Here is a 144,179-nt window from a genome sequence, read left to right on the forward strand (position 1 = left end):
AGATTTGATTTGTTTTGAGAACTCCGTATGCCTTATCAGGGGCTGGAGGAATATCGCTTGTCTAATTAGATGGCATGCGTTATGACCTAATCAGATAATGCGCTTCTGTGCCATGGTGTGGCTTAATCAGATAACGGTTTTTGCACCGTTGGATGGCTGCTAGTTAATTAATAACCAAACCAGGGTCAGGAATAGGGGAATCTATACAGTACCTATAGGAATACACCACAGTAGTAAAGCTACTGCTCACCAGTGAAGTCTGCTGCTGGTATTCAAAGTGCATGTTTCAGTCTGCATGTCAGAATTTTTGTAATGAAATAGAAGAGGATTTGAGAAGTCAAAATGTGCCCTAATTTTTCTTTCTTCAGCACTAATCATAATTTCTATGGCAAAATAAACCCCCTCATTTTGTTCCTTTGCAAATTAAATGTTTTAAGTGTTACCACTTTATTCCAATCAAGATGGCTTCAGGTGTGCCTTACTTTTGTCATAAGTAAGACTGTTAGCGCTCTAGTTGTTCTTTAGAACACTCTGGGACATTTTGTCATTGGGCTATACTTGGGCTAGACCTAGGGGATATTTGTGCTACATTTGGGCTCTTTTGTCTCTGGTGGCCATCTTGGGAGACTTATTTGTTATGAAGTTTCCTAATTTCCTCATTTACTACAGTCTCCTAAGTAGGAAATACTTTCAGTTTTCTGCTTCGATTCCATCAAGAAGGCATTCAGATGTGACACACATTTGCCATAAATTCAGAATATTAGGATTATAGTTGCTTATTAGATCACTGTAGTAAAGCTACTGCTCACCAGGGAAGTCTGCTGCTGGTATTGAAAGTGCATGTTTCACTCTGCATGTCAGAATTTTTGAATGAAATAGAAGAGGATTTGAGAAGTCACTCAAAATGTGCCCAAATTTTTCTTTCTGAAGCACTAATCATACTTTCTATGGCAAAATGAACACCCTCATTTTGTTCCTTTTTAAATTAAATGTTTTCAGATTTACCACTTTATTCCAATCAAGATGGCTTCTGGTGTGCCATACTTTTGTCATGAGTAAGACTGTTAGAGCTCTAGTTGTTCTTTAGAACACTCTGGGACATTTTGTCATTGGGCTATACTTGGGCTACATCTAGGTGATATTTGGGCTACATTTGGGATCTTTTGTCTCTGGTGGCCATCTTGGGAGACTGCATGTCAGAATTTTTTAAGGAAATAGAAGAGGATTTGAGAAGTCACTCAAAATGTGCCCTAATTTTTCTTTCTGCAGCACTAATCATACTTTCTATGGCAAAATATACCCCCTTATTTTGTTCCTTTTTAAATTAAATGTTTTAAGAGTTACCACTTTATTCCAATCAAGATGAATTCAGGTGTGCCATACCTTTGTAATAAGTAGGCCTGTTAGCGCTCTAGTTGTTCTTTAGAACACTCTAGGAAGCTGCAGTAGAACACAAAGGAATCAACTGACAGTCTCTGTCCTTGTTGGATGTACATGTTTTATTGAGAATGCCAGACTTCATTCTCACATGACTGAGAAAGATATTTTGAATTTACAGAAAATATGCTTTCAGTTTAGCTTATAGATCCCCGTCCAAACCACTGTGGGAAAAGCATGAGATAATAGTTTTCTTTCAAACATGATTCATGATATCCTTGCAGAAGGCTTTTTCACATGGTAAAATCACCTTAGAACACACCACAGTTCCTAAAATGAGTATGGTACCATCACCAAATGATTTATAATGTAACTAAAGTCCTAAAACCTTCTATTAACTGCAATGCTTTTTAATGAGGTGCTATCAGTGATGTCATTTGAGATGTCATCAGTGATGTCACTGACTATGTCATGAATGATCTAATATGTGACATCATCAGCAGTGGGTTGCGGGTGCGCGAAATATAGTTAGTACAACTAACTATATAGGAGCAATTTCATTGGTTTTGCATGAGTAAAATGTCCAGCTAACTATAACACCACTAAAACCTATAGTTTTTTGAGTGAATTTCAAAGGTTTTTTAAAAACTAATTCCTAACTATATAACTCCTGAAACCTATGGTTTTTTCAGTGAATTTCAAAGGTTTTTTTAAATGCTAATTCCTAACTATATAAGGCCTGAAACCTATGGTTTTTTTCATTGAATATATGTATATATATATATATATATATATATATATATATATATATATATATATATATATATATATATATATATATATATATACATATATTCACTGAAAAAACCATAGGTTATATACCATATATAGTTTATTTATTTTATTTATTTATTTATTTATTTATTTTTAATATTTATAGAGCGCTGCATATACCCGTGGGCGTCTTGGCGCTAAAAACCATTATAAACTCTAGAAAAGTGAGGAAATGAGCCAGTTAATTAAACAGATGTGAGGGAAAGAAAGAAGAGTATTAGTGAGAGAACAGCCAGGTTAGGAATTAGCATTTACAAAACCTTGAAAATTCACTGAAAAAACATAGGTTATAGACCATATATAGTTAGGAATTAGCATTTACAAAACCTTATTTTACTCACACCTCACACACTCATCAGTGATGTCATCAGTGATGTCACTGACCATGTCATGAATGATGTAATATGTGACATCATCAGCAGTGGATTGCGGGTGCGCGATATATAGTTAGTGCAACTAACTATATATGGCATTTCAATGGTTTTGTGTGAGTAAAATAAGGTTTTGTAAATGCTAATTCCTAACTATATATGGCCTATAACCTATGGTTTTTTTCAGTGAATTTTCAAGGTTTTGTAAATGCTAATTCCTAACTATATATGTTCTATAACCTATGGTTTTTTCAGTGAATTTCAATGGTTTTTTAATAGCAAATATCAAAAGCTTTAAAATGTATTCTTCTTTAAATCGAAAAATATATTTTATATGTTTTTAATACAATTTTTTTATGTATTTTTTTTTATGTATTTTTTTGGATTCGCTCCCGGTCCGCGAACCGGGCAGCTTCCCGTTAGCTCAATTTGGTGCCGCGACTCGGTCCGCGAACAGGTAAACGTTCCATCTGCGCAACTGCCGCGTTAGAAAACAACATCGTGACGTGTCGCGTAAGCGCGACGTATCGCGTTGTCGCGTAATGCGTCATATGACGCGCAGCGTTAGCGCACCCGGAAGTGCTCCGGTGCGCGAAGCGAGGCGCGAAGCGCAGCTTACCGGAAGCGATCCGGGACGCGGCGCGGATCGCGTAACGTAAGCGTAACAGGTCATGTGACCTGTAAATAACACTTTTCCTTGGTTCATTTCACTTTCAGTTTCCTAATGATGTAAGGCTAGGTCATGTGACCTAAAAATAACACTTTTCATTGGTTTAGAACTATTTTTTTTTCCCAAATGATGAAAACCCATCCTTGTTTCCTCACTCTGACTTTCATCTTTGTGAGAGGAAGACCTTTTTTCATCACTTAGCGATGGCAAGTGTTGTAGCTTCAGCTGGTGCACCCCCACCACCACCACCACCTTTTAGGAAGAGAGGACCACCTCCTCAGGTTATGGTTGAGCAAGAGGAGGAAGAAGAGGAACAAGAGGAAGAGGAAGAAGAGGGGCATTTTTTGCCAGAAGAGCCTAGGAGGTCCCAAGTGAAAGAGAGTTTTATTTGGCAATTTTTTAAATATCCCCAAGGCCAAAAAAAAGTGAATGCCCGCTACGTAACTTGCCTTATATGTAAAAATGATCTGTCGAGAGGGACAGATAAAAAATATAGTTATGGCAATTATACGATGCATCGCCATATGGAGAGGTGGCACCCTAACAACTACAGTGCTGCGCAAGTACGTGACCTGCTCGATAACCCCCGTCCTGTGGCCAGTACATCACATCAACAGGCACTGTCGGGACCAGAGGCGAGGGAGACGGTCCCAAATATTCAGCTGAAGTTTGGGGAAGTGAAATTTGTATGCATTTATTGCGAACAATTGATTTGCTACAGGGAGAGTAGCGTAAATTTAATAAATGCTGCAATTGACAATCACAACTGTCCAAAACGCCCCAGAAAATAAATTATCTTTTTTTTTTTTGCTCCTGTTGAGCCCTTTACAATGAATCGTTTTTGTTTCCCCCCCAAAAAAAAACAAAAAAAATATAAAACCGTTAAAAAAATACAAAAAAAGTAAAAAAATGTTCAGAAAAATAATAAAAAAATATAAAACAACAAAAATAATAAAAAAAAGTTCTTTTCAGAACTACCTCCCCTTTATAAAAAAAATTGCTAGAATGTTTAGCACTCTGGCAACCTCTATTTCTTTTGGTTCGCTTCCCGGTTCGCTCGCAGGTACGCGAACCGGAAGCGAACCAAAAAAAAAAGAAGAGTATGTATAAGGGAAGGGAACAGAGAGTAATGTTAAAAGAAAGACAGCTATAGGGAGTAAACCAGAGATACTGTTTAATAGATCTATTTACCGAAGAAAAGATGGAAGAGGGTATAATTGTGAAAAAAAATAGATAAGGAAGTGAAAGAAAAAAAGGAGAGTAGAAGAATAATAAACAAGAGTTTCTTAGAGAATGAGAGTGAATGTTCAAAATAAGATTAAAACATGTGGAATAACAGAGAGAAAAAACAGAAAGCAGAATAGAAAAAGTAACAGAAAAGGAATGATTGAAACAGCAAAGAAATGTAAATAACATAGGGGCATATTATCAACATAGGCGATAAACTTATCGCTGCTTTTATCGGCAGAAATCTGCCGCTAAAGCCGCTTTTGCGGCAGAAAACTGCCGCTAAAGCCGCTTTTGCGGCATTTTTCTGCCGATAAAAGCAGCGATAATTTTATTGCCTGTGTTGATAATATGCCCCTTAGTGTGCTTGAACTACAGGTAGAAAGCATAATGAACAAGAAGTGAAAGAGTGATCAGTCAGAGACAGTGAGAGTAATAGAGACGGAGTGAGTGAAGAAGAGTGAGGAACTATGAGAACAGAGGGACTGAGAAAAGGAGTGGAAGGAGTAGAGTAAGTAAGTAATAGAGAAAGGAATGAGGGAAGTAGCAAAGGCAGGAAACTGGTTAAAGAAATGAAGCAGTGGAACTAATAGAAGTTAAATGTGATAGAAATGTAACGAAAAGAGTACAAAACATTTACCTTATAATTGTCGTTAACTTAGTCACTTGTTATTTTTATACTTTCAATCTGTGAAAGAAACAACAAAAATTTGAAAAATATTAAAACATGTATTTAAAAATTAGAAAAGACAAGGGAAAAGATTGACAATCATCCAATTTTACAAAGAAATAAAGTTAGAGATAAACATGCAGAAAAAAAGAGAAAGAAACGGTGATAGACAGTCAGAGACAATAAGAAATTTAAATAGAGTAAATTACTTAGAAAGAAAAAAAGAAGATACTTTCAGTGACAGAAGAGAAGGATAGAAGAGTAAACTAAATTGAAGTTGTGTAAGCTACTAAAAGAAAGTGAGTAAGGTAAACTAGATAAGGAAAGGGTGAATAATGAAAAGAGAGTGAGAGAGAGAGGAGACAGAGGAAGTGAAGGAAAGAGTGTCAGATACAGACTGAGTGAGGCATCTACACAATGTGATTCGTAATGTTAGGAAACACAGGTAATGTATTTGAAAAACGTGCAATTTTTTTTGCTCAATCCACAATCACATCACTTGTGTTTCACTGTATGCAACAACCTTGACACTTACAGAAGCCTCAGCTTCTCCATGCCCCCTACACAGTCCTAAATATATACATTTTAAACTGACGGTATCTTGTTGCAGATGAAGTGAGGCCAATCTTGCAACATGGTGCATCTTTTGCACCGCCGCTGCGTCACAAAAGTGACGCAGCGGCGGTGCAAAAGATGCACACGGCTATCATAAATCTGTCCATAACATTTTAAATGATTCATTCAGGATGACGATAAGGTGTGGACTATCCAGAGGTTTCTTTTAGGTGAGGCCTACTCAGGGTTGCAGATGAAATTTAGGTTTGTTGAAGAGTACAGAGGAGATAATAAATGTGCAGGCCTACCAATGAAGTGAGTCATGTCCACTGCACTCTTGAACAAAGGCCAGACCTCTTCTGTGGCCCTGGACAGGCCTAAACCTCATCTGCACAATGTGATTCATAATGTTAGGAAACACAGGTGATGTAATTGAAAAATGTGGAATTCCTTTCCTCATTTCACAATCACATCACCTGTGTTTCCTTTGCTTAGGTATCTCATTGTGCAGATGGAGTCTAGCATATCAAAGACTACGCAGAAGGTTGAGCACTGTATGGAACAAGTCTGACATTTACAGAAGATTCAGCTTCTCCATGCCCCCTACACAGTCCTAAATGTTTACAGTTTAAACTGATGGTATCTTGTTGGAGATGAAGTGAGGCCTATCTTGCAACATGGTGCATCTTTTGCATCACTGCTGCATCACAAAAGTGACGCAACAGCGGCACAAAAGAGCCGCACGGCCATCATAAATCTGCCCCTAACATTTTAAATGATTGATTCAGGATGACGATAAGGTGTGGACTATCCAGAGGTTTGTTTGAGGTGAGGCCTACTCAGGGTTGCAGATGAAATTTAGGCTTGTTGAAGAGTACAGAGGAGATAATACATGTGCAGGCCTACCAATGAAGTGAGTCATGTCCACTGCACTCTTGAACAAAGGCCAGACCTCTTCTGTGTCCCTGGACAAGCCTAAACCTCATCTGCACAATGTGATTCGTAATGTTAGGAAACACAGGTAATGTAATTGAAAAACGTGCAATTTTTTTTGCTCATTCCACAATCACATCACCTGTATTTCCTCAGCTTAGGTATCTCATTGTGCAGATGTAGTCTAGCATATCCAAGAGTACGGAGAAGGTGAGGACTGTATGCAACAGAGCAATGTACATTACTCACCTCCCTTGACACTTACAGAAGCCTCAGTTTCTCCATGCCTCCTGCACAGTTCTCAATGTATATCATAAATACAAAAAGTACAGAATTAATTATACATGTTAAATGGTTTATTTTTGCTGTTCTCAGAATGTATCAAATTTCACTAAAACAGTGAGTTGAAGGTATTCATCATATAACAGCGGGGAAAAAAAACACAATCAAAATGATTGTGTTTAAAAAACCCATATAACATAACCAATGAGAAATCAGAACTCCTTAAAAGTAACTTACTTTCCATGACGTCAAAGGATGTGCTATGAACAGCTTATACTCTGTTGTGCTCCTATTATTTTCAGCCCGCCACTTTCTGAAAGAAAAGCTTCATCGTTTTGACAAATATGTTACATACAATAAATGACTTCTCGCTCTCTACCGCACATTTCCTCAAGGCCAAATCGTGTAAGAGCCATTTATAACTCTTGGAATTCTTCTAAGCAAATCCCGTCATTTTCTTTTTCCGCAACTTTCAGAAAGAAAACGTTCAAGATCACTTTCACAATCCTGTACTAGTAATATCTCACCCTTCTTGCTCACTCATGTTCCACATTTCCTATGACACTGATACTGCTTAATATGAAGCAGACTTACACTACCTCTATGACTACTACAATTATTTAATTCTCTACATCACTTTTAATCACAAAGCGATTTAAAACAGTACATAAAATTATATCAACCCCTAGAATCATTATAGGCCAGTTACCTACCCTAAATTCTTTCTTCTGAAAACAGAAAGTAAGAATATTTTTAATAAGATGTGTAATAAGTGGATGTTTTCAAAGGACCATCATGTCATATAATAGCTGCAGTTAGAAATTTTTTTCTAAAATCAACGAGTGTGTAGCCACAACATTTGAAATTAAAGTTGAAAACTTATTTTCATCAGGTTTATATAGTTGGAATTTTTAAATGACATTATAACCAAAAGTTTGTTCAAAATATGTTGACAGCATTGCAGACTTACATTACCTCTACTCCATGTTTTGATTGGCTGCTTGAATTAGCTTATTAAAAGAAACAGTTTTTCTGAACTCATTCAAAGTGCAGTTATTTTTCCATGACGTCAAGTGTTATTGTAAGAACACCGTTTGCTTTGGGAAATACTCTGTTGTCCTTTAACTAATCCGTGCCCACCACTTTCTGTAAAAAAACCTTCTTTTTTTTCAGAAACTACTTAAAACTGAAAAATAACTTTTGACTCTGTACTACACTTATCCTCAAGGCCAAATAGTGTAGGAGCTATTAGAACCTCTTGAAATTCCTCAGAGCAATTCCCAAGATTCTTTCCCTAAAATTGTTGTTGTAAAAACAAAAGGTAAGAATTTTTAAGGTCAAAAGGCAATTTTTTTTTGAAAGGTAAAACAGAATCATTGCAGAATGACTAGCCGTTTCTAGACTTCAAATAAGCTGTGTAATGTCCTGATGTTGTTGAAGGACCGTCATGATATATAATTGCTGCAGTTACAAACGTCCTTCCTGATATTGACAACTGCAAAGCCACAAAATTTTTAATTAAAGTTGTCAATTTTGTTCCATCAGGCCTACATCGTTGGAACATTAAAATGACATACTGGCCATATGTTCGTATAAATAATGTGGAGAACATTGCAGACTTACATTGGCTACACTCCATGTTGTGATCAGCTGCTTTTACTAGCTTACTAAAGGACACTGATTTACTGTCTGGCAAAGTTAAATATATAAATCTTTCAGACTCTACACTAGTAGTACTTGATTCCCTACAGTTCTCGCAGTCATGCTGCCATTGATAAGAAAGGCCAAACAGATGATCTACATCTACACCTTCATCTTGCAATACATCAAGAATATACATTAAAAACTCCTGACAATCTTGCTGAATATTTTGAGAGAATTGCATTTGACCTGAACATTTGTCTAACAAATTTCGAATTTCAGACACACTTTCTATTTTTGTTCTATCAGTGCTACATTTCTCTAACACAGAGTTCAGTAAACAGCAAAAACTTTGATCTGAATTGATCAATATCTGTTGTTTTAAAGTTTCTAGAGAAAAGACAACATTAACCACTACATTAGCATAGCAGTTGACCCCAGAACTATTTTCAAATTGAAAACCAACAACATCTTCAACAGAATCCATTTTTTTTCTGCTTATAATTTCAGGTTCATCCACTTTTCGTCTTTTTGCTACAACCTCCCTACTATTGGTCACATTTCTTCGTTTCCGGCCTACCACACGTTTCTCAAACAAAGGATATTGAGGCAAATGTGGAGCATACTCTCTTCTTAATCTATTGTATTCCTTAACACAATCTAGATCCGCACAAATGTTTGTGACATCACACTCAATCAAGTACAATCCCGATAAAGTTCTGACTCGTGACAATGCCACATATGCCATACCCTCCTTGAACACAGAACTGCCAATATTCACCAATGCACTGTCTACACTTAAACCTTGTGATTTATGGATTGTCACCGCATATGCCAAGCAAACAGGAAACTGCTTACGGCGAACATATAAGTCTTTTACAAGCAAAAACCTACCAGAGCAACGACCAATTAGCTGTACTTCCTCAATGCCATCAAATTTAATTTTTAAAAATTCAATTCAATCTCTATTTCTGTATTTCACAAAATCAACAACATTACCCATTGATCCATTTACCAGACCTCTTTCAACATGTAAATTCCTTCTTAAAATTATACGGCAATTTAAGCACACATTCAGAGTCTTTTCCAATCCTGCAGTTTTAGATATAGTCTTCTCTAATGAATCCAATTTTGATTTCAAATTCTCAGACAAAATAATTGTTGATCCCATATGCTCTACTCTGTCAATAGCTTCCAGTTTCACAATCTCTTGGTTTTCTAAATGCAACATTTTGTTGTTGAAGATGGCACATTCTGCAAGAGTTGGCATCAAACATATTCCAGATTTCTTCTCAGTAATTTTCCGAAAAATATTCTCAGGCACAACGTCTTGTTCTGGATACAAATTTGACAGTAATCGTGCATGTAAAGCTTCTTTCCCATGCTCGGTCACTCATCCGATTCTAACATCTTGTAGAATATTCTTGTAATCTTCATCCTTCGCCTGACGCATATTTCACGCAGTTCAGCATAATTGAAGTTTAACCATATATTGACGTTGCCAATGCTCCCTAGGCACTTCCTGGTATCTTCATGCGTGAGCATTTTGAACACAGGTTGTCCTTTCACTGGTGTCAGCTGCAGAAGATCACCGAAAACAATGATGTGTTTGCCACCAAATAACACATCATACTCTGTTTTGAGAACTTCTTGCATTCTCAAATGCACAAAGGCAAGCATGACATTGGAAACCATGCTTACTTCGTCAATGATAAGAAGTTTCATTTTCCTCAAGACTCTTGAAACTTCACAACAAGCATCTCCAGATAACTTGTGGTATTGTAATTTGTTATCATGCTCCACTGGCAGCATCAGTAGACGATGCAAAGTAATACCTTTAATGTTATGTGCTGCCAGTCCAGTTGGAGCGGTGACAACACAAGACAGCGATGACTCAGTCCTTTTCTGCAAATAACATGAAATTGCTTTAATGAGGAAACTTTTTCCAGTTCCCGCTTCTCCACTCACGTACAGTCGGACAGGCTTCAACGACGTAGATGAGCACTCTTTCTTCTCATGACTTAATCCATGATCAATTTGGTTGGTAACTTCGTCATATATTTTCCTCTGCTCAACGTTGAGTTGTCTTTCCAAGTCTTCTAAGTTAACCGCATCCTCCTGAGCATGTGCCATGGCTCTTTCCACTTCAATCATGGCAGTGGCAGCTTCATTTTCGATAACTGGTCCTCCTAGTGGATCCTGACTCAATGAAACAGAACTCTGACTGTCCTGAGAACTGTCTCTAGCAATCTCGGCTGCAATCGTTGCTTCCTGCTCGATTTCCGCATTCAACATTTCTAGATATTTTGGAAAAACAGGACATTCTATGGTCTCCTTGGCGGCATTGAAAGAGTCTTCGTAACAGAGGAAATCTCCAAGCAGTTCCTCTTCTGCACGCCAAGGCTTGAAAAGTTGCAAAAGTGCTAAATAGAAAAACTCTTTTCTTTCAGGAGATTCGCCACTCAATTTTCGATGGTTTACCAAGTGGCATTTTCTTTGCTTGACCAGACATCCCTCACTTCCAATTACAGCATACACTCCTTTATCAATATCTTCTTTGATGTTCCTCTTGAATGTGTAATTTTGTAGAACCTCATACAGACAAACATTCTCGAGGTGACTGCTTCTATTTGGATAATATGTATCCAACATGTTGGTCTTCAAAATATCTGTACTGTTTGGCTCCTTTTCCGCCAAATACTCAATTTCCCGTACAGGTTTCAGAACTCGATTACGCGTTGCAGCAAGACCAAGACTCGCCCAAATGATACTCCTGGATTTGGCATAGAGACTTGCTGAAGACAACCGGTCAGAACATTCGTAAGCTCCGATTTCTCGATGCGCCAACATCTTCAGACTGAAACTGTACAACTTCTTACTGAGGCTCTTTTCATGGGAAATGTCCTCCCACATATCCTTCAATTCTGTCTTTTCTTTTTTGGTGATGTAAGATGTCACATACCGAGCCACAGCCATACAGTTATCAGCCACAAACTGTATATCCATGTTAGCATTCCACATGGACAAAATCACTGGGTTGTAGTCGTTGATGTACTTGGACTCTTTGTTCCTTTTCAAATTGTACGTATTTTTGGGTGATTTCTTCATCACATTATGTCGCAGCGAAGACATCAAACTGTTCACTCTTCCTTTAGAAATCACCGGTCGTGGAAAGGCGAAACGACATTTTGTGTAGAACTTGTCCTTGTTTCTGAATTTACGACGACAGTACTTTCCGCAACGAAGGCTTTGGAAGCGTAAAACTTGTTCTCTTAGGCTTTTGTCTTCCTTTGCCTTTGGAACAGCACATGTAGAATACTGTTCTATGAAACTCATCACTAAGTCATCCGGATCTGTTCCAAAATTGGGTGCATCTTTGATCCACAGCAGCATATGTATATGAGGAGCACCTCTTGCTTGGTGGAGAAGTGTGGCTCAGTGGTTAGAGGTGGCAGACCCGGAAGCTGAGATCAGCCGTGGACCAGGGTTCGATTCCCCGCCTCGGCGGGTCTCGGGCTCAAAAATTCCACGGACTCGACAATTCTCGCTCTGGTGCCTACTCGACTCACGGGGTCACACTCTGCGACTCTGGGCAATAGCTTGCTTAATCTCCACTACGGCCCCTCGCGGCGGGATGCCTGGCTTTCACCTTGTGAATACCCTACCGGGGTATCTCACAGGGGAATACCAGGACGGGTTCCCTAAGCAAGCGCCTTGAGACCCCTGGGTGATTAGTGCGCTATATAAATCGAAATACATTTACATTTACATTTACTCCTTTCTCCAGAAGAAATCCAACACCTCTCCAAGAGGTGGATTTTTCTTGTTCATGATGAAAGACATCATAGCTTCAAATCTATGATTGAAGTACCTGCATACATTCACTGTATCCAAAGAGCACAGTTCTCCGGGTGTCTTGAATTCGATATTTTCAATGTTTCCATTTGCCTCTCGTAGAAATTCAAGTAAGTCTTCCCAGCCATACTCGGCACAGCTGAGAGTGAGGAACCATGTGGGAGTTCCTAAGTTCCTCAGCATACATTTTAAATCACCATGACGACGGTACCAGTACTCATTAGTACCACGCTGACACGCCATGAGATTAATCAGGTGAGAATCCAAAATACTGTCTTGCACATTGACTTTATCCATAAAGTCACTTGCCGAGATGTTTTGCATCTGTACACCACTTTTCAAGATGTGGTTCACTGCATATGACAGTCCAGACAGATCGCTTTTAAACAGTAGATGAAACAAATAGGGAATGCATTGACGAAACCTAGGATCTTCTGCATACAATCGTAAAGTCCGGTATTCAGAAGCAGGAATTTGATCAGGTCGCTCATCATATCTTCCTCCTTGACCTGTTGGAAATAGCTGTGGGAAACACCGAGCTTCCAAACTTTCCTCCCAAACACTAATGGGACTTCCTTTGGCTTGTTTCATTTGAAACAACTCAATAGCATTCCCCATGACTTCCTTGGAATGCAAAAGATGAACACTATAATGTTCATATATTTCTTCATTTTTAGAGGCTTCTACTTTCTCAATTTGACCAGCACACAAATCGCTATCCTCTTCTTCACTTACTTCCTCTTCTGCAACATATACATTCTTGTAGTACTTATTGTTTTTCTTCAAATACAATGTTGCCTTTTTCACTTTCCTAACATCCACTAAATCTTGCCATATTTTCTTACTCTTTGTCGGAACCCCATTAACTAAGATAACCAGAGGTTCCTCTTCCACTTTCTCTACTCCAATTGTATTAATGTTTTTCTTCAAAACTAGAGGCAAATAAACAACTCTTCCCTTTAATCCTCTCTGTAAATCTGATGGAGGCAATTTCCCTGTCTTTGGCTCCATTCTTACAATCGCCTGAAAGGGATGGATACTTTGAATCAAAATAGATTCATAAGTATTTAAATCCTTCAATTCAGAAGGAATCTCAACCAATTCCAGATTATTATGAACCGCTCTAGCAGGCATCCGGTTTTGATTTAATTTGTTACAACAATAAGTACACACACGTTGATCCGATCCCAAATCAAAACAATTTTCTACCATCAAGTATGTAGCGAAATCCTTCCATTCACTATTATTTTCCCTTTCACTTTTCGCATATAAATCCACTAACTTAGTCTGATTCTTATAATAAGTGCGTCGACAACACACACAAGTGAAATTAGGCCTCTCACTTGATTTCACCTGAAACGTGGCAATTTCCTTCTGAAAATTATCTGTACTGGAAACCTGTACACTATCTTCCACATTACCTTCTTCTTCTGGGTCAATTTCAACATTCTCCTCTTTACTTGCAAAGTAACAAAACTCAATTTCTTCACAAATATTCTTCACATGTACTTCAGAACCATGCAAAAGAGCAGTGCATAGTTGTTTAAGCATAATTGCTGGACTCTTAGCATAATACAACATTCTAACTAATTTCTTCACTTTATTATGATGCACTGCTAGCATCCTGAAATGATGAAAAACACTCTGGCATACTCTCCTGGAAAGACACGCCATTGAATGACCATGCAAACCTGTCAGTTCTCTCAATCTGCAAGGATCTAATTCTTGCAACAACTTAATTTTTTGTTTCAGACTTTTCTTACTATATGTACGTAAGAAATTACAAAACAAATCAATTGATTCCTGTCGCACACTGCAAATACTACTACACTTCCAGGTGTACACTGGACCCTTAGGACGTCTCCCTAAAACTTCATCACCTAACACCTCTTCTGCCTCTGTTCTCACAAGTTTTTCTTTTTCAACCACACATCCATCTTTCACCTCATATGCTCGACCACTGGTGTCAACTGCATGCACCAAATCATTATCCTGGAAATAGCTCTCCTCATTAAAAAATGCCTCCCAACTTGAACTATGCAAACATTCTCCTGTAAAAACTTCACAAAAATTACTACGATTAACTGTTCTCTTCCATCTACTATTTGATTTGAAATCATAAATTGCCTTGTTTAGTTTCCTAATTCTATTGATTATCAAAATAAATAACTTTCGCTTAATTTCGAATGCCTGATCAATAATTTTCTCAACTTTTTTTTTTCTCTTATAAAAAACCACTTTCTGTTGACCTTTCTTAATATTTTTTAACAAATTGCCAATTATCCTGTTGCGGAACATTCATCTACGAATGTCCCTACACTGATTTTTCCTTCTACTACCTTGCACAGAGTTATCTCCTGCTCTAGCAGTAACATTTTTGATTGGCCTTTCCTTTCCGTTTAAATTGGCTCTCTTTTTCTGGACTAAAACATGTTCTGTAGTTAAAAAAAATTTTCTACAAATGTTTCTAAGGAATGATTTCGTTCTCTTACCCGGAGCTTTCTTGGTGACTTGACGAGATTTTATTGTAGAGGACTGCTGCAAGCATTTAGTAATCTGCTGTCTTTGACGTTTTGTAGCCTTTCGGCTTCTTTCCTTAGACGGCATTCTCTAATTTTGAAATGATCTGCAGTTGAATCTGTGGTAAAATATAATAAAAAATTTTATTAACCACTATTACCAAACAGTAAATCAATAACAGTCGTCAACAATTTAACACACTACTTGTCAATTTTACATACAATAATTTTTAGTGCATTGGCAAATTTAGTAGTCACAAATAGTAGCAAAGAAATAGAATGTTTCTACATTTGACCTGTGCTCTTTTATATGTGAATCTGAATTAATTTTATGAGCATATTTGACTATTTTATTAAATACACTACACACAAGCTGTTTTTGAAGTTGTGTTTAATTTTAAATGAAACGGTTTACATGTTTACTTTTCATTTCCAGTAACTTTTAAAAATAAATGTTTATAGCTCCATAGGCTCAAGCAGGTCAGCTTCCCACCCTATGTCATACAATTCTGACAAATCGGCATCCTCATCATGTTCTTCATCATCCTCAGGATTTAAATCATCCAAGGGATCTACTTCCACTGATGTTTCAATCACAATTTCAATGATAATATCGAGATCAACAGATTGCTCATTATCACTCATGCTTGATGTTGTCGTTATCTTTAAATAAAGAGAACAACAATGAGATGTTGCAGAGTAAGAGACAAATCTCAGAGACTATAATAGTAAAATTGTTTAACAGGAGTAACATTTTGCAGATATTATTTAACCATGTCCAGCGATGCTGTTTCAAACAGGCGTAAGGATTTGATTCAGCAATGCCATAAATGTGACTCAGTGAAATCTTCTTAATTTTACTGTGTTAGTTATACAGGGCTTTCATGCAAATGACTGGCCACCCTACAACAAAACGCTCACATGAAATCTGATGCAGGTTTCATGTGGCACAGGACTTTACAGCATGACACATCTGCCTAGATGCATCAAGTTGTAAATATGTCGCAACTTAGCAAATCTTTTGCACCGCCGCTGCGTCACAAAAGTGACGCAATGGCGGCGCAAAAGAGGCGCACGGCCATCATAAATCTGCCCCTAACATTTTAAATGATTGTTTCAGGATGCCGATAAGGTGTGGCCTATCCAGAGATTTGTTTGAGGTGAGGCCTACTCAGGGTTGCAGATGAAATTTAGGCTTGTTGAAGAGTACAGAGGAGATAATACATGTGCAGGCCTACCAATGAAGTGAGTCATGTCCACTTCACTCTTGAACAAAGGCCAGACCTCTTCTGTGTCCGTGGACAGGCCTAAACCTCATCTGCACAATGTGATTCGTAAAGTTAGGAAACACAGGTGATGTAATTGAAAAATGTGGAATTTCTTTTCCTCATTTCACTATCACATCACCTGTGTTTCCTTTGCTTAGGTATCTCATTGTGCAGATGGAGTCTAGCATATCAAAGAGTACACAGAAGTTGAGCACTGTATACAACAATTTTGACATTTACAGAAGATTCAGCTTCTCCATGCCCCCTACACAGTCCTAAATGTTTACAGTTTAAACTGACGGTATCTTGTTGGAGATGAAGTGAGGCCTGTCTTGCAACATGGTGCATCTTTTGCATCACTGCTGCATCGGTTTCATGTGGCACAGGACTTTACAGCATGACACATCTGCCTAGATGCATCAAGTTGTAAATATGTCGCAACATAGCAAATCTTTTTCACCGCCGCAGCGTCACAAAAGTGACGCACAGTGGCGCAAAAGAGGCACACGGCCATCATAAATCTGCCCCTAACATTTTAAATGATTGGGAACACAGGTGATGTAATTGAAAAATCTGGATTTTCTTTTCCTCATTTCAGAATCACATAACCTGTGTTTCCTCAGCTTAGTTATCTCATTGAGCAGATTTAGTCTAGCATATCCAAGAGTACGCAGAGGATGAGGACTGTATCCAACAGAGCAATGTACATTACTCACCTCCTTTGACACTTACAGAAGCCTCAGTTTAATATTTCTCAGTTCAATATTTATTTAAAGAAGCACACAAAATATGACCTTCTCATAAATGTGAAAAAAAAAGATTTTCTGGTCATAATTTGAAAACACAACACCGGTCCTATGTAGAAGCACATCCTATCAGTACTTAAATTAGCCAAGCACGCATGGGGGCGTATTTACAAGGACTTTGCACCACGGGGAAATGACTTAAATTAAAATGGGGAAAATAACATCAAAGGGACTCAAAGGCCTTGTAAATATGCCTCAAGCAGCCTGTGAAACTCTAGCAGTACATATCAAGAAACCTAATTGATTTCAAAAAACGTTTTTAAACACATCAAGTAAATCACTTATTTACCCACATTCATAGGGAAGTGACTTAAAATGTCCTAACACACATGAAAGCGTATTTTTAAGGCCCTTCCACCACTTTTGCGTCACTTTTAACATGGCTATGACACTCAAAAAAACTAAATCTATTTGTAAAACACTTGACACAAAGCAACATTTTAAATACACAACTTTCTTCATAAATTTATCCCTAAAGCATACTATTCTCTATCTAAATTAATGAATTTTTTCTCACCTTAGCAAATACTTTTTGAGTTTCAAAACAGTCTCAGACACACACCAATTTGTCTTCAGCAGAGCAAAAGGTATGCACTCCAGAGGCTGCAACCAACAATGGCACAGAAATGCTGTAATTCATCACACATATCTCTCATGTCACCCAATCAAAACTCTTCCCTCACTTTTTTCAAATCAACACCCTTCCCCCCTCTGCCCTTTCTACCTTTTTTGCATAGCAACCACCTCCTGAAAGACCTCTCATGTTTGCAAGTTCAAACAACAATGTTTCAATTGAACTCTGAACTCTCAGTACACCTGCGTATCCAGTGCAATCTTTCATAAAAAGATTTTTTCTTGACCATTAAAATTACATCTTTCAAAGAACTCATCCATGCACCCTAATTTTCTGTTTTCAGCAATCAAAATCCACCAATCACTGCTACTGATTAATTACCACAGAAACTCCACAGTTTTTTTCATTACATACTCCTACTGTTTCAACTGCCATTTCATTACCACACTTCATCTGACTGCAGCAGAACCTCCTCTCACCATGTTTTCTGTCTGGATTGTTGGACATAGTTATATCCACTGGGCTCAAAGGTATGCTGATAACAGAAATTTACACAACCTCAATTTACAAAATGTGGAAATCAACTGGATTGGCCACAGAGGATTAAGATGTCACCAATTGATACCATTGGTGAAAACCTTTTTGCATTTGCCAAAACCTGACCTGTTAATTGTGCACTGTGGAGGAAATGACTTGGGCACTTTGACTGGGGTAGGTCTGGAAATGCTTTTAAAGGACACCTTTGAGCAATTGATGGCACTATTTCCTCAAACTGCCTTGGTATATTCAAATATATGCCAAAGACAGAAATGGAAGTGGTCCAACCAATTTTGTCCACAAATTGAGAAATCGAGGAAGCATGTAAATAAGTCTGTTTCAGCTTACATGAGAGACCATGGAATGGGCTCCATCTACAACAATAACTTGCGTTACTACATGCAAGATATCTACAGAGCAGATGGAGTTCACTTCTCAGATGAGGGGAACAGAATTTTCATCCTCAATTTAAGACTGTGCATTGGTACCTACTTTTAGGTACCTACATCAGCCACAGGACCCAAAAGCTCTTTTCAGAGCTACCCTACATCTGATCACTCACAATTATTATTTTACTCTAACTTTTTTCACTAATTTTCACCAAAGTACGCTCCCCGGAGCGCTACCCGGTACGCGCACCGACGCTAACCACGCGAAATTTTGAAAAAAAATGGGTTTTTTTCACACATATGGGCCTCCTCATCCAACCTCAGAAAACCTAGGGGGTCAGGATACCTCTACCGTGCCCCCTTCTACCCATTCTGAACATTATTTGCCCTCCATCTTGTATCTCAATTCTACCGAAACACAAAATGGAGGACTCCCGTAACGCTGCCGGTTCGCGTACCGGGGCGCGCACCGGGAAGCGCTCACTCAAAAAAGGTGGGAAAGTAATATACTGAAAAACCACTGGAGACACTTTCACCAAATATAGATTAGCTCATACTACATACCTATCCCTACCATTTTCACAAATTTGATTGGAATTCCATTTAGCCATTTAGCCTGTAGACCTCTCTAAATACCCTGAGGTAAATTACTTCACAAAACACATCTGAAGTGTTGGAATTGACAACCAATTAAAATGTTAGTTCATTTTCTACTTTTTTTACCTGACATTTGATTGGTTATGTACCTGAATATATATAAAGAAAGAGAGAGAAACACAGCCATTTTGACTACTACTTCCTGAACTACATTGCAAGATCATTTTCACTGACAACTTAAACTTGTTTTTAAAAGGTAAGATGTTATTTTATAAATTTGAAAACATTTTCAGATAGTTATATACTATCCCTCTGTAAGAGTTAGACATTGAGAAAGGCTTGTTTATTATAATTATGGATTGATTTAGGTTTCTGTGGTATAATTATGAATTTAGTTAGGCTTTTTCACAGACACTTTTTAATAGTACTACTTCACGCCTGAAAAGTACCTGTCTGAACTTAAACCCAACAGTGCCCTATCTCTACTGATATATTTATTTTTTATGCAAATTTCAGCACAAAAATGGAAGGAGAACAGAACGTTTCCTTTAAAATTGTCCTAGAGATGAACAATGAGGAAATCATTGAACCCATTGACTTGGAATTCATGGATGAATCACGAGACCATGAACTTCTACAATGTGTAGAATCTGTGGATTTCTTACTTCAATATGAGGACGATCAAATGTGGGAAGTTATGTTCAGTCAAAAAGAAGACATATCGGACAGTCAAATGTTAGACGTTCTATTAAATTTTGAAAAAGAATCAGAAAAATAAAATTATATTTAATAATAAAAAATTGTTTGAGTCTTTAATCATTTTTATATGTAATTCATAAACTAAATTTATATTTAATAATCATAAATACTGCTACTTAAATAAAAAAAAACAACAAAAAGAACAATCAATAAACATACAATATTTCAAAATATCATACTCTATCATTCTTTTTTCCTCATAGTACGCTCCCCGGACCGCTTCCCGGTGCGCGTACCGGGCGCTCCCCACGTGGGGCCCTTTTAAAGCCTCCACATCAAACCTAGGGGGTCAGGGAGGATCTACTATGCCCCCTTATGGTCATTTCCCCCTTTGTTTTGGCCTCCTCTTGTCTCTCGATCCTACCGAGAGACAAGATGGCGGCCGCTCCGCACTGTTTAGAATGTTGACAGACACCGGAGAGACAATCAGCTTCGCTTCGCGAAGTTCCGTTACGCGTCAGGTACGCGAACTGGGGCGCTACCCGGAGCGCTGTTACAGATATATATATTTGTTTGAACGTTAATTTATCAAAATCCACTGGAGCACATATATTGAGACCTAGCAAAGGCACATCGGGCTAACAGTCCCTACAATTTTGCCAAGTTTCATGCAAATCCATTCAGCCGTTCGGGCTAAAAGTGAGGCCAACCGCCCTATGGAAATTAACATGGGAAAAACGTGTTTTGGGACCCCCCTTTTTTCTCGGCCCCCCCTTGACGAACCCTCCCCACATTTTCAGGGGCTGCTCAGAAACTAAATGTTCCATTTTCCTGAAAATTTCAGCCAATTCCGTCCACAAACGCCAAAGTTATTAGACATAGAATTTTCACAAATCCCATAGAGAAAAAATCCTAACTATATATACCTACTGGCGACCGCCAGTATATATATACATACATATATATATATATATTATATTATAAAACCCATATAAAGTCACTTAAAAAAATAAACTTAAAGGGACGGACGTTATAGTTAGGGTCAGGTTTCACTTGTACAAAACCATTGAAATTCAGCAGTTATAGTTATGTAAGCTTACTCTTACTTATGCCCTAGCAATGCACTGCTTATGACCTCACATATTACATCACTCATGACAGGGGGGTGGAAACACCCGGACCCCCTAGGCATCCTGGAGGAGACTGTTGGAAGGGACCTACAGGTCCAAACATTCATTTACAAAAAACAACAATTTGGCACGAGTTGTGCTGGATTTAAAAAAACTAAGCGCGGGCTCCCACAAGTTTTAATAAGGAGGCCCACGATTGAGACAAATCCCAGGTGCATTTTCAAATTATAATTAATTAAAGGAGGGGGACACATGTGCCCCCTCCTATGGTAATTATATATCCCGGGAACCGCTAACTCCCCTGGGTTTGTTATACTATAGGAGGGCTGTGTGGGTCCTTGGCCCCTGGGACTGCCACCTCCCTGGGGCCAATCTGTAAGAAATACTGGGTTCCTCACAAACCCCCTCCCAGGGCACTGGGGACCACCACCTCCCTGTGACCTCATGAAGCCCCTGCGCCCTGGGTACCACCACTTACCGGCCTGCCTTCTTTCGCCAACACTCTGCAAACTCACTTCCTGATGCGCTGCTGGTTGAGGCATGAAGACCCCTTGGTTCCAGAGGGCTTTGGGGGGTCAACAAGCCCACATGTTACCTCCAGTAAATCCCACAGAGGGGGCTTGCTGAGAGGTTTTTGGAGGCAATGCCCCTTTTTCCATCTGAGTATGTATTTTGTGTGAGAAATGATTTTGTCACAATTAGAAATGATGCTGTATATTTGCATTGCAACATTGATGGTGACATTTGTTACAGTCTTTTGAACCCAGATTCCTCATAGATCCCATTTATCACATTTCTGTGTACATTGTCAGAATGGTCTCACTGTGTGTCTATCAAAAAAAAATACGTATTGTTTGTACACGCTGATATGACATTGATGAGGTACTCATTGAGCATCATACCATTGCAATGGGTTTATTTGGTGTAGGTGCATAGACAAATACAGCATATGCAATTAATTTACATTCGCTCAATCTTTTTCTCCTTCAATCAAGTGCTTTAGGATATTACTCAGACAACATTTCATATGTAGGTGTTCCAGAAACAGACAAACAGAACTCATCATAGTTTTCACTCATGAAAAGAATACTTTTAATCCATAATAACTGATCCTCACAATTATTCGTGTAAGTAGTAAATTCCAAATTTGAGCAACACAAAGTTAGCATGATTTAGAATACAGGTCCATTAAAAAAAACTGGCCAGGGGGCACTCACAAATGTTCATCTATAATTTCCTTGATGAAACTGGTGATGTCCACATCTTCCTCCTCTGATGAGTATTCTGCCTTCACTGCAATTGGTGTTGTTTGAATGGAAGGCAGCTGAGGTATATGCACATCAGAGGAGGAAGATGTGGCTCCTTTGTTCTCATCAGCATTTGTGAGTGCCAGTGAGGCAACATGGTACCCCCTGGCAAGGCTCTGCTGGTTTAACAATAAAAAGCAACAACATCGCTATTAAAGGCACCTATTGATGCAATAAAGGAGCGATTCTTGCACTCCATTGACTGAATGGTATTATGTATGACCCCCACGTGCCTGGCAACTTCAGTGATGTCAGATGTAGAGAGCTTTTGGTGTGCCCTCTGTTTCATGACACCAGCGATGTCAATTAGGGACTCATAAATCATATGGATCTAAGAGTAGATGTCTGTGATGGCCTTTGTCAAACCCTTACTAGGGCTACAAGACCTACGGACTCCTTCAATAAAGTGTGCTATGGTCTCCATCCCTGACTGCACCTCATCAGCCAGTTGCTGCTGTACTCCTACCACTTGCTGTTGAAAGACAGCTCAGGGGTCCTCAGAGTTCTCTGCTGTGATTGAACAGCTGGAGGGAGGTGTCCAGTGGGTGACCATTAATCGGGAGGCCCTGCAAAAGCATCTTCCTTTGGCAAACCCAGAAGAGAATTTTCAAAATAGTCAAAGAGATATTGGAAGATGGGGGTGGATCTCATAGAGTTGCACTATGCTGAATTCTCAGAGTTGTATAGAATCCCATTGTGTTCCCATACTTTTTCAACACTGGGTGACAGTAGACCTCTGTGGTACACAGAGTATTGACAATCAGTCAAGTTTGTTTTGTTATTAAATTCACAGACTGCAAGTTTGATGTGTCACCTGTAAATGCCTCACACCCCATGAATCTCCCTCTTACCTCCAAAATCTGCAGGAGTGGGTAAAATGGCAGTCGGAGTGGTTTGTTGCACTCACTGCCAGACTCGCCCATGGCTAGAGGCTATGTGGAGGGTAGCCGCTGGAAGGGCTCTGGGGGAGGATGGAGGCTGCCGCTAGTGTCCTACTGCCGCTGGTATCCTGTCCTGTCACACAACCTCCTGCTCCCAGTGCTGCAGCTACTCTCGGGTCGGGATCCAAGGATAGGGAAGGTACCAATCATTGCCAGTTTTACCCAAGAGGTGCCATGATGGGAGCCTAACTGGTGAGTGGCAGTCAATGGAATTGTGTGTGCACCACTTGGTTTGAAGGGATCTTCTAATATTCTCTAGGCGGCGGGTTGCAATGATCCAGCCCTGCCGATACATCAATGCCAACTAGAAGATGTACCTTTCAATACTGATGGAAGTCATACAGAGGCTTGGAGCGGATGAGTTCCAGGACATACAGTGTGCAAAGAGGAACAGAAGAGGGGGCAGGGCAAAACGGTCATCACAGCAGCATGGACGCAACCTAGACACTGAGGTGCTTGCAACTCGGGTACATGCTGGAATTCTGGCAAAATATTAACACAGTGGGGAGGAAGGAGTCTGACTAATAATCAGGTGAGCAGATTGGTGGGTGCTGGTGAACTCTGCTAAGTGGAGCATGGACTGGGAAAAACTCCACTGGGGGAGCAGAGTTCACCAGAGTTCACCCCCAACCTTCATCAATGGGTACAGGATGGTATCTCTAACAGGTTGGGTATCGTGAACAGGCTCATCTACAAGAGGTATTGTTGGTCACTCTGATGTGAGATAAGAATATGTTACAAATAAGCCACAATAGAAAATGACATAAATGATGGTTGTGACATCCAGATAGTTTTTATAATCACTTTCTATAACGCAAGGCTATCTAGAGCATAAGCTATGTAAATACGGTTATGTTACAGTATTGCTGCCTTTCACATGGCTATACCTGTACAATGTTCATACAACTTCAATAATGACATGGGGGAATTGTTGTGTCATTCAAAAGGGGAGAGGGGTTGGCCTAACGGCTAAGGCGCTCGACTTCGGACCTGGGGATCTGGGTTCGAGTCTCGGTAACGACGCCAAAAAACCTCCTGTGATTCTGGGCAAATCACTTAATCTCCCCGTGCCTAAAATGAAAGTGTGTCCTCCTGTAACATAACTGGTGCTATGTAAAAGCACTCTGATACCTGATTCCGTTCGGGTCTAGTTCGCGCTATATAAAACTCTGCAAAAAAAAAACACAATGCAGCTGGGCAGCTTGATGACTTACCCTGTCTGAAAGGGTGGGTGCAGAAACAGGTCACAATTTACATAGTGTGATGCATTCCTGCATGCTGCTTACACTGATTAAACATTTGCTTCTTAACACCTTGGGTGCTACTGATATTTCGCCTCCTGCGCTGAACTTTGAATTTTCCCATTGTTTGTGACAAGGTCAACTCGTCACAAGCACAGCGCAGGTAACACCCATGACGAGCTGACCTTGTCACAAGCATCGAAGCGGTTAATACCACTGTTGAGACCTTTGGATCATGTTGCAGGGGCACCAGCATTGGCTTTAACCACCAATTTGCATCCCACCACTTACCAAGATATGTCATACTTTTTTCACTCTCACACTCCATCCCATTCGCCTTGCTGTAATGTCTTGCATTTGTTTTCTGCAATAGTATGCCCTGGGTGTCATAGTTGACACCCATACCCAAAATTCAACATAGCAAGCAACCTTGCTGCACAGCAGGAAAGTGGGTGGGCATGTATATGCTGTGAATTAAATTTGGTTAGAGACTCTGTTAGTTTCTTAGAACTCATACAGTCCTTTCCAGACTCTACAACAGTAGACACAGAGAACCATCCCTGAAGGGGACAGCCACCGTCACATTTAGTATGCAACAGCTAAAGTTAACTCCATTTCCTCAGAACCCTAGTTGCTCATCTGCAGAGTCCTGCAAAGTTCTTCACTCATCCCTACCCCCTTGACTTCTCTTGCACTCATCATTCAGATCCAGGGACTCTATATCATCACTTAAACTGATGACACTCAGCTCATACAATAACTCTTAGGAGATGCAAATCCCACCAACAGTTGTTACATTGTGCCATTTGACCAACATGGTGACTCTATGTGAGAATAAGGGTGCAGCTTCATAAGATGGTGATGCTGTTATTCTGTAACATGAACTTACCCTGGTTGCCCATATGCCTAGGCCAAAACCCCTCAAACTCAAACCTTCCAAGAAACCTGTCCATCATCCTAGACACCTACCTCACCATATGACTTCATCATCCCAGTATCACCTCCACCTCTTTCTAAATTATTAGCACGGTCAGCCATTTGTTCATATGGCTCCCTCCTGACACCTGTGAAAACATCACTCAGGCCAGCATCATTTGTATACTGTAGTACACCAATACACTCCACCACAGTATGTCTGTACAGCTGGTAAACAAGAAGCAAACTAATCAACACACCACTGCTAGACTATTAGTCAGCCTACCTTGCGGTGTACACATCACACCTCATCAACATACAACACCTCCACATTCAGACAATTCACCTACAAGGCACTACACAACCGGAAACCACCAAACAATCATGGCCCTCTGCTCAGCATCATTTTCACTCACCCCACCCCAAATATCCATATGGGCAAGATTAGAGGTAGGGTGGTACCTTACATGGCAGGCAGCATCAGTAAAAACCTCACCCAGATCATCAGGACGGCAGTGTACAGTATGAATTTGTGGTAGGGCCTGTACACCTGGCTCTTCAAGTGATTGTACTTGGAGGACATACACATGTTCAGCACCTGGATACCCTTTCAGGTAACAAGTCGACCCCCTGCTAGCCCACATTATTTTATATTACATTACACGTGTTGCTGCTTTGCCCCAAGACAAGAACTCTTGCATCATGGTGCAAAGGGCCTGTATTGACACAGATATATCATCAATGTTTTTAAGGTTCGAGCGTGATATGCTGCTCCAGGCCTGTTTTTTTTATTCGTTTTATGGTACAATTAATCCTGGTCAATAATGATATTTATTACACTATATGTCCCAGGATTTAAAGGACACCCAGACTGAGGTAATACATCACACATGATCCAAAGAAACATGGCAGGGCTGGACTGGTCTAACTAAATTTTAACTGGGGAATACAATAACGGCTATATGATGGATGAGGTAACTTATAAGACAAACCTGCCCTTTCCCTGGCACCACACACAGCCCAGTGCAGCCAAGGGTCTTGCTGTGCTGTCCTGCATGGCAGCTTGAAACATATTTATCCAGATGTACATAGACTTTTCTAGATCACAAATGTCCCGATTCTTTGAATCGGGGTGTTTGTGACTGGGAAAATGATTTCCTCTATGTGCCAAACCCTAATTTGAGATTCAGTAACCTATTATAGAATCACAAAATGGGCTAGATATTTCCTAGTAGGAAGGGGCATGTTAAGGTTTTCCCTTCCTAATAGCGACCCACAGTGGTATGTGTGAATGTTTTGCCACCAAAACATGGTGGCAAAACATAAAAAATGTTCTGCCCACTTCAAGAGGTGGTAACCCGTTCGCAAATAGGGATAGGTCCCTAAGGGACACCTTCACATTTGAGAATGGTTGCAAAACATTTTTTTAAGAGCAGGCATTGGCCCTACAGACCACTGCCTACTTTAAAAAAAATGAAAAGAAAACATACTTTTTTTTAAAAATACATCCCGTTTTCCTGTAGAGAAAATGGGATGCCTTTAAAAAAAAGAAGAAAGTTGCTTTATTTAAAAGCAAGCACAGACACGGAGGTCAGCTGACCCCAGCAGGCCACTATCCCTGTGTTTTTAATGATACCCAATGGGTTGCAAATTGCAACCTACCTCCAGATTATTAATGATGTAGTTCAATTGCAACCCACTGAGAATCGAAAACAGTGTAAAACACACTATGGTACATAGCTGTTTGCAATTTCATAATAGCAAATTGCAAACATGTGCTATTACAAAATTGCAAATGGATATCCATTTACATCTGGCACATGGCCCCTTGTTTTCACTTACCCTGTAGTTCTTTCTGGTCATTGACCACAGCACTGTCCTGTCCTTTGACTTCTGCCACCAACCTTGTTGGGATGAATGATGCCACCTGCTTCTCCAATGGGCCCTACTCCTCCTGGCCATCAGGTCCTCCTGCCGCCCTCATGGCTGCCCTAAGGTCCTTGCAAAAAGAACAATTGATGGACAGAATGCAAAAAAAAATCTAACATTTACCCCAGTACAGAGATCTGGGCCTAAATCTATTGTTTTTCTTTTGCTCCCAATGCCGTTCCAGTTTGAACCCAGCCATATGCAAATCAGTCTTGACCCTGTGCCCAATTGGAACAGTCCAGTCTGAACTGCCAGGCCAGGTCTTCCCTGGACTGGAAACAAGCATTCGCAGACCGGTTTTGGGGTTTTACCCCTCATCAGCCAGGATAGCTTGACTCCAGTGACACATAGAGCAAGAGATTCACGTCTGAGTATACCCGTCACACTCGGGGGTACAAATGCAAAAGAAACATTGATGGATAGGGTGCAGAACAGTGTCATACATTCACCCTAGTACAGAGATCTGGGTCTAAATCCATTGTTTGTTTGCTCTGAATGCCATTCCAGTTGGAACCCAGCCATATGCAAATCAGTCTTGACCCTGCCCCCAATGGGAACAGTCCAGCCTGAACTGCCTGGCCATGTCCTCCCTGGACTGGAAATAAGCATCCTAGAACCAATGTCTGGGTTTCAGTCCTCATCAGCCATGATAGCTTGACTCCAGTGGCAAAGTTTCAGTGTTCTGTCCATCATCTCCTTGTGTTTGCTTTGTTCGCCCTAAATTGGTAGGGTATGCCAAGACATGGGTCCCTTGCTCACTTTGCTGCTGTATTAAAACTAGCCTGGTTGATGAGGGGTATTACCGGGCTGTACTGCACCCATGAGACACAGGCTCCTGAATGATTTGCATATAGCTGGGTCTGAACGAACTGAGGTGGTGAAGTGAGCTAAAGAATGATGATGGACTCAACACAGATATGTGACTGGGAGTTAGTGTCCGAAATGTTTCAGTGCTTTGTCCATCATCTCCTTGAGTTTGCCCTAAGGTTCTTGTCAAGTTTTCCATTGGTCCTGAGCTTGTAGTTGTGCCACCTCTTCTTGCACTCCAGGACTGTCCTTTTTGGTTTGCCTATTCTGTTTATATTATTCACTATGTTGCCAAATAGCATCCGTCTTCCATAATGGCAATCTCGAGGTGACAAAGAGAAGGAGTTCATTATATATTACCTCATTGATTAGTATTTGGTGCTTCTCCTAACTGAAATTGCACCTCCTCTTCCTTTTCCTCTGGGCTGCTGTCTGGCGGAGGTGGAAGGGGTTGGGGTTGTTGCCCTCCTGGCTAATAGATTGTGCTCCCTCCATTTGTGTAGTTATTGGTGTTCAGAAGCTGTGTGGGTTGTAGTGCATTGTTTTTTAAATCTTCCCACCACACAATGCACTTCTGCATGACACAGTGCTGATTTGTGGCATCCAAAGGTGCTTTATGACATGCATATCATCTTTGCGCAATGTAGGTACCAGTTGTGTTACGATTCTTTATGTCATCGTTCGCATAGATGCATCAGAGTTTTTGATGCATCATCAGTCATTGTGCCGTGGTGTGCTATACAATAAATATGGTGCATCCATGTCTCAAGGAAATGCCAAAACACAGAGTAGGTGTTTCTGAAGCAATGCTGATCAAAGCACCCTTGCATCAGAAGTCATAAATATGCCCTTAACTATCCGTGGAGGCAGTGCAAATAAGGTGGATAGACTGTGTCATAGCTGTCTCCTGTAATTGTCTCTTCACCTTTTCTCAAAAACTATGTCTGCTCATGCTCAGTGGCCTCTGAAGCTTTTTTCCCACTCTCGCACCAGATGTCTTCCAACCAGGAGTGAATTCTTAGAGTTTTCCCATCTATAGTTCAATATCCTCCCTGCCAATTGATATAATGGCAAAGAATGTGACTCATGGTTTTAAAATTGAAAGTATGGGATTCAAAATTCGGGGTCACTCAGTCAGGGTAGCTTGTGCTATGCAAGCATCCAAGAGATTGTCTAATAATAATGACTAGGTTTACCATTGGCAAATGCTCATGCATCAAAGAAGGTCAAACGAATTCTTCCTTGGTAGTGTTACCCATTGTTGATTTTAGAATTTCATACATAAAGATGGATTTGCTGGGACCCCCACACCGCCAAAAACAACCTTCACGAAGGAATAAAGGCCGTTGCTGAATGGATGAGGAACAGCCGACTGAAGCTGAACTCGGACAAGACGGAGGTCCTCATCCTCGGATCCAACCCTTCGGCCTGGGACGACTCCTGGTGGCCGACCGCGCTGGGAACCGCTCCAACACACACAGACCACGTACGCAACCTAGGGGTCATCCTCGATTCCACCCTCTCCATGACTACACAGGTCAACGCCGTCTCCTCCTCCTGCTTCAACACCCTCCGCATGCTCCGTAGGATCTACAAGTGGATCCCCACTGAAACGAGAAGAACAGTCACCCAGGCCCTTGTCAGCAGCAGGTTGGAATATGGCACCTCTACGCAGGAGCCTCGGCCAAACTCCTGAGACGGCTCCAACGCATCCAGAACGCCTCTGCACGCCTGAACTTCGACATCCCTCACCGCAGCCACATCACACCCCACGTGAGAGACCTGCACTGGCTCCCGGTCAACAAGAGGATAACCTTCAAGCTCCTCACCCACGCACACAAGGTACTACACAACACCGGACCAACGTACCTCGCCAGACGACTCAGCTACACACCCACCCGCAAGCTCTGCTCCATGGACCTTGCCCTTGCTACAGTCCTCCGCTTCCGAAGAGCAACCTCAGGTGACAGATCGTTCTCCCACCTCGCCGCCAAGACCTGGAACACCTTCCTCATCCACCTACGGCAGACCCAAGACCTCCTGACCTTGAGAAAACTCCTCAAGACCTGGCTTTTCGAGCAGTAGCAGCATTTCCCACCCCAGCACCTTGAGACCCTCACGTGTGAGTAGTGCGCTTTACAAATGATATGATTGATTGATTGATTGATTGATATGGCAATGTTTCCCGTTACTGCAATGGTGCCTATTAGACCCTGTACCCAATAGGGTAAGTCTCTAGTCTATCTACTATCTGTGATCTCTCCAATCCTAACACACCATACATGTTGTATGGTTAATCATGTCTTATAATAGTAGAAGAAGAAGAAGAAGAAGTAAGTTTATTGTTTGTAGTTAATTAAAACCTTTACAATTTTGTTGCATAAAAAACAAATGATTTAAAGATAAAATGTACAAACTAGCAGGGTGGTTAAAATAAAAATTTCTGTAACAACTATGTGAGTAGTATTATTCTAAATAAAATTACAATGTCTCAGTTCATAGCACTTCACACTTCGGTTTTGTGCCTTTTCTCTCCCTTTTCTCAGTGTTCACGATTAACTGTGATGCCTTTTGACAAAATTTGGCAGCCCTGCAAGCTATCTGCAGCTGGTGGCTGTTCAGTGCTAGCATGACGGCCTGACGGCATGATCTGATTTGAAAGAGACGGAATATTGGAGTAGATAATTACGTCTCAAAGTCCTCAAAGACGGACAAATGCACAATATATGCATCAGTGATTCTTCCGTTTGGCCACATAATCTACAGGCAGAAGTCGGCCATGTTTGTTTCCATGCAGGTGTATGGTCTTTTAAAATGAAGAATCCTAGCCGTAAACTTAGTAATGTTTTTTGTGTGGCTGGAGTTATATGGTTAACTAAATAAGGTTGGGGCTCCATTTTCTCATACGTGGCCAGCACCGTCCAACCATGTTTTTTCTTCGCTAATGCGGCTTTATCTGTTATCCAAGATCTTTGCTTTGCAGCCCCATTGGCTGCTTTTTTGAAGGCCGCAAACGTTTGGTTGGTATTCCATGCCTTTTCCATTTTGAGGTTTGACAGTGCATCCTCCACTACTGTTTTCCAGGCATTTTTCGCCTTTGTCTGGTTTTTCATCTCAGTCCAACAGAGGCCCATGAGCGATTCCTCTTGTGCTGCCCTTAATTTCCAGCCTCTTTTTAGTGCAGCTGCTTGTCTGACTTGGTGCTGATTTTTTAGACCAAATTCCAAGTGTATCTGCGCTTGGGATACGAATCTCGGGATCCGAAAAATGTATTTAAACAACTCTGATTGTTGCGTGTTCAGGAACTTTGCGTCTTTTCCTTTATACAATTCCGACCCGTATGTAAGAGATGGTAAGAACTTCGCCGCGATTACCTTCAACAGGTGTGAATTAGATGGGCATTTCAATTTCGTTTTTAATAAGTTTAGAGCAAACCGTAGTTTGTTTGCCTGCGCCTTTCTATATGATTGATGCTCTTTCAGACTCCACCTGTCGTCGACTACTACTCCCAGATATTTATAGGAGGTGGTCTGCTCTATTGTGTTGCCTGCGATGTGCCAGTTGAGGGATTTCCTCCCTGCCCGTGAGGCGAAACAGACGATCTTCGTTTTTTTGTAGTTAATTTGTAAGCCTTGTGCAACGATATACTCATGGAGCTTCGAGATGGAACGTTGTAGGCCCAACGGGGTCTGACTACAAAGTACGATGTCATCTGCATACTGTATGCTCCTAATTTTGTAGTTGGCCAATTTCGGTGGATCACTTTGTGTCTCTGCGATGCACTTGTCCAAGTCTGCGGTAAAGATGTTGAAAAGAGTTGGTGCCAGTACACAGCCCTGCTTGAGGCCTACATGGGTGGGGATTTTTTCTGTTGTTTTGTCGCCATTGCCTAGTTTAATTCTCACCCAAGTGGAAGTATATAGGTTTATGATGGCCCGCAACAGCTTTGATGGTATTCCCCAGTTGGCCATCTTTTGCCATAGTGCCTCCCTCGGGACTGTGTCGAACGCCGCTTTGAGGTCTACAAAACACGTATACAGCTTGGTTGACTTTTCCCGTGCTTTATCCACCAAGAGGTTTAGCGCCAGCAGGTTGCATGATGTATTTGTTCCCGGCCTAAAGCCCATCTGCGTGATCGGCAGAATCTTGTTTGCGCTAACCCAGTCTTCCAAGGCCCTCAGAAGGTTCGAAGCATAAATTTTGGCCTCAACGTCTCTCCATGACTGGGGAATACTCCCGGTCTGGAATACATTGTTGTATAGTGGGGTAAGATATTCTGCCCAAAAATTTTGATCTTGTTTAAAAAGTCCGTTCGGTAAGCCGTTTGGTCCTGGTGCGCCTTTGGACCTCAGGTTTTTAAGTACCATAGCTACTTGGGATGGCGTTATCCAGTTTTCATTGAATTGTGGGTCATCTTCTTGCTTTTTATTTGGATGAGTGGACTGCTGATGTGACGTCCATGCTGGGGTGTTGTTACCTTGTGAATTCTCTAAATACTGAATCCACTCTTTCTCAAGTATGTTTGAATTGAAGGTCTGGGCTGCTCCGTTTGCAACTTTGTTTATTTCTGCCCCAAAGTTCCTGTTGTTATTTGATTTACTAGAAGCTAGTAATGATTGCCAGATGTCTGTTTGGTGTTTAGATTTTTCCGACCAAACGTCTTTTTTATATTTTTGCCTTAGCTTATAGATTTGTCTGGCCGTGTCTTCTCCATTTATCTTGGCTGTTTCTTGTACCTTTTTGATTTCTTGATTTAGGATACTTTTTTTGCTCGCTATCGAACCCAGAAACGGTTGGGGAGCTTTACATATTTTCTTTTTGTGACTATGGGTTCGATGGCCAAATCTCTCAGTTAATCTTATAGTCAATCTTTCCCAATTTTCCTGGTAGGCGGATGAGTCTTCACCCTTCACTTCTGTGTGGATGCTTTTCAGATACGTCATTATTTCTTCGATGTTATTTCCATTCCATAATAGTCTCTTGAGGTTATAGAGGCTTGGAGATTCTGTCAGGGTTTTGCAAGTTGGGGCGTTTGTGTGTTGGATACTAAATTCGAAAGCTTGCAAACTGTGATCACTCTCCAATTTGTGGATTATTTCATAGGCGGTAATGGTTTGTAAAGTCTCTAGATCCACAACGGTATAGTCGAGCACCGATTTGGCCAGATTGGCTATCCTAGTTGCGGATGCTGGTTGATCTTGTGGAAAACGGCCGTTCAAGGCGATCATTCCAACCTCAGCAAACATTAGAGCACACTGTTGACCGATCTTATCCTTTTTTTGCAGATTTGTTATAATCCTCGGGATAGGTTGGCCATTCCGTTTATTTTGATACATTATATGTGCATGGTCCTTTTGAAGCAAGAACATATTCAGGTCACCCGACACAACTAGCCCCGCCTGCGGGTAGATGGATTTCATTGATTTGATGAGGCCTTTTAAGGTCAGAATTTTCTCCACTTTTTCCTTGGGATCTGGATGTAAGTATATATTACAGATTATCATTGACAAAGGGTCATGCACTCTCTGCGATCCATTGCCGGTGTCTTGCATTAACTCAATTTTGATACACTGGATCCATTGTTGTCCTGTGTCAATGGTAACATGGGTCCAAGGGATACTTGTGTTCAGATAGATCGATAGACCTCCGGCTGCCCTTCCCAAAGGCCCTTTTTTTGGGGCGTGTAGTTCGATTTCCTTACAACCGTCTATCTGCTGGATAGACATTGACCAGGTTTCTTGCAGTAGGATAATGTCGAATTGTTTTAGGAATGACATTAATTCTGCATCGTTAGTTTTACCCCCCAGACCGTGGATATTCCACGAGCAGGCTTTCAGGGTCGGTTTTCATGCTTCCACCATCCTTGCATCCAATGTGTTTTGCTTTGGGGGTAATAATTTCCGGCATTCTTTGAAACCCCCAGACTGGCCTTGATGGATGATACGTAGATTGACCCATCCTCCCTTAACGGTGTCCATGCCGCCAATGGCTCCCCGGAGAATACCGACTTCTAATTTAGGTGTTTTTCCTGCCAACATGGATAGTGGGCCTGGGTATCTTTCTGGCAGCACAGGTCTGATTTCGATGCCCCAAATGGTGAACTCTTCTCTGTGTCGCCAAACTTCTTTGGCTGTTTCGGGGTCCTTCCAGGTTGCCACTGTCATTTCTTTACCGTTTGTGTTGGGAATTATTTTGAATTCAATGCTTTCTATATGGGCTGAGTTCACATGTTTTAACGACTCAAACAGGTTAGAGAGTTTGATGATGGCACTCCGGTTGAGAATGTCATGCTTCCCCCTAGAGTTGTAGTGCAGTATTATTTCCTGCGTTATGGATCCCGCTGGGTAGGGGGCTTCTGGCTTCTCTTCCTGATTTGTGAACCAGATGTGATTATTTGCATTTGATAATCTAGCCGGGCTACCCTGGTTTTGGACATTTGCCTGAATTGCTGGCTCGATTACAAAGACCGCCTGCTGAGATCTAAAATCCGTCAGAGCTTGTGAGGTGGGTCTCTGTTCTTGCTCCATTGCAGGGAAAGTTTCTTTTGGTGCCGTCACCATTTTCGGAAAATAATGCGAGATATTTTTCTGTTGTACATGCAGATTCTGCCCAAGAGGGCCGACCGCCGGTTGCCTGGTCATTTGGACTTGTGTTAAAATTGGGGCATTTTGGCTCTTTATGTTGACTGTTGGTTTTACATCCAAGGGCGGAAACATCGTTGGGGATATAAACCCACAATCCACTTGTTCTACCGTGTCCGCCTTTGTCATCTCTTTGCGATTTGGCCCTTGCGATGTTGTTCCTGTGATTGTATTTGGGTTGATAATTCTTATAGGATCTTTTTTTCCCTGGTGTTTATTGTGTCTAGATTTCCTCTGTCTCTTGCGTTCACGCTTTGTCAGTGGGATGAACTGAGTTTGTGGCCCGTTGGAAATTTTCCCCGGATCTTGCCTCCCCAAGTTTTCCGGCTCGTCCATGCCTCTGGTGGATTGATTCCCGTTAATTTGGGTAACTTCTTTTCCTGTGTTGGCTGGCTCCAGAATACCTTTTCGGGGGTATGTAGTGGCATCTGTAATTTCTATCCGGGTGGGCGAGGGATGCTGTATTGGACTATCGGCCATTTGGTCAACCCTTATGTCCTCAGTATATGATACGGCACTGCCGGTTGAGCTTAACGAGCTTTCGGGATGAGTGCCTATACCTGGGATTTCAGAGGAATTATGGGCAGCATTTGGTTTATTTTGTACCTCTGCCAGAATGTCTGTTAAGATGGCCGGTAACACTTTGAGCTGGTTCATTGTTTCAAAGCACTGGCATTCGTGGTACGTTGTATGCGGGTCTTTCTGTACCCGTTCAATGAAAGAATTTAACTCGAGGATCTTTTTGTCTATGCCCACCACGTGTGAGGCTAAGGTTTGCAGAATATCTATCTGTAACTCCAGCTTTTCAGAGTGTTGGTATAGTGCTGAGGAGATAGTTTCCATGATGTTTAAGAAGGGCGGCCACAGTGGTGCATGAGCTGGTAAACTATCTTCTGCTGGGTGTCTCTGTTCCTGGGGACTGCGCCGATCTTTGTCCCTTAGTTTGTGTCTTGCTGAACCTAGAGCTCGTGGGACTCGTGAGTCTGGCAGATCTCGTCGGTCTCCACCCAAACCCGTATCTGGGATAGGTGTTTGATTTGCCATTGTGTTCCTTTGCTCAATGGACTTTGGTGAAGCTATATTGCTTGATGGGGAAATGTTGAAGTGCAGGGGGAAAAACCCAGACGGGCGATTTGATGTTTTTCTATTGATCATTTGGCTGGATATTATAGGACAGGTGCCTGAGGAGATGAATACCTCCTGCGAGTCTGGACTTACTGTGATTTTTGGCGTGATGGTATGCTTTTTATAAGCCTCTGTGTCGGGCGAGCCACCCTTTAGCTGAGTTAGACTGTTAGTTGGCTTCTTTTCATCTATAGACTTGTCCTTGTTGTCTTTTTCTGTTACGGCCTTGTCCGGAAGATCCTTTTAGTCCGTTTCCAGAGCTAATCGAGTGACGGCCCCGTCATCAAAAACCACCGGGCCAAAGTATGAGCCTAGGCTTAGAGAGCGCCGTATATCTGGTGCAATTGGTGCCTTGGGTGTTTCCATTCTACCCTCGGTACGCTCAACACTTGGCGCAGTGTCAGAGTTGGTCATGCTATCTTCCGCCTTTGTATTTATTTGGGCCTTCACCGTATGTTGGTTCGTCCTGTTGTTTGAATGTTTTGGGAGATTTTCCCAGGGATGGTGTCTAGTCTCTTGAGGATTGTTGCTCTGTATGCTATTCTTGAGCTGTCGGGCTTTGGTCGGTGAAGTCGCCGAAGTCGAAGTCGCCGACTGGGACTGGGACATTTTTTTAGTGCTGAGAACGATCTTTGGATTCTGTTCATGTGTCGCTGACGACGCAGATGGTGTGGCAAAGATTAAAAAGTCTGTGATCTTGGCGTTTCTAGTGCCTACGGTCTTCAGTGGCGTTTTGGTGGTAGAGGCGCTGGCTGTGGAGTCTGGCGCCTCTGAAGAGTCCTCTGGTATGTCCTCGTCGGATGAGTGGGTGAGTTCCTCGCTCATTTTCCTGGGAAGTGGTTTCCTTATGCTTGCTTTAGGTGAGGGGACTGTTCTAATTCTCCCCGATCTCATGGTGAGATATAGGGTGTTTTATGGAAAACTCTCCCCCCTCTCCTTTCGGCCTCGTGAAACCCCAGGAACGTGCGCGCACCGGGGTGGGCAGGAGTGAGCAGGGCTGTTCTCTGTGCTCAGAGTGCTGAATTGTTTTTAGATTTTAGAGGAGTGTTTGCACCGGAGCCAAAGCGCCAAGACTTGGTGGACAATAACCAGTCCCAGCCGGGACACAAGTATCAATAATAGTTAGTCTGCCCTGCTACAATCATCACCTTTGTTTATCATGAGCTCAGCAGAGGCAAAGTAAGATGGGAAAATGGAAAGATGCTGTGAAAAACTGAAGGATCACTATTAAGTCACTATTAAGTCAGTGGCAGCTTCAAGAAGTTCCAAACCAAGTCATTCAATGTTTACAGAGTACTAACAAAGTTGATTCGAGAGGAGAGCGCCTTTACGCGCAGTCCCCGACTCTCGAAAAATGTAAATGAAATACCTGGAGGGGTGCCGGGATGCGGTGCCGCAGGATGACCTCCGCACCACCATAAGGAAGAGCCTTCTGTATACCGGAAAATCCCCTTGAGAGGAGAACGCCTTCTGCTGCCTTCACCAACTCTCGAGAGTGCGTTCGGGGGGTCGTGTGCAGCGTTGAGCAGCGTTGTGCTAGCTGGCCAGTTGTCACAACTCCATAGCTGCCGCGTCTTTCCAGCAGCGGTTGCGCGTTTTCACTGGCGTTCACTGGCGTTCACTGGCGTTCACTGGCGTTTCTCTCCGTACTCACTTTAGCCGAGAATGATGTGTCCACAACGGCTGAAATGACTGAATTGTTCTGTGGGCACTCGGGGGCTAGCTGAACAGATCCCCCCGTAGCTGTTCTGCGTTTGTTCGGCGTCCTGGAGGCACCAATCCCCCACACATGCGCAGAAGACCCCCGAACCGAACCGAACAGGTGGAGGGAGGTGCAAATCCGGGGCCGGGAGCCTGGAACCTCGCACAGCGAGCAGCCTCGCCCAGCCTCACCGCAGCCTAAGGCCGGGGGCCGGCAACCAGCATCTCTCCCACTGCTCCCACGCTGCTCCGCAGCCAGCTCCGCAACCAGCAAGCTGAGCCCGCCAGGGGGGACCACCGGGCCGGGAAACGGGGGCCGAAAGCCACACACAGCCAGCAGCAAGCCCACGGTCCGCCGGGAGGGGCCGCAAATCGGCCGCGAATCGGGAGCCGGGAGCCTCGGGAGCCTCGGCCTGCCAGCAGCAGCAGCCTCACACGCAGCTTCACAGGTAACATTCCTAGGCAACTGGAAACCTGGTGAAAATCAGGCCTATACATAGCGAATGATAAATACAGGTTCAGTGTACTACTATGAATTTTTTTAAAATAATTAATTTTGTTCATACAACGTTTAAAAAGGCTTGACAATACCAATCATAATGACATGACAATGACATAACAACCAATATAACAGTGCATACAATCAAATTCAATTCACATACATATTATCACAACAATATAAAAAACAAATAAACATGCATATTTAGGTGGTATAAATCACAGGTGGCTATGTTTTATAGATAGAGGTATTATTCTCTAAGCGCATTTCGTCGAGTTTTTGCTTGCTGTTTGTATATTGTTTGTCTAATCGCGTAACGCGTAATGTTATAGGGGTATGTCCAATAAATCTGAAATGCTTTTGTGAGGGTGAGTTGCTCTTATATTTACTCGAGATTTGTCCACTCGGATTTGTGGTCTTATGAGTAATGGTTTTAATTTGGGCATATACCAAGATACACGCTTTTCTCATTACTCTCCTCTGCCTGTGGGGACACTCTCTCCACTCGCATGTTACCGTCTTTGATGAGTTTTTTTGACAGAATAACTGTCTGCCTCAAACTTAGCAGGCAGGCTTATGATAATATTCATAAGAACAGGAGCAGGTGTTCCGGACAGATGTGCCCGGAGTATACATTTTCCACATGACATACAGTTTTTTGTGTCTTTTGCGCTAGTTTTTTAATGTATTTTATAAATTTCACTATATGGAATACTAGCTTACCCGTTGCGCGTTGCTGCGATCTCAGAAGAAAGGAAATTAAGGAAACTTGTTATGATAACATTCAATTTACATTGTATTATTTTTTAATATGGAAAACATTTTAAAGTGTTGTTTTAATTCAGTGTTTTATTCGAGTGCTTTTGGATACACGATATTTTTTGTTTTTCTGTCTGGTGCGTAGACGAATAAATCAGAAGGTTTTCCGACGCGTGAGCTGGCCACATATAGTTGTCCATGTGAGAAGCACGGATTCTCTAAATCTAGTCCACACACTTGCAGCGATTGTCCTTGTGCTTTGTTGATGGTCAGTGCAAAAGGAGTCACACCGGAAAGTGTAAACATTCAGTACTGGAAAGATTATGAGGGCCCTGGGTGGCGGGGGGGCGTTGTTTCACAGTTTTTTTTGTTGTTTTTTTTGTGCCAGACACTTTCGTGGGAGTGTACTCAACAACTTTTAACACATTTTTTTTTTTAGCCAGAAACCTTCGCGGGAGTGTACTCAACAACTTCCCAAAGTTTCATGCCGATCGGATGAATGGTGTAGTAATGCATAAAGGACAAACGGACATACTTTGGTTTTTATATATATAGATGAGACTTCTACCAGTGATCGAATGTTTTATTTCCAAATGTTGTTACAGTTTTTATGATTGTGCATATCTGAGTTCATCAAACATGTGTTTTCTTACCGATGAGATGACTAATTTGCCTCACATTTGGATACATATCCTTGGAGAAAAGGTTTGAATATGGCTTAAGCATTGTTGGCCTCTATATGGGCTATTTAGTTTTAATAGCTCTTTTTCTTTGGTTTTAAGTAAAGCACATTGGTATCTGTTTTGGCATTTACAGTTTTGAATGGAGGATAGAAGAACAGAAACCAGTCCGTGATCTATCATGTGATTTGGGAATTTAGGTATGAGAGAGTTTATTCTCTCTTTATGATAATATTGATATGACATGAATATTGGTGGCTTTGGTATTTTGGGTTTGAAAATGTTGGATTTTTTTTCCGTTTTTTCTCATTTTCCTTTTCTCTTTGTTTCCGTTTGTTCATATCCTAGGGTAGCATGGTATTTCTTTCATGCACATATTTTTTCTTCTCTTTATCAGGTATTTTTGCTTCTCTCGTGCACGGTTTCTTTTTCTTCTTTGTTGGTTCTTCACATAATTTCAGACATTTGTCACTTAATTCACAGCCCTGTTTTGCCATCTACATGGAGAATTGTGCAAACTAAGAAAGATTAGTTATTGGACCGTGTCATAGGTATTTGATGAATATCATTTATGATTTAGTATTTTTTTGTTTGTTTACCTATGTTGTTTAATTTGGTGTTCATTTAAAATGTTTTAAAATATTGTCATATTGACAGCTCTGAGGAAGGCGTTTTGAGTGAAACGCGTTGGCTGTGGCGGTGTATATCCCGCAGCCTTTTGAGAAACAATAAACAAGAAGTTTCCATATCGAAGACTGTGAAGATTCATCATTCTTGGCATATTACTTGCTACTTGCTCTGTGCCTCTCTGTGCTTTACTTTATCTATGTAAAGTATTTATGCAGCACACAAACATCAATAAAGTGAAAACACAACACATGAAAAATCCCAAACCAATTTGTAAATGTTAACAAATTATTTGACACCAACATCCAATCAGTAGAACCAGTTTTGTGAATTTCGAAAGAATAAACAGTTAAATAGCACCTAAAATATATAAGTGCCAACTACAGATATCTGGTCTCACTATATCTGAGACAGGTAAAAAGGTAATGCCCACCACGATGGATTGTGGGTCAGATAAAAGAAGTTGATTGGGCCCCGCTGGTGCTTACCTTTGAATTTAGAATTAAAAAAAAAAAAAATGCCTGATAAGGTATTAGATCAGAGGGGCAAGGCTGCAGTAGTATCCAAGGAGGGAGCGTCATCGTCGGATAGCCATGAAGTGAAGCAATGGTGATGATTTTTACCTTCAGACTTATCTGTTGAGATGTAAGTTGAAAATCTCCAGCAGAACGAAGCAGGAGGCTGAAGTCTAAGACAGTTCATCAAGTTCAGATACCCCTTTGGTGAAGGACCGCTGGACTGGATTTGCTGCTGTTGAGAAGAACATACCAGGAGAAGCCGTGATTCGACCAGTGTTGCACCTCATGTAGATAGGTTGGTCCCATTCTCCTCATAATTCTTATAGTACTCTTTGGGCAAATTTTGTCTAAGTTTTCAGCTTTGGCAAGTGGCAGTGTGGACACTTTAAGCACCACAACAAAGAGTCCAGGAGTGAATGGAGGCCTCTTGGAGCCTTTTCTGCCGATGAGGCTCTGATCAGGAGGCCAGTTAACTAGCCATTGGAGTAACTCTGGAAGTCCTGGGTTCCAACAGTGGAAAAGAGCTCAGGGAGCAGGGCAGACATCTGAGCGCTGAAGGCCTGGTTCCAGACAGCAAAACAGTCCTTCCAGATGCAGCAAAGCAGTCTTGTGGAGTACGCAGCAGGCCACAGCAGCAGGCAGTCCTCTGAGAGTCCTTTCACAGATCCAGGAAGTGAACTTGAGAATGGGTTTGAAGGTCCAATTTCTATACTTGGCGCCTTTCTTGACATAGGAGACATATCTTGAAAATTTCCTTTGTAATGCTTAAAGTTTCCTACTTCCTCTGCCCTGAATCAAAGCTGGCTACTTGAACAATTCTTTCTGGGGTGAAAAGTCCTTTGTGTGAAGACAGGGCATGGCCTATTCAGTTGCAGGTGGAGCTGTGCATAGGTACACCCCGGATACTATCAGTGATGGCTCAAACAACTATACCTAATCGCTCTAATATGTTGCTGTCTGGGAACAAAGAGCAAAGTTCCACTGCCAACTACACCCAGTCATATGACCCAGGAATAGGCTGCAGGCACCAAAAAGTGGCATTTTCAAAATTGCCACTTAAAATCTGACTTTACTATTAAAGATGATTGTTAATTACAATTTCTCAGACATCAAGCATGAAATGTTTATCTGTTCCCAAACAAAAGTTAGCACTTAATAATTGTAATAAGGCAAGCCAATGTCATCCTTTGGGAGAGGTTGGCCTCACAGTAGTGATAAATTAATTTTAGAGTTGTCCTCTACCAGGACATCTAAAATGTAGAAGTACAATCCCAACAGCCCTAGGGGTGACGTATAAGGAATAAAAGGGGTATTTAAGACATATGGCAAGGGGGTATACTTCTAAAACGAATTGGCAGTTTAAAACTTCCTTCAGACTGCAATGGCAGAACAGGGATATGTTTTAATGGGATACTTAAGTGGGTGGCACAAGCCCACTAGCAGCATTTATTTTCCAGGCCCTGGGTATATGATATACCACTTTTTAGTGAAAATTGAATATTAAGTATGTGACCTGTACATGTAATAGGTCCACAACTCTCCTTTATGTGAACCAAGCACCCCTGTGTAGCACCTTCCTCTCCCAGGATAGCAGTGCAGAGAATGCAGAGAAGTCCAAGACCTACTCAGGGGAGTTGATTTGGGCTACTGCTTACTGGCACGCAATATTAAAACTTAATAAATGGTTGTCCTGTCAGTACTTTTTCTTCAGAAAAAGGAGAAGTACATTTATTGCATACACACTACTAAATACAATGTAGCCATTTACAAATATATACATTGGCAGATTGAAAATACCATGTATGACATATCAAAAGCATCTTTGACCCCCTAAAGGTGTCATACAAATATGTAAGCTATGTCTATATGCTTCCTGGGGTTTCCCTTTGGTGAAGGACCGCTGGACTGGATTTGCTGCTGTTGAGAAGAACATACCAGGAGAAGCCGTGATTCGACCAGTGTTGCACCTCATGTAGATAGGTTGGTCCCATTCTCCTCATAATTCTTATAGTACTCTTTGGGCAAATTTTGTCTAAGTTTTCAGCTTTGGCAAGTGGCAGTGTGGACACTTTAAGCACCACAACAAAGAGTCCAGGAGTGAATGGAGGCCTCTTGGAGCCTTTTCTGCCGATGAGGCTCTGATCAGGAGGCCAGTTAACTAGCCATTGGAGTAACTCTGGAAGTCCTGGGTTCCAACAGTGGAAAAGAGCTCAGGGAGCAGGGCAGACATCTGAGCGCTGAAGGCCTGGTTCCAGACAGCAAAACAGTCCTTCCAGATGCAGCAAAGCAGTCTTGTGGAGTACGCAGCAGGCCACAGCAGCAGGCAGTCCTCTGAGAGTCCTTTCACAGATCCAGGAAGTGAACTTGAGAATGGGTTTGAAGGTCCAATTTCTATACTTGGCGCCTTTCTTGAAGTAGGAGACATATCTTGAAAATTTCCTTTGTAATGCTTAAAGTTTCCTACTTCCTCTGCCCTGAATCAAAGCTGACTACTTGAACAATTCTTTCTGGGGTGAAAAGTCCTTTGTGTGAAGACAGGGCATGGCCTATTCAGTTGCAGGTGGAGCTGTGCATAGGTACACCCCGGATACTATCAGTGATGGCTCAAACAACTATACCTAATCGCTCTAATATGTTGCTGTCTGGGAACAAAGAGCAAAGTTCAACTGCCAACTACACCCAGTCATATGACCCAGGAATAGGCTGCAGGCACCAAAAAGTGGCATTTTCAAAATTGCCACTTAAAATCTGACTTTACTATTAAAGATGATTGTTAATTACAATTTCTCAGACATCAAGCATGAAATGTTTATCTGTTCCCAAACAAAAGTTAGCACTTATTAATTGTAATAAGGCAAGCCAATGTCATCCTTTGGGAGAGGTTGGCCTCACAGTAGTGATAAATTAATTTTAGAGTTGTCCTCTACCAGGACATCTAAAATGTAGAAGTACAATCCCAACCTTTTAATTGCAATGCACCCAGCCCTAGGGGTGACGTATAAGGAATAAAAGTGGTATTTAAGACATATGGCAAGGGGGTTATACTTCTAAAATGAATTGGCAGTTTAAAACTTCCTTCAGACTGCAATCGCAGAACAGGGATATGTTTTAATGGGATACTTAAGTGGGTGGCACAAGCCCACTAGCAGCATTTATTTTCCAGGCCCTGGGTATATGATATACCACTTTTTAGTGAAAATTGAATATTAAGTATGTGACCTGTACATGTAATAGGTCCACAACTCTCCTTTCTGTGAACCAAGCACCCCTGTGTAGCACCTTCCTCTCCCAGGATAGCAGTGCAGAGAATGCAGAGAAGTCCAAGACCTACTCAGGGGAGTTGATTTGGGCTACTGCTTACTGGCACGCAATATTAACACTTAATAAATGGTTGTCCAGTCAGTACTTTTTCTTCAGAAAAAGGAGAAGTACATTTATTGCATACACACTACTAAATACAATGTAGCCATTTACAAATATATACATTGGTAGATTGAAAATACCATGTATGACATATCAAAAGCATCTTTGACCCCCTAAAGGTGTCATACAAATATGTAAGCTATGTCTATATGCTTTGATCAAAGGTTCAAGAGCAACAAACCACATTTTGTATGTAAATCAAATCATCAATAATACAAATCATGTGTAAATGCACTTATTAATGATAATGAAGCATATGCACTTTGATCAGTATCCACTATTATCTCACTAAAGCATTTGAAAAATGTGCAAACCATGTGTCTTTGTATTTTTTATAAACATTCTAACCATGAAAATGCAAATATAATAGCAGCCCATAGACAGCATCTCATTTTTAATTAAATTAGATGTGGGGTAAATTACCAAACATTTAGAAATCAACATATTTTATCATGGCAGAATTGCAATTCTGAACATGTTTAAATGCTAATAAAAAGGCCATTCGTAATGACTCTAAAAAAAGTGTGAATACACCTTAGTAGAAGAAATAAATAAAACCAAAACGAATCACATTACAACAATTGTAGAATTGAAAGATGCTTTTAGAAATGCTTAATTTATAATTGCATGTTTTTCAAGATTTTGCACCAGGCAACTATACTTTTGCCTGTGCAGTGACTAGGGCCAAAATGTTCCTTTTGGATCTTTGTTCCTAGTAAGGTATTCTGTGAAACAGCCTAGAATTGTGCTGACTTTAATATCATGTTCATTTAGTTCCTCACCTCATGTTAGATCATTCTAATAGAAGATTAGGCTTATTGAAATTGTAAAGAACAAATGGTGACATAGACTTACAAATGTTGCTTCCAAATAACTTAATATATGTCTTCATATTTGCTGACTAGTCTTCATCTCCACATTAAACCTTATAGTGTGTCTTTTAGCTAAGGTAAGAGGGTTCTCATGGGAACCTTTCCTCATGTAATAGCTATACTAGAAGACTGTATCAATCCAGATGACTAGAGTAAAGACTGTGGGAATCGGAACAATATGCATTGTAAGACAGACAGCACCACCTTACAAACAGGTTTGGTTGGACATTGAGTGAAGATGTCTTTGGAAACTGATACCTGTGTGGGAAAACTATAATCCCTTTACCTGTCGGGTGTTCCTGCTGCTGTATTTCTCCTCTTCCTGAGACTCTTCTCTATAGAGAGTTGGGGGCAGATGTATCAAGATTCCATTTTGCGATTCCTAAATAGCGATTTTTAAGGAATCGCTATTTAGAAATAGCAAAATGGAATGTATGAAAAAAATCCCTATTTTTTTGCGATTCCTTACACTTCCTTATTAGCGAAATCGCATTTTGCGAATTCGCAAATAAGGAATAATTTCCCATGTATTCCTATGGGCCAGGAGGCCCATAGGAATGATTTTGAACTAATTCTCAAATTGCGAATTCGCAATTTGCTAATCGCAATTTGAGAATTATTTCAAGGGTGCAGGGGTGCCTGAAAGACACCCTGCTGCACCCCGGAAATGTACATATGTGTGCATATGGCGCACATACATGCCCCATGGGCATGTGTGCGCGTCACATGCCACCTTAAAAAATGCAAAATTGTGCATTTGTTGAGGACTTCGCAAATTACCATCAGCTACAAGTTGGTGGTAATTTGCGATTCCTTAACCAAAATTCGCAAAAGAAAAATGCTTCATACATAGCATTGCGATTCCTTAAATGCTATGGCAAATTAAGGAATTGCAAATCTTTGCGATTTCTTAATTTGTGAATTTTTGATACATTCAAAGTCATGCAAAATGACCATTTACGAGTCGCAAAGGCTGAAATTCTGCAAATTTCGGCCTTTGCGAGTCGCAAAACAGTTGATACATCTGCCCCTTGATTCCTTAAAGATATTCTACAGGTGAATTTTCCTTTATTAATTTGTGATCAATGCTACTGCACAGATGGCTATTCTAAATATAGTTGTTACTGCAAATGAAGGAAACTCGGTTGAGTTTTCCAGAACTTCTCTTCATGAGAATTTCATGCCCTATTTACCATTCTTCTTCAATTTAACTCTTTATTGGTTCTCATTTAGAATACTTCCCTCAGCTAGCTTTCTGACTTTCTTTGTGGAACACATGTCTTTTTGCTGAGTCCGACGTTCTTTTATTTCTGAAAATTACTAAACTGAGCAAAGATATTTGAGACCCTAACTTTAAAGATAAAATGAAAGCCTTTAAAACGATCTTAATCTCTCGTCATTTACTCATTATAAATCTCCATGTTTTTTTTAATGATGTCCTCTAGGGAGCTCGAATTTCCCATGCACTGGAATGGTCCATCAACTGTAAAGATTCCCCATGGTGATATTTGTAAGTAGGTGTATATAAAAGCATGAACACTTGTGGAGAGGCCCTTTGGGTTCCATCACATGCAACTACAGAATTGTCCCCTAGATGGCACTGTAGACATATACTTTCTTTGAGCATCTTCAGGACTCAATACATGCAACCATAGAACAAGCCCTAGTGGGTGATACATTACCAGCTGTACCGCCAAAGCTCCAGCCTTGGCACTGCTTTAAAAAATTATTAAAATCCTATTGAGGGGACCTGGTTTTCCTGACCCCCTTAACTATAATGTTAGTACATAGTTAAAATCTATTTAGAAGGGGACAGCCAGCTCCTGCAGCCTCCCATGTTTTCTAGATCACATTAGTGGCGATAAAAATAAGAGAGGGACCCCTTAGTAATATTAAGGGAAATGAGGTCCTACTACCAAGGCAATAAACAATTCCCTTGACCGAAATTAGTTCAAACATAATGGTCAACAAGCACATTAAAATATTGAATCTTACATTCAATGTATGATCATTACATTTTATTAAAAAATCATTTATATTTTCATTCCATTATAAAAAAGAAGCTAAAGTCACATCAAATTATACACTTATAACATAATAAAAATCAGTTCCTCCTTCCTACAAATACTACTAATACATCAACTTTTTTTTAATGTTAAGACAGTTTCCAATTATGGCCAGCATAAAAAGAGACAAACAAATGTATGGCGTAACCCTTGCCTAATACCAATACACAGCCAAATGGACTCAGAGACACCACAGTTGATATTTTGATCCAATCGACATTCAACTAGATTGTGTCAGTACTTGAATTATGTTCTCAACAGCGTCAACGCATTTCGATGATTTCCAAATTTGAACACCATCTTTATCAAGACACCAATTTTTCTTTCTCTTATTCTTGTATTCTACAATGTTTTATCCTTTACCCTACACAAAACCAACATATATAATCAATAGTCACATTACATTATGGTCACTTTCTATTTGGTGTACTAGCAACAATGCAACTTTCTTCCATATATGCCCATTGTTAAACATATTTCCCCATAATCCATTCAATATAGGACTGGACAGTATTAGTATTGGAGTCATGCATAGTAATTTTTAAACTTTTCAAATTGACTAGTAACAATTAATTTCACCTCCCCAAACATTTATAAACCATCGTCCCTTCCTCACGTATTTTTTAATGATTCCTGTGACACTCAAAGCTTTTTATATCTATGATTTTTCAAATCTTATGTGCCCCTGCTCCCAGCAGGATGGAATCAGGACATCATAGAGTCAGCATATTATGCCTCCTTATCCTCCCTGTTTCATTCTGTAGTTGAAAATTCTTCCAACGCTAGATACTGTGAAATCGATATTGTCTAGCAGGAGGAACCCTAAAACGACATGCCCCTCCTATTTCTAAGCTGGTATAAGGGTGGCACTTTAGTTTTACTACTTTATACAATGTAACAGTTCCAATAGAATTGCATTACTACTGTTGTTTAGCTTAGGAAGCTTATATTTCAAAATTGCCATAAATGAGCATTCTACCCCATCATACAGGCATCCTATTCTCACCTCAATATGAGTTTGTTCCTGGCATAACTTTGGTTTTAAATTGTTTCGTTCAGCACAACATCCTTTGCTGCTTACTTAAAAGATTATCTGGGGAGATATATAATTATAACCTCTGATTAAAACATAATACTCCTTTAATACTACAAATATTTCCAGACATCTGTTACTGCTTTCTAACTTGTCATTTTTGTAAATTTATCTTTATGGTATACTATACTATCACGGGTATTACAGCATGCCTCTGATATTAAAACTGATGTTATTATGTATCCATCACCTCACTATTAGTAGCAGGTCATGTTTTACCTTGGACAGTATCCCATGCACTTGAATTAAAGTGGGCTTCTGGTATACCCTTTGTGTTTCTGCGCAGCTTTTACACTTGTATCCGTCTTACAGCTATACGTCCTGGAGACAAATCAAGGACATTTATAAGAGTGGTCCAGTTCCCTCTATCCTAATATTACTCATCTAAAAAGCTACATCGCATTCCATACCTTAGTTCTTGGCCAAAAGACCTCGCTTTTCCGGTGTCAGGTTTTCGGCAACTATGATCCACCGGCACCCGTCGAAGCTCCTTCCTTTTAAGCTATGTGCTTGCCCTCATAATTGGTTATAGTTGTCACGTGATCTCGACATTAAAGATCTACGTGAGACAACGCTTTTCATTGGTCTCTGAACTCACGTGGTAGAGGTCTACTATTTTCTTTGTTTTATTATAACTTTATCAATCTTTAAGGCTACACCCGATCCTACTAATGTGTACTACAAGCAACAAAACACCGAGCAGTTCTCTCATACGTTCATGATCTAACTTTGAATTATGCCTACTACATTGCAGACTGCCACTTGAAGTCTGTAAAACCAAACATTCCAAATCATATACTTGGAAGCACTCGCCATTGTATTACCTATTTAAAAAATTAGCAAGATGAGATCTCACCCAATTATCATCTCAACCTACTTATTTTCTTATATTGATACATCAGGTAGCTGTTTAATTTTCCTAACTACAGCTTTACGATTTTCATATGTACCCTGTTACCCTATGTTGGAAAGCTGCATCCCGATGGTACATTATCTTTTAGATACAACCTGCCCAGAAACTACATAAAACATATTGATTTCATTACTTCTAGTGTCTGCTGCATAATATTCAGTGTACTATTGAGTATACTGTTCAGTACTCTCTAGTTCTACTCCATTGTGCTTATCATGCACTTTGCATTGTTGGATCTATGTTTGTAAAATCTGTAACCAATCCTCTCTCGAGATAAGTCCTCCTTCTACTTTATTCAAGTAACACATAAACCACTGTTCTCTCTTATTCCTTCTCTGGTCTTCATCTCCCCCTCTTCTATTGATCACAATCTTTTCGCGAATGAATAATTTAAAGTCACTACAATCATGGTTCTTTTCTCAAAAATGATCTGTGAGGGGTGCATTCTCCTTGTTCGTTCGAATTGATGATTTATATTCAAGCAGACAGATCCGGAGCTCTCAAATTAACAAGTAATCCACATTTTTGCTGCGGCAATTGTTTAGGCTTGATGCAGTCCAATTCTTCCCCGCAAAGGTGATGCTCTTGCTTACCAAGCATTGTACACATATGGAACAAGTTCCACATTTGTTGTTTCCCATGGCTGCCTCACCCCTTAGGGTACTTTGCTTTTCTCCTGTCATTTTGTATGATTTCACCAACGCATTACGGATGGTTTTATTGCGCCTAAATGAAAAGAGAGGTTTCTGCAGTTTTACTTCATTGCCATAGTTAAGAATTTTCTAATGCCTGTTTACAATGTTTTTGATCTGGTTACTTATGTGGGAATATTGGGTCACAAAAACCACTCTTCCTACAGCGGCATTACTTTTTTCTTTGTTAGGGTTTAGTAAACTATCCCTATCATAGAATCTCTCTCTCTTCAGTGAGTTTTTAATCAGTTTATTCGGGTAACCTCTTGCTGTCAATCTCTTTTTGAGGCCTTCTGCATGGTGATAAAAATCTGTCACTGTTGTGCTGTTCCTTCTTAATCTAAAAAAACTCCCCAAAGGGGATGTTATCCTTTTGAGAATGGGGGTGGTTACTGGAATATTGTAAGAGGGTGTTCTTGTCAATGGGCTTGATTTAAAGCTCCACTCCTAATTCATTATATATGTTTGTTTTGTGTAGGGTAAAGTATGAAACATTGTGGAATACAAGCATAAGAGACAGATACATTGGTGGAAAAAGATGGTGTTATAATTTGGAAACCATTGAAACGCGTCAACGCTGTTGAGAACATAATTTAAGGACTGACACAATCTAGTTGAATGTCAATTGGATCAAAATATCAACTGTGGTGTCTCTGAGCCCATTTGGATGTGTATTTGTTTTAGACAAGGGTTACGTCATATATTTGTTTGTCTCTTTTTATGCTAGTCTTAATTGGAAACTGTCTTAACATAAAACATTTTTTTTATGTATTAGTAGTATTTGTAGGAAGGAGGAACTTATTTTTATTATCTCATAAGTGTATAATTTGATGTGATTTTAGCTTCTTTTGTATAATGGAATGAAAATACAAATGCTTTTTTAATAAAATGTAATGATCATACATTGAATGTAAGATTTAATATTTTATTGTGTTTGTTGACCATTGTGTTTGAACTAATTTGGGTCAAGGGAATTGTTTATTGCCTCACATTAGTGGTGGCCCTGCCATCCTCGGGCCACCACCAGAGGAGAAAAACATGTAAGTTGAAGAGCCCTGCAAGGCATTGTAGGGCACTCATCGGAGAACAGTGAATATTTCAATAATGGTTTTCCTGCTGTGCCGGGAGAGCCAAATAGGTTTCACCTTCTGGCACGAAGCCTTGAGCACCTCTTTTCTTCCTTTTTATAGGGTGCTTCGTCCCACCTGGGCACCCCACATGCTTCTAACATTCGGTAGTCCAAGGAACCCACCCCTGGCAGTTTCTTGCAGTTGCCCATGCAGCTGCCTCTCTTGTTGCTGCTGCAGGAGTGGGCTGCTCTATTCTCTGAGCTCTGTTCAGGCAGTGCTCTATGTGGTCAGTTAGAGGGTGATACGGAAGCCGCCCACTCTACCCAGACATGGGCACATACCTTTGGGGCAGCACCACAGCTATTGGAGGGTCCAACAGGACTCCACTGGTGCTGTTGCGTTGGCCCAGGGTAGCCCCTATGGGAAAAAGCGAAGATGGGGAGGTGGCTCCACGCATGTCCTACCATGGAGAGATAAAATAAAGAAATCCTGTGCTGATTAAGGTATGACGGTGGAGCCTCACATGATTCATTGATCAAAAGGTTGCCAAACTTTAAAATGTCATCACCTGGGTCCCATTGGGTAGATGTTGACAATCCTGTGCTCCATTTACTCCATTGGCAAGCTCTAGCCACCATTGACAGATGCAGAGAAGCTTCCCAGCTCCAGAGCAGGGTAGTCCTCTGAGAGTTGATTACTGAACAAAAGTGACCTCCGTGGGAATGTTTACGAGACCGACTTATGACTAATACAGTTAGGACATATAAAATAGTAAATATGCCATACCCTCTCAGTGGCAGGGTGCTCTGGTTATCATTTAACACTTCTCCCTAGTTTGCCATACACCAAATGATTTAGACTATGTTTTATGTTCCAATATAGTCTCTTACCCTCTGTGATGGCTGCTTCAGGACAGACCGCCACCCCAGGGAATCAGCAGAAGTTCTGCTCAATTGCTGTGTCTATCCACCTTTCTCATTGTGCAAACGTGAATCCGCCCGGGCAGGGACACATTCTTTAGATGCAGTTGGGTACGAGGTCAAAATCCTCCTAGGGTGGCTCTCCAAAATGTTGCTAGAAGCAGAATTCCTTTACACATTTTGGCTGGGAGAACAGTTACACACTCTAGGTCTGAGGACTGTCTTAATTTACATTTGGTTGGGGTCCTTATTTACAAAACACAATAGGTAATAAACAGTTTCCGGTGACTATATGGTGAGGAATGTCAGGTGGGTCTGGACCTCGCATGTAGGCAGTGTGCCCAGTGGTGAATGTGTCCAGATATCAGGCATGGGGAAGCTTTATCACTACGTGTGCTATGTAATAATTGGCTACGTGTTCCTAACTCATGTGACAGCTGAATTTATGGTCTTTTAGTAATGATGGTAGGAGAAGCTCTGCCAGCAGAATTCAGAGAGATTTGTTGACTCTGTGCACTGCATAGACCGGGGAGTACCGAAAAACTCCACAAAGTGGCGTGAAGCATAGATTTTCCTCTCGCACAGCTTGCCAACGTTAAGTTGGTGAGGGTGAGAGAGCCAAATCATACACAGACCTTCTACAGGTGAGATTTCTCAATACAGGCAGTAGCGGCAGGTCACTATCACTGCGCTGAGAAACCTGCTACTCTCATTTAAGAAGCTGCCGCTTAAGTAGAACGTTTGCTCGAGTGGCAGAAAGAAGTAGCACCCCTTTGTGCTACACATGGTATCATTTGTGTTGATTTTATAGTGTGGGAAAAACTCATGATGCTAAAAATCAGCATGAGTAACGTGAACGACCGCAATCCACCACTTGCGGATCTCCGTAGAGTGCTTCAGAGTTTTTGGGCACTGTGCGGAATTCCACAGAGCAGAACTCTACAAACCCTGCCTAGTTGCATATACTCCCTCGGACAATTTATATTTTTCTGGGGCAATCTCCCCTGACCAATGTAATGTCATGGTGCTTATCTGTGGGATTTATTAGGAGTTTCCTGTCCGAGTGCTTGCCTAACAGGTATACGCCCTACTACCTTTGACCTATCAATCAGCAATTCCAGGGCCAAGATCTCAGGGCTAGCATAACTGCATATTTGCAGGTTGATATAGAGTTCACAACGGGCACATCTGTTATTAAAGTCAATATTTGATTTCTATTGATGTATGTCTAATTTTCCATATTAACATAATAGTGGCAAAGAATGAGAATATGGTTAATGCCATTTAGCCACAGCACCACCTTAGCTAATCAGTTACAGTGTTTTTCTATAGAACTACTCCACCAATGATGCATTTGGGTGTTTTACCCACAACTTTAACTACATATGCTAGATATATGAACACTGGTGGAAATTGGGTTTCTGCTTGGTAGAGGTATGCACCCTGTCCAAGCCGGAATTGTAATCCTAGTCAGGGTAAGCTTGTTACATACTAAGCTCACCCTCCGGTAGCTTGGGGCACAGAGCAGTCAGGCTTATCTAAAGAAGCAATGTGTAAAGTATTTGTGCAATACAAACACAATAAAAATACCTCAAATAGACTCCATACAGATTTAGAAAAATAGACAATTTTATAAATGTATCAAGACAAAAAGGACGAAAATCTAATAAGACTTCAGACCCGAATTTTCAAAGAATAAAAGTGTTTCTAGCGATTAGAAGCAAAATGCACCTACAGAGGTCATCTGGTCGCACAGGACCAAGGCAAAGTGAAAGGTTCAGGCCATACGCGATGCAGCATATGCCAGATACATGATAGGCCTGGGAGGGGTTTGCAGAGTTCTGTGTAGCAGAACTACACGAAGTAACAGAAAAACTCTGCCGCAAAACATAAAAGTTAACATTCCAGGTCAGCAGTCCGGCAAAGTGCAAGTCTCTGATGCAGCACAGCAGTTTTTCTTACAGTCTCCAGTTGGAGGTCCAGAAGTGTGGGGTCAGAGACCCAGTACTTATACCTAAATGTGCCTTTGATGTGAGGTTAACTTCATAGAAGGGTCCTTGAAGTGCACCAGTATCCTTTCTTTCCCCTCCCTGTTTCCAGAGTATCAGTAGGGGGTAAACAGCCCTTTGTGAGGGGACATGACACAACATATTCAGATGTGAATGTCAGCCCCTTCCTCCCTCTCTGATCAGGAATAGCCATCAGAATGCAGATGAATGTAGATGAGTACTCAGACACACATAACCTTCTAGTATTTGTGGCTGTCTAGAAGGAATGCACAAAGTGTAGCTGGCACCCACCCCAAAAGTTCTTGGAGACAGGCTACAGACACACATAGCAGTAAGGGCAGAGAAATGCCCACTTTCTAAAAGTGGCTTTTTTAAAATAGTAATGTTAAAACCAACTTTATTAATAAAGAGGATTTATCATTACCATTTCAATTACATAAACATGACACAGCTACTCATTACTAACCAGGAATTGCAACATAAAAGTGTATTAAGCAATACCCAATTTTGGCCTATGATGGCAGAGGCCTCCCAGTAGTCAAAAACAATTTTAGGTGTTTATCACTACCATGAAATGGAAAACTTTAAAGTACATGTCCTACTTTTTACTTACACAGTGCTTTGCCCCATGGGCTATCTAAGGCCTACCTTAGAGGAGACTTATGAGAATTAAAAGGTACTTTAAGGATTAGCAAAGAGTTTTAAATGCCAAGTCAAGGTGGCAGTAAAATGCACACACATGCCTTGCATGGAAGTCCTGAGACAAGTTTGAAATGCTACTTGTGTGGGTGGCACAATGAGGGCTACAGGCCCACTACTAGCTTTTAAATTACAAGCCCTGAATATATGGTAAACCACTTTGTAAGGGACTTACAGATAATGTAAATATCCCAATTGTGAGTATATATATGTAACTACATTTTATACTGATGCACCTTTGCACTGTTTTGTAGTGGTAAAGTGCTCAGGGTTCTAAAACCAACAAAAATAAGGTCAGAAAAAGAGGACGAGGAAGGCAAAAAGTTTGGTCTGACTCTTCAGAGAGGGCCATTTTCCAACAAACATAATAATATGAAGGTGAACCAAACTGTAGGAGGATGTTGGTGGAGTGGAGGATAACTTGTCGTGAACAGCAAATTGTTACGGTATAGAAAATATTCAAAGAGTATGGTTGAATTAAGTTACAATCGAAATGGGTTTCGAAACTCTCAGGAGAGAGGTCACTTGACTATTGATCATTGTAAGGTATCATAACTGGGCCATGCTGTGGGGATGCATTGCTTGTGACAAACTGAGGGATGCTGAATAGGACATACAAGCAATGTTGCATCTTTTTCTTTGTTATGTGGATGGCAGTGAAAGATCTCTGTGCGCTGCAGTCAAGGCTATATGCACCAAGGAACTGATAATGCTTGAGAGGGCTGCGCTCAGCAATATACATCTGTGGCAATTACCACTCCAAACTTTTGTTTACAAGAAGAGCGAAAACAACTGCATTTCACACCCTGAGCTCTGTTTAATAGGATCTTGATGCAGTTTATCAATGTAGATAAAAAACATCATGACATGAGTTGCTTAATCTTATGGCACGTAAATCCCAGATTAAAAAGTGAATAATACTCAGAAGGTTGTATAATTATAAACTGTTACTAAGCAGTAGCGTTGATCTAAGCAGCCAGAAGAATGAGGCAGCTGTTATTAAGCCAGAACTGAGATCTTGGCTGGAGCCAGTGAAATATGCTGAAATGTTTTCCAATGTAAATTACCGACACTGGGACACAATGAGCAGCGTCTGCAGGTTATCTCAACTTATCTGCTTTCCTTTCCGAGCAGGAATCTGCAGACAGTCAAGGGGGCTTTCTCATCTACAATTCCAGTTAGGCCCATAACAAAAGCCTCTTTTAAAGGGCTATGCAGCCTCCCTTTGTTCAAGAATGATCCTGGCTGGGAGCCACCCGAAGCCTAATACCTAGATGCTTATTTAAGGTAGGGGAAACATAGGCACACAGCTTATCACTTTACAAGTCAAGTACTTGAGAAAAAAAATGGTGGCAGATTTTGACTTTGTTTTCCCCTTGTATATAAGCTATAAGCATGTTTCTCAGGGATTCCGTTCTCCTACAGAACTGTGAAGAGAGACTTGGAACCTCAGTGAGTTAGGGTGTGCCAAAACTCACCTTAGTACCCAAAATCCCCTACCAGACTAGCTACAGTGTCTCATTGGTCATTACAAACTCCCAATGCTTAGACAAACCAGAACATGGACTTAGAATACGTCAGGTAATCGTGGAACACATGAACACTCTTTCGTTATACAATCAGTTCAATCCAGAACAAGGAGTAAAAGAGGACGCGTGCACATTTGAAATGTTTATTTACTAATGCTGTGTTCTCAAATGCGGTATCTTAGCTAAAACAAGCAAACATATTATAAGAAACAAAGTTACTAGTCCATAGAAAACAAAAGGTGAAAGCATATTAAAATGCTAAAATGAATAGGTTTAAACAACACCTAATTCTCACCCTCCCTAGCTAGCATATTATATTATATCTAAGAAGATCTCTTTGGGTTTTAGCAGGGCGGGCCCATACCTCAGATCTTAGTGGTAAGGGATCACATCATCTTCCACCAGCTCTCTGCATGCGAAGCACCATCAAGTGAGTGTGTATGCTCTGTGCAAAGCAATATAAAACGCGCCTAGCGCCTGAATTTGGCCGCAGCTGCATGTATGTTATGTCTAGGAAAGTGCCAAGATCGGACCTCACAACCACTGTGTCGAGATATCCTTGAAGGCTTCAGCACTCACTGTACAGGCACGGCTCACTAAGCAAAGCTGATATCAGAGTAACAACATATTATTCGTGTGTGAATCAAAACACTCTACTAGACTCAAAGCTACAATAACACTTATGTGTCGTGTGCAGAAGCAGCAGAAAGGAAAAATGGCGTTTAAACTCCTAATAAGCTCATGCTAACTTAACACACCATATAGGCAAAGCATAACTATATGACACATGTACTGTAAGAAGGTAGGCATTGTGCAATAAGAATGCATAGCCGAGAGAAACAGAATGTCATGGTTTAAAATGTAACACAGTGCTTAGGTTGGTTGTGGTCCTAAGACTTCATTACAATGCAAAGAAACCATTTTTAGCACCTTTATATGAAAAACTGATTAAGAAAAGTATACGGTTCTAAACCCTTGACTTACAGTTTGTAAGCAGCTTGTCAATGCTGGTTCATAGCTCACTGTGCTATATTAGAATGATTGCAATATATGAACTGCCAATAATAAAAGCATCTTTATCTAAACAGAAACCAAACTACCATTCTACATAAAATAAAAATATGTGAATTAAATGTTACCCAATGTGCTTTGCAGGCTACACACTAAGAATCTATGGAACATTAGGAGTCACATCTGTAATTAGCCAACAATCAGATCCCTCCAGCACCTGCATGAACCCCCGGAGTTATCTTACCATTATTATTATGACTGAGATTATGCTAGAATATGATACATTTGCAGTCAAAGTTTAAGAAAGAGTATTATTTTAAAATCCATATCCATTTCCCCTTAGTTCATTAGATTATTTGAAAAGTATTTATAAAAAATGTGTGTTTTTAAATGTGAAGTGAGAAACAATCAATCACATAGCTGGAGCATATTGTGGCTGAAATGTAGGCCACCTGTCCACTACAATAAAATAAATGCTAAGGACAATACATTAATGCCTACGTTGTGCTTGTCCCCAAGAAGGATCTTTTTCTTCAGTTTATATAGTGCAAACTTTGGCCAAAGGCCCTGGAGCACTTTAAATGAGTACATGTTACCTTACACCAGGACACATTAACTAATCACAGGCACTCAGAGATTACATGCTTTGGCCAAAGTCTCAGGATATTGAAAATGCTCAGCTTCCTAACATTTTCCTCAACTTTTTATGTGGGTTACTGCTGCCTCGCTCCTCTCAGTGTAACTAGGAAATGAGTAAAAGTTGCATGTGCACAGTGCAGTTTGGGTTACATATTTATAAACCCCCACTGGCCCTGAGTTTACATTTCTGGCTGAGCTCAAATTATAGTGCAATCACAGCAGCTATTCTAGCGCCATCAGATTGAATACAGACTCACTGGTCCTGCTATTTTAAGTTGGAACACAGTCACAGACACAAACTTTCTCATTTACAAAATGCAAACTTGTGGCTATTATGAATCCTTTCAGAATTTTTTATGGGGACAGAACACAAAATACAAAATGTACACTGACTGGAATTCAAACCTGGTTCCATGGCTTCATAGTCAGTAGCTCTGACCACAACCTTAAACACTCCCTGCGCAATCCTGGCAGGCCCTCAAAACTACTTCAGCAAGTGGCAGTTGTAGAAGCGGCAAGCTCTCGGATGTTCCATCAGCAATGAGCCCGTAGCAGAAACACTTAGGGCCCGATGTAGGTAATCCCAGATTACCGATTCTTAAATACCGAATCATACCGATTCGGTATTTAAGAACAGGCAAATGGGATGTAGGTAATTTTTCTTAAATAATTACCGAATCGGTAAGTTTCGGTAATTATGGTGGCCCATAGGAATGAATGTCAATTACCGAATCGGGAAATACCGATTCGGTAAATGGGGGAAACATTGAAGGGTGGCAGGGTGTCACTTTGACACCCTGTTGCACCCCTCAAATGTGTATGGGTGCACATGTTGCAGACATACATGCCCTAAGTGCATGTATGTCTGCAACACGGCACTGTTGGAAAAGCAAAAAAAATGCTTTTTCTAAGGTTTTCATTATTTACCACCAACTTCTAGTTGGTGGTAAATAACGAATCCTAAGATGGGAAAAGCTCTCATTTGAGTGCTCCCTACATTTCAGATTCGGTAATTTACACGTTCTGTGTTTTTAAGAATCGGTAATTTACTGAATTCTTAAATACCGATTCGGTAAATCACCGAATCTGAAATGAAGCCACCTACATATTAAAAGCCTAATTCCGGTCAGTAACGGCCGAAATTCGGTAATTTCGGCCGTTACCGACCGGAATTACGCTTCCTACATCTGGCCCTTAGTCTTCAGACCAGCTTTGCTAAAATACCGCCACCGCTTCTCGTACTTTGCCAGCAAAGTGACAGTTTTTAGTGTTGCTTGCCTTGTCTAAGTATGAGGCTGTCAAGTTGTCTCTTGTTGAAATGGGTGGTTTGGGACAGTCTACGCGCGCTGGAGTAAGGACGTGTGTGCACACGCGTGCAAGTGTGCATGTTAGAGGGAATTTTTCTTACAAGTATAGTATAAACTCATCTTTTCAATTAAAGGTTGTACTGCTGTACAGATGCTGGATGGTTGAAACATGTGTGAAAGGAGAAGTGCTTTTGCTGGTTAAGAATGGTAACACAGATTACAGAAATTTCTCTCCAAATTGTATGATTTTGAAGCAATCTCCGCTGAGCCACAGCAAAGGATTTTCAGTCAGCATAATTATTGTAGTGTAGAAGGTAGTTATGATGCAGGTGATTGTTAGTAAGTATTTTTTTAACATTATGTTAACTGAGGCTTAAGAAGATGTATTTTTCTGTTAATTTAACTATGTTTTTTGCAACTTTCATTTGGGTCAAGAGGGTGTCTATACTTTTAATATGCTGAAAAGCCCATATATGGTCATGTAATTACTAAATCACAGTTCAACAGAGACATTGTCAATGCTTTAGGCAATATTGGGTTACAAATGCTTTATCATATCTTTCTTTTCTTTGCTCTACACGGATGAGTATGGCCTCTTCCAGCAGGAATGATCATTTTCTGTTTCCAAGACACTTAGGGGCTCATTAAGATGTCTGGAGAAAATCCTCCATCCGACAGTCAGAATCTTCACGACTACATCCAAGCCCTTCTGACTGACTCAGTCAGTTTACAGCCTGAGCGCCCAATTACGATGTGCGCAGTCAGAACGTTAAATGGATGATTATTCTGAATCAAATATCAGTGACTGGCGGACTATTCCTGTTGGATGGAACCACAGCAGTTTCTAACAGCCTTTCGCGTCAGACTTGCCGACATGCAAAGGCTCTTTAAAATTGACTTAGGGGGCCTCTAGCACGGCCCCTTTTTCCCCAGCCTATGATCGGTGGCAGAGGGGGATACCTAAGGTACCCAACTGTTAATCTGTGCACTGTGTGGCAGGCACCTGTGATAGGGTGCAGGGTTTTACAAACACACCCCATTTCCCAATAGGAGCCTGGGTTACAGCCGGTTCTCAGAAGTAACACAAGCTCACATAGGAAACAATGGGAATCTGACCGAACAGTGTTTGGTAGCATCATATTCCTGTAGTCGGAAACACCAACCGCAAGTCGGTCGGTCCCAAAACTGAGATGGTGTCGGGGGAGTATTTCTACTGACATTGTAATGAGCCCCTTAGGGCAGTATAATGAAAACTGTCATGGGAAGCAAATGGGGTGTGTGTCCATGTTTTGTGCCTATGTGACACTTTAATATCACATAAGAGGGGAATATGCTTGCTCTGCTCTTCTGTAATGTAGATCACACCAGCCCACATCTAGTGCCGGCATTTCCGCAAAGAGGAGTTCACTCATGTGCATGAGGACATTCCTTGCAAAAATGAAAACACTATGGTCCTGATTCATGAAGGCAAATATAGACTTTTGGTTACGTTTACTCTTTTTACAATTCCCAAAAGAATTTTACAAGTAGTATCTTTTCGACTACCTATTATTATATGTGCAGAGTCTTCGGCAAAAATGCAGAGAAACGGCCGTGGTAAAAATACTATTTGTAAAATTCTTTATGAATTGCAAAAAATCGTAAACTAACACAAAAGTGTACATTTACCTTTTTGAATCATACCCTAAGTCTTTGTACCCATGCTGTATTAAAGAAGCAGGTGCAGATGCAATAAGGTTCAGAGATGCACTGACTGTGCGCCACACAGAGATGGTGTATAGTTAGTATGCCCCCAACGGTGCCCCCTTGAAATGGGGAAGGGGTTCCTATTGACCCCTTAGACAATGAGGGTGCAGTAACTCATGGCACCTGCTTGTAGAGGTACATCTGCTAAGGGGTTGCAGAACTTTCTGTGTTTTGTTGTGTGTTTCTTACATAGTTTTCCCCATAATAGCCTAATTGTGCACATTGCAGGCCTCATTTCCCTTTGAAAACATTGCCTTTGTGCCATATTGCACTTTTACATAGAACTTGCAAATGTATTTGCATTCTATTCTTTTCCTGGGATTTAGTCTGAACACCACCGACAAGGTCAAACAGCAATGTCCCTTGATATTCCATCTGGTGAGACACTAGCCTCTAGACATAACACAAGAATGCAGCTTTTTATGTGAATACATGTCTTATCATATAGATGAGCCCATGAGCCGAAAACACATATGAGGAACGAGAGTTCTGAGACAAGAGCACTAGATCTGCTGAGATGTAGAATGTCCATCTTTTAATGCTAAGGTATGGGGTCTTTTTCATGGTTTACAGATTTTTAACAAGGCTAACAGCATTTTTAATATGCATTTGTTTTGTAATTGTGGCACTTATACTGCATTTCAGAGCACAATAGTTATAGGCATTATTTCATTTGGCAGATGCTATTATTGTTCATACCGTAAAAATGCTTGTTTTTGTAGTGTAGAATCATATCTGTAGTCTACATCTGTTGCAGTGTGACAGTTAGCCCATTGTATCCATTATGGATGTAAAGCTATGGCATTAGGAATGCTTGCTTTGGTTATGCCTATAAGGTCAGTACTGGCGTTACGAAAATTATGCGCTTACCCTAAGTTGGTGCTCTCGCCCTCACTATGATAGGCTTTACCGCTAAGAGTATTTTCTCAGTGGGTGCAACATGCATTTCAGCGTTTGTGTATAAATGTGATTTGTATGCAATAGGTACTGTAACACCTTAGTTGAACTTGATGTATGTATACCCGGTTGCTCCAGAAACTAAGCGGATCACCAGGTTGGTAATGTTTACACTTGCGTAAGAGTTTGGAAGCTATTATGTCAGCTCATACAGAACTGTGTCTAATGTGCTATATGAAAAGTGAGGTCTAATTAAATCGTTTAACGGTTTTACTCATTCTGCGTAATCCAAAATGTTTTCCTGCCAAAATTTACAAATCCCAAAAAGGACTGAAATCTATTCAGAGTTGTCAAAGGTTGGAGCAATGCACATTTATCTAAAAAATGTGCCACCAGGCATTTGCCTTCACTTGAAAATTCATTTCCTAAAAATAGACCATTGAGATGGTCAATATCAGATTTTTTTAAATTAAATGTGTAGCCCAGGTGAGCACACCCCAGAATTTTAAGGTCTACTTTATCCAAGTGGTCCATTAATTCATCATCAGTCAGGTATAAATCATCTACATAGGACTATGACTCATCAAAAGTTTGAAGTAACTCTGTATGGAGGCTGTCTCCCAGTAGATGCTGCAGAACTTCCTGAAATTGAACGGGGAGAAAACAGAGGTTTTGATCTTTGGGGGCAATCAGGATATTTGGTCAAGGGACTGGTGACCGCCCTCACTTGGGGAATGCCCCCCCACACCAGTATGCTAAGAACTTAGGGGTGCTAATGGACACTGCCCTCTCCTTTGACCGTCAGGTCAATGGGACTGTTTCCACCGCTGTGGCATCATTAGGGTTCTCAGAAAGATCGCCCATTATCTTTCCCCTGATGCTCGGAAACAGGCTACGGTGGCATTAGTCTCCTCTAGACTAGACTACTGTAATGCCCTCTATCTGGGCGTTAACAAGAACCTTGTCCATTGCCTCCAAATGGTCCAGATTGCTGCGGCGAAGATGGTTCTGAACCTCCCTAGATTTGCTTCAGCCTCAGCAGCCCAGAAAAACTTACACTGGCTCCCTATACACTCCAGGATCACTTTTTAAATTCTTTGTCTATCTCATGGAGCTTTTTATGGGACTGGCCCAGAGGGGATAAAGTCACTTGTTCATCTTTATTCCCCCAGGAGATCCATTTGTTTCTCCCAAAAAAACCTTCTTGAGGTACCTAGGTTTTTAAGAGCGAAATGGGGAGGTAGAGCGTTTTCCTCTGTAGCACCCAGATTGTGGAACTCTCCCCCCCCCTTCGCTCGTTCTGTTTCGTAAGGCGTTAAAAACTTGGCTCTTTTCTGAAGCGTACTTGTAAAGCCGACCTTGTCTGACTATGTGTTGGATGACCTGTTTTGGCGCCTTGATGCCCTTGGGCTAAGTTGCACGATATAAGACTCTGTTCATTTATTCATTCATTCACTCTGGCTAAAAACAGACCAGGGATATTCTTATACCCTTGAGGTAAACAACAAAATTGCCCATGTGAACCTAGCGCTGAAAATGTTGTCAAATGTCTGCTTTCAGGTGCTATATTTTGAGAGAAAAATCTATTTGAGATATCTAGTGTTCTTTTATATTTCTTCAGCACACTGTAATTCATTAGTGTGGCAATGTGTGCATTTTGTACTGCAAATGTGTGAATTAATGTGTTTAAATGTCTGTAATCTAATACTAGACTGTATTAATTGACTGGTTTCATTACTGGAAACAGGGGGTGATTCATTGATGAGGTGCAATTTTTTGTTACACACTGATATGCAAGTTGTTCTAAGATTCCCCTAGCTTGTTTTTTAGCTTCACTTTTTATTGGGTATTGTCTTGGCTTGAGGAGTTGGTTTTGATGGAATCTCATTACGAGATGGCTCTTCGTACCCACCCAAAATGATTTTGGTTTAGTGCAGGATGTATCCTAGGCATACAAATGTTTAAGTGATTATAGAATGAGCTCCGGGCGTGCCCATTTGAAGTTTCATTTTGTATAAACTATGGGGAACACTTACCCCAGTGTCAGGTATTTTCACCATGATATGCTCACTTAGCGCAACTGCCGCCAAATAATCCATCATGTTCCTGCGAGCTATTTTGACTTCTGCTCCTCTGTCCAGCACAGTCACTGCCCATTCCCCATTCAGAGGCAGAGTCCTCAGTAACCTGGGCATGTTTTATTTTGATCCGAGCTACTTTCTTCTTTTTGAATTGAGGTTTTTTGTGCTTGGGTTTTTCTTCTTTGCTATTGATATAGTCAGATGAGCGTTGTGATTCCTTTTTTGTCTACCAATGTTTTTCTGATCTTTTCTCCTACCACGCATCGGATGACTCCTGAAAGGAAAAAGAGGAACCTGTACCAGTATCCTAATACCTGTCAGACTTTCAAATATTGTCACTGTTTCTGGGATGGTATATTTCTTTCTGTGGGTGACTGCTGAGGAGACCCACCTCTGATCTCTGTTTGTCTTTATATGTTTGTTTTCTTATCCCACTTCTTCTTCGTTGAAGAATCTGGTGCTAGCTTAGAGTTATCCTTTTCAAAATGCCTCTTAAGAAGTGGTTTCTGAGGTCTAGCTCACAAATTATCTCTACCTTCTGTGGCATATGTTTGTTCGATAATGTTTGGTAATTCATATTCCTGTTTTGCAGGAGTGAAATCCCTTACGTGTTGGCATATAGCTAACACAGCTGCCTCCCCTTTTATGTTACTTAACATAATGGTGGATACTGAGGCAAAATTGGCTATCAGTTTAATCACTAAGTCCAGGGCAGGAGCTGTCCAGTGCTCATTAATAAGCCTCTTCAATACATTAGGTAAAACCACCAATGGTGAGGTACCATGTGTTCTGGTATAAGCTGTAGTGAAGACTGTACCCAAGTGGAACTGTCCTCCACTTAGAGAGTCATCCCCATTGGCAGGAAAATCGTTATTATTCTTTGTTTTCCTGCAGGCCCAAAAATTGAGAAACTGCTTTAAGCAGACTAATTTGTTGTGCTATCCAGAATGGAATTTGCTCCCTACTGGTGGAAATCTTTCCCATAACAGCATTCAGTGTTTGTGGGCCTATATTCATGGTATCCAATTGTGGCTGTGCAGCTTGAGCAGTGCACAGTGTTAACTGTGAATGTTTGCATTATAAACTGTGTAAGATTTCTGTAACTTTTTACTAAATCTCTCTATAGTGTATGCATTTCTGCTGCGTTTTAGTTAGCAGTGTCTGGATGCAGTGTGTATGTAGCGAAGACTGACCATGTCACTTCTTCTTTGGTGAGAGTATCAAGTCTTCTATAGTGTGGGGGAGCGTGCCTTTAAACCGATGTATATGCTCTTGGAAAGAGGAATTTCTAGTTCTCCTTATAGAGTGTATTCCTCAGGTGTTTCATTCTCGATGTAGGTATCAAACATATGTGTACCGTAATGGGCAGATGGAAATTTAACCCAGGATACAATACCTCTGTCCTGAATGCTTCTCATGCCCAAACCACAGAGGGGTAAGTCTCCACCCATAGACGAGAGACCATAATTTAGCAATTTGAGAGTAACTGCATGTCTGCAGTTTTCTGCTCTGTTTAATTCCTCTTCATCACCTTCAATGTTTTCTCTGCTTATGGACATTGTTTTGAAGAAGAAGGAAATTAGTAGATGATTTTATGAAGATAGGATAAGCACAATGTGTGATGTTTTATCTTACAAACTTGAATAACCTACAGCAAATACATTGGGTAAACCTACTCAGCTGAGGTGGATTGCCCTACCACCACAGATATCCCTGGTTTGGAGGTGAGTAGGAGTCTCTGAGAAGGCATGATTAAACTACTCAGTGTTATCCGTAAAATAAGAATCCAGCCAACATTGGCAGCACCATGTCGTGTAGTTCCCACTAATTCATAGGACCTGCATGTTTGAGGACAATATAAACTTTGTGTGAGGTGCCTAGACTGATTCCAAGAGACAAGCTAGCTCACAATTACATAACAAGCCCCCTAACCCAAAACCAGGAGCGAATGGTTTAAGGCAATATGACAATCATGACCCCTCAGAGATCGCGGTCACAATTTAGAACCTTTCTGCTCAATCACTCATGCACTTTTGTTCTCAGTAAAGTATATAGTCATGAGAGGATTTATCCATACATAAGAGATGATTACAAACCTCAGGAGAACCGTCACAAAATGACAACTGACGATGATTCATCCGATTAGGGATCCAGTGGATCTGACTCAAGTAAAGGGAAATACCAACAATACAGAGGTGGGAGGAGCAACAACAGACGTCCTGAGGAAGAAAGCCAAGGGGATGGCTTCTGAAACATGTCGACCTTGTAGGATGTGACTCATTATAGTACAACATCTACACCTCCCCATTTTTACTATTCTCAGCCAGGGAAGACAATAAAGTATTTTCGTTCCACTAACCAGAGAATTTTTTAGCATCTCACGTTTCATTTTCACGATCCCACGCACTAAACAAACTCACCAATCACTGAATAAAGTGCTCCTGCATCTACGTAAGTCGTAGCACGCCACATCCCGTAGAGTAGCGGGTAGACCATAATGATGAAACATGACACTGAATTAGGTTTTAGAATGTGAGGGGTATTTTACAATTTTTTTAAACATTGCCCTTCCCACAAATTGAGAGAAGGAGCCCTGATCCTTTTGCACAATTTTTCACGTATGATTAAACACTTCAAATAAAAATAAAAATAGCAGCACACACATGGGTTCATATATATTCACCTAATAAATGGTAAAATCCCTATGTTGGATAACAGTATCAAGAGGAGGACGATTCAACCTTTTTCCTCTTCACTCTCTCTTTTGTTTTTTTAACTAGTCTTCTCGAAGACTAGAATATGGCTGCTCCACCCTCTCGGGTTTACCTAAGATCTCCCTGGTACCTTTAAAAGCCTGCCTCAATGTGCCAAACTACTAACAGGCTCAAGTAAGTTCAACCACATCTGAAAGCTCTTAACTGGCTTCCTCTACAGGCCAGAATCCAACTAAAAATGGCATGTATCACGCACAAGGGATTATACTCAAACTCCCCTGCATATCTTGCCCAGAAAACTCGTGATATCCAGAGGAACTAGTAACTCGCGGTCCACCAGAGACCTATTGCTCCAACCTGCACATTTTAGGAAAAGGAAAACTTACAATTTGACTTTCTCTGGGGCCGCACCAAGAATATGGAACTCACTCCCGCCTGCCATCAGAAGAATCCCTTCTCTGACTCGCAAAAAGGATGCCAAAACCATCCTAATAGGCAAATTCCTTGCCTAAATTTTGCCTTTCAATTTCACCCAGAGACCTTGCTCTATTTCCCCTTTAATACATCCCCTGGAGCACAAAAAATTATCCACCTGGCACCTCCGGGCATCCCTCCACAGACCTTGGGACCTTCGCTTCTTGTAAAATGTAAATGTAAATTGTACTTGGTCCCTTTTATCCCTTTGTATCCAGCCCCCCCCCCAAGTCTTTTGTATACTACTGCTGATTCCTAAATGCGCTCTGATACCCTAACGGGTAAAGTTCACACTCTATAAAACTCAAAAGTAAATAAATAATAAATAGGTCACCAGCTTCAAACTGCTGCCAGCGCAGGAGTGAGTGTGCAACTACACTAGGGGAAGCAAATTCATTGTTGAAAAGTAACACGGTCTGCACGCGGCTCTCCAAGTTAAAAGTGTGTTGTGGTACAGACAAGGACAGTGAATCCTATCTGTTATATGGGCCCTTTTGCTCAATCCTTTCACAAGTGAAATTTCACTGTTCAAGGTATGTTCTTTTAACTGATCGTCAGTTTATACAGGCATTATTTCTATAGAATTAATTTCTATTGATGCAACAGTAGCACGTGGATGCCTGGCGACGTACTGAGACATTCCAGGTAAATTCACATTACTCTCGTCCTCTATTTACACAGCTGTGTATTTTGCTTTAGAATAAGAAACAACTTTTGTTTACAATTGCTGGTTCTGCTGCACTCAGTTAATTGTAACATTACATATGACTTGCAATAATTAGTATAATTAGGAACCTTAGAATCGCTGAGCTCGTTTCCTTAGAACAAGGACATGTGTATCTTTATTATTAACATTTTATCTTGCCACTAGTGTAATATGCATAGTTACTGTGGATAAAGCTGTTCAAAGAGATGGAAAATAATTGTCACAATAATGTGACTCAAGTTAGTAGACTTTCCGACATCTGCTCCCATGAAAGATATTTCTGTTCTCTTTGCTTCACCTGCACAATCTGGGATTGACAATAACCACCCACCATGCTGGTCATTATCACCTAATTATAGAACTTTTTCCGCTCTGAATTAAGGAAGATTGGCTTGTAATTAGATTGGATCCATTTCAAATCCCTCCCTCTGGTATTGTCACACACTTTCTTCAAAAACTGCTTACAGTGCTGAGAGCTATTTGCGACTAGAGTGTAATTCTAATATTGCAGTATTGTTCAGAATATGTTTATTCTGCTGCTGATGTTGATGGAGACAAGACTTGTGTTCTGCAAAATCTGACACAGAGGAATGTAGTTGAGATCATAATGCTCATAGATATATTGTAAAGCGCATCCTAGAGGTCCAATGACTTTGTGAATCATACGCATTTAATATTTCACATGGGCATTAGAAGTTGTACATCATTTTTGATTTTTGGCACTCATTGAGTGGGGAGATATATGTGTCTGCATTAATGGGAAAATCAGGCCATTTATTTCTACTCTGAGAATATATCGGTGCTTTACACAGAGGTCACCAGACATCTGGCATGTTGCTTTGGTGTGTTTTTGTTTAATAAGTCGATCCACAACACCAACGTGCATGAGCTGTGATTTTGTTTAAGAATATTACCCCTCCCTCCCCCTTCGAGCCTTACACAGGCTTCGGCCGCGCTTCTGTTTGCTAAAGTGAACACCTGTAATGTAGGTAGGCACATTCTATCCAGTGACATTAGAAGCTTGGGAAAAAGGATCACAATTCAGTACAAAAATCCAGAACAAAAGGCTTAACAACATCTTAGAAAGCAACACAATAATATAAAAGCAGTAAATAGACTCCAGCGCAACCAGTAGTCAAAATAAGTTTTTATTTGATTGTTTCCTAATTTCATAGGAGGGCTGGGCAAACATTCAATTGTAACTGGGGTTACTTCAGGGTTAAATATAGCTAGCAAACATACGCACCAGACAGAATTTGAAAGCTGACATTAGGGATAGTTTCTTGCTCATTACTTAAAGGGTGTTTATCGTTTTAAAGGGGGAAGTGATGCCAACCTTATCATGCACTCTAGCATTTCTGATGAGGTCTTCAGGGAACCGAACCGATTTCATACATGTGTAGTTTGCAAGAATAAGCCCTGAAAGCTTCCTTGGCACCCTTGAGCATTAGTGGATGTAATTGCCTATGAACTAGACTTTACTTTCACGTAAGTTCAGTCAGAAGAAAGGGGTTTTTCAAATGATCTCATAATTCATTTATTAGGCGGATCAAAATCCGATCATGTATAAGACAACATGTTCAGGCAAGGTCAAGTGGTCCTTTCACTCGAGCCCACGTTTTCAGGAAGTGCTACGAGGGCAGTGTAGATTGCAGGAATTCACTTTCATTCTGATCTGTAAATACAATATCTTTTTTTCCCGAATACGATTAAAAGAGTTGGAAAGTTTTTTGTGACAACACAGTCTGCCCGTTTTTTCATGTTAAACCGTTTGCAGTAATAGTGCCATCATAATTCACAAATTATCTAGTCATTATTTCAGAATCCCAGCCTGGGACACAAGGTTGAACACTTGGGTCCTCTTTTATGGAATTTTGGCATAGTGCGGCGCAGCAAGGCACCTTGCTGTGCTACCCCACTCCAAAGTTAAAGGGCAGAAATGCACTGTGTTAATGGAATTCTGTGCATTCCTGTCCCCTTCCTGCGCTGGTTCCTTTTTGGCAGCCGAGTGCCAACATATGCGCCCTTGCATGGTGCCTCCATTGCTTGCAGAAAAGTTTTTGTGCGTGTCCTCAGAGGTGTTTCCTCCTTTTCTGTGTGCTGCAGAATGCAGTACACATAGAAAGAGGTGAAAATGAGGAGAACTAGAGATATTTCTCCTCTTTAGACCTTACCTCGGAAGGTATACCGATTTGGCACTTCCTCGGGTTATATGATTTTGTAAATGTGGGACAGCTTCAAAAGGTGTTGCATGGGAAAGTTTACCGCAACACCCACGGAATGCCTCTCGAGCGCAGAGTAAGGCGACGCAAAAATTTGGGCTATGTTGTCCTACACAAGATTTATGAGGCCACTCAAAGCCTTGCAGGGTGGCTTTGCGTGGCTTTATAAATCAAATTGAAGACCTTTAAGTGGTTCAAAAGTGACACAGGGCTCTCTGAAATAAGCCCCCTAGAAACTACTGCTTTGAACTTCATTTACCATTATGCACCAGGGAAATCCGGGGCAGATCTCAAAAGACCAGGCAGAGCCTTTAGCAATGTATATAGAAACTCCTAGGGCCTCATTTATGAGGCCTTGCGTGAGTTTTGCGCTTCCGATGCGTCACTTTTTGTGACGCATCGGCGGCGTAAAACATGCCTCCTGATGCGCACTATTTACAAAGTGACGCATCTAAGCAGATGCGTCACTTTGTAAACCCCTGCGCTACATTATACCTGCGTCAGGTATCATGTATGCAGAGGGGGCGTTCACCCGCAAAAAGCCTCGTAATAGTGCGCAGTGAAATCTATGAGATTTCACTGCGTCACTTTTAGGACGCTGTTGCGTCAAAATCTTGCGCCTGCCTCACAGCAGGCGTAATACTGACGCAAGCCCTTTCACATGGGGCTTTCCCCATGTGAAAGGAAGCATTGCTGGAGTTGCGTCACTTTTGTGACACACTCCAGCAATGCGTCATTTTTGAGCCTACAGATACGTCAGAAATACTGACGTATCTGTAACTCCTTGCGACATGATGCGTCATACTGTAAATATGACGCATCAATCATGTCGCAGGGAGAGCGCAGTGAAAAGTGACGCATCGCTGTTTTCACGCAGCGATGCGTCACTTTTCATAAATGAGGCCCCAAGTCCTTGGTAGAGCTTGTAATCAGTTAGAAGCCTGCACCTGGGTACACTTATCCACAGACACTAAAGAGCAGGTCATACGCCCAAAAAATGACTCTTTGCCATTCTGAAGAGTTCACGATTTCAAAACACTGTTGTAAAGGTAAAATCCAAGATTTGTGATAGACCGTTGTCTATAGAGTGTCATGAAATAAATGTACCTTAATTTGTTTATACACTAAAGACCAAACGCTAGAAACTCATTTGTGTTTAGGGCACCCTTTTGGAGACGTGATGCCACGTTCTGGTCTATACCAACAGAGGAAAAGATTCAATGCCTTTTTAGCTTTTGGTATTTTCAGACTGTTCCCTCGGAGGAAAACTAGCAAATGAATTGAAGTCGGGCTTCTCTCCTGACTGATTGGTTGTCAAGGCTCGTCAATGATCCCCACTAGTGGTTCAGAATTCCAAAAAGGGTGTACCAGATGCAAATCCCTGCAAAATGTTCAAGAAGAATCCACTAAGAAAAATACAAAAGATAGATACATATGACCCAAAAATCTCCAGAAAAATTTACAGCAAATTCTTATTTTTTTTTAAATTATCCTGTTGTATAATGGGCACTGGAGACAGGTTTCTTTGTGATAATAGGATTTATTCCTCAAGTAAAAGCGCAGAGAAAACCCAACAGCAATGCTGGCTCTCTCTCCCCTGCCAACGGCTGTGTACAGAACCCTCGGCTCGGAGGCACGAGAGGAAGCTGCTACGAGCTCAGCACGAGACATGCAACAACACGTAGGAAGTGAATATAACACATCTCCTTTCCTTTGACATAAAAGAAAGAGCAAAAGAAATAAAAACAGGTTAAGTATCAATTCAGGGAGTAAGACATTTCAACAGTGAGAAATATTTGAGTACAGAAAGAAAGAAGAATGAAATATGATTGATGCAACAAATATGATTAATGCAACAAAGGGATAAGAACATGGTGATTACTACAAGATAATAACTGCAATATTACCCACTCCTTCCCTAAAGTCAAACAAAATCCTTCAAGTGCGTGGGTGGTCTTCTTTCACGAATAGGTCTATTCCCTTTTACATCCGTAAGTTCACGTGAAGAAGACGCTGGGAGGGAACGGGACCCCTGACTCTTATCAGCTTTCTGATATAATGCTACTCTACGGAAGTTCCATGTCTGACCATTCTGCAGCCTTATATAATTTCCAGACACTGACTTCACCTGAAAAGGTCCCCTAAACTTGTTGAACATTTTTAGGTTCCCACCCGGCTTGACCTTGACTAAATCCCCTTCAGAAATGTTCGTTCTACCTGTAGAAACATAAGATTTACCCATAGTTAAATGTGAATTTTGTATCCACGTAGGAAGTAATTTTGTGCCCGCTAATCTCCCCCTCATTAGCTCAAATGGTGTTTTTTCCATGTTCTGATGTATAGTTGTGCGGTATGCCCAAAGCATTTCCTTAATCTCCCTCTGGACCGAGTGATTAGAAGCAAGAGCAAGCTGCATTGTGCCCTTGATTAACCTATTTACCCTCTCGCACACACCGTTGCCTTGGGGATTATAAAGTGATGTTCGCAAGTGTTTCAGACCCACATGTGCAAAATACTGTTCCATCTCTTTCGATGTGAACTGTGTGCCATTGTCTGACAAAACCATAGCTGGAATTCCTTCCCTTCTAAAAATATCATTAAGCACTTTAATGGTTGATTGCGCATTAATATTCTTCAAAAATGCAACTTCAACCCACCTTGAAGCAGAATCCACAAGCACCATTGCGAATTTCTCACTCTCCTGAAGCTCATGGAATGGGCCTATGAAATCAATGCAGACTTTCTTCCAGACACCATCCTCAGATACCACTTGTCCCCCAACTCCAGCCTTCGCTCCTACCTGGAGTCTCTTTTCCGACTCCCTACACGGTTCACAGCGTTCCACCCAAGTCTTGATCTGTGAATCGATGGCTGGCCACGAGAAGTTCTCTTTAATGCGTCTTGCCGTGAGGGTCTGGCCTAGGTGACCTTCATGTGCTAGACCAATGATACGAGATCTCAAAGAAACTGGGGGAATGTACCTTTCCCCTCTGACCAGGATAAAATCGCCCTGCATGGATATTTCGTCTTGCAGTTGCACATAAGGTCTGAGATCAGGTGACAACGTGCTCAGTCTAGACACGCCTTCCCTGCATACCTTAATAAGACTACCCATGAGCTGGTCTTTTTTCATGGCCTGTACCCATTCATCTTTAGAAACAGACTTTGAGAGATCCCCTTCCAGATCCTCAAAATAAGCAACAACATTCTCAGTCTCAAACTCCTCAGGTGTAATCTCAGTGTCTGGTAACCTAGATAGGCAATCAGCTACACTATTGCTCCATCCAGGTACATACTCTATGTTGCATGTGAAGTCTTGGACACTGACAGCCAACCTAGCTAGTCTGCCCGAACAACTTCTAATCCCCCCAGGAGCCAGGACTTTTAGCAGAGGTTTGTGATCCGTCCTGAGCGTGAAGTGAACACCCCACAAATAAATCCTGAACTATCTTGTTGCCCAAGCAGCTGCTAATGCCTCTCGCTCGATGACCGAATAGTTCCTCTCACTTTCAGTCAACGAACGAGACGCAAAGGCAACCGTGTTCAATTGTGCACCATGTTTCTGTTGTAAAACTGCCCCAATACCCACAGAGCTTGCATCCACAGTAAGAAATGTAGGCATAGAATGTTCAAAACTAGACAAAATTTTTGCGTTTACAATACTGTTCTTAATTAGTTCAAAAGCATCCTTTTGTTCTGCCCCCCATGTAAATGCCTTTCCTTTTCTCAATATGTCTCTCAGAGGCTCGACCTTTTCCGCAAAATTGTGCACAAATTTTGCATAGTACTCCACCATGCCCATAAATGAACGAAGTTTATCCTTATCATCAGGTTGTGCTACATTGCATATGGCACTTACAAGGTTTTGCTTTGGTTGACTACCACTCCCAGTAACATGGTACCCTAGGTAATCAACTTCTTTAGCTGCAAAAACACATTTTTCTTTGCGCAATGTTAGACCAGCCTTTGTTAGACGCGACAAAACTTTTCCCAAAATACAATTGTGGTCATTCAAGTCTAAGCCATATATTAGTATATAGTCTTGAAAAAAGACAACTCTTTCAATATTCTTAAGAATGTCATTGATGATCCTCTGAAATGCACTCGCAGCTGAACAAAGTCCAAAAGGCAACCTCTTGAACTGATATGTACCCTCAGGGGTGATAAACAAAGTAAATTCCTTAGAATCTTGATGGAGTTTTATCTGGTGGTACGCGCTTCGTAAATCCAGTTTGGAAAACACCTTACCACCACTCAGGCTCATGACAATTTCATTGATGTTGGGCAGGGGAAAATTATCCATTACTACTGCTTTGTTGAAGCTTCTCATATTGACACAGAAGCGCAATGATCTGTCCTGTTTTTGAGTGATAACAACCAGACTTAGCCATTGTGTTGCTTCCACTGGCTCAATAATGTCCTCTTCTAACATTTGACTGATGATCTTCCTCACCTCATCCCTAGCGGACAAAGGTATCTTTTGCGCAATATGTTTGACTGGCACAGCATTTTATTTTATTTTAATAACATGTTGGTATCCTAGTGCTTCTCCCAACACAGTGTTAAACACCTTTTCATACTTACTCAAAATGACTTTTATATCACTGTTATCATCATCAACACACATGACCGGTGGATCGGCCCTAGGGTCTATTCTAATGTTTAAAACATGTTGATGTAGCCAGCCTAAGATAGCGGGACCATGAGGTGAAACAAAGATTCTACCGTGAGTGAGCCTCCCTTTGAAAGTGATAGATGCTTCGAAATATCCCAAAAGTCCTATGCTCACCCCTTGATAACCCTTCAAAACGACATCTGTCGTAATTAACTTTTCCATGGAGCAAGATGAATCATATAATTTCTTTGGAACGATTGTGTACAGTGAGCCTGTATCTACTAAAAGACTTAACGTCTTCCCATTTACATCAAAATCTGCCTTGGGGCGGGACAAGATAATTTGCTGAGTTTCCCCAGGATCATGGTTGGAAACTATCATCATTACCTCTGCCTCGTCATCCGTTGTGTCACATTCAACCACCGCTATCTTTTTGCTGTTCCCTGTCTTACACATACGTGCAAAATGCCCTTTCCTTCCGCATTTTAAGCAATCCCTCATTAAATCACTACAATTCCTTGAGTCGGCTAAATGAAATGGACTTCCACATCTATTGCAACAGCGTGCATTTTGTTTATATCTAGTCTGTGGAGTAGATTTAGGAAAAACAGTAGCACCTTTATTGCTTGTTTTATTAGGAACATGTTTCTTGCCTATAGGATTTATGATCTCACTACTCTCCTCTTGTACTATTGCAATCTCCGCGGTGTTGCCTTGCTGAATCATTTTTAATTCTCTCATACACCTGTCGCTTTCTTCTGCTACTTTCGCTATGGTGATGGCCTCATTTAATGTGGGATTCTTAGCCGCCCATAATTTCTCTTGTGTCTTCTTACTGTGGCATTGTACTATAAACTGATCCCTGATCATCTCATCCTGTATGCCACCAAATTGACACTTCACAGACAACTCCCTAAATCTGGAAACAAAATCATCAATGGATTCGTTCTGTTTCTGTGGCTGGGTATAGAATTTATGTCTTCTCATTACAACATTCTCTTGCTTTGCAAATCTAGTGTATAGTCTGAATAATGCATCTTTATAAACATCATCAATCTCAACTGGTGGAGCTGGTAAGTATTTAAATATTCTTTGGCCCTCCTTGCCTAGTGCTCCTAATAGCAATGCTTTCTTCCTGACAGCTGAAAATTTAGTACTGTCTAGCGCTACTATATAATTCTCAAAAGCCTCACACCAGTCATCCCACTCCATTGCAGGTTCACCAGGAACAACCAAAAATTGTACAGGTGGTTGGATTGTATTAATAATATTCATGTTGAAAAAGAAAATTAAACTGGTGTAATTCAACTTCAGTAAGTATTGTACCCGAAATGAAAATGAAGACAAGTAAGAAACAAAAAAAAAAGAGTGTGTGTGTATCACAGAAGCTTTTGAATCTGAGTTCAAGTGATACACGTTCTCCTTTTCTTTTGTGTGTGTATCACAGATGCTGATTTTCCAAAACAATGTCAGAAAAACAATTTACTGTCATCCAATTACTGGTTAGTTGAATTCACTATGAGATTCGCAGCACTTTGCCCTTATTACGTGTCTTTTCTCATTTGGTGGGGGTCCATTGTTTATTTCTCACAATCTTATTGCTGCTTTTCGTAGTAAAACCACTGCTTTGGCGTTTACTTTGGTACACTATGCCACTTTCAGTGTCTTAACCCGCATTATGGGTTTCAATCGGTGGGGCCCGCAACTTGTGACATTTCCCTTTTAAGTCCCTCTTTCTCTTGTGATTGAAGCTTTAAAAGCTTGCGTCGGGACGGGAAGTATAACGCATTCACCTTTGCCTGCGCTCAAGAAGTATCACGCCTTCGCCTTTGCCTGCGCTCGCAACGCTGCTCCACAATTACCGCCTCAGTGTTCGCGGTAAATCTTTCAACTTTTCCTCTTTTTTTTTTTTTTTTTTTAAATTGAAGTGCACGACGTACCTTTGGCTCGAAAGGGTGACTCAGTACCTTCCGAGTTGCACGCTGTTGGGTTTCCTTGTCTTCCACACGTCTTGTGTTGCGCTCCTTTATTTGTCCTTCGCTCTCGCTGTGGTGTTCGACCAAGTCGCCATAAAATGTTGTATAATGGGCACTGTGATAATAGGATTTATTCCTCAAGTAAAAGCGCAGAGAAAACCCAACAGCAATGCTGGCTCTCTCTCCCCTGCCAACGGCTGTGTACAGAACCCTCGGTTCGCGGGCACGAGAGGAAGCTGCCACGAGCTCAGCACGAGACATGCAACAACATGTAGGAAGTGAATATAACATATCCTAACATAAAATAAAATGGACTTTCATCAACACGTTGGCACAAGGGATAATGGAGTGCTTCTTGATAAGACCAAGTATTGTATGAATGTATATACAAATCAGAATTTACAAGTTAGTGAGTCATGGAATGCATAAATTTAAGCTCATTAGTGCCATTACCTTTCAGTGGAAGCTACTTGGTTCGCTCCATTTTACGTCTAAGAGGCCAAGGAATTCGGATGGAGAGCATAATGAACAACACTATCCCACTGGAGCATGAATGCAGTGCCTCCTTCAAGCTCTCTTCAGGCAACCAAGTCCATCTATGGCTAGGCTGTCAGCCAGCCTTGGGGTCGACAGTATATATTGTGCTTGGTCCGTGCCATGAATATCTGGACTGTCATTTTTTGTTGTTTTAACTCGTCCAGAATTTGCAATAAAATTGGAAATTAACTTTACAAACAGAGCTGCAGTTACAAATAAGTATGTTTGTAATTTTTAAAGCTTGGCTGTTGTATGTGGAGTAAATTAGTGCCATTACACCAGAGTAGCTTCTTGTGGTGCTCTGGTTCGACGGACTAAGGAATTGAGAAGGAGATCATAATGTCCTACAATATCATAAAACATATATTTTAAGTTGAGTATGACAATGCATAATTTTTGCATAAAAAACATTTGGTGGGGGCATACATCCCTCATTATCCAAGCTAAAACTTGCATTCACAGTGAGGTTAAATAGGGTTTGCATATGACAAGAGATTGTCAGGTGTGTGCTTTGGCACACTCAAAGCCCTGAGAAGGTTTTTTCCCCTGCTACCCCGCTCTGCCAGGCAGACGGTGGCCAGGGCGCTCATCTTGTCTCGCCTAGACTATGCCAACGCCCTCTGCCTCGGCATCCCAGGGTATCTCCTGGGAAAGCTGCTGGTTATTCAGAATGCCACAGGTAGGCTTTTATTCAACATCCCGAGGTGCCTAAGCATTCGCAAGCAGCTAAGCACCCTAAATTGGCTGCCTTTTGCTCAGCGTGTGCAGCTTAAAGCTCTTACCATGACTCACAAGGCACTTCACGGCTCGGGCCCTGCTTATATCAGTGCCAGGTTTGCCTTCTATTGGTGATCCCCAGATTTCGGAGAGCACTTCTTGGGGGGCTGTCCTTTGCGGTTAAGGCTGCCACTCTGTGGAATGCTCTACCAGATGACCTTCGGCACACTAAGGAACTGCCCATCTTTATAAAGCACCTAAAAACTCATCTGTTTAAACAATCCATCTAGCCCTTGCCACCTCCCAAGTTACTGTTTCCCCACGCGCCAGGACACTCTTGAGTAGCAGTGCGTAATGTAAATCCCTTTATAACATAACATAACATATGAAGAACATGTGAATATATGAAACAAGCATACTCCATAAATGAACAAGCATTGCCATAGCCAATAGTTCTCGCTTTTGGGACCCTATAAGTATTTAGTTATGCAGCACAATATCCTTAATGCAACAACATCAACTGTTGCCTGGCTAAACACTTATAGGATCCCAAAGGCGAGACCTATTGCCTATGCCAATGTCATCATACATGTAGGACCTGTAATTTAAATTATTAGATTGAGCTAAAATTATTGCCCAAGACCTGTAAAGCTGATGGAGATGTATTTATTGTTTTTATTTAATTATTCATTCATGTATTTGCCAATAAAGTAGCCTGGTGGTGTTCAAACTGCAAATAACTGAATGAAATGTCTTTTGACATCTCTGTACTTTTCAAATAAACCAATTTTAGGGTTGAAAACCTCAATTCAACTTTATTTTGTGTATGGGAACTGACAGCTCCAGTCCAACAAGCACTCTCAAAGCCCTGCATTGAAGGGTAGGGGCTGTAAAAATCCAAGTGTTATGCAAAGTGTAGCAAATGAGCCACGCCCTTCGGCACACGAATGGTGTACAAGCAGTGTGTGTCCACTGGTGCACTGTGCAGCTCATTGTCAACTTGTATGAAAAGGTGCGACAATTCTTCTGCTGAACAGGTATTATAGAGTCCCAAATGCAGTGGGAATGCGCTGAAAATCTTCGTTCACACGCTATGCAGCTGCCAACTTGGCTGCACCAGCTGGCTGTCAGGTGTTGGATTGGTTCCAGTATTTGGTTATTAGCAGATGGCCAACTGGGGGGCAGAGGTGATCAACAAGGCGGAAACATGAAGGCTCCCTCTCTGTAGTTACTGCAGGGGACATACAAAAGCCTGTTTACTCTTGGTGTGATCTTACATGTATGTTGCCTTAAACTACCAAAGAGGACGTCATTTGAGTAGCTTGCCTCCCCTTACCCTCGCAGGGAATTGTCATTTGACTAAAATTACACCAGTGACTTCACTGCTGATGTTTTCGGGAATGTTTTGAGTAACTTCCTTCCAAGGGACAGAACTTAGTTTGTAGCAGCTAAGATGGTAGGGGCGGGGGGAGCTCTGGGCTGTGTTGTTGTGAGAGTGAGTGTAGAACACAGTTAAATAAATAAGTGGGAGGGGTGGGGGGAGTACACACACACGCACAGACAGGAAACAACACTTGCAGCTGGGCAGGCTTGAGCCTTGAAGAAGTAAACAAGTGGGAGGGGTGGGGGGGGGTGCACACACGCACGCTAAACAGCAGCTGTTGGAAAATGGTGATGAAGTAGGAAAAAAGTCACGTTTACTATGGTAAAATAGCAATATGACAGGAACCAAAGGCTGTTCACACAGAGAGAAAGGGGGGAGCAAAACCACGAGGACAATGTTTGTGTGATGTTTTCTCTCTTTCCCTTTAAGACTAGAGAGCCCTCACTTGGGTTCTTAGAATCTGGAATGTAATGCTCTTGATATTCTGTTCCTGTCAGTTGCTCTGGGCTGTTGCTGGATGAGGTTTTAATAAACCCACCTCTTACTTTTAAAGGACTAGTTTCTCTCTCATGATTCATTATTGACGAACTTTGCATTGGCGATGATTGGGAGTTAACACCTCAACTCAACAACTCAGCAGAGTAACTAACCTGATTTCTCCTCCAGCGGCTGCTCGGAAAGTGGCGTTTGAAGCTGAAGATATAATGATAAGCGTAATTTAAGGGAGTCAAATAAAACTTTTAATTTAAATTTGGTGTAAAGCGGGCGTTACATCGTCCTCGCGCTGGGTTCCTCGCTGGTCTGCTCGCGAGCATCGACGTCATCCATCTCGCGCGGTCTGTGTGCCCGCGCTGACGTGTACGTCACAGTGCGCACACAGTACGTGCTGTCTCCTGACTTCCCTGCGCTTCAAGAAATCAGAACGTTGCGTTCCACGTGTCTTCTCTGAGCGCAGTGTTCTAAGTTACTTGCGCAATCTGTCTTCAAGGACATTTCTGCTTTGGGTCCATTGTTGCGTTATTGAGATCTCACAATATAAAAAAAAAAGGAGGAGGAAAAGCAGTATACTTTGTTCATCGGTTTCCTAAATAAATAAATAAAGAAAAAAAAAACATATCACATGAGCAAGAGAAAGAGTCTACTGGAAAAGTCTTCAAGAGATATACTTTATAAGTGAGGAATAAAATATAAGTCTATCTACATAAAAGAGTCAGTATTATTATAAAAAAAAAAAATTAAAAAAAAAGGAGGGAAAAATGCAGAATGTAACTCAACCTGCATTTTTCCTAACAAGTCCGGGTGAGCCGAACGTAAAGTGAAAGAAGTGGAAGAAAATCTTTCCAAATTATGCAAGAGTTTGTGGAACGAACCTGAGTGCTGAAAGAAAGCATTCCCTCTTGTTACATTGTCTAGGAGGAGAAGGACAGGATGTACTTGAACATTTACCTGACCTGTCGGCTGCTGAACAGAGGAATTTAAATGAGTATGAGATAGCTATTGTACAACTTGATAGGCATTATTTACCGCGACTTAGTACTATAATGGAGAGATACCATTTTGGCTTAAGAGAACAAAAAAAAGATGAGTCGGTGGAAGATTATGTATCTTCTTTAAGGAAACTTGCTTCGTCCTGTAATTTTGGTCAATCTCTTGATGAAAGGATTCGTGATCAATTTGTGTTAAGATGTGCACATGATGAGATCAGAAAGGAACTTTGGTTGAAAGACGAACCTCCTCTTGAGGAAGTCTTAGAAATCGCTAAACAAGTTGAACATATGACAAAATGTGTTGGAGAACTTAGAAAGGAAAAAGATAAACCTGTGATGTCTGAATTGAAAGATGAAACAAAAGTGGATGAGATTGTCTGTCAAGTTAAAAAAACTGTGGGAGAGAATTTGGAAGAAAAACAAATTAGACCTTCGAATCCACCATATAATAGGTTTTCATGTTTTAGGTGTGGTCAGTTCACACACTTAGCTAATGCACCTACTTGCCCTGCTTTAAAAGTAACCTGTAATTTATGTAATAAGAAAGGCCATTATGCGAAGTTTTGCAGGACAAGAACACAAGGTAGTGACAACTCTAGGAGGAGATGGTCTCAACCACAAGTAAGATCTATTTGTTTTGAGGTGAAGGATGATAAACCAGATCACCCATCGTTCATAGTCAAGGTGGAAAATTCTATGGTGAATTTTAAGTTCGATTCTTGTTCAAAGATAACGATAATTGATGAAAAACTGTTTGATGAACTGTTTAAAAAAAAGGTGAAGATATTTAAATGTGACATTATGCCTTTAGGTTATAGTGAGAAACCCATTTCCATGTTAGGATATTTCATGGCCGAGATTGAACTTGGTTCTCACATTATTGTGGGTAAGGTTTATGTGTCAAAAAAGGGAGACGCACTCTTGGGTTGGCTTCATCAACGCCAGTTGGGGGTTACATTTGACCCCAATGCATCTCCTCAAGTTCAAATTCATGAAATATCTGATACAGTATGTAACATGAGTGATGAAAAGTTGTCTTTGAGTTTGGCTAAACAATTTCCCAATGTTTTTAAAGATGATTTGGGCTGTTTGCGTGGTTATAAGCACCACATTAAATTGAAAAGTAATGCTCTCCCTGTTGTAGCAAAAGTCAGAAGGATCCCTCTTATGGAGCAGCCTAAAGTTCAGGAAGAATTAAATAAGCTTGTCAAGAATAACATTATTGTACCGGTTGAAGCTACTGAATGGCTTGCTCCAGTGGTTATAGCCAAGAAACCCACTGGTGAGATTCGTCTTTGTATTGATTTGAGATCTTTAAATAAGGAGGTTGTAGTTGATAGGTTTCCCCTTCCAAATATAGATGAGATGATTTGTACTTTAGAAGGTGCCAAATATTTTACCACACTTGATCTTGCCTCCGCGTACCATCAGGTGGAGTTAGATGACTCTTCTCAAGATCTGACTGCATTTGTAACACCTATGGGTACCTTCAAATTTAAGAGGATGCCTTTTGGCCTTGTGTCGGCGGCCTCTGTCTTCCAACGGATTATGTCTAAGATTTTAAGGGGTTTGTTTGGTGTCAAGTGCTACCAAGATGATTTGCTGATCTATGGCAACAATATTGTTGAGCATGATAAAAGAGTCTCCTAGGTACTGGAACGTTTGGATGGTGCTGGTATGACTTTGAAAAGGTCTAAGTGTAAGTTCAGGGTACAAGAGGTCAATTATTTAGGTCATCGGATTACTGGTAATGGTGTTTTTCCTAAGAAGGAGTTAGTTGAGGCCATTGATAAAGTAAAAGAACCAACGTGCAGAGATGAACTTCTCTCATTTTTAGGTATGGTAGAATTCTATGGTAAGTTTATCTTTAATTTTGCCAACAAGACATGCAATTTGAGGAGGTTAACGGTGAAAAAGGCTGTCTTTGACTGGACGAGTGAATGTAAGGAGGAATTTTTGTGTATTAAGAATGAGCTAAAAAAAGCACCTTCTCTTCATGCTTTTGTTCCTGGTCTTCCCACTGTCATGTTTACTGATGCAAGCGATAAGGGACTTGGGGCGGTCTTGGTTCAAAAGAAGAATGGCAAAGAAGCTTTGATTTGCTGTTCTTCTCGTTGTCTCAGGGGATCGGAGTGTAATTACTCTGTAATAGAGAGGGAATCTCTAGCAATTTTTTGGGCTTTGAGAAAGTTCAAAAATTTGATCTGGGGCACGAAAGTTTGTGTTTTGTCTGATCATAAACCCTTGAGAGAAGTGTTTTCAAAAAAAGGGCTAAATGCTATATCTTCCAGGATCAGGAAATGGATTGTTTCATTACAAGAATTTGAGTTTGAAGTGGAGTATATTCCTGGCCTAGCTAATAAATCAGCAGATTGCTTGTCAAGATTGGTTGACTCTGACAACTCTGAAGTTGATGACTCAAGTGACTGGGAGGAGTTTACGAATGTGTGTGAGGTGACTGATGGTGCCATTGATGAATCTGAATGGAGAGTAGAATTAGAGAAGGATGAGGAAATTTCTAATGTCATGCAGTCTTTGAAGAATAACACTCGGTTGGTTAAGCCTTGGTTACTAATTTCTGATGAACTTTCTGTTAACAATGGTCTTTTAACTAGAGGGACCAAGCTTGTTCCTCCTAGCATGTTAAGGGAGACATTTTTAGTACATGCTCATTGTGGTCATTTGGGCATTGTAAAAACTAAGGAGATACTTCGCATGCAATTTTGGTGGCCGGGAATGGATCTAGAAATTGAGCGAATGGTTAGAGAGTGTCCTGAATGTTGTGCTAGCGATAAGATTTTAAAAACTAGACACATGCCAATGGTAAAAAGGGCCTTACCGGGTCATCCTTGGGATGAGGTTGCCATCGACATTTTAGGTCCGCTTTCTGGAGTCTCCGATACTCCCTATCTTATTGTGTTAATCGATCTCTACTCCAGGTGGATTGAGGTTTCTGCTGTCAGAGACATCTCTTCTGATACGATCATCAAATTTTTAGAGCCCCTGTTCAATAAGGAAAGCTTTCCTAACAGTTTATTGTCTGACAATGGGCCTCAATTCTGTTCTTCGGTTTTTGTTGATTTTCTAAAAAAATGTGGGATAGTTCATAAAAGATGTTCCTTGTACCATCCCGAAACCAATGGTGCTATTGAGAGAGTTAATAAGACTTTGAAAGAGTCAATACAGCTCGCTCGCTCTTCTAGTTTGAATTGGAAGTCCACTCTTCAGGATAGGATCAACACCTATCGCTTTGCGCCCCATTCTTCTACGGGCAGGTCTCCATTTGAGCTGTTCAAAGGGAGGGTTCCTAACACGTTATTGTGCCCTGGGTGGATGTGTATGAATAAAGGTCTGGTGAACAATGACATTGGTTCTTGGAGAGCCAAAGAATTACTCAAACAGGATGCTCGCAAGTCTTATTTTGACAGGATGAAAAACGTCTGTTTTCAGGAGGTCAAGGTTGGGGACTTTGTGAAAATGAAGACTCCTGTGGGACGTAGACCTTGGTCTAAATACACTGATATTAGAGCTGTGATTAAGATTTTCAAAAATGCTGTTAAAACTGATGATGGGAGAATCTGGAATAAGAGTTGTGTTGTTGTTGTTGATCCATATTTGTCTTCTCAAAGGGACTCTGCTCATTTTTGTGATTCACGTGATAATTTGCATTTTCTGTCTAACTCTTCCTTTGACAGGTCCTCGTCTTCTTTTAGAAGGAGTCAAAGAACCCGTAGAGCTCCCATGTATTTGAAAGATTATGTTTAAACATGCTTCTTTTTTTTATGATCTTCCCTACACATGTTTATTTTGTTTGCTTAGTTTTATTTCTTCTATGTTCTCTCAATATTTTGTATTACTTTCTTTTTATTCAAATGTATGGAAGGGAGATGTGTGATGTTTTCTCTCTTTCCCTTTAAGACTAGAGAGCCCTCACTTGGGTTCTTAGAATCTGGAATGTAATGCTCTTGATATTCTGTTCCTGTCAGTTGCTGTGGGCTGTTGCTGGATGAGGTTTTAATAAACCCACCTCTTACTTTTAAAGGACTTGTTTCTCTCTCATGATTCATTATTGACGAACTTTACAGTTTGCTCCTCCGGGCCGTCGGCTGAGCGCCAAAGGTGTCCAACTCCTGCCACTCAATATATCATCTTACCACTTGCCTGCAGTGTTTGTTAGCAGAATACCGGGATCAGTGGTCATTCATTCCAGGTGGAAGATGGAGCACTTCACGACTGCCTGCCTGATCGCTGGGTGGCGCTGTAGAGCAGTAGCAGCAACAGCGGTGCGGTGCTGGACGCGAGAGATCTGCGAGACCCAAGACCTGAGACCGGAGACCCGAGACCGGAGACCCGAGAGTGAGACCCGTGATCCACGAGTGGACCCGAGTGGAAACCGAGTGGAGCACCGGTGGGCGCTGATGCGGAGCGTGAGCTTGAGCTGAGACCGAGACAGAGTGTGGGCCGAGGGTAAGGGAGGGCCGGCGTCGGCCTGACCTGCCCTGACTCTGACGCTGAGCCTGAAGCCCGACATGGAACGGACCCGGAGACCCGCCCGGAGGCTCACCTGGAGAGTGCAGGCTGTGCTGTCGAGTGATAGGTGCAACAGATGTGCTGGACGCAAGAGTGCTGACTAGCGTTGGTGAGGAGACTGAGCCTGAGCTGTGCCCGAGCAGGGGCTGAGACCCAGTTGGGGCAGAGGTGGAGGGAGTGCCAGCGCCACCTGGGGGGTTCACTACCAGCACCACAGCGGCAGTGTGCAGTCGAACAGCTAAGCAGCAGACAAAGGCGGTGAGGAGTGGTGGGGGAGAGGCTGAGGCAAAGGTGAAGCTTGCAGGCGGGGGAGTGATGGGAGCCTGCGACTACAGCCCAGCATTGCCCAGTCCAGACTCCCCCTGCTCACAATCTCTCACCATCCCCCCGCTATTCCCCCACGCACTGGTCCGAGCGGAAGCAACGTGGAAGTTTCGCAGGTCCACTTTCCCTCCCCCATGAGTCCCCTGGGTCCCCTCTGACTAACAACCAACGTTACCCTATCAATCGGATGGTCGAACATTGTACACTGCATAAGTCACCGCACAAAACAGAAGACACTCTAGCTAGGGCAGAGATCGGCTGGTTCAGTGGGAAACTAAAAGGGTCACGTAGCTCGAACAACCATACTACACCTCAATTAGCCTACCCAGCCTCAAGGCGTTGGAGGAGTGGATATTAATCCTCTAAGGAATAATGAGGTTTGGAAGGACACAAATGAACCCTCCACAACCTCTGAAATGGAAATTTAAAAGTAAATCAGTCATCAATAACCCCGGGAGCAACACAGCTAATTCACCTATAACTTCCCTAATACCACCAATCTACTCGATATCTGGTTCCATGAATCCCATTGGCAAGTTCTCTTTTTTGAAAGACCCTGTTGCAGCAATTTAGTGGAGAAGCGTGGCTCAGTGGTTAGAGGCGGCAGACCCGGAAGCTGAGATCAGCCGTGGACCAGGGTTCGATTCCCCTTCTTGGCGGGTCTCAGACTCAAAAATTCCACAGACTCGACAATTCTCACTCCGGTGCCTACTCGACTCACGGGGTCACACTCTGCGACTCTGGGCAATAGCTTGCTTAATCTCCACTACGGCCCCTCGCGGCGGGATGCCTGGCTTTCACCTTGTGAATACCCTGCCGGGGAACCCGTCCTGGTATTCCCTAAGCAAGCGCCTTGAGACCCCTGGGTGATTCGTGCGCTATATAAATCGAAATACATGCAATGCCAGCAACTCCAAATGGACTCCAAAAACCACTGACACCGAGTAAAACATTCACGCAGTCGGTAGTGGCATCAGCCCCACCCCCTCATTCAAACACTAGCATTGGAACAGAAGAACTAGGCAGGTGTATGACAACAGCCAAAGGGGTTTACAGGCCGACGAGAGAGGGGAATAATAAGCATACGATTCAGACACAAGCCCAAGTGCACATGGAAACTGGAGGCCTCGACCAGGTGCACGATCAAGCAACGTACAATACATTGCAGTGCTCTATCGACAGGATCATGGTCAGTTTCACGGAAAACCTATTAGACAATAGTACAGGGCACACAAGCCTAACTAAACCGACAAGGTCAATCACACGCCTAGCACGCACAATAAGTGATACAAACCTGGACCAACTAGGGGCTGGGAGCCCTCCAGGCATAGGCAGAGGCAATCTGCAGGGATGCATTAACACCAGCAACCTAGATGCAGCCTACAGAGAACAACCAAATAAGCACTCGACACCCAGACAAGAGTCACGACGACCAACCCAAGTAAAGTTTAAGCCTAAAAAAAGGGTTAGGAGTCAACTCCTGGCTGGACTCCCAAATTTCTATTGAAAACAAAGATATTGAACAAAACCAAAGCTCAACCTCATCCATTGATATCAAACATATCACGAATACAAGAGAAAGAGAATTCGACCTCAAGAAAATGAAACCATCCAATAAGTCCCCAATTATATCCAATGCCGAGTCACCAAACAAAAACCCAATTGCGATATCAAGTGGGTCGGAACAGGAAGCACACGCATCCACGGACACAGTCAAAATAAAAAAGCGACGAAGGTAGACAGGAAACAACAATAATAGAAATATCAAGTGTGTCGGAGCCATCCGACTCGGTATCCTTAAAAGTGACTGGAAAAACATGTCATCCGACCAAACTAAATGTGGATGTTGGAGTTGACACGGCAGGGGAAAAGGCCGGGAAACATCTAAACTTTACAGCAAATACATTTAATGATTATGGCGATCGGTGCCAGCCAATACACAAGCATGATCCCAACCAGAACTTGGATGCCATAATTAAACTACATGGTGCATTAGGGAAAATATTAAAAACATCAATCACAACGTTGAACATGCAGTCAGACAAACTTGATGTCCAAATTAACCTCATGAGCATAATCGCTGAGCATATTTCTGATATAAACAAAAAACTGGATGCCATGGCATACACATTTGCATCCCTATGGGACCAGAATAACCCTCGGTCACAGCTCCCAAACTGTACATGTAGCCCCATACTTGAAAAGTTAAGGGATTTACCAACTATATTGAAAAGCATTCTACAGGAATGCAAACGGGTAAATCACGGCACTAACGGCACACTTGATGAAAGAGACCCCATAGCCTCCGACCATCACAAAGTCATGTTTGATGAAGATATAGCCAAACTAGAAGCAAGGAGTAAAAAACTCCCTGTAGAAACCCCACAACGATCAATAGACTCAAATATCAAGAAAAAACAGCCAACAAAAATTAAAACCTGTGAGCTTACTAGGGGCCAAACGCCCGGACCATATCACTTACAGCCATGGTTTGACGGTAAATGAACAATCCAAGCAGGAGCAGACAAAACATATCAATAATCTACAACAAGTTCTAACCAAACGTCAGAAAAAAAGGGCAAGAAAAATTAGAAACCAACAATCAAACAGTAGACCAGTTAATAATCAGGCATTGGCTAATGATCCAATCTTTAATTTTCTGAAAACTTCAATGAAAGCTGAAATCCGAACAGAACCGGGGGAATACCAGCTAACCACGGCAACCAAGAGACTAAGAAAATCTAAGAGCTTAGGCACCAATGAGGAAGAGCGCCAGCCATCTGCCACGGAAGCATCTATCATTGAGGTAGCTCATGTGCCAAGCTCAAATGCATCAACATGTAGTAACGATGATCCCGGGATCCACTCCATAGAAAAGATCAGTGCAAATTGGAGTTTTGAAAGTTCCAATCATGAATTGATACAATCAAGCAGAATACTAGGGAGCCCAAAGGGCCAATACAAAAATAACGGGAACAAATCATCACAAATAGCCCGGATTTCTCAGCCAGACCATAAACAGGTCACAAGGGACAAGGAACAAAGCGTAAGCGTAACGAGGAAGCTGCAACACTTAAAGGAAACATCTGTGAAAGCTGACAATAATAAACAAAAAGCACCCCCTAACCTGCATACACTACTTAGCTCCATTGCATTGCTTAATAGAAGGGACAACAAAAACCATAGGCAAGTTACAGCAGAAGCGGATAAGAGTCTGAAAGAGCAACTATTGGTTAAGATAACTACTGATATAGATGGCCTACAACAAATCGGGGTACTGGAAACAAAAACGAGGACAGGTTTACCCCATATGACAACCATTGATGAACATGCACCAAACCCTGGCTCGTGCGGTCCCATAACACGAAACTTGAGGGTAATTGTGAAAGCACATGAGGCCCCCGAGCTCACTGTGAGGGATGATAACAAGTACAACGTGAAAAATCCACCAAACGATGCAAATAATAAAGAAAAAAACAAAATAACAAAGCATCGCACTCATGACCAGGAATCGTCCACCCCCGAGCGAATGAAAGACTTCAAATTGATTCTTCATTCCAAATGACAAAACGCAAGGCCCACAAGATTACCTAAACAGAGGTAACATCTTATACCTGACATCTGCAATCCGGAGTCTTAATCACATAACATCTGACGATTTATTAACAATAGAATTTGTTAATCTTGGAAACAATCCAGTAAAGGAGGGCACCCTAACAACCTGGAGGAACGCAGAAATCGCCAAGGAGATACTTCATGAAACCACCAAATTTGAAGAGTGGGGAATCACTCTCAAAGCCGAGGTAACCTCTGGTTACCCGTCCCCCCTCTTAATTAAACACGCCAAAAGAGAAAACAGCTCGCTGATAATACGATCTACATATTCAGTACTGCAAGGCGCCAGGGGCGCGGAAAACCCGAAACTCGAACCTCGGTTCAGATAAAGTCGTGGAACAAGATACAACTGAAATAACACTATGGGTGGCAAAAAGGATCAAAGTCCCGTAAAAATTCTATCCTGGAACATCGCGGGAGCAAAAGATATCCTACATGACAAGAGAAAAACGGATTCCTGGGATACCTACGAAATCATCGCTTTACAGGAAACATGGCTAACAGCTCCAGTCGATGCCCCAGGTAGAATATGTTTTCATGTCAGTGCCACCCGAACACAGCACTACGGACAAGCAAAGGTGGTCTGTCGGTTTACATCTCTACAGCACTAAATATCAAGTCTTCCCAATTATCCATATCTACCGCAGACATGCAAACAATTAAGCTTGAAATGGGACCACAGGTTGGCAACGGAACCATCATCTTGATCAACGTATACGCCCACCCAAATATCAAAGTAAAACAAGAGCTCTTTAAAAAACTTAACAGTGCAATATCAGGATTCCGTCTCGAACACCCAAGTTGGGAGATAATTCTTACAGGCGATTTTAATACCAACCTATTACATCCACATGAAGACAAAGATAACATCTTTGCTGCCAATGAACTTTGGGCTGTCGAAACACAGGATATCCCATATGCGAAGAGAACGGACAAAGTGGGCCGACAGCTGTTGTGGGAACTAGAGCAACAAGGGATGCGAGTGCTAAATCGGAGAATAAAACAGGACAGACCCCCTAGTAGTACGTACATCGGTCCTAGTACTAGCACAATCTTGGATTACACCATAGTCTCCCTGCCACTCCTGGGATTAATCACAAAGTTTCAAATCATATGCTCCCCAGACAGCGATCACTCGGCTCAGCACATCGAATTGAAATTAAATCCTCCCAGACATCCTGAAGCCCCAATACTACCAGGGAAAACTTCAACAATAAATTTGAAACGCCTCAGGTGGACGAGCATCACCCTACCACAAATAGCCTTGAATGCAAAAAACTTAATGCAAAAGCTCACCCTCGAAAATGAATTGACCGTTGAACCATGGACTGTCTTTGTTAACAAATTACCTAAGACTGATGCTAACCTCAAAATGAGGCACAACATAAAGAATAAGATCCATTTTAGTCAGACAACACACCCCTGAGAAAGCATCTGCGACAGTCCCTGCGGAGAGACAAGGACACAGCCCACATTCTAAGGTATGGCAGGATGTACGTCTCATTAAGAAACTATACAAGAAACAAATCTGGAATGAGAAAAAAACTGAGGTTACCAATTTCTGGACACAAATATTACATAATGCAAAGAAACCCGACCCGAGAGCTTTCTGGTTGCAAGTAAACTCCTTGAATAGATCCGCAAACACCACAAGTACGACTTGAATCACCGAAATGGCATGGGTACACCATTTAATTGACATTTTTTCCATAAACCCCATGACATCTTCGCTACCAATAGTAATCCCAGTACACAAAACACCAAATGCAGAGCCTCAGTAGACAACAGTTTTTGATCTGCTAAACATCTCGCATAATAAGCAGAAGAGATCAGATCACATGCCACGAAGATACGAGGAAGTAGAAATACTACAAATAATAAATAAAAGTAGGCAATATAGTGCACCACGTCCGAATTGCACCCCCCAGGCAATCTATAAGGAAGACCCCCACTTCTGGGCTAGTGCCCTGAACAAACTGTTTTTGACGATAAACATTTCCAGTCGGATCCAGGAAAACTGGGGAGGGACGATTATCAACCCAATTCAGGGTTTCGCCGTTGCATAGGCACCATGGCAAATGCCGTAGCCATAAGCCTGTTAGCCGAAAAAAGCCTGCAAAATCATCAAGCGTTGTACCTATGTTTCGTGGATTTCAAGGCGGCTTTCGACCGTGTTAGCCGACAACTACTTTGGTCTAAACTAAAGCAACAGGGCCTGCCGGACGGAATCCTGAATCCAATAATGGACTTATACACCAACACCTGGATGCAGGTCAAGATTGCTAACGGCCATCGGACAACGCAGAAGATTAGTACGCACGAAGGATTAAAGCAAGGCTGCATTTTGGCCCCACATCTGTTTAATTTATTCATGGCCGATCTAACACCAAGGCTAGATGGGATCACCGCACACCCCCCACGGCTAGGACTACTGCCACTCACGCACCTCTCCTATGCCGACGACATTGTCCTCCTTAGTCAGACGAAAATAGGACTGCAACGCCTTATCCAACGCCTTATCCAAGAACTAGCTGAATACCCCAGACAGAATCTCTTGGAAATAAACATTAAAAAAACAAAGGCTATGACAATAACCCATCGCCGTATAAAACTAACAAATTTCACACTCGATAACATGAATTTGGAATCAGTGGAAAGCTATAAATACTTGGGAATATACCTGGACAGACGGCTCACCTTTTCCACTCACTTTGATGCCATTGAGAAGAAAGGAGCAGCCCTACTACACGCATTCAGCAACCTATCTAAGCACCTGAATGGCCTGTTGTTTACTCCTCTATTAACAGTCATCAAAGCCAAGCTACTCCCAACAATAGCGCATGGCAGTGTGATACACTGTGGACGAAGTGCCCTGCTTTTGGGAAAAATTCAAACTAGAGTGTATAAACGGGTATTTAGCTTACCATGTGACACTTCACCGGCACAGGTTCGGCTTGAATTCGGCCTGCAGACCCAAATATTGCATAAAAATGCGAGACAGTAAAATTCTGGTACACCATCTGGTCGAACCGCGAGACAAAAATCAACCTCGCAATCTGGGAAGCCATACAAAGGAATCCTAGTTCCCAGTATGCGAAGTACCTAAACTCCTCTTTGGAAATCACAGAATTGGCACCACTATGGCAAAAGAAGCTACCTGCGTCCCTATTTAAGCAGGCGTAAAAAAGGCAGCCAATATGCACTCGCTGAGGGACGACAAACTAACTCTGAGACATCGTTCACACGCTTACATGATGCGGCAATCTTACAAAAAGCCGGCACCGGCAGCCTACCTAGGTCTCGCCTTTCCATCATATCTTAAACTAAAATATCTAACCCTACGTATTGTGCAAACTACCAACATACGCCGATCAACCCGGTTGGAAGCAACTGGCCCCAAAGGACTGTGATCTATGTGGCGCTGCTGTACAAGATATTATTCACTTGATCTGCATTTGCCCTGCACTGGATAGTGAACGCCGGAGTTTACTAAAGGTAAAATTTTAAGAAAAAGGAATTCGTACATGTCGCTCAGCGATTCTACAAGTGATGGACTCAGTAGACCCACAATTTATTTGTCTAATCATTAAATTTGTTATTAATTTTGAAAAAAAAAACCAGAAATGCTTGTAATGAGCTAATACCACCTTGATTGTTTAGGATTCTTAAAACTGTATCTCCTAATAGTGAATCATTTTTCTAAACCAATAGTATCACTGTTTTTACAAATTTATTTAACTTCTGCTTTTAACATCTGTATAATAATGTATTTTTCTAAATATTTTAAAACAAGATTATACTTCACATTGTAACGGTTTTTACAAACTATACAATAAATATTATTCATTCTTTTTTACTGTTTAGGCAAGTGGGCTGTCCCAGCTGCGGAGCCTGGTGGCTTGACTGTCTGGGAGGTTGTTACGCTGGTCCCTAGTCTGCTGTTTCCTGCACTGATGCAGCAGGGGGTGTGCTGAACATATATAATGCAAGGCTTTGCGGAATGGAAGGATTGAGTAAGGGACGGGAAGTTTAACAAAGTAGACAAGAACAAGCAGGCTGTGGCGGTGGCATCTAGCACAGGAGTGAAGGATGGCAAAAGAAACATACATAGTGGTGGGAGAGAAAAGCACGAAGGGGGAGAAGGAGGGCAGAACAAGACGTACATGGTATTGGGAGAGACAGACGACAGGGTGAGAAGTGCAGGGCCGGGCCGGAGGCTTTAAACAAGTGCGCTTCTGTGAAAGTAATTGGAGTAAAATGTGAGTTCACAGGTGTAATGCCCAGCATAAGTTAGCAGTCTAGTGCTGAAGCCTGTATTCACACTTAACACCCACCCACCACTGATGTCACTGGTCATGTGACACAGCATCAATAAAAGAGGCCGAGCGCACGTGCTCTGGGCCAGTTGCACCAGACCTCCAGTGTGTCCTGCGTCAGTGACTGTGTGCCTGATAGCATGTGGGCCTAGGGCCCATCACAGCCCCCTACAATGGCGACGAGGCGGTAACGCGATGCCACGCGTGCCAGCCGAGAAAACATCGTAAAGAAAAAGGAAAGGGGAGCTGCCAGCAGTAAAGGGACACCCCCGAAGAAAGCAGCCGGCCGCCGCGAGGTCCACGAGGCGTGTCAAGAGCCTCGGGCCTAGAGGAGAAGGAAGAGGTGATCTCACCCTGTGCCCGGCGCGTGTGTGCCCCCTGCCTGGGGCGAAGAGAGAGCCATGCGGTGTCCACCCGCGTGAGAGGAGGCCCGTCGGCCGAAGGTGAGCCCCAGCCATGACCGGCAATGTAAGCGGAGCCCACCCGCAATGAACTACACACATGTACTGTGCCCCAGAAGTTGACAATAATTAAGCAAGGCTCACGGAGCCCACCCGCGGCCTGCTTGCTGCGTCTGCTGTCCCCCGCCGCGCCGCGTGTGACGAGAGGCGGCCGCGGCGAGGGCGAATGATATTTAATGAAAACAGCGCCAGCGGAGGCCACCTGCGGCCTGCCTGAAGCGTCCCCCGCCGCGTGTGTGAAGTGCGGCGGCGGAGTGGAAGACTTTAACAGAACGCCCGCAGCGTGAAGGAAGCTGCCAGGCGCCGAATGGTTGAAGCGGTGCCCACCCGCATTGAAGGGGAGCTGCCGGGCGCCAAGACCAGCAAAGCGGTAATCTGTCTGCGGCCAGAGGGAGTGAGCCGTCCCAAGCGCTACTAATCCCCGAGAACAGAAAAGGGAAGAGGCAAGACACCGTGTACGGCTAGCGCCGAAAATGCAGTAGACAGTGCGGCCTGCGGCCGCTAAACAAGAGGACTGGGCCCCCCCCCACCTCTCTCCTGCCCGCGCGAGGACGGTGACAGGCTGCCGCGGGCAGAGCGGAAGGAGACAAAGTGCTGGATGTGGCCGCAGGAAGAGAAAAGAAAAGTACACCCACCTCTTAGATCCCCAGCAGGAGTGAAGCGCCAGCAGCGGGAACAAAGCTGCTGGGACCGATCCGGACACCGAAGGCACTGAACGTGCATGTGCTCTCCTGCATGGCCCCCAGTGGTGCACAGTGCTGCAGGCATCCGTGGGAGATAGTGCCCAAAGTCGTGCGTCCCAGCCTCGAGGAGGTGCTGGTTGCCCAGCGCAGGTGAAGGAGTGAAACACCGTGTTGGGGAGACAAGATTGCCGTCCGTAGCTGGAAACGCTCCCCTGCCACCCGGTGGCCGTTTCCGAGTACTGCACGCCAGGAGAGATTACAGTGCAAACACACAAAGCAGGGAAATGTCACCAAAACACCTAATGGAGACACATATCCAGGTGTTGCTCAAGTGAAGGACAGATTATGTGCAGCGACGCCCGTCTGAAAGGCAGGAGGAAGTTGGACTGTGTCTACGGCCAGGTGAGGGAAAACAAAGGGAGAACGGTCAGTGGCATTACCACTCTACTGAAGGAGGTCAAAATGAGACAAGCCTACGACAAGTAAAGAAAGCCCATCCAACACAAGAACCCCCACAAGTGACGCCCAGAGACTGACGGAGATCCACCTGCTGGTCAGGTGGCTACTCGCAAGAAAAGAGGAACGCGCCACAAAGTGCAAGGAAGCACTAGAAGAATTCCTAGGGAAGGACAGCCATAATCACACGACGGAGAGAGCAGTGACGTCTTGTGGACACAGGCGAGTCGATCCAAAGTATCAAGTACCCGACGACATGGACGAACAAAGGAGCAGAATACCAGTGGCTGTCGACGCCACCGCAAGGAGTAAGAGGAGGATCTAAAGTGCGACACGGCCAGGAGCTGCGAAAGTGAAAGAGCAGTGACCGTGGTCAAGTGCAAGAAAGCACCAGGAGTGCCGCAAGGAGTAAGAGGAGGATCTAAAGTGCGACACGGCCAGGAGCTGCGAAAGTGAAAGAGCAGTGACCGTGGTCAAGTGCAAGAAAGCACCAGGAGTGCCGCAAGGAGTAAGAGGAGGATCTAAAGTGCGACACGGCCAGGAGCTGCGTAAGTGAAAGAGCAGTGACCGTGGTCAAGTGCAAGAAAGCACCAGGAGTGCCCAAAGTGCTCAGAGAGGAGAGCGAGGAATGAAGGTCAGCACCGCGACGCCAGAAGCGACAGGTGCTATCCGGCAAGCGTGAGGAAGACGCCAGGAGACAGCGCAGGTATTCTCCAGAAAAACGTGAGGAAGACGCCAGGAGACCGCGCAAGAAGGCGACAGGAGTGCAAGAATTCCACACCCCGCACGACAAGACCGCGCAACACTGCGACGGAACGTGCCAGGAGAGTCAGGAATCAGGAGCGCCAGAGTGACGCCACACGGCGACGCGCCAACGCCAAAACACCGTGACGGTGAATAGCGACCAGGAAAAGATAGCACAGCATGAATACTCATGCCGAAGGTGAAAGCCGAACACCCAGGATGGTCGCCAAGGAAAGAAAAGAATCAACGGAGAAGATGGCGACAACCGGTCCAGTCACTAGAAGAAAAGACCAACGTCTGAGAGCCATGCCCAGAACAGAGGGAAACAGGTGGAGTGCACGCTACCTGGAGAAGACTGGCGGGGAAGGCCAAGGCAGTACAGTGACCAGACCACGTCGCAGGAAGGAACAAGGAGAAAAAGGGCGAGACGCCAAAATGAAAATGAAGAAGGAACAGTAGAAAAGGTCGCAACGCTAACCCTGGATGTGAGTGACAAGGAGACAGTGTCCTAGGACAAGACCAGGACGACACGTGCAGAGTGCGCAACTGCATGGGGAAGCCTGGCCAGAGAAGATGAAGGAAAAGGGACCAGGGTTCGTCGTGAGAAAAGGAGAAGAGAAGAAGGATCGTGGTGGCACACCGCCACCCAAGAAAGGAAGAAAAGAGAAATCGGAATGGCAAGCTGCCACTGCAAGAAGAAGTCGCCCCTGCGGAAAGAAGCAAAGTGACAAGCACTGGAACACCTGAGTGCAAAGGAAGACCAGCCTGGCAAGAGCACCGGCAGTGCAGACCAAAGACAACCACCTACGAGCCATCCATCCACATGGCGATCGCAGAAGAGAGCAAGCTAGACGGTTGGCGACATCAACCTCTGTGGTTTGAGCGGAAGAGTTGGATGACGAGACTACTCAGGCCTCTGGAGGTTGAGGACCTGACCTACATCGCACCAGCCCGTGACAAACCAGAATCGGAGGCCTCGAGGGACTCTGGTGGCAGCAAGTCCCGCACGGGAGACAGGTCTACCGATGCACGTCTGCAGGACCCAAGGGGATGAAAGCCTCGCGAGCGATGAGAAGAGTCTACAACCCAACCTTCAGGTGGAACTAGGACACGACGGTGAAGCTCGTGGAGCGCCCTGCTCACGGCCCGAAGGCTATGGTGGAGCACCACGAACGAAGACACCAGTCCAGTGGACGCCTGGCAAAGAGGTCCTCCCGGACATCTGGTGAGAGAGGAATACCGGCGAGAGGGGCATCCTAGTGAGAGGGATGTGTGCACCTACTCTATTCATCTGCCAAGAGTCAACATAAAAGCCTGCCCGGAAGAATATAACAAAGCCAGAAGAGAGAACAAAACTAGAAAACTGTCAACACCTGTATCATCTAGTTATCTCTCATTACCAACGGAGCAAAGCAAAGGCAGGGCTGAGAACAGCAGACAGACAGCACAGCCAAGGAAAGAACCCGCCGAACAACTGCGGACCGTGCCTCCGAGAACTGCAAGTCCCGAATACAAGAACTATACTGCCTGCGGTTTGCAAGCAGCCAAAGAGACTCATTTTGAAAACGCAAGTCCAGTGTTATTTTCTGTGGTTTCTTTCCCCCACAGGTTTTGGACTTTTTCTGTTTGGTTTAATTTTTAACCAATTTGGAAAGGGATGTAATGCCCAGCATAAGTTAGCAGTCTAGTGCTGAAGCCTGTATTCACACTTAACACCCACCCACCACTGATGTCACTGGTCATGTGACACAGCATCAATAAAAGAGGCCGAGCGCACGTGCTCTGGGCCAGTTGCACCAGACCTCCAGTGTGTCCTGCGTCAGTGACTGTGTGCCTGATAGCATGTGGGCCTAGGGCCCATCACAGCACCTTACAACAGGGAGAAGCGCAGTTTAGCACGTTGGGACCACGTGTGTTTGTAGTAAGGGAAAAAAATCTGTCCTGATGTATTGAGGGAATCTAAGCTAATGGCACTAGTGGCAAAATACACACTTTTAACTAACCCGTTTCTTAAACAGGTAATGTTTCCACATAATACTGTCTGTGAAGTTAAAAGTCCCTTTGTGCTTCTTGTCAGACTTTACAGAAATGTTCACGCCAGCCCCTCTGGTTCAGCAAGGAGGAGACAGGAATCGACAGCAAAATGCTTTGGGGGTAGTGCGTGGCAATAAACAAAAGGGGTGGGCAAGATCTCCGTACCCCTAGTGTGCTAGTGTGCAGAAGCAAGAGCGAATCGAGAGGGGTTTGGGGAGAGAAGAGACGCCACATCTGTGACAGCTGGTTCCTGCACGGTACCACAAACCACAGTACATTTGTGTAATCCCCCACGTGTGCAAAAGAGAATCTAAAGATAGATACAAAAAAAGCTTGTTATTAACCATCAATTTATAATATTTCTACTCCTGTGTTATTGCCATCAGAGTGGTGTTGCACTCTTGCAGATTTTTTCCTACGGGGAGGTCTGAAAGAAATTGCTGATAATTAAATACCCATGCCGTGGAATTCTCATAGTGCTCTCCATGTGCGCTTTACTCTGATGTCGAAAGAGACAACGCCACCATCACAAGCGACAGCTCAGTGCAAATAAACAGTAATAACAGCCTCACACAATCATGCCTATGTTTTGCAATTTGAAGCTCCGACCACAAACAAGCAACAAAAAGAGGCGCTGGCCTGAGACGTGCTCTGTGGTGGGGAAAGGGGAGGAACTCTGAAACGCAAGATGGAAAGGCGGAGCGAGGTGCGTGCGCTTGTGCGCGTAACCACACGCTCTATGCCTCACAAAAAGCTGTGGTTGGCTTTTTGAAGCCCACTAACTAAAAGTCTCACCAGAGCAGAGAATGCGCTGGCTGAGGCGAGATTTAAAAATGAGAATACTATAAATGTGATGCATTATTGCATTTAGTTTTGCATTGTGTTCATTGAGAGATCAGCATTTTGTTCAACTTTAAAAAGGTTGTACAATCAGAGAAGTCTTCAGGCATACTTTAAATGTGGTGATTACGTAGGGATATTTCTTTAGACTGGAAGAGATGCAGGGGTTGTTCCTGGAATGTGCTTCAGAGTTTAGCAAAGGTCGAATTACTTGAAGGTTGATAAATGATCTAAATTATCCGCATTACAATATAAACCTGAAATGATTGGCTTTTGACTGTTTAAGAAGAAACATGACTGAAAGAGAAAAAGTAGGCTTATTTTTAAGTCCTTCCATAGGCAATCTTTTCAGGTCAAAATTTTAAAATGTGTAGAACTGCTCAATCTTTTTTCTGGTAAATGCTCTGCAACTATGGCCATTGTTTCTCACTGGGATTCCCAATAGTTGCTTATGTTTTATATTTGCAACAAAACTAAAAAGAACCACACATATCTGAGAATTTTAAATAATATTTTGGAAACCAATTTTATTAAGCTGAATTGATTTGAAAAAGAACATTAAACTGAGTTCCTTGTCAGTTGACCAGTGACCCTTTATTGCAAATTTTCCATAATATTACATAGATGCACATTAGCTCTTTCATATGATTTTCAGTCTTGCATTTGGAAAGGCGATACAAGAACAGACAGAGCCACACACAGAAACGTAACTGGAATCACTGCTAAATATTTAGAAGAAGAGTGCATTTGTGGCAGGCTGTCAACATGAAAACAATATCACTTCTTTGGAGGAATGTTGCTATATATTGGTATTTTATGAAATTGTGTTGCACTTTTCTGATATGTATTGCTATTGTAACAGACAGAGGAAGGGAGGTTTCACAGGCACTCTGATTGTAGATTATAGATACAGAATAAATATCTCTTTCGAATAATGAAACTCCAACTGGCATAATATTCCACCTATAGTATAAGGAGATGGGCACCCGTTATTTCAATGTCCATTATAAAGCTAATAATTTTTTTGCGGAGACAAAGATCCAGTGCAGAAAGTAGTCTTCAAATCTTTATTTCAAAAGTTCATAGTATGCACAAAAAAACTTCTCAGCTCACAACGCCGACACATGTTTCGTCTCAATCCTGAGACTTTTTCACGGCTCCCAAAGTAATGGTGAGATAGTGTAGAGTAGAATAAATTACATCGAGTAGCTGCTCATTAAGTTGGAAGTCGTCTAACCGTGAAAAACACGGTCTCCCTAACAGAGATATCCCATTCCCTGCTGTTCTCAGTAGTCGTCCTTAGATTCTTGTAACAATGCAGTTTTGTAAGTCTGTCGCCGTTAATGTCCTAATATATGGAATAACCGTCTTATGTCTTCAATCCTTCTATTCCCGACCCGACCATAATACGTCAGTGTGCCCGTCGCAGCGTTGTTCAATAACCGTCAGGGACTCCCGTCAGCGTAGTATTGCTATTGTAATTGCATTTATATAGCGCTTACTACCCCTGACAAGGAGTCGAAATGCTTTTTCGGCGGGTAGCATGCTACTTCGGGACCCATAGAGGATTAGTGTTGAATTAGTATAGTGAAACATGCAAGTACATTTTAAGTGGTGGATAGGTTAGTCAGTTATTTGGATTTGGAATGATAGCAGAAGGATATAGGAGGAAAAAAGGTTTGTATTTATATAGCGCTTGTTACCCCTGATGGGGTGTTGAAGCACGCTACTCCGGAAGCCCATAAAGAATTAGTGGTGAATTAGTATGGTGAAATATGAAATTAATCTCAGTGGTGGATATTAGTCAGTTATTTGGAGTGAGAAGGATAGCGGAGGGATAAAAGGGGAAGAAAGGTTTGCATTCATAAAGCACTTGTTACCCCTGATGGGGTGCTGAGGCATGCCACTCCGGAACCCATAAAGGATTAGTGGTGAATTAGTATAGTTGAATTTAGAATTTGAGAAGTGAACATGTTAGTCTGTTAATTTTGATTGAAAAGGATAGTGGAGGGATAAAAGAGTGAAGGATTTTCTTTTTTTGTTTTGTTTGTAGGTCTTAGCAGTAGGAGGAGGCATTTGGATGAGTAAAAAAGGAGTTTTGGAGGGGAGGAGTCAGAGGGAAGAGTTTAAAAAGGTTTGTTTTGGGGATAGGTATAGTAGAAAGAGGTGTCAGATGATACAAGGAGGGGTAGAGTAGGAGAGAGTCAAGAAAGGGTTATTTTGGGGAGCATAGTAGTGGTATGAGGTTTGGGATGAATGAGAGTGGATGCAGAGGATATATTGATACATGCATAGGCTGAGAAATACCTTAAGTTTGTGGATATGGATGGTGTGGGCTGGGTATTGCTAAATGGGAAAATGGGTAGCATTTCTGGCCATGGCCCTGGTCAGTCTCGTACAGGCTCAAACAGGCAGGCGCCCTTGTCCTCTCCACCCTTAGCCTTGACGAACGGGCTGAGACACCCTAACCCTGGCCTTTTATAGCCCTAGTAATCAGGTGACCCCTTCAGCCAATGGGATTTTCTAGCCCTAACACTATCCAATCACAACACTAGCGTTAAAATCTAGAACCAATAGGAGACCAGGACCCTACATCCAATCTTAGCCCTAGTCCAAGCACCCAATCAGTTCAAAAACCCCGATCTATACGTCCAATAGAGGCCCTAGCCCTAGCAGTAGTCCCAACCCAAGTCCAATCAACCACTGGTACAGGATGCCCTAGTCCCTACTTCCAATAGAAAGCCTAACCCTACTCTTGGTCCCACAACTAGTCCAGAAACCAATCACACCAGAAGCCCTAATCGCTACTTCCAATTAAAGGTCTAACCCTAGCCCTAGTTCCACCCTACTCCCAACAACCAATAACATAGGAAGCACTAGTCCCTACTTCCAATAGAAAACCTAACCCTAGCCCTAGTCCCAACCCTACATTGATTGAATCACAGACCCAGAAACCAATCAGAACCCTTAAATAACCCAAATCCAATAGAAACACCAGATACAACCACTAAACAGTGTACACATGTACCAACCACTAGCAGACCATATAAGGTCCTGGCGACCTCAGACAAGGTTTGCTGGCCAGGGAGTTGGAAGCTGCTTTTCCTGTTCAGAATCTCCTAGGAGACAGACAGGCTCAATCCACACTTTGGACTTGGATAGAGATGGAAGTGCTGGCAGGCCCATCAGATGGCTAGCACCTCGCGTTCTATTTGGACGTACCTGATTTCCGTCTGCGATAGAGCCCGGCTTGCATAGGCCAATGGGACGTACTCCCCTTGAGCATATTCCTGAACGGCTCCAAGCCCCACGGGGCTGGCATCCACAACCAGCTTGGTTTTCTTCCGTGGGTGGCTATAGGTCATCATCATTTGGTCCAGCTGCACTTTCTTTATGTCCTGGACCGCAACCTCTTCCTTGGGACCCCATGACCAGGGCACGCTCCTTTTCATGAGTTGGTGCAGTGAGTCTGATAACGGAGCCAGGTTAGGTATGAATCTTTCGCAGTATGTTACCATGCCGAGGAAACTGCGAACTTTGGTCGGGTTTTGCAGCACTGGGCACTCCGGATGGTTTCCGCCTTCCTGGGATCAACTTGGAGACCCTCCTCGGAACAACACATATCTGAAGAAGCGATAGAATTCTGATAGAAAGAGCACTTTTACCGGTGTAGGGAGAGGCCACAATGTCAGGCGCTATAGCGAGGCTCACAGTCGTTCGTGGTGCTTCTCCTGGCTCTGGGAAAATATAAGAATGTCATCACTCAGGTTTATGATGCCCACCAGCCCTGAGAGAGTTTCACTGATGGCATGCATGAACACCTCCTCTGCCTAACTTGTGTACCACCGGAGTCCCATGTGTGTGAAGAAAGTTGTGATGTAAGGTCTTTCGAGCGCCAGCTGCAGCTGGTGGTAACCAGAGTCCAGATCCAGCTTGGGAAACGAATAGTTTCTTACCTGTCGGTGTAGTTTTGCAGCTTGAAGATCTTTCTGGATTCACTATGCTGTGCATTGGTTGGGTTCGGAATCGTAGTCTTTTCTTTTTTTTTTTTTTTTTCGTCGCCCAGGTGGGCATCAACGTGCCACCTTTTTGTGTACTTCCTGTGACGTCGGCACGCTTCCTGCGGAAGCTCCCACCGTTGGGCGCCATGTTCGGATTCTTTTTTCTTGGTTTTGTTTTCTGTCTGCATAAACTTTGGCAATGTTCAGTATTTCTTCTCAAGTAAGAGATTTATCCGCTTTGTCTTTCAAGGTGTCTGTGTTAAAAGGTGGTTCTGACACTATGGGCCGCCTGGATTTTTCGCTTTTTGAGCACCTAATTGTTGAGCTTTTACTGTGGGGGAGCCTCAGAATCTAGGACTCACCCACAGTAAACTCATAATGAAGGAGACTGCATGGAAATTTTACTGATGTACCCCTGGCTTAACTAGGTCGCTGCGCAGCAGCTGGAGTATGGGGCACCACGCTGGGTACATGCAGACACATGTGTACATGCGTGTGCACACGTGTAAGGGTTGCGCAGGGGAGATTCCTAGCGTGCGCAGTCCAGGAGCAGCTACATAGTGAATGGTGTGGCAGGACTTATGCAGAATTGGGTGGTGACAGGGAATAGGCTTTATACACTGGAAGGGAACATGCCAGGGAAAGTCAGTGTGTTTTACTGTGTTTTACACTTCAGTATTCCCTTATGGGAAGGTGGAACCCATGGCTAGAGTAACTTCCCCAAGGCCTACAGATTCCAGACACGCACGAATGTCCAGTGTAGCGGATGTGAAAATGTTTATGAACACTAAACTTTATGGGTGACAAGGCTTTCTTGGGGGAGAGGGGGCGGGGCAAATTACGATTTGTGTAACAGAGGATGAACTGGCTATTTCAAGAGTTTGTTTTTACTAAAAACAAAATTCATAACCATAATTGCAATTTAACGTGTATTGAATATTATTGCATTTTTTTTCTATATGAACTTAAGCTGTTGTGAACAGAAGAAGCAATCATTTACAATTTACAAATATTAATGAGTGAATATCTGGATTTCTATGCTATACTCACCTCCCTCTATGAAAGCGATTGCTACTGTGTACAACGTTCAGCCATTCCCACTGGAGCATGAATTCTGGGCCTGCTTCGAGATCTCTTCAGACAACCAACCCCACTTATGGCTATGCTCTTGAGAAGCCTGGGGTCCACAGTATGCATTGAACGGGTTCTATGTCACGCATATTTGGACTGCATTTCTGTTGTTCTTTTAAAATTTTCCAGAAAATGCAATAAAAATGTATATTGAATGTTTCAAAATCTTTTGTGGACCTACCCAGTATTTCATACATTTGTTGAATTGAAATGGGATCTTCAAATGCCCACATCCTTCCCAGCCACTTATTCTGTCTCTAAAACTGCCTTTGATTCCTTCCATCATGTAACGAAAGACAGAACATAATCTTTGCATTGCTGTCAGCCAATAAGAGTACCTGGATTTTTGATTCTTTCGTGGATTTTTAAATCCTGTGTTAGACATAGGAAAATATGCTCTATCTAACAAGGGCACTTGTTTATTTTTCATATATGTTATATTTGGAGGAGCTGCAGAGTGAGGGTCAATATATTTCTAAAACTAACACTTTGAAGAATTCCTGAGAACTTTTTGTATTTATCCTGCCTCAAAACTACTGAATATATTTACACTGACACACCAAGTCAAACCTCTGAGTAAACCTGCTGCCATTTAACTTTCAGGTGTCCCCAGGCGCTATTGGGCCTAAAACCTGTGTCCTATTCAAATGAGGATTTGCAAATTGGGCCAATTACAAACTTTTACTCTAGGGTAGCATGGGAGTACAGTCAAACACTTCTCAGGAATGTAGTGTGTGGAGGGGCAAAAGCTCAGAGATTAAAAGTCTGTTAGTAAACCAAATAATATATTGTCCAGCCCAGCTGTTTTTTCTAATTTAAATTAAGTCATTTAGTGGCACAGTGTAACACAACGCTACACAGTGGAGTTAGAGGAATCAAACACAGGGATGCAATGTAATTTGTGCTCTTCCTTGAGTGGCTGCACTCTTCAGTGTGTTCTTTCCACTAATAGAGGTCCCAAGCATCCATTATTCCTGACATGTAACCCAGATCAGCATTGAATAGGCACAGGTGCAAACACCCCCAGGTCCTGGATGCACTTCTCAATTCAGTTAGCTCTCACCTCTTTTCGGTTGCATTGTAAAACTCTTCCATTTGTTCCACAGGCTTCAGCATGGTACTCAGTGTCTCATTCTACTCAAAGTTGCAAGGCTTGTTGTTAATCAGATTCTTTTTTTTGTCCTCATACGCCATTAAATCTTTCCAAAGCTAGACTGGTTTACTCTGCTGTCCCCCCTGTTGGTTGGCACCAGCAAGAGAGCTCTGATCTTAAAGGTTTGCACTTTACACACAACCTCTCGTAATTAGTCTGTTCTCTTCTTCTATCTGTGGGCCCAAGAACTGACCTGAGTGGTAAAGTTATTCCATGTAGAGGCATAATCATTGGACAAACATACCCCTAATTCAAAGGTTGTTCAACCAGCCTCTGCATGGTGCCAAAACGGCCCTCTTCTTGCTATTTTCCTTTCCTATGGCTATGTCCAATTTCATTACATATTTTATAGAATTAAGCCAATCTAGGAAAGTCGGAGGGGTACATTTGATCTAACATTTACACATTTCTGTACGAGCTAGTAGGATGGGATAAAAACACAGCTTATTAATATCTAAGGGTAACAATTCATAATTGAATGTTGAACCCAAATATACCTTCCATACCTTTTATTACCAGACCCCAGAATTGCTGTAATCTAGGGAAATTTATAAACATATGCTCATCGTTAGCTGTATACTTCCGGCACTTTGGACAGCATGGAATGATACCCTTTGCAAACTTTGATAATTTAAAAGGAGACCAGTATACTCTGTGAAGAGAGAAGAGATGATTCCTCCTAAATTGGCAGCTTGGACTGTGTAATATAGTAAGTCAAAATGTACTTGCCATATTTCTTCTGTACAGGCACCGGGCAAGCACTCGCCCCACAACTGTGCTAGAAGGATAAAGTCCCTGTCTGCCAGGTCTATCAGGAGCCAGTAAATATGTGCCACTTCTTTCTAGTTCCATTGTCTGGATCTCAGAGCAGTCTCTAGCTCATTTGTAAAACCGACCGAGATGCCGACTGCTTGGGACCAACTTTTTATTTGTAAATATTTGAATTTAGATAGTTGACTGTCCTTTATAAGCTTAAGATCTTCCCAGGATAGCAAACATCCCTCTGGAATAAGTTGGGCCCAGCAATTTACGCAGGCCGGTTTTAAAGGTGTTACTAGTGAGTCTTTAGTCCACTCAGGTGAGCCAGGCGCTATAGTAGCTGATTTTTAGGAGCTGTCTGATTTTGCTCCAAGTGGTTGGTAAGTCTTTAAAGATTTCAATTGGACTTTCTTGAAGAAGCGCGGATCTCCAAAATTGTATAAATAAGCATGTTCAGCTCCTTTTGAGTCATGCAACATTTCCCTGAACATTTTTCCTATATATGAAACATTGAGCTCATTCATAAGCATTTCATTTCAAGGACCCATGCATAAATAATTATATCAGGTCACTTAACCCTCCCTTATTCTTCCTTCTCTGAAGTTTCTTCCAGGAAATTCTAGTCCCTTTAGAAGCCCATATAAATGAGTTCATTTTTGACTGAATTTTCCTCAAGTTTTCTTCTTTGAAGGCTAACGGTATATTTAGGAATATAAAGATCACTTTAGGTAAGAGCATCATTTTTACTAAATTGACCCTTCCTGTTAATGTTAAAGGTAGATATGCTCAGCTTTTTAGGGAGTCGGAAATTTCTTTATCAATTTTGCGTAAATTTGTGTTGGGTATGTCATTAATAATCTGAGTAATTTTTATTCCTAGATATCTCATTTCTTTTTTAATGAAGGAAACCACCTATAGAATTCCAGGCCATACACTCAGTTTTTGACTGGTTAATCTCATATCCTGAGATGTTGCCAAATTGTTGGGCTAAGCTATGGATATTGTGAATGGTTTTCTCGAGATCTGGCGTGTATACCATGATGTCATCGGTATATAGTGAAACTTTTTTTTCCCAATTACCAAATCTGAACAGAAATATATCCTCATGTGTCCTAATACTTTCTGCAAAGGACTCTATGTATAGGTTAAAAAGCATTGGTGAAAGGGGGCATCCCTGCCTTATACCTCTTTGCACTTGTATTGAAGAGGAGAGATTACCATTTATCAATATTCTAAATGTTGGAGCAAGGTAGATGGCTGAAATAACCCTACAAAATGTTTCCCCCAAGTTGCATTTCTCTAATACCTTAATTAAATAAGCCCAATTGACCCGATCAAATGCTTTCGTGGTAATGGCCAATGGTAATTTATATAATGTTGCAAGATCGATAGCACCAATCAAATTGTAAGTTAGATCTTGGATACCTCTACCTCTAATGAAACCCTTTTGGTCCTGATGTAACAAACCACTCATAATACCATTCAACCTCTCTGCTAAAACCTTGACAAAGATGTTATAGTCAAGGTTAAGCCGAGAGATTGGTCTATATGAGTCACACTGATTCACAGGCTTAGATGATTTTAAAATCAAGGCCACCGTGGCCTCATCCCATGCGAGAGCCATGTTCCCACCTTTATCAAAGATATGAGAAAACAACGTATCCATTACTGGAATCAGAACTTCAGCTAGAGATTTATATAGCTCGGCCGGAAGACCGTCTGGTCCTGGCGCCTTGCCTTTCTTGCCTGATTCTATTGCCTTCTCAATCTCAAACTGAAATATAGGTTTATTAAAATTACTAGAGGCCTCATCACTGTTTTTTTCTGAAGGGTAACACTGAAGCCAGGATTGTATTATGCGTTCCTGTGGGGTGAGTCCCTCTCTGTAATCTTTCTCAAAGTGTTTTCGGAAAGCTTCTTCGATGTCTGCAGGAGCCTGGCACACTTTTCCTGTAACATTACATACTACTTCCCCTATATTGCTTCTTGCTAATTCTTGTTTAGTTTCCCAGGCAAGAAGTTTACCAGAGCCTTCCACATATTCAAAATGCACCATTTTACTGGTCTCCCACCTCTTCTGCAGCCTCGCATCAAGTACCCCTGCCAAATCCATTCTAAAAGATAATAGTCTGTCAGTGATGTTCCTTTCTATACTTTCTCCTTGTGCAATGAGGTCCTGTTCTAAATCTTGAATTTTATCCTCGATTGCTTTTATCTCTGTTTTGTGTTTCTTCTGTCTAGCAATTTGGATAGAAGTTATACCGCCTCTTAAAAAAAGCCTTATAGGCGTCCCATACAATTTACATGGGAGCAATAGATGCTACATCAGCCCTCCTCTGGCACTGGTGGCTCTCAGACTTTAAGGGCCACTTCTGCGGTCTCACTCAGAACTTGCTGGTTGGGATATTTCAGCTCAGTGACTCACATGGCAGATATCCACATTAGAAGTAGTGCCCTCACTAAGCAGGGTGCAGATTGGGTGCTATAATGGGGGGTATAGCCTTCAAGGCAATCTTGGAAATGGAGATCAAAGGTCAAAGGTAGCTTTATTCGATTTTACAATAAAATTATAAAAGCACATAAAAGTAAATACATCCAATAAAAAGCTTACTTTAAGCATTTAAAAAAGTACATACAAAAGTACATACAAATAAACATAATTCATCCTGGGATTCCTCTTAGGAACACATTTAAAAAAAACATCGATTCTACAGACACAAAGGGCACTGCAGTGATGTAAAACACAGAGTCAATAATTTATAAATAAAGTGACAATTAAACCATGGTGGATCTACATCTGATTACAAATTTCAGGTACCTAGATACAGAAATAATAGTCGCTTCATCAGGTAAAGTGAGTAATTTAAACAGTGCAGGTCTACATTGTCTTAAATTCCAGAGCTTAAGAAGAGGTAATAAATATCTCTTCCGCCCCCACTCATAAAATCTACAGAACAAAACGCAATGAATGGTAGATTGGGCGGAGGAATCATCACACGGACAGTTGGTTAATTGTGACGACCAATCGTTTGGATTAGGGAAAGTTAACATCCTGAAAAAGCTTCTGGTTCTCAGACGAGCTAAAAGCATTCTACTGTAGCTTGTCTGATCAGGTGATAGGTAAAGCTGCAGGCCAGAGCTCTGCAGCAAAAGTTGGTGATAAATAACAGAAGCCTTTTTTCCCTCTAAACGCCATCGTCGAATGGAGATGTCTTCAGCAGTGGAGTATGTTGAGGTCAATGTCATCAGCACCAGTCAGTCAGACACTGCGAGCTTCTGGTTATACATGATGCTTGGTACATAGAAGTCATGAAGTGGTTTACAACACAAACTGTTTTTGAAGACTGAGGGACCACTTTCTGGTTATGCCTCATATAGGGAACAAGCTGTCTTTCTCCTCTTTGACCGCCTCTCCTCTGACAGGGCTAGCACACACCTTCCCACTTTCATCAGGAAGCTTTCCAGGATTTAGACGGACCATCAGCTCCTGCAGCAGAAAATGCAGACTTAAGGGGATGTTTAATGACCTTTTAGAAACTGGTTGTCTTACAGGCACCAGCCCTGGCAACGCAGCAGTCCTTTAAAAACGTTTGTGGAGCTTTTCTTCTCGGGGTCTCTCGAAGCTCTCAGCCAGTCCAGATTCCATGAGGCTTTGCCAGATTGCCTCGCGACAAGCTGACCAGTCAAATGTATGGAAGTTTGACCTCCAAGGCAATCCAGCAGGACAAACCAAGGATCCAGGCCGACTAACGGTTGAAGGCAGGCGGCTTGGCTCTCGTGATTGCTCCCTGTCACCTTTTCTTCGTTTGGATGTAGAACACTTTACAAAGCTTTTTCTTGTGGGGTCCTTCAATGCTCTTCACCAGGCTGGATTAGGTGAGGGTTCGCCGGCCACAGATTTTGCCTACCCCCAGTCAAACTCTGGATGTAAGACCAATGGAGCTTTTTAGCAGACCAACCCTGGATGGCTGGCCGCATCATGGTTGAACGCAGGCAGCTTGGCTGGCCAGGTTGAGTCGGTCCACTTAGGAATGTTTTTCCCAAAATTGCTTCAAACTTCTCCAAACTTCTGGAACTTCTTCCTGAAGTTCTCCAAAGGGTCCCAAAGTGTCTCAAACTCCCTCCAAGGATCTGGAAGCTCCAAGATGGTCCTTGAAAGTTGAGGACTTCAGTTCCCACAATCTACTTGGATACAACCCTTACAAATCCACTGGGAGTACTCCATGGTTGAGGATTCTTGGTGGTGGTGTTCAAGGTGAGCTCTGTTAACCGTAGCTTGAAGAGAATCTACTATTTAGTCCTTTTACAGCAAGGTAATCCACAGGGCTGTAGTTCCAGATGGTGCAGAAGATGCAATCTTCCGAGTGCAGGCCTTAAAGGTTGCACTTCTCAGCATGGCCCTTCTTGCTCTCTTAGATTTCAAGCTGCAGATCTGAGATGCTCTGCCCTTTTCAGATACTTATTCCAAGTTCTCTGGGTCAAGCAGGAGAGCACATCCTTCAGGGTGTGGCACTATTTTGTCCCAGAGTGCACCACATCTTCCAAATTCATCATGGCTGATTATCCAGCAGGGAGAGAAGAGCTGGATAAACACATCCATAGGATGGCTAATCTCCACAGTCTCTCCCCCTTGCATCTGCTCATTTCTTCCTTAAGCCGAGTATATGGCTGGGTTCAAAAGAGTAGAGGTGTAAAGGACACTGGTGTCTTCCCCTTCCCTTGAACTCTATTGTTTATGACTCCTCCCCCTGCTCTGGAATTCCAGTGTAACAGAACACTGCCCTCCCAGCAGAGCTGGTTAACCCCAGGGGCTCTTTATCACCTCTCCAAAGGAGCCTGGCTAATCCACTTAACTCTGACCAATCAGGCCAGTCCACTGGAAGGCTGAATCTGGGCTTATAGGCGAGAAAGTCTTATAACTTCTTGTTTGTACATTTTAGTTGAAGTTCAACAATATCATATTATTGGATATATCAATACCATTCTGGAAAGGCTTTGAATCCTATTTTATCACTCTCCTATCAGGTTTTATATGTTAATAACTTAATCTATGACTTGTGCCATTTTTACAGCACCTGGGCTTATAAAAACATATTTTATAAGTGCTCTGCCTATATCTCCAGGACCCAAACTCCTGGAACACCTAGGGTAGGCTTCAGGGATTCTGAATATGATAAAATATTGCAGATCATTCCTCCACAGTGCTCCTAGCACCAAAGTCGATGTTGTGCAATACTTTATCACAATGTAGGGAGTGAAATGTGCCATTTCACTTTACCCAGGGCATATCACTTTCATTTTTATAAGGGTTCTCCTTATAAATACCTGATGCCCCACCACTGGGACACCTAGGGTAGACCCTGGGAATACCTAAGATGCCTAAACATTATAGGTTATCCATATTTAAGTGACCCAAACACTAACATCTAGTTTAAAAGCAGTCCTGCAACCAAGGGCTACTTTTAAACTGACCTCAGGCTCAGCAGTGCACATCTGCGAGTGCAGAAAGGGCTGCTGGCCTCTAAACTGCGATGCCCTATTATACACTAGGGACTTAGAGGTAGTTTTAATCCCCCTGCCCTATTCTGTACTAGGGTCTTATAAGGTAGTTCATACCAATTACAGGGGTACCCCTATCCATAGTGAACCCTAGTGTAGATAGGTGTTTTCCCTGTATTCTAAGTGGATCACTGACATAATATCGAGGGACATAATATCGACTATCAAAAATATCGGCGACAGAATATCGACAGACAGAATATCGACTTTGTATCTACAAACAGGTAAGTACAAAAATATCGAGTAAAAAATATCGTTTACAAAAATATAGTTTATAAAAATATCGACTTTATTAAAAACAATGTTAAATTAAATTAATAATAAAAATTAATTACTAAAATATACTTAAAATACTTAAATTACCTTATAATAATAAAATAATTTATGAAAGTTATAAAAAAAATATTTTACAATCATATTTGTTCAAACATATATATATAGTACATTATATAATTAAATATTATCCAATATTATTACCGTAGGATAGTGGAAGTGTAAAAATTACTATTCCTACTCCAGAGAGTGCAACAGTAGGGAAAGCATTGGACAGCGTAGGGGTAAAAATTACTATTCCCACTCCAGTGGGTGCAACAGTAGGGAAAGCGTTGGATAGCGTAGGGGTAAAAATTACTATTCCCACTCCAAAGAGTGCAACAGTAGGGAAAGCGTTGGATAGCGTTGAGGTAAAAATTACTATTCCCATTCCAGTGGGTGCAACAGTAGGGAAAGTGTTGGATAGCGTATGGGTAAAAATGACTATTCCCACTCCAGAGAGTGCAACATTAGGGAAAGCATTGGATAGCATAGGGGTAAAAATTACTATTTCCACTCCAGTGAGTGCAACAGTAGAGAAAGTGGTGGATAGCGTAGGGGTAAAAATTACTATTCCCACTCCAGTGGGTGCAACAGTAGGGAAAGCGTTGGATAGCGTAGGGTTAAAAATTACTATTCCAACTCCAAAGAGTGCAACAGTAGGGAAAGCGCTGGATAGCGTACGGGTAAAAATTACTATTCCCACTCCAGTGGTTGCAACAGTAGGGAAAGCGTTGGATAGCATAGAGGTAAAAATTACTATTCCCACTCCAAAGAGTGCAACAGTAGGGAAAGCGTTGGATAGCGTAGGGGTAAAAATTACTATTCCCACTCCAGAGAGTGCAACAGTAGGGAAAGCGTTGGATAGCATAGGGGTAAAAATTACTATTCCCACTCCAACGAGTGCAACAGTAGGGAAAGCGTTGGATAGCATAGGGGTTAAAATTACTAGTCCCACTCCAGTGAGTGCAACAGTAGGGAAAGCGTTGGATAGCCTAGGGGTAAAAATTACTATTCCCACTCCAGTGGGTGCAACAGTAGGGAAAGCGTTGGATAGCGTAGGGGTTAAAATTACTATTCCCACTCCAGTGAGTGCAACAGTAGGGAAAGCGTTGGATAGCGTAGGGGTAAAAATTACTATTCCCACTCCAGTGGGTTCAACAGTAGGGAAAGCGTTGGATAGCGTAGGGGTAAAAATTACTATTCCCACTCCAAAGAGTGCAACAGTAGGGAAAGCGTTGGATAGCGTAGAGGTAAAAATTACTATTCCCACTCCAGAGAGTGCAACAGTAGGGAAAGTAAATACTTCTTATATTATTTAAAAACAGTATCAATTAATATCTATAAAGAAATAATTAAAAGTAATTACCAATTTAATATAATTTAATAATTCATCAATTAAAATAACAAATTACAATACATTTTTACTATTAGTTACCTATTCAAATTAATTACAAATTAACAATTATTTAATTAACAATTAAAAATTAATTAACAATTAATTCAAATTAAAAACAATTAAATACATTGAATTATTTAATTAATTATGAATAAATTACTTCCCACCCTATTCCCCTATAAACTCACAACCCGCTACAGAAAATAAATTAGTAAAATTAACATAATTAGCAATTAATGAATTAAAATAAATTAATTGGCAATTAAAATTTAGTTAATTACCCATAAAAAATTAATTAACAATTAATTCTAAAAAAAAATAGCAATAAATATTTTTACATATTTAATTAATTACAAATAAATTACTTTCCACCCAATTTCCCTATAAAATCACAACCCGCTACAGAAAATAAATAAGTCAAATTAACATAATTAGCAATTAATCAATTAATTAAAATTAATTGCCAATCAAAATGTAATTAATTACCAAATATAAATTAATTAACAATTAATAAAAAATGAATACCAATAAATAAATTTACATATTTAATTAATTATAATTAAATTACTTCCCATCCTATTCCCCTATAAACCCACAACCCGCTACAGAATTAAATTACGCAAAAAATAAAAAAACAAAATTCATTAATTAAAAATTAATTATAACATAAATACACACTTTTCACACATATAATAACATAACAAAAACTAAAAAAATTCGATATTATTAAAAGTTCGATAATTTTAATAACCTATATTATATACTTCGATATTTTAACTTTCTATATTTTTAACATTCGATATTACAATACTTACCTTCAAAACGATATTTTTGATGTCTATATTCTGTCCATTCGATATTTTGGCCAGCCTATATTTTGAACTCGATATTATGTCCATTCGATATTTTGTAGTCGATATTATGTCTGTTTACCATTCTAAGTGTCTCTTTCAGCATAGCATTGGCCCTTGGCCTGGTTAGGCAGAGCCCAGGGTCAGTCAGAGTCAGTTACCACCAGTACCAGTCAGCAAAAAGTTGAGTGGGTGCCAAGGGCACAGGATGACTTTGCAACACTTTAACAACAGAATCTGCAGTCCCAACCGTCCTCCCTAGCATCCACTAAAGTGCAGTGGTCAGGAACCACTGTATAGCCCTTTGCTAACAAGATCCTCATTGAATTCCTAATGGGACCATGTCTTGATCAATGCTTGGATCTCCATCATCCCACCACAACACTTCTACTACATGGGCTGGTAGTATCAAATCTCCATCTTCTGTCATCGAAAATCGATCCCACTGGTCTCAGTACTCAGACACTGACACCATACATGCAGTGCACATACCTGCACTCAACAAACATACTGCAGGTCAGCAGAAGGATTTGAGTTCCACATAAGAAGGGAACTTTACACAAAAGGGGTCAGGTTAGCATGACACTAGGGACACGCAAAAGTCAATATTTAGGTTTTACAAGCTGCCAGGAATTCAAGGGAACATGGCTATTCATCATGCAAGGGGCATTACCGTCCCAAAACATCTCAAGTTCTGTGAAATTCCATTAAATAGTCCTTATTGTATCAAAGAGAAATGTTCCTTTGGGGAATTAAGATTTCAAATGTAAATATTGTGACCCTCACCTTTCCCACTTGGATCTGCAGGGCTTTTAGTGAGCCCAAAAATTATATTTTGTTAGCAAAATTTAATTGAGATTTGTGAATTGGTGTCAAAATTATACCTTTATCAAAAAACGAAATAATGGGCTTCCTATTGCCTAAATATAACTACAAGGTATTTCCACTGCAATGATGTAAATCTATCTATCTATCTATCTATCTATCTATCTATCTATCTATCTATCTATCTATCTATCTATCTATCTATCTATCTATCTATCTATCTATCTATCTATCTATCTATCTATCTATCTATCTATCTATCTATCTATCTATCTATCTATCTATCTATCTATCTATCTATCTATCTATCTATCTATCTATTTATCTATCTTTACAGATAGATGTAGGTATATACATATACCGTGGCAGTGAATGTGAATATGGCCCAATAACTCATGTCCTTTAGAGCAGCTGTACTAATAATCTCATATTTACACATTTACTACTAAAATGAAATGGTCAAGTTTCAAATTATTATCATAGTAGCATAACATTTACATGTGAAAATATGTGTGTTAAACAATGCACATATTGCCTGTGATACAGCTATAACCATTAGAACTGGCATCTTCCCATGCATGGCATACAGCTCACTACTCGTGCTCAGTTAAGTCTTGCTTTGGGCATACAACTGGAAACCTCTTGGGATCAAATTGACCAGCAGGGAGCTTTCAATGCCAGCTGTTTCTCATAGGCATCATCAAAAGACTAGGGACTACTGATGAAGATGTCCACCTTATTGTTAGACCTGACATCATTGGCGTGAGTCTCCCTTTCATTTTTGATGGATTGCCTCCTCTGTTTTGATATGTTTTTGCTGGATTTATGCTTTGGGCACTGTGCCACTGCTAATCAGTGCCACAGTGCAAATGCTTCCCATGTTAAATTGATGTACTAATTGGTTATTCCATGATTGGGTTATTTGATTTATCTTTCAGCCCCTAGTACGGTGCACCATGTGTGCCCAGGGCTTGTAAGTCAAATGTTGCTGGTGGGCTTGCAGCACTGATTGTGCCACCCACAGAAGCAGCTTGTAAAGTGTGTCTCAGGCTTGCCATTGCAAGGCATATGTGCAGTCTAGCACTGCCATGTTGACTTGGCCAAGTACACCCACTTGCCAGTCCTTATACCGTCCCTTTGCTTCATATTAGACACCCCTATGGTAGGCCCAAGGGCAGGGTGCATTGTATGTATAAGGTAGGGCATGCTCTGATGTGTGTCGCACATTCGAATAGTGAATTACAGCCATTTTCGTTTTTCACAATTGAAGGCTACCTGTTCTCATATGCCAGACTGGGCAGTTAGATTATTACATTCTTATAATCCTAACTGACTCAGGGAACATGGTAGAAATTCGAATTTAGTATGCCTGAATTCAGAATAATAAAATACATCTTTTAGTAAAGGTTATTTTAATATTCTGTTATTGCAAATACCACTTTTAGAAAGCAGGTATTTGCTTGCCTAACCATTTGACCCTGCCTCTGATAGGTTGTGTATTCTTTGTCTGGGTTTGTGTGTGACAGGGCTGGGTAATTCCAGGAGACAGGCTGGGGTCATTCCAGTGGTGAATAGAGAGATTTACATCCAGATGGGAGGGAGGAGTACACCTGGGCTGGGACTACCCTCTACAATGCTTGCTCCACCCCCCGTGGCTTGTCTGATGTCTCTGCCCTGCACTGTGAAAGGAGAGAAGGAATCATGTCAACAGAGTGCTCCAGAGCTGTATTTTCCCTCCCCTGTGCCGGCTCCACCTCCTGTGGGGCGTCTGATGTCTCTGCCCTGCACAGTGAAAGGAAGAGGAGAGTCATGTAAACAAAGTGATCTGGAACTAGTTTGGACTAGGCAGAGGCCTCTCTGCCTTCAGAGAACAAAGGATTTTGGGGTATAAATATTGGGACCCTGATCCCAAGAAATTAGATCACTTCTGTAACAAGAAACCTTTCTGCCAAGGCGAAGAACTAAGAAAGCTGCAGGAGTTTGGACTTCCCCTCTGCCAGTGTGCTGTTTGCTGGGCTGGCCTGCAGTGGTTGCTTCATTGCCAAGGGAAAGGAGAAGGAACTTTGTAAGGACTTTCATCTACAGAATATTCTCCAAGGGCTTGAACTGTGCTTGCCTCCTGCTGAAGGCTCAGGGACAAAAGACTTCACCTCCAGCTCCCTCCTGAATTTCCTTGCTGGGAATTCTGACTCCAGTCACTTGCGTACCACTGGGAGCTGGAAGCGCGACGCATCGAGAAGAAGTGTGTCGCCGCCGCAGCTGAAATCATCGCAACACCGGAGAAGTGAGTCTTCGCCACATCTCCCTGGAAGCGTGTGTTCATCGAAGCTGCCTGCTGTCGCGTCACCGAAGCGTGACGCCATCGAGAGAGTCACCATCGCATCACCGGAGAATCGCGTTGCAGGGCCTGTCGCGGCTCCAAAGAACAGAGTCGTTGCAAGGCTGCCTGGGCGTCATCGCATCATCTTCGCATCGCCGCATCAAGTCTCCATCTTATCGCATCGCAAACGGATCGTCACATCGCATCAAGGCGCCATCTTGCGTACCACAATGGGGCCGCAGGCCGAGAATCTACACATCAACTCCGCATCGGTACGGCTCACGACGAGTCCCCTACTCTGCGCCAGCATTGAGGAAGTATGCAACGGTTCCCCCGGGTCACGGAACCGTCACATCTCCCCTTTTGCAAGCCTTTTGTTCACTTTGCATTAAGCATCCAGGTACTTTGGTGAGAACTTTGTCGCATTTACCAACAACTTGAATTAAGAGACTTTAATCATCTTTTATGTAATCTTAGTGTAGTATTGTGGATTTTTGTCGTTTGTGGTCTTGTGTTTAAGTCTATATAAAGAATACTTATTTTTATTAAAACCTGTGTTGTGTCCATCTGTAGTGTTATCACTATATTACTGTGTATATTCACAAATGCTTAACACACTGCCACTGAGATAAGCCTGTCTGCTCGTGCCAAGCTACCAAGGGGGTGAGCAGGGGTTATTAAGGAGTGTAATCCCCTTATCCTGACTTAGAAGTAAGGGTCCCTATTTGGACAAAGGTGAATACCATTGCCAACTAGAGACTCCCAGATCTAACAATTATCAACAGGTTTGTGCTCTGTTGATAAACAAAATCTATTCACTGAATCACTGGTGCTGCAGAGGTACCCATATGATCACGATGTGGCTTGTGCAGGCACAAAGGCAATTTCAGCTTTGCAATGGTCAATATGCGTGCAGATGTGGCTGCATTATGTGTTCTAAATTGAGTTTTCAAAAAGCATACTACTCCTTTTGTTTATCATGTATACCAAATTTCAAATCTGGTAATTCAGGGCTATGGCATAGCAACAGCTACAAAAACAAGAGTTGATGGAAAGAATGCAGAAAAATGTCATACATTCACCCCAGTACAGTTTTTTTGCACTCCACACCATCCCAGTTTTTTTTTATAACCACAGCTAATACCAAAACCATTACCCACTGTTTCTATGTCATAAAGGCCATCCAGGCCAGACCGACAGGGCTCTCTGAGAGAGTGCAACACTGCTTGTCTGCTTTAGGTGACAGCAGAAAGCACAACATCAGGAGGCTGATGGAAGGCTGGGAAGGTGCTGGCATTTAGTCAAGGATGACAAGTAAGGTATTTTTAACATTTGGGAGGGGGAGAGGTCATATTATCAATGGCTCCCACATTACATCTTTACCTCAGCTTAGCAGCAATAAGCAGGAGCAGACCATTTCAGGGGCACTGCATAATATAAAATTCTAGATTTCAGTTACAGCGATGTTGTCTATTAGATGTCATTCAGATCCCCTCGGAGAAAGAAATTGCTTTAACTCACAGCTACACATCTATAATTCTATACTTAATTAAGATAAGCAAAGTTGGGCTGAGTAATATCGTCATAATGTAATTAACCCTCACGTCATGTTTCAACCTATGTTCCCAGTACTTAATGGAACAAGTAGTCACACAAATGGTTTTGATAGCGCAGGGTATGTTTGCGTGGAAATATTGACATGCTGGATTGACTGATCTTTCAACATGTCTAAATGATGTTTGTTCAACCTTGTAATGTTGAATACATTGATACTAAGACTTTCAATCATTACATTGGAAGGCACACACCAAGATGTTTCTACCTTCTTTGTTTCTTTAGTTTGAGGCAGTCACAATCAATCAATCATTACCATTTGTAAAGCGTACTACATACCCGTGAGGGTCTCAAGGCGCTGGTGGGGTCAGGGGGGGTAGCTACTGATCCAAAAGCCAGGTCTTGAGAAGTCTTCTGAAGGCCAGCAGGTCCTGGGTCTGACGTAGGTTGGTAGCGAGGATTTTCCAGGTCTTGGCAGTGAGGTAGGAGAAAGATCTGCCCCCGGCTGTGGTTTTCTGGACGTGTGGAACAGTGACGAGGGCGAGGTTGGCAGAGCGGAGGCTGCGGTTGGGTGTGTGGAAGCTGAGTCGGTTGTTTAGGTATGATGGTCTGGCGTTGTGTAGGGCTTTGTGTGCATGGATGAGGAGTTTGAAGGTGATCCTGTTGTTGACGGTGAGCCAATGCAGGCCTCTCAGGTGGGGTGTGATGAGGCTGCTTCGGGGGACATCGAGAATCAGTCGTGCCGAGGTGTTCTGGATGCGTTGCAGCCGTCTCAGGAGCTTGGTTGTTGTTCCTCCGTAGAGGGCACTCCCGTAGTCCAGTCTGCTGATGACCAGGGCCTGGTTGACGATTCTTCTTGTGTCGAGGGGGATCCATTTGAAGATCCTGCGGAGCATTCGGAGGGTGTTGAAGCAGGTGGCGGAGATGGCGTTGACCTGCCTGGTCATGGAGAGGGTGGGTCGAGGATGACCCCCAGGTTGCGTGCGTGGTCGTTTGGTTGTGGGGCCGTTCCTAGTGCTGTTGGCCAACAGGAGTCGTTCCAGGCTGAGGGGGTGGGGCAGAGGATGAGGACCTCCGTCTTGTCTGAGTTCAGCTTCAGCCTGCTGTCCTTCATCCATTCGGCGATGGCCTTCATTCCTCTGTGGAGGTTGGCTTTGGCGGTGTGGGGGTCTTCGGTGAGGGATATGATCAGCTGGGTGTCGTCGGAGTAGGAGATGATGTTGAGGTTATGTTGTCGTGGGACGTGGGCGAGAGGTGCCATGTAGATATTGAACAGCGTCGGGCTGAGGGATAATCAAGCTTACATCATTGTAAAACTTTAGCATAAAATTGAAAGGACATTTAAGATTTCAAATAAAGTTTGCATATTTAAGTTGACAACATTTATTTCAACGACCCATGGGTAAGATGATGAATTAAATCAGTCACATTGAAAACACAATCTACTTAAATGAAAAGATTATTTTGCTTGTAATTAAATCTGTAACAATACATATATTATTGCATATTTATATATTCATTTTTAAGACGAGATGCCAACAGGGAGACTTGAATAATCACCAAATAGAGAGTACATTAAATTTGTGTGTATTGGGGGGGCATGTATACCCCTTCCTGTGCCTTTGGGAAACCTTTATTTCTCTTTTACAGCAGGCAAAGATTATAAACTAAATAACAGTATTGGTAGTACTCCTGAAATGTCATATTTACATGTCAGAGTTTACATAGTAAGAGCATATTTTGTTGTGCTAACAACGTTGATGCAGCTGGACAAATCTTCATAAAACATTTCCACACAAAGTTTAACCACCACCTCAATTTTTACGTGAACAGTTTCGTGCTAATAAATGAAGTCAAGCAAAGAAAAGACTGGGCTCTTCAAACATTGATTTCCCACATTAATTACCATATGTAATTTAGGAGCGATATACAGAACAAAATGGCTGAACTGGATTACAACTAATTTTGCAAATAGTTACAAAATAAGACAGAAACATGCGTTTTATTATTCGGTTTAAATCCCTTCAGCCGTTATTAAGATCTTTTCTTTCAAGGATGTGTTTGAGATGGTCATGAAGGGGTTAACAATTCAGTGGGTTTGGTTCAGAAGGAGTACTGCAAGACTGCCATCTTAAATAAGGAGGTGTTCTGATTAGTAAAAAGTAGCTCTGTCTCCTTTGGGCCTCTTTGGTATTGCAGGACCAGGATTGGTCCTGTGGTACTGAATGATTTGACTGGGTGCCACAGTTATTTGCATAATGTCGTGGCAGCCTCCGTAACTTGGTAAACAAGACCTGAATACTTTTGGAAAAAGGCCTCAAGAGGGAAGGGTGGCTACAGCGTGACCGAGAGGGCCCTTTGCTTAAGATGAAAAAGTAAAAGAAAGTATTAGGAGAGATGGGGTACTATAGTACCAAAAGGTCCCGTGTGGTACTCTAGCACCAGCTGTTTGTGTTTCTGTGTTGGTAAAAATATAGTTTTTAAAACAACGAAGCTTAAGGACCATACAAATCACCAAAAATATATGTACACAGAATCACTTGAGACTACCTCGTTTCAAATAGCTGTTGTTTCGAATATGCAGTAGAAATTCACCTAACTAGGGATGTATGACGTTACATCGCAAACTTTTACAACGCACACTGTTACAACGCAATTTTTACAACGCAGATACATTTACAACGAATGTTTTTACAACGCATGACATTACATAGCAGATGCTATTACAACGCATGCCATTACAACGTAAGTATAGGTAAGTTTATTATTTAAAAAAAAAAATCATTTAATAAAATTTAATTAATTTAATAAATTACATTATTTTTTAATAATTAATTTGTAAATATATATACTTTAAAAAATAGTTTATTTTAAAAAGAACAATTATTATTAAAGAACTAATATTAAAAAATAATAAAATTATTAAAATTAATTATTTAAATTATTTATTTAAAAACTGAACCCTAAAAATACCCGTTACCCTGAACCCTTAAAATACCCATGTACCCCATAACCCATACCTAGCCCTGAAACCTAAAAATACCCCTGTATCCCATAACCCATACCTAGCCCTGAAGCCTAAAAATACCCCTGTATCCCAAAACCCAAACCTAGCCCTGAAACCTAAACATACCCCTGTACCCCAAAACCCATACCTAGCCCTGAAACCTAAAAATACCCCTGTACCCCAAAACTCAAACCTAGCCCTGAAACCTAAAAATACCCCTGTACCCCAAAACCCAAACCTAACCCTGAAACCTAAAAATACCCCTGTACCCCAAAACCCATACCTAGCCCTGAAACCTAAAAATACCCCTGTACCCCAAAACCCAAACCTAGCCCTGAAACCTAAAAATACCCCTGTACCCCAAAACCCAAACCTAACCCTGAAACCTAAAAATACCCCTGTACCCCAAAACCCATACCTAGCCCTGAAAACTAAAAATACCCCTGTACCCCAAAACCTATACCTAGCCCTGAAACCTAAAAATACCCCTGTACCCCAAAACCCATACCTAGCCCTGAAACCTAAAAATACCCCAGTACCCCAAAACCCAATCCTAGCCCTGAAACCTAAAAATACCCCTGTACCCCATAACCCAAAACTAAATATATACTATTACTTAAATTAATTTATTTAATTTACATTTAAAAAAAATGATTAAAAAAATAACATACTTACCAATACTTACATTGTAATGGCATGCGTTGTAATAGCATCTGCTATGTAATGTCATGCGTTGTAAAGGCATGCGTTGTAACGGATCCTGCGTTGTAATGGTGTGCGTTGTAACGGTGTGCGTTGTAATAGTTGCGTTGTAAGGGTTGTTTCCCAACTAGATAGTACTTACTAAACAACCACTGAAAAGAACTCCAGTTGGGTTGGCATTTGATCCAAAACTGTGGACTCTTCTTGGATAAATAATAAGCTAAGGTTTCATTCTGACACAGTTGCTCAATTCACAGCATTAAAATCTCAATGGAAACACTTATATGATAGTAGGTGACCAGTAGAAGCTTCACTTCTGTACATGCCAAAACTATTCTAAGGCATTGTGCTTGACCATGAGCCCACATTCAAGTACAATTTGAAAGGATCAGGCGGGTGGGGTCAGAGACAGCAAAAAAGGGCAGCAGCAGCACATGGACCAGGAGAGAAAAGTGACATGCAGGTTAAATAATGGCTGACCTCGCACTCAGAACCCGATATAATACAAGCGCTGCCACAGGGATATCAAAAAGCTAGGACAGACCGCCTAATTGGGAAAGGAGATGGATTAGCAATAATATTTAAAGATCATTATATCTGCTGCTGCTCCCCCAGCCCCTTCTTGGACTGTGAAAGTATCTCTTTCAGTTTGGAGCTCTCACCAAATGTTAGCTTTTCTGGAGCACTGATTTATCATCCTCCGGGACCGTTTAAACAGTTCCTGTGCTCCCTGCCCTCAGTAGTCGCAGACCTTGCTGCCTCTGCAGCTAATTTCACACTGCTGGGTGATTTGAATATACACTTTGATGATATTGGAGACCACACGGCTCAAGAGTTAACTGCTGATTTTTCAGCGTTACAGCTAGCTCAGCTTGTCTCACTACCCACTCATACCAAGGGGCACTTGCTCGATCCTGTGTTCAGTAATTGCCCTGATCTGAAGGCTGAGTCTCCCACCGCGCTCCCGTGGACTGACCATTGGTTAGTCCTGCTAACCTGGAACATCCACAAACCCCCCACATTGACACCCGGGTCACGGGAAGCACGAAATTGGTCCAAACTCCCACTCGATAAGTGGGTAGGTGAGCTACAAGCCACACTACCATCCATCAACGCAGATCCTTCGATAGCAAACGATGAATTTAACAACTGGATAACCAAATCACTGAACATCATACTCCCCATCAGGAATACTCTGGCAAAGAGATCCAGGACCTTGGCCCCCTGGTATTCGGAGGAGCTTAGGGACGAAAGTGTAAAAGGCTAAAGACAAAGTGGCGCCTGGGCTATACACCCCAGACAAAATCTTGTACAGAAAATCCATCAGTGATTACAAGACGGAGATAAAGAAAGTTCAAACCTTGTACTATACAGACAAAATCTCCGAAGCCACCTCTAACTCTAAGGAAATCTACCGGATTGTAAAGAGTCTTACCAAACTACCTCAACCTCCCGTAAACAGTGAAGATTTACAAGCTCGCTGCAATGATCTAGCGGACATTTTCCACAACAAAGGGGATCTCATCTACTCATCATTCTCAAATCTCATTTCAAATGCCCCAGTAGATATCCTGACAAGCCCTAAGCAGGATAAACTAGGAAATCTGTCATCTGTGCTAGTTGAGCTCCCTCCATTAAACCTGGACTTGCTTGCCACTTTAATGAGGCAGGTAAAATCAGGCTCTCCCTTTGATCCTGCGCCGCCGAGTTCCCTAATGGCCGTTAGCCATACCATCCTTCCTGTTATGTTGGAGGTACTTAATGCCTCAATCTCCACTAACTCAGTTCCATCTGCATGGAAAGAGGCTAGAGTGAAGGCACTCATGAAGAAACCTAACATGGACGTAAACAACTTTAGTAATTATCGTCCCATTCCCCTGCTCCCCTGGATTAGCAAGATACTAGAGAAATATATCAACAGTCTTTTGACTAATTTTCTAGAAAACAACCACCTGCTTAACCCCTCACAAACGGGTTTCCGCCCCAAATATGGGACGGAGTCTGCTTTGCTGGCAGTTTTGGAGGAAACTAGAGGAATCTTGGATCGAGGAGGATCGGCGGCTGTCATCCTCCTCGATCTAAGCGCTGCTTTTGACACCGTGAATCATGAAATCCTACTGCAGCGTCTCTATGATATTGGAATCCGAGGGGGAGCGCTGAAATGGATTAGGTCTTTCCTGGGTGATAGAACCTTTCAGGTGTTTGAGGGAAATACCACCTCCACCAGCAGACCTTTGGGCTGCGGGGTCCCGTAGGGCTCCTCGCTTAGCCCAACGTTGTTTAACGTCTACATGAGGCCGCTGGCTGGGCTCGTCTGTCCATATGGTATTAAGATCGTTACCTATGCGGACGATACCCAGCTAGTGGTCTCTCTGACTCGGACCGAGAGCTCTGCGGACATGGTAGATCTGGCAGGTTGCCTGAGTGAACTGAACAGCTGGATGACCCTGTCTTGTCTGAAGCTTAATGGGGACAAGACAGAGGTCATGCTGTTGGGTCGCTCAGCTCCATCTTCGGTAGACTCGTTCTGGCCAGCCTGTCTGGGCTCCCCTCCAGCCCCAAAGAATGCCATTAAGAGCTTGAGCATATGGCTGGATAGGTCCCTGCCCTTAGATTATCAGGCCACCAAGCTATCGGCCACCTGTTTTGGCCTTCTCAGAATGCTAAGGAGGATACTTCCCCTGTTACCATTCAAGGCCAAACAAATTGTTGTACAGGGACTGATCCACTCTAGGTTAGATTTCGGGAATGCACTTTATCTTGGAGCCACCGACACCACATTGCGGAAACTGCAAGTTATCCAAAACTGTGCGGCCCGCACCCTACTGCAAATTCCCCGCAGGCTTTCTGCTAGACCTGGCCTTAAATCATTGCACTGGCTCCCTGTTAGGGACAGGATAAGCTTCAAGTCCCTCTGTATCGCCCACCAGTCATTCTGGGAAACAGGTCCAGCAATTAATCTTACAAATGGGGGTGGGGTCGCACACTACTCACACACCGGCGGTGGCACCCCTAAGGACTCTGGTCAATGTAGTAAAGTGTTCCCGATGCATCATCTTTCGATCTTCTGCTATCTTCGCTGTCTTCGCCATTCCTGGACACGTCTTTCGGGGTATCACCCCTCGTCAGCAGGGATAGGCCGTGTACTGGGGTTGCCGATGGCTGCCAATATCTGCCAGGTATAGTACCACTCAGGCGCGTAGGTGCAGGATCCCAGGCTCATCAGCCCACTGCTCACGGGAGCTTTAAAGTTACAAATGGGGGTGGGGTCGCACACTACTCACACACCGGCGGTGTCGCCCCTAAGGACTCTGGTCAATGTAGTAAAGTGTTCGCGATGCATCATCTTTCAATCTTCTGCTATCTTCGCTGTCTTCGCCATCCCTGGACACGTGTTTCGGGGTATCACCCCTCGTCAGCAGGGATAGGCCGTGTACTGGGGTTGCCGATGGCTGCCAATATCTGCCAGGTATAGTACCACTCAGGCGCGTAGGTGCGGGATCCCAGGCTTGTCAGCCCACTGCTCACGGGAGCTTTAAAGTTACAAATGGGGGTGGGGTCGCACACTACTCACACACCGGCGGTGTCGCCCCTAAGGACTCTGGTCAATGTAGTAAAGTGTTCGCGATGCATCATCTTTCGATCTTCTGCTATCTTCGCTGTCTTCGCCATCCCTGGACACGTGTTTCGGGGTATCACCCCTCGTCAGCAGGGATAGGCCGTGTACTGGGGTTGCCGATGGCTGCCAATATCTGCCAGGTATAGTACCACTCAGGCGCGTAGGTGCGGGATCCCAGGCTCATCAGCCCACTGCTCACGGGAGCTTTAAAGTTACAAATGGGGGTGGGGTCGCACACTACTCACAGGAGCTTTAAAGTTACAAATGGGGGTGAGATAGCAGAAGATCGAAAGATGATGCATCGCGAATACTTTACTACATTGACCAGAGTCCTTAGGGGCGACACCGCCGGTGTGTGAGTAGTGTGCGACCCCACCCCCATTTGTAACTTTAAAGCTCCCTTGAGCAGCGGGCTGACGAGCCTGGGATCCCGCACCTACGCACATGAGTGGTACTATACCTGGCAGATATTGGCAGCCATCGGCAACCCCAGTACACGGCCTATCCCTGCTGATGAGGGGTAATACCCCGAAACACGTGTCCAGGGATGGCGAAGACAGCGAAGATAGCAGAAGATCGAAAGATGATGCATCGCAAACACTTTACTACATTGACCAGAGTCCTTAGGGGCAACACCACCGGTGTGTGAGTAGTGTGCGACCCCACCCCCATTTGTAACTTTAAAGCTCCCTTGAGCAGCGGGCTGACGAGCCTGGGATCCCGCACCTACGCGCCTGAGTGGTACTATACCTGGCAGATATTGGCAGCCATCGGCAACCCCAGTACACGGCCTATCCCTGCTGATGAAGGGTAATACCCCGAAACACGTGTCCAGGGATGGCGAAGACAGCGAACATAGCAGAAGATCGAAAGATGATGCATCGCGAACACTTTACTACATTGACCAGAGTCCTTAGGGGCGACACCGCCGGTGTGTGAGTAGTGTGCGACCCCACCCCCATTTGTAACTTTAAAGCTCCCTTGAGCAGCGGGCTGACGAGCCTGGGATCCCGCATCTACGCGCCTGAGTGGTACTATACCTGGCAGATATTGGCAGCCATCGGCAACCCCAGTACACGGCCTATCCCTGCTGATGAGGGGTAATACCCCGAAACACGTGTCCAGGGATGGCGAAGACAGCGAAGATAGCAGAAGATCGAAAGATGATGGATCGCGAACACTCTACTACATTGACCAGAGTCCTTAGGGGCGACACCGCCGGTGTGTGAGTAGTGTGCGACCCCACCCCCATTTGTAACTTTAAAGCTCCCTTGAGCAGTGGGCTGACGAGCCTGGGATCCCGCACCTACGCGCCTGAGTGGTACTATACCTGGCAGATATTGGCAGCCATCGGCAACCCCAGTACATGGCCTATCCCTGCTGATGAGGGGTAATACCCTGAAACACGTGTCCAGGGATGGCGAAGACAGCGAAGATAGCAGAAGATCGAAAGATGATGCATCGCGAACACTTTACTAAATTGACCAGAGTCCTTAGGGGCGACACCGCCGGTGTGTGAGTAGTGTGCGACCCCACCCCCATTTGCAGCAATTAATCTTCCTTAAATCACTCCGTATCTCCCTGGCAGACAGCTGCGTTCAACTAATGCATTTCTTGCTGTCGTGCCCAGGGTTAAACGGACTAGAGTCGGGGGCCGCTCTTTCACCTTAAACGTGGCCAGGTTGTGGAACACTCTCCCACCTTACTTAAGGTCCAATTCCGACCTGACCTCCTTCAGGAAACAACTGAAGACATTTTTGTTCAATAAATAGGTTTTCATCATCCTTCGTGCTATCCGCCCATCTGCTGGCTCACCTTTTAGTCACAGCGCTTGGACGCCTCCGGGCAGCTATCTGCGCTTTACAAAACTCATTTTCATTTCATTTCATTTCATAAGGGAGCAGGTGGAAGTGGGCCAGTACAATGGGCAACAGTGGAGGACAGTGCCAGCATTGGAGCAGAGGCAACACTACAGACCAGGGTAGAAGAGGGCAGGGGCGTGTGTGCACACACACAAACATACACACACACTGAGGGGGAGGGGCATGGGTAAAGGCAGCAACTAAGGGAAGTGGCAACATAAGGGCAGTAGCAGCACAATGGACAATGGAGTGAGGGTGCAGGAGCATGCTTGCAAAGAATGGTAAGGCACTTGGGACTGGACAAAGGAAGTAGCAGAAGTCAGTGGCAGAACAGAGGCAGCTCAAAAGTCCATGGAGGGAGGCACCGGACATACAAAAATAGAAGCAAGAGGGAGGGAATCAGATGCAGCAATAGAGGGCAGTAGTATCACAAGGGAAGTAGCAGTGTAACAGAACAGGTAGTCAGGGGCCATACACACAGATAACAGAGAGACAGTTGGAGCAAAAGAGGTCAGTGGCAGCATTGGGGCACTGACAACAGAAAAGACCAGTATAGGGGGTGAAGGTGCAAGGGATGCACACAGAGATGAGAGGGTAGGGAAGGGATGGAGCAACATTAAATGGCAATGGCAACATAGGGGCATGGGCAGCACAACTGACCCAGTAGGGAAGGGTTGGCACATGCATACAAATAGTTATGGGTGAGCGGTGTAGGGGCTGCAATGGAGGGCAGTGGTAACATAGGCTGTGTGGTAGTACAAGAGAACAGGAATGTGGAAAGGGGTATAAACATCAATAATGAGGGCGAGAGGAGGAGTGTGATGGCAGCAACCGAGGGCAACAAAACATACCGGGGGTGGGAGGTGCAGTAATGCACACATGTAGAACAGGGGGCAGGGCCAGGGGCAGTGGAATTACCAAAGGGACAATGGCACCACAACGGAAAAAGAGAGGGAGGGTGCAGGGTCATGCACATGGAGAACAGGTGGAAGGGTGTTGAGGGCAGGAGCTGGGCAGTAATCTGACCATAGAGGGCAGGAAGCATGGAGAAAGGGCATGCAGATGGAGAAGAGAGGGTAGGCTGGACAGGCTAGGGGCAGCACATTGACTATGGAAGGCAGGGTGCATTCAGTTGAGGAAATTTGGGGGTGGGCCTGGACCACCTTGTGCTGCAAATGGCCATAACTTGTGCAAATTGAAACTGTTGGCTGAATCTGATCAGAAAACACCAGAACGTCACTGAAAAAACAAAGGGTGAAGAGACTTATAGGCCCATTAGGATGGTGGGCGGATGATGGCGGGCGGACTTCCATCCGCCCGCCACCCTAGCGGTGCTGGGACCGGCCGCCAGTGGTGCGGCGGTCCCACACTGGCAATTAGGATGCCACTGTCACTGTGGCGGTGGCATCCTCCATTGCCAGCATTGTGGCAGGCGGTGCTCACAGCACCGCCCGCCCCAATGCTGGGATGCACTGCATGCATTGTCATGCACAAGGTGACAGGCACTGCAAGGTGCCTGCCACCATGTTCATGACAATGCAGGGAGGTACCATAGGTACCCCCCATGTCCACTGCCTACCTCCCAATACCCTGGGGCGCCGCAACGGGCCCCCATAAGAGATTCCTGCATGCCTTTCCGTGGCGGCAACGCCACCACGGAAAATCATGTTTCCGCACCCATGCTAATATGGATTGCGGTGTCTAGCAGACACAGCCTCCATATTAAACCCTTTTTCACTCTGTCGACTTGTTGACTTGGCAGAAAAGCGGCGGACGGTCTCCCTGTCCGCTGTGGTACCGCCCGCCATACTAATATTGCGGGAGGAATTGGGTGGCAGGCGGGGAGGGATGTAGGGCAGATTGCCTCCGCCTTGCTGGCAGGGGGGATCCGCCCTACATCCTAATGGGCCCCTTAGTTCCAAACTAAATGTTAGCTATATGTATACACAACTGTGACAGAGTATACATACCACACCAAATGCAGTCTAACTTTCAGTTTGGCTAAAACTGTAACTTTTCTGTCACCGCCACAGTTAAACCTCCCAAAGGGCCTGACAGAATATGGTCTGTCGTAGAAATCATTACATGTCCACACATCCAATTAGGATGGGAGGACATGTCGCCATATTTTAGAGTCCATCGAGGTGCAGCAAAAACAAAATAAAGCTCTACTGACCATGGGAGATTACTTCCTTGGTGAGGGTAGCATTACTATTTTTATTTTCACAAAGTCATTTTGGGATTTTCTTTTTGAAATTTACAAAGAATAGTGTTTGATGCAGGATTGTAGCATGTTGATGCAGCCCTGCACCAAAAATCGAGAAGTGGTGTCTGCCAATGCTTCATAAATGCAGATATAGGTGAGACACAGAAGAGGTCAGACCTTGAACCTTGACGCAATATATTTTCAGTTTAAAGTACATATATCAGTTAGTACAGCCTACTTACACTGTACATTTCTAGAGAATTATGTGAGCTACGGCAGTAGTTAATGCACTTGAAAACATGTTTTAAATCTCAGATTTGTTGACGAGCCTGTATTGTGACACAGGGGTATATTATCAAGGGGTTTTATCTCCGCTTTTTTGGCTTTAAAAGCCAAGAAAGCGGAGATAAAATTATCTCCCTATTGCCAAGCTGTCGCTAACACCAGTTAGCGACAGCTAATAGGAGATAGCGACCATCATGGGCCCCACTTTGCATGTCAGTGATATTTATCACTAATGATATGCAAAGTGGGCGTGCCAAGATGTTAGCGACTGGAAACAGTCGCTAACATCGCTATCTCCTATTACCAACTTTTGGAGATATTTGCGCTAAGGGCGAATATCTCCAAAAGCTAACACCTGCCCTGAGCAGTTCTTAGCCATGTTATCCAATGGGAGGTGGATAACATGGCTAAGAGCATTTGCTCGATAATGCATGAATATCGCTGACTTTTCAGCGATATTCATGCATTGCGGGCGTTTTTTATCGCATTTGCGATAAACCTTGCTAATAGCAAGGTTTATCTGCGATAAAAATCGCCGATGTGCGGCGATAATTTTTGTCTCTAAACAAGTTAGAGACAAAAATTATCGCTAGTTGTTGATAATATACCCCACAGAGCTGACAGTGCCAGGTCTAACCCAAAATGAAAGGACAACTCCTCTCATGGACTTTTATTACTGTTACCATCTCTCTAGAGATCGCAATGAGTGTGTCAGTGTCTTTTTGGGGTGAGATAACACATGAAAAGTAGCCTACAGGCAGACTACTAACTCTATATCACAACACATGCTCTGTATATGTGTTTAGAAGAAGCTACATGGATAACTTTCTGCTTATTATATAGGGTAGTGGGATATGAAGCTTTGTGGTTAAGTGGTTTCATGAGGCTTGCTTAGAAAAGAGATATGCAGTGCTTGGACTGAAAGGTGGAATAGCTCTGTCAATATTTGCTCAGGGGTATCATATAGACCTTTAAGTTTTCAACCTAGGATCATCAGCTGCACCACATGTTTGAGACTACAGGTAGAAGTACAGAGATAGCTGAGACATGGTAGCAATCAGACAGTCACATTTAATAGAATATATTTTCAGTTTCAAGCACCGATATCACTATGTACAACCTATTTGCAGTGTACATTTACATAGGGTTATATGGACAAGGATAGTGGTTAATAGACTTGGGAAAATGTTTTAAACCTCAGCATTCTCGATGAGTTTGATTAGTGAGTCAGAGATGACAATGCCAGGCGTCACCCAAAATAAAAAGGGCAACTCCTGTCATGCCATTCTTATTAGTGTCAGCATCTCTCCAGTGATCTCAATGAGTGTGTCAGTGCCTCTTAAGGGTGGCATGATTCATATAAAGTAACCCATTGACACTAAATTACCTCTGTTGCAGGTATTCTGCACATACACAGAACTATGCGCAGGAATATGGGACCTTGGTGTAAAGGGGCTAAAGGGAGATGTCCTCTTAAGACTTAATCACCCTCCCCTTGGCAAGAAGAAGTATTATTATATAATAGAAGATCTCCGGGCTTTGTCGGCAGACCCAATACCTAAGGGGCATATTATCAAGAAAGGGCGTTACATTATTGCCGGTTTTATCGGCTGGAAACTGCCTATAAAGCAGCGATAATGTGCTTGATAATATGCTCTATGAATTCCAATCGAAGCCCATGTTAGATGTCTTCACAAATTTAAAATACCAAAACTCCACACTTAGAAGAATTTCCAAGTGAAACCACTCAATGTTACCCTATGGAAGAAAATTCGCTTAGCAAGTAAGTAGTGTTATCGTTACTTTTTATTACTCAGTTGTGGATCCTGGATCCAGAGCTGGTGCATCTCCTGTAAATAGTTGAAAGAATGCAGTTAAGTCATACAGGCGATTTTTAAGGAATATTTTTAGTTTGTAAAAATAGACAGAAACTTTTCTGGGGAAAACCAGACAATGGATTCCTATGGAAGGATATACAAGTTACTGGTAAGTACGGTTAGAATTACTTTTCAGGATCAGTACTGGGCTCAAAGAAGCAGCACTGACGTCACTCCTGATAACAGGTGAGTAAATCGGAATTCATAGTTCGGCTGATTTTAGAGGAATATTTGTATGTTTCAAAATCAACACTTAGAAACTTTTCTGCTGAAAACCACACAATTGATTACTATGGTAGGAAATACAAGTTACTGGTAAGTACGGTTAGAATTACTTTTCAGGATAAGTACTGGGCTCAAAGAAGCAGCACTGATGAGCACTGAGATCACTCCTGATATCAAGTGAGTAAATTGGAATTCGTACTTCTGCTGATTTTATAGGAACTTTATAAAGTTCAAAAACTCCACACTTAGAAGAATTTCCAAGTGAAACCAGTCAATGTTAGCCTATGGAAGGAAATTCAAGTTACTGTAAGTACGGTTAGAATTACTTTTCAGGATCAGTAGTGGGATGAAACATGCAGCACTGAGGTCTCTCCTGATAACAGGTGAGTAAATCGGAATTCGTAGTTTGGCTGATTTTATAGGAATATTTTAAAGTTCCAAAACTCCAAACTTAGAAGAATTTCCAAGTGAAACCAGTCAATATTAGCTTATGGAAGGAAATTCAAGTTACTGTAAGTACGGTTAGAATTACTTTTCAGGCCCTCAGGGACCATCAGTATTGAAATAAAAGTAATTCCCCAACTTAAAACACGCCACGGGGCACGTTTGCACAGTGGTGAAGGAAAGGGGCGTGGCCTGAGGTGACATGTCTGCAAACACGCCCTCTGGCACGTTTTAAGTTGGGGAATTAATTCCTCCTCAATCCTGAGGGTCCCTGGGGCCAACTAGCCCACCAGGTACCTCCAGTATGCGCCAGGGGGCTGCGATGCAGAGAGGTGTTCAGAGGCACGCCCCTTTGTACAACACTCTGCAACGCAGCTCCGTGGAGCTTACTGGAGTATTGTATGTATTTCCATACGCGTACGCCTCGATTTTTCTTTAAAAAATAAAAATAAAAAATAGAGCGTAAACATCCATTTACGACCCCCTGAGCAAGCCTAGAGCGTCAGAATGTCTCTACCCTACCCTCTTCCCTTATTTCTGAACTTTGTTTTACTGTTTTCTTGTGACTCGGTTCTAGCGAGGCACAAGATGGCCGCCATCACTTCCTGGTTTCGAGTGTTGACAGACAGTTCACAGCCAATCAGCATGCAGCTCACGCTCGTAATTGAACAGATTTCAGTACGCATGCTGAACTCCGTCTCTAGATATCGCTATGATTTTACTTTCAATTTTCTCAGAAACTACTGAACGGATTTACACCATTTAACAAAAAGCACAATCTGCGAACAGAACTCTACCTCTCTGCCAACGTTCGTGTAATTCCGTTCAGCCGTTCAGGCTGTATCCCTGGCTAAAGGTCCCAATGGAAAATTGCATGTGGAAAACATGTTTTGGGAACCCCTTTTTTCTCAGCCCCCACTTGACGAATCACCCCCAAACTTTTCTGGGAGGGAGCGGAACCGAGCAGGCCATTTTCTTGGAGAAATTCATGAGGATTCGTCCACCGGCGTCAAAGTTATTCCAAATAGAATGTTGTGGATTTCCTATGGAAACTAGGTCCTAACTATAACTACCTACTGTGACCGCCACTAGGTAATTAATATATATATATTTTCCCACTACTATGTCCTTCCCTCCCTCCCGTCCTTTGTTCTCCGATTACCTATGATAATTCTCTTTCTCCCCTACCATTCTGTTCTCAGAAAATATATAGAGAAATTTTCTTCTTTTTTGCGAACCAGTTCGTAGACATTTAAGTTGTATCTAAACAAGAATAGGATAATCTGGTCAACTAAATTGGATGACCTAAGATAATGTTGAACTTATTGTGGTTCTTGCAAACCTGAGATCATTTCCTGTAATTTTTGTAAATATCATGCCTTGCTAACTTTTCTGGGTATTTTTTAATTGAGTATAAGTTGAATGCTATGGGAGCCATGCCGATCCACGGCTAGATTTTGTTTTGTTTTGTCTTGTCTCGATGTTGTCCACACAGCGTGCTGCCATTTAATAGAATTGTGATCTTTGGTCACGGGGTAGATATGCCAGACCTATGCCGATACACGGCAATATCTTATGTTTTCTGGCAGTGGCATCAACACTATGGGTACATAAATAGAAAAACGAGTACTAGGAAACTATAAATCAATATTTTGTATATTTGAATACAAGCATGATAGAATTATCGTCTATTATCTGTACATATGTTGCTAGTAAATCTTGTTTTCTCCTATGTAAATATGGCTGCCACAATCACCCCATATTTGCGTTTGAATTCACATCGATATAATTTTCACTAAGTCCGCTTTTTGTTTCTGTAGCACATGGTACAAATAAGCGTCATAGACCTTAGGTCGGTGACACTGAAGAAGGACTAAAAGTTCGAAACGCGTCTGTCATCTGTGTTGTGTGCTGAATAAAAGACACTTTGCCTAAACCTGGAGTGCTTTAACTCTCTTTCTGGAATGAGAGGGGGACCTTGGAGCTTTTATATATATATATATATATATATATATATATATTCACTGAAAAAACCATAGGTTATAGACCATATATAGTTAGGAATTAGCATTTACAAAACCTTATTCACTGATGACATAATCTAGTGTCTGTGTGTTTTTGTAAAGTTTAAATACGTTTTACATGTTGAAGAATGACTGGATGGATGGAAGACTGAGTGTGTGTGTGGCTGGCTGGGAGGTGTGTGACGCTGTGCATATCAATGTGTACTTGTATCAGTGATTGTATAAGAGAGTAAGTATGTGTTAGTATATGTGTGAAAAGTATGGTGTTCTGTGTTTAACTATAGATGAGGAAATCGAAGTGTGATTGATTCTTCACAGGACTGACTAGGTGTATGAGTGCATATGATAGTGTTCTAATAATAACTGACTGTATGTATGAGTAATTGTATGGGTGAATGAGTGAATGTGTGTGTAGATGTCATCAGTGATGTCATTTGAGATGTCATCAGTGATGTCATTTCAGATGTCATTAGTGATCTCACCAGTGATGTCACTGAAGTATGGTGTTCTGTGTTTAACTGTATAGATGAAGAAATGGAAGTGTGATTGATTCTTTACAGGACTGACTTGGTGTGTGAGTAACTCCATGGATGAGTGGCAGTGTGTGACTGTCTGCACAGGTGTATGAGTGCATATGATAGTGTTGTAATAATGAGTGACTGTATGTATGAGTGATTGTATGGGTGAATGAGTGAATGTGTGTGTAGACGTAGGAATCAGTGAGTGCGTATGTAGTAACTGGTATTGGTGTGTCATGATGTCATCAGTGATGTCATTTGAGATGTCATCAGTGATGTCATCAGTGATGTCATTTGAGATGTCATCAGTGATGTCATCAGTGATGTCACTGACCATGTCATGAATGATGTAATATGTGACATCATCAGCAGTGGATTGCGGGTGCGCGATATATAGTTAGTGCAACTAACTATATATGGAATTTTAATGTTTTTGTGTGAGTAAAATAAGGTTTTGTAAATGCTAATTCCTAACTATATATGGTCTATAACCTATGGTTTTTTCAGTGAATTTTCAAGGTTTTGTAAATGCTAATTCCTAACTATATATGGTCTATAACCTATGGTTTTTTCAGTGAATTTCATTGGTTTTTTAACAGCTAATATCTGTAGCTGTAAAATGTATTCTTCTTTAAATCCAAAAATATATTTTATATGTTTATTAATAACTTTTTTTTTAAATATTTTTTTTTCTTCGTTCCCGCTTCGCGAATCGGGAATCTTCCCGTTAGCTGACCTTGATGCCGCGAAATAGACCGCGAGCCGGTAAACGTTTCTTTACCGCAACTGCCGCGTTATAAAACAACATCGTGACGCCTCCCGTCCGCATGACGTTTCGCGTTGTCGCGTGATACGTCATATGACGTGCTACGTTAGCGAACTCGTACGCTTACCGAGTCGCAAAGCACAGGTTTCTGGAAGCAAACCGGGAGGCCCTGCAAAGCGCGTAACGTAAACACAGCAGGTCATGTGACTTGGTAATAACACTTTTCATTGGTTCATTTCACTTTCGGTTTCCTAATGATGTAAGACTAGGTCATATGATCTAAAATGAACACTTTTCATTGGTTGAGAACTATTTTTTTTCCCAAATGGTGAAAATCCCTCCTTCTTTCCTCACTCTGACTTTCATCATTGTGAGAGAAAGACCCTTTGTTACCAGTGAGCAATGGCTTCTTTACTAGCTTCACCTGGTGCTTCCCCACCACCTCCACCACATCCAAGGAAGAGTGGACCACCTGCTAAAGTTATAATTCAGCAAGAAGAGGAAGAAGAGGAACAGGACGACCTAGATAATCTCCCTATTATGGCCAGAAGATCTGTTGTACCGGAAGTAACGGGACCAGAGAGCAGGGAGATGGTGCCAAATATACAAACGAGATTTCGTGAAGTAAAACAAGTCTGCGTACATTGCAGTGGATTCATTTGCTACGGAGAAAGTAGCATCACTCTGATCAACAGAGCTATTGACAATCATGCTCATGTTTGTCCGAAACTCCCCAAACAATAAATTCTTTTTTTTTGTTTTCTTGCTCCTGTTGAGCCCTTTACAATGAATCGTTTTCGTTGCCCCCTCCGAAAAAAAAACAAAAAAAATATAAAACTGTTCAGAAAAATTCAAAAAAAGTAAAAAAATGTTCAGAAAAATAATAAAAAAAATATAAAACAACAAAAACAATTAAAAAAAAAGTTCTTTTCAGAACTACCTCCCCGTTATTAAAAAATTGGTACAATATTTGCAACTGTGCCAACCTCTATTTCTCTTAGTTCGCTTCCCAGTTCGCTCCCCGGTACGCGAACCGAAAGCGAACCAAAAATTTTTTTTTAAAAAAAAGAACAGTAAGTATAAGGGAAGGAAACAGACAGTTATGTTAAAAGAAAGACAGCTATAGGGGAGTAAACTAGAGATACTATTACCCGTAATCCACTGCTGATGATGTCACATATTACATCATTCATGACATGCTCAGTGACATCATCAGCAGAGGATTGCGGGTAACAGTAACCCTAGTTTATTCCCTATAGCTGTGTTTCTTTTAACATAACTGTCTGTTTCCTTCCCTTATACTTACTGTTCTTTTTAAAAAAAAAATTTTAGATCAGTCAGAAACAGTGAAAGTAATGAAATATAAAAGACTACGTAGAATATGAGCACTGTATGCAACAACTTTGACACTTACAGAAGCCTCACCTTCTCCATGCCTCCTACACAGTTCTACATGTACATCATAAATGCAAACAGAACAGAATTAATTATACATGTTAAATGGTTTATTTTTGCTGTTCTCAGAATGTATCAAATTTCACTAAAACAGTGACTTGAAGGTATTCATCATATAACAGCGGGGAAAAAAAAACACAATCAAAATGATTGTGTTTAAAAAACCCATACAACATTACAAATCAGAATTCAGAACTCCTTAAAGTTAACTTACTTTCCATGACGGCCAAGGATGTCCTATGAACAGCTTACACTCTGTTGTGCTGTTATTACTTTCAACCCGCCACTTTCTGAAAGAAAACCTCCATCGTTTTCAAAAACATGTTACATACAATAAATGACTTCTTGCTCTCTACCACAAGTTTCCACAAGGCCAAATCTTGTCAGAGCCATGTATAACTCTTGGATTTCTTGTTAGCCAATCCCGTCTTTTCGCATTTCCGCAACTTTCAGAATTAAAATGTTGAAGATCATTTACACAATCCTGGACTAGTAATATCTTCCCCTTCTTGCTCAATCATGTTCTACATTTCCTATCACACTGATACTGCTTACTATGAAGCAGACTTACACTACCTTTATGACTAGTACAATTATTTAATTCTCTACATCACTTTTAATCACAAAGCAATGTAAAACAGTAGACAGCATTGCAGACTTACATTCCCTCTACTCCATGTTTTGATTGGCTGCTTCAATTAGCTTATAAAAAGAAACAGTTTTTCTGAACTCATTCAAAGTGCACGTATTTCTCCATGACGTCCAGTGTTATGGTAAGAAGTTATGTCTCTGTACTACACTTATCCTCAAGGCCAAATCGTGTAGGAGCCATGAGAACTTCTTGAAATTCCTCAGAGCACATCCCGAGATTCTTTCCCTAAAATTTTGGTTTTAAAAACACCAGGTAAGAGTTTTTAAGGTCATACGGCAATTTTTTTTTGAAAATTAAAACAGAATCATTGCAGAATGACCAGCCATTTCTACACTTTAAATAAGCTGTATAATGTCCTGATGTTATTGAAGGACCATCATGATATATAATTGCTACAGTTACAAAAGTCCTTCCTGATATTGACAACTGTGAAGCCACAAAATTTTTAATTAAAGTTGTCAATTTTGTTCCATCAGGCCTACATCGTTGGAACATTAAAATGACATACTGGCCATATGTTCGTATAAATAATGTGGACATCATTTCAGATTTACATTGGCTACACTCCATGTTGTGATCAGCTGCTTTTACTAGCTTATTAAAAGAGACTGATTTACTGTCTGGCAAAGTTAAATATATAAATCTTTCTGAGTCTACACTAGTAGTACTTGATACCCTACAGTTCTCGCAGTCATGCTGCCATTGATAAGAAAGCCCAAACAGGTGATCTACATCTACACCTTCATTATGCAATACATCAAGCATATACATTAAAAACTCCTGACAATCTTGCTGACTATTTTGAGAGAATTGTGTTTGGCCTGAACATCTGTCTAACAGATTTCGAATTTCAGACACACTTTCTATGTTTGTTCTATCAGTGCTACATTTCTCTAACACAGAATTTAACAAACTGTAAAATCTTTGATCAGAATTGACCACAATCTCTTCTTTTACATTTTCTAGAGAAAACAAAACATTAACCACTACATTAGCATAGCAGTTGACACCAGAACTGTTTTCAAATTGAAAACCAACAACATCTTCAACAGAATCCTTTTTGTTTCTGCTTATAATTTCAGGTTTATCGACTTTTCGTCTTTTTGCTACAACCTCCCCAGTATTGGTCACATTTCTTCGTTTCCGGCCTACCACACGTTTCTCAAACAAAGGATACTGAGGCAAATGTGGCGCATACTCTCTTCTCAACCTATTGTATTCCTTAACACAATCTAGATCCGCACAAATGTTTGTGACATCACACTCAATCAAGTACAATCCCGATAAAGTCCTAACTCGTGACAATGCCACATATGCCATACCCTCCTTGAACACAGAACTGCCAATATTCACCAATGCACAGTCTACACTTAAACCTTGCGATTTATGGATTGTCACCGCATATGCCAAGCAAACAGGAAACTGCTTACGACGAACATATAAGTCTTTTACAAGCAAAAATCTAGCAGAACAACAAGCAATTAGCTGTACTTCCTCAATGCCATCAAATTTAATTTTTAAAAATTCAATTCCATCTCTATTTCTGTATTTCACAAAATCAACAACATTACCCATTGATCCATTTACCAGACCTCTTTCAACATGTAAATTCCTTCTTAAAATTATACGGCAGTTCATGCACACATTCAGAGTCTTTTCAAAACCCGCAGTTTTAGATATACTCTTCTCTAATGAATCCATTTTTGTTTTCAGATTCTCAGACAAAATAATTGTTGATCCCATATGCTCTACTCTGTCAATAGCTTCCAGTTTCACAATCTCTTGCTTTTCTAAATGCAACATTTTGTTGTTGAATTTGGCACATTCTGCAAGAGTTGGCATCAAACATATTCCAGATTTTTTCTCAGTAAGTTTCTGAAAAATATTCTCAGGCACAACATCTTCGTCTGGATATAAATTTGTCAGTAATCGTGCATGTAAAGCTTCTTTCCCATGCTCGGTCACTTTTCCAATTCTAACATCTTGTAGAATAGTCTTGTAAACTTCATCCTTTGCCTGACGCATATTTTCATGCAGTTCAGCATAATTGAAGTTTAACCATATATTGACGTTGCCAATGCTCCCTAAGCACTTCCTGGTATCTTCATGCGTGAGCATTTTGAACACAGGTTGCCCTTTCACTGGTGTCAGCTGCAGAAGATCTCCGAAAACAATGATGTGTTTGCCACCAAATAACACATCATACTCTGTTTTGAGAACTTATTGCATTCTCAAATGCACAAAGGCAAGCATGACATTGGAAACCATGCTTACTTCATCAATGATAAGAAGTTTCATTTTCCTCAAGACTCTTGAAACTTCAAAACAAGCATCTCCAGATAGCTTGTGATATTCTAATTTGTTGTCATGCTCCACTGGCAGCATTAGTAAACTATGTAAAGTAATCCCTTTAATGTTATGTGCTGCCAGTCCAGTTGGAGCGGTGACAACACAAGACAGCGATGACTCTGTCCTTTCCTGCAAATAACACGAAATTGCTTTAATAAGGAAACTTTTTCCAGTTCCCGCTTCTCCACTCACGTACAGTCGGACAGGCTTCAACGACGTACATGAGCACTCTTTCTTGTCATGACGTAATCCATGATCAATTTGCATGGTAAGTTCGTCATATATTTTCCTCTGCTCAACGTTGAGTTGTCTTTCCAACTCTTCTAAGTTAACCGCATCCTCCTGAGCATGTGCCATGGCTCTTTCCACTTCATTCATAGCAGTGGCAGCTTCATTTTCGATAAGAGGTCCTCCTAGTGGATCCTGACTCAATGAAGCAGAACTCTGACTGTCCTGAGAACTGTCTCTGGCAATCTCGGCTGCAATCGTTGCTTCCTGCTCAATTTCCACATTCAACATTTCTACATATTTAGGAAAAGCAGGACATTCTATGGTCTCCTTGGCAGCATTGAATGAGTCTTCATAACAAAGGAAATCTCCAAGCAGTTCCTCTTCTGCACGCCAAGGCTTAAAAAGTTGCAAAAGTGCTAAATAGAAAAACTCCTTTTTTTCAGGAGATTCGCCACTCAATTTTCGATGGTTTATCAAGTGGCATTTTCTTTGCTTGACCAGACATCCCTCACTTCCTATAACAGCATACACTCCTTTCTCAGTATCTTCTTTGATGTTCCTCTTGAATATGTAATTTTGCAGAACCTCATACAGACAAACATTCTCGAGATGACTGCTTCGATTTGGATAATATGTATCCAACATGTTGCAATTCAAAATGTCGGTACTGTTTGGCTCCTTTTCCGCCAAATACTCAATTTCCCGCACAGGTTTCAGAACTCGATTACGCGTTGCAGCAAGACCAAAACTCGCCCAAACGATACTCCTGGACTTGGCATAGAGACTTGCTGAAGACAACCGGTCAGAACATTCGTAAGCTCCGATTTCTCGATGCGACAACATCTTCAGACTGAAACAGTACAACTTCTTGCTGAGGCTCTTTTCATGGGAAATGTCCTCCCACATATCCTTCAATTCTGTCTTCTCTTTTTTGGTGATGTAAGATGTCACATACCGAGCCACAGCCATACAGTTATCAGCCACAAACTGTATATCCATGTTAGCATTCCACATGGACAAAATCACCGGGTTGTAGTCGTTGATGTACTTAGACTCTTCGTTCCTCTTCAAATTGTATGTGTTTTTAGGTGATTTCTTCATCACATTATGTCGCAGCGAAGACATCAAACTGTTCACTCTTCCTTTAGAAATCACCGGTCGTGGAAAGCCGAAACGACATTTGGTGTAGAACTTGTCTTTGTTCCGGAATTTACGACGACAGTACTTTCCACATCGATGGCTTTGGAAACGTAGAACTTTTTCTCTTAGGCTTTTTTTCTCCTTTGCGTTTGGAACAGCACACGTAGAATACTGTTTTATGAAACTCATCACTGAGTCTTCTGCATCCGTTCCAAATTTAGGTGCATCCTTGATCCACAGCAACATATGTATATGAGGAGCACCTCTTGCTTGGTACTCCTTCCTCCAGAAGAAATCCAACACCTCTCCAAGAGGTGGATTCTTCTTATTCATGATGAAAGACATCATACCTTCAAATCTATGATTGAAATACCTACATACATTGACTGGATCCAAAGAGCACAGTTCTCCGGGTGTCTTCAATTCGATGTTTTCTACGTTAGCATTTGCCTCTCGTAGAAATTCAAGTAAGTCTTCCCAGCCATACTCAGCACAGCTCAAAGTGAGGAACCATGTGGGAGTTCCTAAGTTCCTCAGCATACATTTTAAATCACCATGACGACGGTACCAGTACTCATTAGTACCACGCTGACACGCCATGAGATTAATCAGGTGAGAATCCAAAATACTGTCTTGGACATTGACTTTATCCATAAAGTCACTTGCCGAGATGTTTTGCATGTGTATACCACTTTTCAAGATGTGGTTCACTGCATATGACAGTCCAGACAGATCGCTTTCAAACAGGAGATGAAACAAATAAGGAATGCATTGTCGAAACCTAGGATCTCCTGCATACAATCGCAAAGTCCGGTATTCAGAAGCAGGAATTTGATGAGGTCGCTCATCATATCTTCCTCCCTGACCTGTTGGAAAAAGCTGTGGGAAACACCGAGCTTCCAAACTTTCCTCCCAAACACTAATGGGACTCCCTTTCGCTTGTTTCATTTGAAACAACTCAATAGCATTCCCCATGACTTCCTTGGAATGCAAAGGATGAACACTATAATGCTCATATATTTCTTCACTAGTACAGGGTTCTACTTTCTCAATTTGACCAGCACACAAATCGCTATCCTCTTCCTCACTTACTTCCTCTTCTGCAACATATACATTTTTATAGTATTTATTATATTTTTTCAAATACAATGTTGCCCTTTTGACTTTCCTAACATCTACTAAATCTTGCCATATTTTCTTATTCTTTGTCGGAACCCCATTAACTAAGATAACAAGAGGTTCCTCTTCCACTTTTTCTACTCCAATTGTGTTAATGTTTTTCTTCAAATCTAGAGGCAAATAAACAACTCTTCCCTTTAATCCTCTCAGTAAATCTGATGGAGGCAATTTCCCTGTCTTTGGCTCCATTCTTACAATAGCCTGAAAGGGATGGATACTTTGAATCAAAATAGATTCATAAGTATTTAAATCCTTCAATTCAGAAGGAATCTCAACCAATTCCAGATTATTATGAACTGCTCTAGCAGGCATCTGGTTTTGATTTAATTTGTTACAACAATAAGTACACACACGTTGATCCAATCCCAAATCAAAACAATTTTCTACCATCAAGTATGTTGTAAAATCCTTCCATTCACTATTATTTTCCCTTTCACTTTTTCCATATAAATCCACTAACTTAGTCTGATTCTTATAATAAGTGCGTCGACAACACACACAAGTGAAATTTGGCCTCTCACTTGATTTCACCTCAAACGTCGCAGTTTCCCTCTGGAAATTATCTGTACTGGAAACCTGTACACTATCTTCCACATTACCCTCTTCTTCTTGGTCAATTTCAACATTCTCCTCTTTACTTCCAAAGTAACAAAACTCAATTTCTTCACATATATTCTTCACATCTATTTCAGAACCATGCAAAAGAGCAGCGCATAATTGTTTAAGCATAATTGCTGGACTCTTAGCATAATACAACATTCTAACTAATTTCCTCACTTTATTATGATGCACTGCTAGCATCTTGAAATGATGAAAAACACTCTGGCATACTCTCCTGGAAAGACAAGCCAGTGAATGACCATGCAAACCTATCACTTCTCTCACTCTGCAAGGATCTAATTCTTGCAACAACTTCATTTTCTGCTTCAAACTTTTCTTACTAAATGACCGTATAAAATCACAAAGCAAATTGATGGAATCCTGTCGTACACTGCAAATACTACTACACTTCCAGGTGTACACAGGACCCTTAGGACGTCTCCCTAAAACCTCATTACCTAACACCTCTTCTATCTCTGTTCTCACAAGTTTTTCTTTTTCAACTGGACAACCATCTTTCACTTCATAAGCTCGACCACTGGTGTCAACTGCATGCACCAAATTATTATCCTGGAAATAACTCTCCTCATTAAAAAATGCCTCAGAGCTTGAACTATGCATCCATTCTCCAGAAAAAACTTCACAAAAATTACTACGATTAACTATTCTCTTCCATCTACTATTTCTTTTGAAATCATAAATTACCTTGTTTAGCTTCCTAATTCTATTGATTGTCAAAATAAATAAC

The sequence above is a fragment of the Lissotriton helveticus genome, chromosome 4_1 (genome assembly GCF_964261635.1).
Source record: "Lissotriton helveticus chromosome 4_1, aLisHel1.1, whole genome shotgun sequence".
In the NCBI taxonomy this organism is placed as follows: Eukaryota; Metazoa; Chordata; class Amphibia; order Caudata; family Salamandridae; genus Lissotriton; species Lissotriton helveticus.